Here is a 144,179-nt window from a genome sequence, read left to right on the forward strand (position 1 = left end):
ATCCGCTTGAATCTGTGAAGTGCCATCTTCCTGTACTTGGCAGTTTTTCTTCATGTATTGCTTCTTACCTATTCTTTCTTCTTGTGAACTCCAGTTAGGTATAAGGTAGTCTTTTCAGTTTACCCTCCATGTGTCTTAAACCCTCCTCTACAATTCCTGTCTTTTAGTCTTTGCATTGCATTCTGGATAATATATTCTGATCTATCTCCCATTTATAATGCCCTTTCCAGGAGGAAAGACATATATATAAAACATGGTAAACACAGCTGATTCATATTATTCATCTGATAACACCATTTACTGAAGAAGTAGTGAATCTTTGTAAATTTACTTTTAAAATTCTTCCCTCAGTTTAAGTTTTGGTTGATTATCTTTGTGTGTCAGTCTGTCCTTGAAAGATATTTTATGGGGCTTCCCAATATCCTTGGATGAGGGTTTCTTTCTTTTCTACAGATTAAATGACTTTTTATTTTCAGAAAAGAATTTGGATTACTACCACTCTAGAACCCCTTTAAACTAAAGTTAATTTATAAAGTCCCTCCTCAGTCAGTCCAGAAAATCTTAACATATGTGTTCTTCATTATTCTGCTTTTCCTCCTGAGCTTCCTGGAAGAATTATGAAGCTTACCCATTATGAACCATCAGATATTTGGGGCATGAATTAAATTAAAGCACTAGGTGTGACTGGGAGCAGAGGTGAGAACTTTAAATGGAGGGCTGGTCTTTTGCTTTAATAGCTATGTCTGGCCAGTCCTTAAAGAACATTGTTTTGAAGCTGAATCCCTAACGTGTGTGCTTCATGGTTGCATTATTAACAGAAAGGATAGAAGCACTCTGATGAGTAGAAATTAAGGAGAAGTAATCCAAGGACAGGTTAAATGGGGACTCATAGGCATAAGTAAGCCAAGTTTAAACACATAAGCCAGTCACTTGAGAAAAAATATAGGGCCAAGAGAGATCAATGAGGAGAAAGAAAAACACTACATTGCCACATTGAACCCGCTCCTTTCTACTAGTCCTGAGCTGTCTTCTTTCCCTTTTCTATTAGGCAATATTTACAATAAGTGATCTTGCTATTGGAATTTATCTGGTCAAGGATATATTTTAGATATGAACTTGGAAAAAAGAAAAGTCAGTTTTTGTTCCGGGCTCATCCTCCATTTATCACTTTGAAATGAGCCTACATAGCCCACTACAGAACAAAGTTCTAAATTCAAGAACCTAGTCCCAATTCTCCTGTCAGAAGTTTGAAGTCCTGTCCATTCCCAATCTGGCTCAAACCTGACCCCAGAATACCCTTGTAGAACCTGTGCAGATACTCCAACAAGAACTTCGTGTTCTCTCCTTTCCTTGAGGACCTCTGACATCTGGAATCTCTAATTATTTATGTGACCAATATGAAGTAATACCAGACTAAAGGGTGAACTCTGTAGAAACTGTCAGGTACGCAGATGTTTGGCCAATAGTGGACAGCCATTTCTAGGTAGGTTGCTTGGTCCCTGAAGGAAATTAAGGGTATCAAGGGCCCTATTTGGGTCTATGATGGAGTGGAGGGTGCCCATCTTGTTCTTTTGCTCCCGCTTTGATCATGGAGGAATTGGAATAAGCCTTGCTTTGCTTCCATAGGAAGGGACTTTATTTAAACCTTACACCTGAGCATGCTGTCATGGGTTAGTAGGTAGAGAGCTCAAGTTTTCCCTACTTGTTGATTTTGCATTTCTCTAAAAAATGGCTTAGGGGAGATGAACTCCAATACATACATTAAAATAGGAAAATAAGTGGCTGGAGGGGAAATATAACTTTTTAAAAGTTTATAAACACTTGCAAAATGTAGGAAAGGACAACTCATTCTATTTACCTATAGAAAGTGACTTAACATGCTAATATATTGAGAGAAATGTATTATTTATTAATAAATACAGATTTACTATGTGTATTGTCATTTTTTCACTTAATCCATTGAGAATGTCTTGTAATATTAGCAACATAGAGTCTACATCAGAATGACCACAGTTTTCCATACTAGGAATCATACCAATGACATATTTAGGCAGTCTCTTCTTGACAAACATTTGCTTTGTGAAGAATATCCTTGTACAAACATTGTTGCATATATATTTGGTTTTTGTAATGATAAAACCCTAGATTTTGTACTATTGGTCAAAGAATTTGCCCAACTTTGAGCTTCGTTCAGACATAGCAACAGTGTGCCACAAGGCTATTCTGTTCCATCTTTGGTCCTTAGGAAAAAGCCTGGAGATTTCTAGAAGGTAGTCCTAAGGTTTCAGGTAAGTGGCAAAGGGGGCTATCTGTTTCTAGGAACCATTCTCAGTTGCTAACCTAAAAATAAAGGACCTTTCAAAGGCAAAAAATGTTTATTTGAGATTAATAATAGCTATTAGGAATCATTAACTCAGGTAGAAGCCCAAATAATGTTCCAGTTAGGAGACAAAGGCAATGGATATTTATGCAAAAGGGAGGGGAGACAATTATATCCATAGAAGACATTCCTATTGGTGCAGAAAACATAACATAGTGATATTTATTCTAAATAATGTTTTCAAAATTTTCAGTCCAGTAGTGATAATATCTGCTCTCTTCTCGTCCTTGTGAGCAGTTCTCTGGGACATGGTTGCTTTAGGCCCAGTCCAGAGGTTATTTTGCCCTGTTTTCTTTTTTTCTTAAAAAAATATATATTTTTAAATTTTATTGTTGTTCAGGTACAGTTGTCTGTATTTTCCCTCTGCCACTCCCTCCCCTGATTCCACCCCACATTGGTCTTGTTGGTTTTGTCCATGTGTCCTTTATAGTTGTTCCTGAAATCCTTTCCCTCCTTTCCCCTTTTATCCCTTCCCACCTCCCCTCTGGTTACTGTCAGATTGTTCTTAATTTCAATGTCTCCAGTTATATTTTGCTTTCTTGTTTGTTTTGTTAATTAGGTTCCACTTAAAAGTGAGATCATATGGTATTTGTCTTTCACCAACTGCTTATTTCACTTAGCATAATGCTCTCCAGTTCTATCCATGCTGTCGCAAAGGGTAGGAGCTCCTTCTTTCCTTCTGCTGTGTAGTATTCCATCATGTAAGAAAACAACAATAAGATACCACTTCAGACCAGTGACAAGGGCCATCATAAACAAATCAACGAACAAGAAGCGTTGGCGAGGATGTGGAGAAAGGGGTACCCTAGTGCACTGTTGGTGGGAATGCAAACTGGTGCAGCCACTGTGGAAAACAGTGTGGAATTTCCTCAGAAAACTAAAAATGGAACTGCCTTTTGACCCAGAAATTCCATTGCTGGGATTATATTCTAAGAACCCTGAAACACCAATCCATAAGAACCTATGCAACCCAATGTTCATAGCAGCACAATTTACAATATTTTGCCCTGTTTTAATATTCCAAATGTTTGAGGCATGAGACATGCAAGGCGTGACAGCTCTGGCTCCATTTTAAAGTGGCTCATTTATTAAGAGGAGCTCCCCAAAACAGAAATTATCTTCTGCAGGGTAGGCTTCTTATAGTAAAGGCTTTTGCCTACTAGGCAACTATTCTAGGAACCCATCTGTATCAGTGTACCAGCTGACATTGTTGTGAGAGGCTGCATTTGGCTTCAGTGAAATTTTTTGAAGACTCTTTCATCGCATTTGCCCATTTCACGATGGATGATTTATGAGAGCACCTGCCCACACTGTGCTGAGTGTTCAGCAGTTTTTGACCAAAAATGGCATGACCCCCATGCCCCACCCTCCCTGTTCACCCAATCTTGCCCCAAGTGACTTCTTTCTGATTCCCTGGTGAAAAAATTCCTCAAAGGCAAATGGTTTGCTGATACGGAATAGGTGAAACGAACAAAAAGGCAGAAGCATGAAAAATCGTCAAAATTATGAGTTTGAAAACTGTTTTGAGCAGCAGAAAAACCCATTTCACCAAATGGAGAGTACTTTGAAGGTGACTGAAGTTTAAACAGAATAAATACACAATTTTTATAAATAAGTTCTGTTTTTGGGGGGTCCCCTAGTGTGTGTGTGTATATATATATGTATGTATATATTTTGATCATATGTATGGCTTTATTTTTCAACTGTTTTCTTTTCTTTTTGTTTGTTTTTAAAATATTTTAAAATTTTTGCTCGAATACAGTTGTCCCCATTTTCCCGCCACCACTTTCAACAGCCCCACCCACCCCTACCTCCCACTCTCCATCCTACCCCGCTTTGGCTTGGTCCATGGATCCTTTATACATGTTCCTTGACAATTCTTTCCCCATTACCTCCATCCCCCTTCCTCTCTGGTTATGGTCAGTTTATTTCTTATTTCAATGTCTCTGATTATATTTTGCTTGCTTGTTTGTTTTGTTGATTAGGATCCACTTATAGGTGAGATTATATAGTATTTGTCTTTTACTGTCTGGATTTTTACTTCACTTAGCATAAAGCTCTCCAGTTCCATCCATGCTGTCACGAGCATAGGAGCTCCTTCTTTCTGCTATGTAGTATTCCATTGTGTAATGTACATTATTTGATCCATTCGTTTACTGGCGGGCACCTAGGTTGCTTCCAGCACTTGGCTGTTGTAAATTGTGCTGCTATGAACATTGGGGTGCATAGGTGCTTTGAATTAGTGCTTCAGGATTCTTAGGGTATACTCCCAGTAGTAGAATTGCTGGGTCAAAAGGCAGTTCCATTTTTAGTTTTTTGAGGAAATTCCATACTTTTTCCCCACAGTACTGCACCAATCTTCATTCCCACCAACAGTGTACTAGGGTTCCCTTTTCCCACAACCTTGCCAGCAGTTACAGTTTGTTGATTTGTTTATCATGGCCATTCTGACTGGTGTGAAGTGGCATTTCATTGTGGTTTTAATTTGCATCTCTCTGATGGCTAGTAATGCTGAGCATCTTTTCATATATCTCTGGGCCCTCTGTATATCCTCCTTGCAGAAGTGTCTGTTCAGGTCCTATGCTCATTTTTTAATTGAGTTGTTTGTCTTCCTGGAGTGGACTTGTATGAGTTCTTTATATACTTTGGAGGTCAAACCCTAGTCTGAGGTATCACTGGCAAGTATATTTTCCCATTTGGTTGGTTCCCTTTTCATTTTGCTGATGTTTTCATCAGCTGTGAAGAAGCTTTTTATTTTGATGAAGTCCCATTTGTTTATACTCTCCTTTATGTCCCTTGCTCTAGGGGACATATAGGTAAAAATATTGCTGTATGGAATATCTGAGATTTTCCTGCCTATGTTCTTTTCTAGGCTTCTATGGTGTAACTTATATTTAAGTCTTTTATCCATCTTGAGTTTATTTTGTGTAAGGTGTAAGTTGGTGGTCAAGTTTCATTTTTTTGCATGTAGCTGTCCAGATCTCCCAACACCATTTGTTGAAGAGGCTATTTTTATTCCATTTTATGCTTCTGCCCCTTTGTCATATATTAATTGATCATAGAAACTTGAGTTTATTTTGGGGGGCTCTATTCTGTTCCATTGATCTATGTGTCTGTTCTTATGCCAATACCAGGCTGTTTTGATTACCATGGCCTTGTAATATAGTTAGATGTCAGGTATGGTGATCCCTCCTACTTTGTTCTTCTTTCTCAAACTGCTGCAGCTATTCAGGGTCATACATGGTTCCATATAAATTTTTGAAATGTTTGTTCCATATCTGTGAAATATGCCATTGGTATTTTAATAGGGATTGTGTTAAATCTATAAATTGCTTTGGGTAGTGTGGACATTTTGATGATGTTAATTCTTCCAATCCATGAAGACGGTATATGCTTCCATTTATTTGTATCTTCCTTAATTTCTTTCTTCAGGGTTGTATAGTTTTCTGAGTACAGGTATTTTACCTCCATGGTTTCATTTATTCCTAGGTACATTCTTTGTCTTGTTGCTATAACAAATGGGATTTTCTTTTTCCTGATTTGTGTTTCTGATTTCATTTTTGGTATACACAAATACCTTTGATTTCTGAATATTGACATTGTATCCCACTGTTTTGCCAAATTCACTTATTAGGTCGAGTAGTTTTTTGGTGGAGTCTGTAGGGTTTTCTATGTACACTATCATGTCATCTGCAAACAATGACAGTTTTGCTTCCTTCTTTCCAATTTGGATGCCTTTTATTTCTTTTTCTTGTCTAATCACTGTGGCTAGAACTTCCAATACTATGTTAAATAGAAATGAAGACAACTGTACTTGAACAACAATAAAATAGTTTTTTTAAAAAAAAGAAAGAAATGATGAAAGCAGACATCCTGGTCTTCTTCCTGATCTTAGTGGGAAAGTTTTTAGTTTTTGCCCATTGAGTATGATGTTGGCTATAAGTCTTTATATATTGATATAGTCTAGATGTTGCTGTGAAGGTATTTTTAGATGAGATTAACAATTAACATTTATTAATCAGTAGACTTTGAATAAAGCAGATTACTTTCCATAATGTGAAGGTAATCCAAACATTTTTTAAGTATATTTATTGATTATGCTATTACAGTTCTCCCATTTCCCCCCCTTCACTCCACTCCATCCTGCACACCCCCTCACTCCCACATTCCCCCCCTATAGTTCATGTCCATGGCTCATACATATAAGTTCTTTGGCTTCTACATTTCCTATACTATTCTTACCCTCCCCCTGTCTATTTTCCACCTATCATTTATGCTACTTATTCCCTGTTCCTTTCCCCCCTCTCTCCCCCTCCCACTCCCCTGTTGATAACCCTCCATGTGATCTCCATTTCTGTGGTTCTGTTCCTGTTCTAGTTGTTTGCCTAGTTTAATTTTGTTTTTGTTTTAGGTGTGGTTGTTAATAACTGTGAGTTTGCTGTCATTTTACTGTTCATACTTTTTATCTTCTTTTTTGTAGATAGATCCCTTTAACCTTTCATATAATAAGGGTTTGATGATGATGAACTCCTTGAACTTGACTTTACCTGAGAAGCACTTTATCTGCCCTTCCATTCTAAATGATAGCTTTGCTGGATGCAGTAGTCTTGGATGTAGGTCCTTGCCTTTCATGACTTTGAAAACTTCTTGCCAGCCCCTTCTTGCCTGTAAGGTTTCTTTTGAGAAATCAGCTGACAGTCTTATGGGAACTCCTTTGCAGGTAACCGTGTCCTTCTCTCTTGCAGCTTCTAAGATTCTCTCCTTCTGTTTGATCTTGGGTAATGTAATTATGATGTGCCTTGGTGTGTTCCTCCTTGGGTCCAGCTTCTTTGGGACTCTCTGAGCTTCCTGGACTTCCTGGAAGTCTATTTCCTTTGCCAGACTGGGGAAGTTCTCTTTCATTATTTGTTCAAATAAGTTTTCAATTTTTTGTTCTTCCTCTTCTCCTTCTGGCACCCCTATGATTCAGATGTTGGAACATTTAAAGATGTCCTGGAGGTTCCTAAGCCTCTCCTCATTTTTCTGAATTCTTGTTCCTTCATTCTTTTCTGGTTGGATGTTTCTTTCTTCCTTCTGGTCCAAACTGTTGATTTGAGTCCCAGTTCCCTTCCCATCACTATTGGTTCCCTGTACATTTTCCTTTTTTCTCTTAGCATAGCCTTCATTTTTTCATCTAATTTGCAACCAGATTCAATCAATTCTGTGCACATCCTAATTACCAGCATTTTGAACTGTGCATCTGATAGGTTGGCCACCTGTTCACTGCTTAGTTGAATTATTTCTGGAGCTTTGAACTGTTCTTTCATTTGGGCCTTTTTTTTTTTTTTTGTCTTGGCGCATCTGTTATGTAAAGGGGCGGAGCCTTAGGTATTCACGGGGTGGGGTAACCCACTTTGTTGGGCTGTGATGCTGTATGTGGGGGAGGGGCGGAGAGGGAGCAATGGTGCTTGCTCCATTCTCCACCGGATTTCAGCCACTCCCTTCGCTACCCACAATCAAATTGGGCCCCTCTGGTGCTGATTCCCAAGTGGGTGGGCTTGTGCACACTCTAGGACCCTGTGGGTCCTTCCAATGAACTCTCCTGTGAGGGTGAGAGTTTCTCCCGCTGCCGCCTCAACCCCCATGGGTGTTTTCACTCAGAGGTTTGAGGCTTTATTTCCCCGAGCTGGAGCCCTGGGTTGTGTGGTCTGCTTAGCTCCCCCTCCGTTCCTCCCAGTTTATGCACAAAGGTGGGGTTGCGGGGTCTGCTAGCGGTCGCACTGCCTGCCCTGTTCATCCCACAATCTTCCAGTCTCTGGGTCCAGCCCCAGCCACCTGTCTCCACCCCTCCTACCCGGTCTGGATGAATGTTTCTTCTTTATCTCCTTGGTTGTCGGGCTTCCTTGCAGTTCAATTTTCTGTCAGTTCTGGTTATTTTTGTTTTTAAATTGTTGTTGTCCTTCCTTTGGCTGTGCAAGGAGGCACAGTGTGTCCACCTATGCCTTCATCTTGGTTCTCGGATCTACCCAATCAAACATTATAAGAGAAAAAGATTGAGATCCCCTGAGAAAGAAGGAATTCTGCCTCCAGACTGCCTTCAGACTCAAACTGCAATGCCAACTCTTCCCTGGGTCTTCAGCCTGCTGGCAAGAATGCAGATTGCCAGCCCCCATTATTGTGTGAGCCAAATTTTTTTTTAAATAAATAACACAGACCACACACCTTATTGATTTTGTATTCTCTGGAAAACCCTGCCAAATACCCCTGCCATCTCAATTAGTATATTCTGTGGATTGTCATGCTCTGCTGATAATTCAAATTTACTGGTCTATGGGTTCTGGGTCATCACTAATAGAAAATGCTAGCCTTTCCTTTCTCAACAATAGTGCTTTATTGATCCTTAAAGAATAATATTCCCCTAGGAATACATGTACTTCCTTCAAGTTCCCTTTCTCTCTCTTTAATCAACCTTTCCCCCATTTTTACTAGATCTTTTTCATCATCTTTCAGACAGGCTTAGGTTTCTGGAATACTTCACCTTTTAAAAAACCCTCTCTTCTCCCGAAACTCCTTCAAGCAAATGCTTCACTTCTAGTCTCAGTAGAAAAACTTCTTGGAAATTTTTTCTAAATTAAGTTTCTCTAGTTTTTACTTCACAATCTCTCTATAACTATGTCATATTAGGAAACTTTCCTATTACTATCCTGAGGCTGCTTTTCTCTAGGTCAGCACAATCTCCACATTGCTAAATCGGAGAGTCACTTTTCTGTTATTATGTTTCTTGACCTCTTAGCATTTGATATAACTGACCATTTTTCATTGGTCTCTTTTTTTGACTCTATGATACTATATTTTTCTAAAATTTAATTTAATGGCTATGGCTTCTCAGTTTCCTTTACTTGTTCTTCATCTCTTCTTTGATCTCTAAATGATAAAGGGACCCAGAACTTGATATTTACATCCATTTTTCACATTTCCTACATGTTTTCCCTTCTGCATTTTCATGTATTTGTGAATTATTTTTAAAGATGATTCCCAAGACTTTGTTTATAGGCCAGCCTTGCCTCTCCCTGGAACTCTGAATTTACATGTCTAGCTCTTTATCTCTCAGCTCATTGTGATTGTTCACTAGCAACTCAAACAGCACATGTTTCGTGTGGCCCCCACAGAGGTCTTGATTTTCTCCTTATTCCCCTCCTCTTCCAAGCCCCCACAATTTAGTAAATGGAATCATTATCCCCTATTAGATAAATCAGGCATTTTCCTTTATTTCTCTTTTGTCCTCACCCTCCCCACACATAACATTCTAATAGACATTATTGTTTTCAATGCTGCCTCAAAGTAATGGGCCATCAGGCTGCATTCATTAATACCCAGTTCTCACATTAAAAACTGTAATTGCTGCTTAGCTGGTAGCCATGCTTTCACTCCTGCATCCATACACTCCACTCTCTATACAGGAATTAAATGATTCTTAAACTACATGAACAGGGTTCCATTTCACAACATCTTTAATGTCTACTGATCTCTCAAAGAATACAACCCAAACTTTTCATATTGGCATACATGTGCCTACCTGACTTGGCTTTGCCTCCTTTCATTCTTCTCCTTGCTCACAAAGACACATGTTAATTCAATGGCCTGTCTTCTCTACCTGTCATAACCTTCAAGCCTTTAAGCAAGTCTTTTGTGAAGAGACTCATCCTCACAACCTCACTGTTGTTCTTTCTTGTCATCTAGATCTTTGCTCTACTGTCACCTTCTAAAATAGGTCTTTTCTTGTCACTCACTCTAAAAGTGCATCTAGTCCCATCCTATTTTAATTACTTGCCCAATACTCTTCTTTCTTGGTTACTCACTCATGTAGTTATTCACTACAGTTTGTTCATCATCTGTCAGCAAGCACTTGATTGGAACTTAACTGAAAGAAGGAACACGGTCTTTTCATCACTGCATTTCCAACATGAAGATCGGTCCTGGGGTATTAAAAGTACTTTATAGGTCAGAAAGAGAAAGAGACCCTGGTGTGATTGTTGGAAACAGTAATTTTTTCTGTGTAGATAGCACCTGTACTCCTTAAAATGTTGCTCCCTTTCAAAGAAAGGAAATCAGCCTTAAAGAGAAAAGTAATTTCAATAGTGCAGATTTCAGAATAGCAGGAACATCCAGGTCTACAGCAGGTAAAATATTGTTATATTTGGTGTCATGGGTTTGCCTCATTCTCATGAATATTTTAGTCTCATTCTCCACTCTCCTTATTTACCTCCTCTTTCAGTTTTCTTGCCCATAGCTTCCCATGCCCTTCCCTAACCCTTCTTTGTTGAAGAGTTGAATTATTGTGTATGAAAGGGTAGAACTGTATGGCCCATGCATGTCAAAGTAAATGAAAAGAGTGGGAGGGAATTTGAAGGCCCGGAAGCCCTACCCTGTTATTTTGCAAGAAGAAAAACAAGAACAAGGAGAAGGTGAAGGAAAGGGGAGAGGGGACTGGAAGTAACTTACTTATTGCTCCAAAATGTAGTGACAAAATGGGTCTCCAACACACTTCACTGAAATCATGACTACAAAATTCCATATATGTGTGCCTACCATTTATCAAATTGTCACTTGTTGCAGTGTGAACAGTGGCAAACAAAGACCGGTTGCTGATCTGGATGATAAGATGAGAAGCAGAGGACTCAGCAGCATCAGGCTGAAGAGCCCCGAGCTGGGTTTTCTCATATTTATTGAGCAGGAAAAGAATGAGGGCGGATAGCAATGCATTCAAAGCAAAAAGCAACTGTTATCAATCGCATACACTCCCAACCAGTTTAGGCTCAAATGTATACATAACCAAGGTCGTTCCACGCCTCTAGCGAATTTCAAGAGACAAGCAAGATTGTTCAGTTCTTGGCGGCATGCCTCCAAGATAAGCCTGCATGCCAGCTTGCGGGTCGTGTCAGGGTGAACAACTCCTTCCTTGTTTCCCTTCCTTTCGCCAGACCCATGCGTGAGAACAACTCATTTCTCAAGGCCTTCTTCCACAGTCACTAAGTAATCGTAAACCCCTTTGTTTGGAATGAGTATGAGTTCACTGTGATGTGGAAATGTTGATGCTGCTCCCCTCAATTAATTTGTGGCATTTGTGTTTCTTTTAACATTTCCATTGTCATTTAATTTGTCTAGACCTCCACTCGTGGTTAAAATCACCACCTGTCATGATGCTTCTGGGGGGGTCTTGCCCAAATTAGAACATGCTCACATCACTCTGTTTGGTTAATAGGGTCACTGTACTTCACAGTTATTTAGGGTTAAAACACATACTCCTATTTGAGAACTCTGTTCAGTTTCATCAGTGTATGTGTTTTTTTACCCTACCCTTTACACATTGTGGAATATTTTGATAAAAGTATGGCAAAATTCCTCTTATTCAAATTTATTTATCTAATTATTCTTTATCCACTCTGACAATCTCTGACTTTCAATTGGTGTATTTAGATCATTCACGTGTGAATGGATTAATATCTACCATATCTGTAACTGCCTTCTAGTCAATGCTTTTGTTCTTTGTTTCTTTTTTTTAAGATTTTATTTATTTATTTTTAGAGGGGAAGGGAGAAAGAATGAGAGGGAGAGAAACATCAATGTGTGGTTGCCTCTCGCATACCACCCACTGGGGACCTGGCCTGCAACCCAGGCATGTGCCCTGACTGGGAATCAAACCAGCAACCCTTTGCTTTACAGGCCAGCACCCAATCCACTGAGCCACACCAGCCAGGGCAACTTTGTTTCTTTTTGCCTTCCATCTTTTTCTGCCTTCTCTGGTTTTAATTGCACATTTTATATGATTCCATTTTCTTTTCTCTTATACTTCTTAATTTTTAGCACATCAATTATATTTCTTAATTTTTCTTTTTAATGGTCGCTCTATGTTTGCAGTACACATTCACAACTAGTCTCAGTCAACTTTAAACAATAGTATACTGCTTCACGGGTAATGTAAGCACCATATATCAGACTATTCCTAATTCTTCCACCCCACCCCCTGTAACATTAGTGTTATTTATGACACTTATCCATTAGCTAAACTCACCAAATACAACCCTGCTCTTATTATTTTATCTGTTAGGTCAATTAAGAATGAGAAAATAAGAGATATCATTCCTTCTCTAATGCTCTTTTTTTCTTTATGGAGATCCTTGTTTCTAATCTATAGTATTTTCCTTCTCTCTTATGTTAAATTTCTTTTGTAGGTCTACTGGCAACAAAGTACCTCAATTTTTGTTTGTTGGAGAAAGTTTTGTCTTTCACTTTTGGAGAATAACTTTTCTGGATACAGAATTCTAGTTCGGCGTTTTTTCTTTCAACACTTTAAATATTTTACTCTATTCTTTCCTTGTTTGCATATTTTCTGATGTAAAGTCTGATGTAATTTTTATCCTGGTTCCTCTAGAGGTAAGGTTTCCTCTGGTTTCCTTCAAGATTTTCTTTTTATCTTTGGTCTTCCGAAGCTTGAATATGTTATGCCTAGATGTATATGTTTTAGAGTTTATCTTCATTGGTGTTCTCTGAGCTTCCTAGACCTCTGGGTTGGTGTTTTTCATTAATTTTTGAAAATTTTCAGCCATTATTACTTCATATATTTCTTTTGTTCCTTTTCTCTCATTCTTCTCATTCTAGTATTCCTATTATGACGATGTTACACTATTTGTAATTGTCCCGTAGATTTTGGATATTTTATTACTGTCTTTTTTTCACTTTTTTCTCTTTGATTTCCAGTCTGTAATGTTTCTATTGAAGAATCTTCAAACTTGTTGATTCTTTCCTTGGTCTTATCTAGCCTATTGATGAACCCTCCAAAGGCAGTCTTCATTTTGCTTACAGAGATTTTTATTTTTAGCATTTCTCTTTAAATTTTTCTTAGCATTTCCATCTCTCTTCCTATACTATCTATATGTTCTTGTATGTTGTCCACTTTCCCCATTAGAACCCTTATAATATTAATCAGTTGTTTTATTACCAGTCTGATCATTCCAAATTCTCTGCAATGTCCAAGTCTGACTTTGACACTTGCTTTGTATATTGAGATTGTGTTTTTGCCATTTAGCATAAGCAGTGCTCCCCACCCCCCACAATATCTCTCCTCCCCCTTCCATCACAGCAGATCCTACTAGAGATTGCTGGGAAGCTTAAAAAACACACAGCACTGTTAGAAGCCATTAATGGCAGAGATGCATATGATGAACTTGCCTCTCTAGCCCTACCCATCCCAGAAGAGCCTAGTAAAGAAAGCTAAGAAACCCTGGGCAGTACAGAAGTGCCATGAGCAATTGCTTGAAGGGAGGCAGAGCTGCAAGGTCATGAACTTGCCACCTTGGACCCACCCAAACCATCAGAGCCAGGTAAAGAAATTGGAGACACCTTAAACAGTACAGCAGTGCCGCCAAGTTATGCACTTGCCTCCATTTCCCCACCCATCCTGGCAGATCCTGGTAGAGGCAGTGCGAACACCTCCAAAAATACCAGTGACCATCAGTTCTCTACCACCCACCACATACCCCATCACCGTGGTAGCACCCTGTAATAGAGGCAAACTGGTCACAAAGTATACATCCACCATCCAGAGTGGGTACACAGAATTTTTCTTTTTCAAAAAAAATTTATTGTATTTTTCCATTATCATTTATCCCCTTTACACTCACTTCCACCTCCACCACTCCACAATCACCACATTGTTGTCCATGTCTATGAGTCCTTTTTCTTTTTGCTCAATCCCTCCACTCCCTAACCTCCCCAGAGCTGTCAGTCTTCTTTCTATGAATCTGTTTCTATTTTGCTATGGGAAAAACATCACTTCACCACAAAACTAGAGCCACAAATAGAGCAGGTAAGAGGAAATAAAACATGTGCAATAAACCATCTTCTGGAAAACAATCCAAATTAATTAGAGCAAAACAGTGTCCTTCAAAACTCAGAAACTGGGATTAATGTCTGCTTCAGTCATTAACTATTCTATTTCTTTCATTTCCATAGAGAGACCTCTTATTAAATACCTGATTACTTGTACCATAGGCCTAGCTTTGGTAGCCCGCATGCATCTCTGCCTTCTGAAATGAGACACAACACTGAACTGGCTTCTAGTTAAGACTGAGAATCGTTTAATGAGATAAGCAACATTCTATCAACCCAAATTCTGAAATTGAAACTTCTCCGGAAGTTTCAGAGGAGGGAACTCGAGAGGTGGGGTTCAGGATGATTCATCCCAAGATGTGCTTCTGTGGTATGCACATTATTTTGAGCTAACAGTCACCAAGCCTTTTTTGTTGACAGCCTGTAGGCCGTCAACAAAAAAAAGAGTCCAGGAGAACCAAGATGGCGGCGTAGGTAGACACACTGCGCCTCCTCGCACAACCAGAACTGACAGAAAATCGAACAGCAAGGGGGACCAACACCAAGAAAATAGAAAATAAACATTCATCCAGACTGGTAGGAGGGGCGGAGACGGGCACCGGGGTGGAGAGGACTCATGTGGCTGTGGCGGGACTGAGACTGGCTGAGTGTGGGACAAATGGCGCAGGCAGTCTGAGCACTAGCAGACCCTGCGGCCCCACATTTGCACAGATAAACCCAGAGGGCCGGACTCAGAGTGGCGGAGAGCGGGGCAGGCAGAGCAGCGGGTAGCACCCCGCGACCCCACATTCGAACAGAGATAAACCGGACGAACGGCGGGGAGAGAAGCAGACCGCGTAACCCAGGGCTCCAGCTCAGGGAAATAAAGCCTCAAACCTCTGATTGAAAACGCCCGTGGGAGTTGGGGCGGCAGCAGGAGAGACTCCCAGCCTCACAGGAGAGGTTGTTGGAGAGACCCACAGGGGCCTAGAGTGTGCACAGGCCCACTCACTCGGGAACCAGCACCAGAGTGGCCCAGTTTGATTGTGGGTAGCGGAGTGAAAGATTGAAAGCCGGAGGAGAGTGAGGCGGCCGCCATTGCTCCCACTCGGCCCCTCCCCCACGTACAGCGTCACAGCGCTGCGACCAGCATTACCCCGCCCCGGTGAACACCTAAGGCTCCGCCCCTTAAAGTAACAGACGCGCCAAGACAAACAACAACAAAAAAATGGCCCAAATGACAGAACACTTCAAAGCTCCAGAAAAAATACAACTAAGCGACGAAGAGATAGCCAACCTATCGGATGCACAGTTCAAAGCACTGGTTATCAATATGCTCACAGACTTGGTTGAATCTATTCAAAAAACAGATGAAAAAATGAAGCCTATGCTAAGAGAAACAAAGGAAAATGTACAGGGAACCAATAATGATGAGAAGGAAACTGGGACTCAATTCAATGGTGTGGACCAGAAGGAAGAAACGAACATCCAACCAGAAAAGAATGAAGAAACAAGAACTTGGAAAAATGAGGAGAGGCTTAAGAACCTCCCGGACACCTTGAAACGTTCCAACATCCGAATTATAGGGGTGCCAAAAGGAGAAGAGGAAGAACAAAAAATTGAAAACTTATTTGAACAAATAATGAAGGAGAACTTCCCTAATCTGGCAAAGGAAATAGACTTCTGGGAAGTCCAGGAAGCTCAGAGAGTCCCAAAGAAGCTGGACCCAAGGAGGAACACGCCAAGGCACATCATAATTACATTACCCAAGATTAAACGCAAGGACCTACATCCAAGATTACTGTATCCAGCAAAGCTATCACTTAGAATGGAAGGGAAGATAAAGTGCTTCTCAGATAAGGTCAAGTTAAAGAAGTTCATCATCACCAAGCCCTTATTATATGAAATGTTAAAGGGAGTTACCTAAGAAAAAGAAGATCAAAAATAGGAACAGTAAAAATGACAGCAAACTCACAGTTATTAATGGCCATACATAAAACAAAAATGAGAGCAAACTAGGCAAACAACTAGAACATGAGGGTTGTCATTAAGGGAGTGGGAGGGGGAGGGGGGGAAAGGTACAGAGAATAAGTAGCATAGATGATAGGTGGAAAATAGACAGGGGGAGGGTAAAAATAGTGTAGGAAATGTAGAAGCCAAAGAACTTATAAGTATGACCTATGGACATGAACTATAGGGGGGGAATGTGGGAGGGAGGGGGGTGGGCAGGATGGAGTGGAGTGGGGGGGAAATGGGACAACTGTAATAGCATAATCAATAAATATATTTAAAAAAAAAAAAAAAAAAAAAGAGTCCAAACCTATAAAAAAATGTTACAGTTGAGGGCTGGCCCAAAAACAAGATCTCAACAGATTGAGAAAATGCTCTAGAGAATGCAGTTTTGCAGTTCATTTTATACATTGAGAATCAAAGGAAAGAAAGGTTACGTGAAATCTATTTAGATTAAGGATGTGGAAGGAAGCAAAGCAAGGAAATCAGCATCCATTCCAGTTTATAGGATTGAATAAAAAGTAAAATGGAGAGATACACCGTTCTTTTTTATTTTTTTTTAGATTTTGTTTATTTATTTTTAGAGAGAGGGGAAGGGAGAGAGAAAGAGAGGAGAGAAACATCTATGTGTGGTTACCTCTCATGTGCCCTCTACTGGGGACCTGGCCTGCCACCCAGGCATGTGCCCTGACTGGGAAGTGAACCAGTGACCCTTTGGTTTGCAGGCTGGCACTCAACCCACTGAGCCACACCAGCCAAGGTAGATACACAGTTCTTTTATGTTAGTTAAGTACAGGACAGTTAACATTTAACATTTACAGTAAATAGGGATAGTATGCAGACAACAAGATCATGTATTTCCTTGAGGGTAGTTACCCCCTCCAAAAGGTCTGGAAAAAAGAATTACTCTGGCATTTCAAGTGTGTTAACCTAGATGCAACAGACAGGGTTTGCTTAAGGTAAAGATAAACATTTTACTCAAGAAGCTATAGGTCTGGGGTGTAACTACCAATCTTGACTTGCCCAGTTCAGATTTACAACATAACCCCTTTTTGGTTCATGTATGTATTACATTTGGTTATTTTCTCTTGTTAATCTTTTATATATTTAATTATTAGATCAGCCAAAAGAACCTTGAGGCTAGAGAAAAGTTCCTTCCTCCCCCATAGGGACTTATGAAATCATGAGTCTTTAAAGTCTTAGGTGGTAGGTGGCAGATAACTTTGGGTGTTTCCCCTCTAAGTAGAGGTGAAGCCTCCTCCCCTCCTGGGAAGTGCAGGACTGACGCTGTGTTTAGAGCGCGCGCAGTCCCGCCTGGTCGCTCAGTTGTGGTTGTGGTAAACAGTATGATGTAGCAGAGCTAAGCGGTCAAAACATGTGCACTAGAAATAATAACAACAATGTGTGCTTATCAAAGCTGAACAAAATAGCATGCTTATCGGAACTGAGGAAAACGCGTTTACGAAGAACAACAACATGACCTTGCAAGCTGGAAGGGCATAAAAGCAGAAGCTTCCGACAGAAGGCTGAGACAAACAAGAGGGAGGGAAAGAGAGCGACACACTGCTGCTCTGACTGACCCTGTTCCAGCCGGCTCAGAAACCACCGCAGACTCTGCCTTGCAAGACGCTGACCCGCGGCCTCCCTGGGAGCCCAGGACCTGATCTGGACTTAGGACTCGGTTTCCTTATTCCCCAACTCTCTTGTGTGTTATCACTGTTTTTACTGGATTTACTCGGAATCAGTCGTAACCTGAGTGAATAGCATGGTCACCTGCGTTGGCTCACTGTCATTCCTTGATGTCAGGGTAAAGGGTTCTTAGGTTCCCCAGGTCTGAGAGACTGGTGGTAGCTCAGGCAACCCTGGGGTGTGGGCTCCTAAGGCTCAAGTGGAGCTCGAGCAGGACCATGGCTTATAGGAAAGACTCCAGCGGATACTTGTAGTTAACAGTGTGGCTGGCAACACCTACCTAACAAAATGTTACAGAAACAATCCTCCTCACCCCCAATTCCGGGGTCTTTGGTTCTATGGTTCGTCTTTGCCCACTTCGTCATTTAGGAATCATGACTCTCAGTGCCAGTTTGGTAAAAAGAAAAGGAACTATATTCAAAAGTTATATAGGTTTAGAGTAATGACAGAATGTCGCCGTTAAATCCCAAAGTCCTGTTAAAACACCCACAAACACACACACACAGTCCTTCCTCCCCTTGCCATACCAGGCCAGTCACAGGTACCGCATTTCAGGAAAAGAAATACAAGTCCGTAGCTGGCTTAGACTCCCGTTCTTAATGCAAAACTTCATCCTTATGGTGGGCCGGTGGGAGCCCTGCATTGTTTGAAAACGCTGAGAGAGCGCTCTGCATGACTGCTATGTCTTGCTTTCCTGCTTCCTAAACCGAATGATAAAGAGAGTCCCCTCTCTGCTCCAAAACCGGGTGGTTAAGCCCCAGCATAGCTGCGGAGCCTGAGTCTAAATCCCGGTGCGGATCTTCCTCCCTACCCTCATTTCTGACTCCTCCCCAAACGGCTACACCTGCCAGTACTCTGGTTTCTTCTTCCTTTCTCCGCTGCCATTGTTAGTCTGGGCAGGTTAGTCCCCGAGGTATGAAGTGAACCATCTCCAAGCTGTCTGGCAGGCGCAGTAACCCGGAGAGCTGCTTCCCAGTTACATTGTGGGTCAAAGTCATACACCCTCTCCCTAACCTGCTGTTACTGATATGCAAAACAACTCGCAGTCTCCAAGCTGTTGCAGTTCCTAGCCCCCAAACTAGGCTTGTGGGGGGCCCTGAGGCCTCTCAGCCTACCCCATTAAACCTACACAACGTTATAAAGCCACCCTTTTTCCAGCGCCCCACCCAGCCAGCAGGTGGTTTAGAAGATTGGAAAGAGCTCCCCCGACCCTTCCTGGCTGCACGCAGCAGACAAACTACATTACCCAGAAGTCTGGGCGGGGTGAGAATTGGGACAATAAGGGACTGTGAAGGGGGCGTTTCTGGCTGCCCGTTTTGTTGGGCGGGACTTCCGGCATCACCAGCTTTCTGGTTCTTCAAATGTGGGGATTCTTTGCTCACTGGCTCTCCTGGCCAGGTGGCCCTTCAGCACCTTGCAGAAAAGCACCCTACGCGAGAGGGCGGCCACCTCTGTGCCTTGTAGGACCTGGAAGAGGGTTCAGCGACCCCACAGACCGTCTCTGTCGCCGCCTCTTTCAGCCCTGCTCCGCAAAAGGACCTCGTTATTGGTGCTAGTTCTAAATGGCCCTGGCGCAGGTGAGTGCAGAGTGCCCAGACCCCTACCCACTCGCACCCCTACCTTCATTGTCTTGGCGCCCTGACGTGAGAGCTGGTGTTCATTAGGGAAGTCCTCATCTTCACCTCTCTGCTCTTGTGTCTGCGTGTCCTGGCATGGGGTCACTTACAGCCCATGTATGGAATCCAGCATGGGGTTTACATAGAGAGATTCTCATTTCTGGCAACCACCCGAATTTTTGTTTCCGGTGTGGAAGGAGGAGGTGTAGCTTCACAGAATCTCTCCAATACCCGCGACCCGCGTGGGCCTTCCCGCTGAGTGGACGTTAGGCTCCTGAGTGCAGAGACCTCCGTGTGGATTCCAGGGCTGTGACCTTGTCTGAGTCCACTCATTATCCTTGGCCTACATTATCTCAGGCATAAAATGGGAATGTTAACAATTGTTCCCTCTTGGTTTAGGGAACTAGAGAGTGCACTTCTGTTACTGTGTCCCCCAGCACTGCCCAGGGAGCATCGTTCTGTACTCTTCTGCTAGAGAGGTGCATTTTGGACCTGTGTTAAGGACCTGTGTCTCACCCCAAGGAGAATCTGGCCTTTGAGCCTTCCTGGGCTCTGGCCTATACGTAACTGATGAGTGGAGTGGGATGGATAGCCTGGGGAACAGGTGGATGGGAAAAACACACTTGGAATTGCTGCTCCTCTGCTGGGGCACAGAAGATCACAGATCTTCACAGGCAGGAAAGCCCCCAAATTCATCACTATAGTTGCCGTCTTGCCAGTGGGATTGACTTGCCACTGACAGTAGTGAATCAATTTACCTGTTTAAGGCACTCACAGTTGAAAAGCAGATGCATTACATATTCCGTGTGGATGAAAAAGGGGTGCTGTAATAAATCTAACTAAAAGTAACATCACAGGGTGATCTCATCATAAATTCCTAATTGGGCAGTCATGCCCCAGCTCTAAACTTCTTTAGTGAAAGGTTTATCTTTGCCTTAAGCAAACCTTGTCCATTTTCTTCTGCATGTCTGCATGTACGTTAACACACCTTTGAAATGCCAGAAATAACTCTTTTTCAGATCTCTTGGAGGAGTAACCACCCTCAAAGGATAGTTAATCTTGTTAACTATCCTGTACCTTGCTTTCGCCCACCCTCAGGTAACCTTTAAGTTCTCTCCTTAATTCCGCTTGTATAAAAGAACTACAAAACTGTCATCTAGAAAGTATTTGAGATCTTGCCTCCCAGCAATTGTCATCAGTTTGGGCTCAAATAAATTCTTATAAAAGTTGTCTACAGGTTTGGATGTTTCTTGTGTCAGCATCAGTAATGATGTTGTGCAGGCGTGTTGTGTCTTTAGATGTAAACGCACAATAGACCCTCTTTTGCTCCCTAAGATGGCACCCTATTTACCTTTGTCTCAACCGGATCCTCAGCATTAGGACTTGTCCTATTTATTTGTCCTCCACATGGTTCCATTTCTCACTTCACTTCATGCCTCCAGTGTCCCCTCCTTGGAGAGGCTTTCCCTACTCACTCCATTTAAAGTCATCTCCAGTCTCTTTTACCCTCATTCTGTTTTGTTGTCTGTAGAATCCTTACAGCCATTCAAGACAGTGTTTTGCATTCCTAAACCCTGGAACACCAGCTCCTGTTCTGTGCTTTGTTCTCAGGTGAGAACAGTACAGGGCTTGTAACTGGTGCTCCTATAAGTGGTTAAAGAGTGAATGACTCCTCTCCAGGCACTTCTACTGTGGCTTGCAAGGCCCTACTGCATCCACCTCTGCCCCTCCCCCCCTTCTCTCCTTCTGTTCCTCCTTGCTCACTGCACCTTGGCTAAGCTGCCTCAAACATCCCAAGCTCTTTCCCATTTCCTGGCCTTTGCCCATGCAATGCCCTTAGCCTGGAAAACTGCCTCCAGACCTCTGCAGGGATGCCTCTTTACTTCCTTCCCAGCTCTGCCCAGTGTCACCTCTTACAAGGGTCTTTCCCTGGCTTTGTTAGTTCTAAATAAATATTCGCCATCCCTACCTGCCTATCTTCTGAAATCTTTGTGCATAGAATCTGGTACAGTTACAAAAGCAGAGATGGGGATTTCGTTGATTTATTTTTTGCAGAGTATTCTGGAAGCAGAGAGGAAAATAACTACAACAACCATAGCAGCCGACCTTCATTTAGCTCTTAATCTGTGCTGAGGCGGAGTTAGCCCTCCTCCTCAGAGTCAGGGTCTTTTATCATCCCTGCTTTATAGAGGAGGAACTGCAGGCCTGCCAAAGGTCACAGCTCCGAAGTAGCCAAAAGTCAATACCCAGTACACTGACCACCAAAGCCTGCATTCTTTTTTTTTTAAGATTTTATTTATTTATTTTTAGAGAGAGGGGAAGGGAAGGAGAGAGAGGGAGAGAAACAGCAATGTGTGGTTGCCTCTCACATGTCCCCTATTGGGGGCCTGGCCCGCAACCCAGGCATGTGCCCTGACTGGGAATCAAAACTGCGACCCTTTGGTTCGCAGCCTGTGCTCAATCTACTGAGCTACACCACCCAGGGCTGCATTCTTAATCACCCTTCCACCCCTAGTGGACAGGAGAAGCCTGGAGGTTACACCTAATGACAACTTTTTGCAAGGAAGGAGGTGTCCTTTTAGCACATGGATTTGGGAACAAGGGAGGATGGCGGAATTTCCAGCCACATGGAAGTGTATGCAGACAGGCAGGGAATATCTCTGAGATGTGCCTCAGGAAGGTGAGGTTGTGTGGTCTTTTACAGATGTTCAAATTCCGCCCCTGTTCCTGGGACCTGTAACTCCGGGTGGCTTGCTAAAGCTGCCTAGCCCCACTACTGTGCCATGGTGTAGACATCATAGCGGTGGGTGGTAATGAAAGTAGGAAAAACACGTTGAGCACTGACATGTGCTAGGCATTCCAGGGTTTGCTTCATGAACATTTTTTCTTAATTCTCACAACTACCTAGTGCAGTGGGAACTATTACTATATTGATGTGGAAATCAAGGCTCAGAGAAATAAGTTTACTTTCCCCAGAATACAGAGCAGACAAGTATCGTCCCCAGTAGGCTGTATTCAAAGTCGAGATCTATCTCCAGAGCTGGAATGTGTAATTGCTAGAATGTGACGAGGGAAACCTTAGCATGGTGCCGGCGTGTGGTAAGGACCAGCAAGGCTCAACTGCTGCTGCTTTTGTCATGCCTGGTGCTTTGATCATCGTCACATCCTCCCTAATCCTCTTCATTCCCAAAGTGCCTGCCCTCTGTCTCTCAGGCTGTTTGGCCTTGCCATCATCTGTGTCTTTCATGAATAGCTTCAGCATAGACAGTTTTCGTCTCTAACATGGTCACATTCTGTCCACCAGCAGTGTCTGACAGCAGCATTGGAACTGGAACAGAGCTAGGCTCCCAGGAAGTGCTCAGTGATACTGGCCTTGGGGCTCTGTGGTCCTTTACCAATGACTGGGCATCGGGCTTTAATCTCATTTGACTGGCCATAGGCCAATGAAGCTACCTCTGTTTGACTTTTCAGGCTTCGGTTACCTTCAAGGATGTGGCGGTGACCTTTACCCAGGACGAGTGGGGGCATTTGAACCTTGCCCAGAGGACCCTATACAGGGAAGTGATGCTGGAGACCTATAGGCTCCTGGTCTCTCTGGGTAAGGCCTCACGGCTCCTTTGTGTGGGGACCCACAGCTTCCTTCGTTCCACCTTTTGTTCAGGAGATTTCTACAGGATGCCCTCTCTCCTGCCCACAGTCCCAATATGTATTGGTTTCACCTTCTTCTGCCTGTTTCCCTGTATCTCCTACAGGGAATAGTGGGCAAGAAATGTAGTTCCTCCTGCCCTGGCTGGTGTGGCTCAGTGGATTGAGTGCTGGCCAGCAAACCAAAAGGTCACCAGTTCAATTCCCAACCAGGGTACATGTCTGGGTATGGGCAAGGTCCCCAGTAAGGGGTGCACAAGAGGCAACCACACATGTTTCTCTCCCTTTCTTTCTCCTTCCCTTCCCCTCTCTCTAAAAATAAATAAATAAAATCTTAAGAAAAAAGAAATGTAGTTCCTCTCAAAATGGCTCAGGTACCAAAGGAAAAGGATTTGTAGCAGGAAATAATGGGTTTCTTTTAATATCCAAGGGCAAGATGTCCCAGCGGGAATCATGAGAGGCTAAAGACAGAAAATGGAAGAAATCATGATTAGATCTTGGCCTCAGAGACTTCTGATCTTTTTGTCTCTCTGTGGGTCTCCTTGTGCCATTCTCAGCAGATTGGCTTTATCTGCCACAGGGAGTTGATAACTGGAAGAGGCCACTCCTGTCCTTGCTCTAAGAAATCCCCAATTTCTTGTCTCTACTTTTCTTTGTGTGTGTGTGTGTGTGTATACATATTTTTTTTTTCATTTCTGTCTCTTCCTCTCTACCTGGCTATTTCTGCATGGATATCCCAAGCCTATACTTCCCTTTATCTTTCACCCTGGTGCTCAGCACAGGCTGGCTTTAGTCTATCCCTTCTCCAGATTCCCAGGAGATGGAAGCTGAGTGGCTAAGCTTGGCTGGCTCACAGCCCAGTCAGCAGGACCCATGGGTAATGTGGTACTGTTCAGAAAATGAGTGAACCAGACAGGACAGCAGGAGATATAAGTCCTACTGGTTATTGTTCTAAACAATGCAATTTATTTAAAAGGCTTCTTTGACCCCAATGCCTACCTGCTCATCCCTTGTGTCCAAAAGTCTGGGCCATGGTTCTCTCTTGGTATGGCAGATCATTTTAGGGAGTACAAACATAACAAATGCTATTGGTGGACAATTAGAAAAAGCCATTCTCATTTCTCTTTTATTTTTTTCTAAAGATTTTTATGTATTTATTTTCAGAGAGAGGAGGAGGGAGGGAGAAAGAGGGGGAGAGAAACATCAATTGATTGCCTCTCACTCACTCCCAAATGGGGAACCTGGCCCACCACCCAGGCACGTGCTCCAACAGGGAATCGAACCAGTGACTCTTCAGTTTTGCAAACCAGCATTCAATCCACTGAGCCACACCAGCCAGGGCCGTTTTTTCTCTCCTACTTGCTGATTGTTTAGGGAGAAAATATCTGTGCTGAGTCTTTCTTAAAGCCCCTTTGACTTCTGGTAATTTCCCTAAACAGAGGAGACAGCCCTAAACTCACAGCCCTGAGCAGGCAGTGTGAATTCACTGAGATTTAATGGTGCTCTCTTGATTTTCTTGTAGTAACTTTCCATTTGTGGCAAATGAAACTGGTTTCTCAACTTCTCAAATTGACACAAGATTCCCTTTTTGAAGATCTGTATTAAAGTAAAAAGTGGGTCAGTATAAAGAAAAGTAGTTAATAACAATGGTCATAATGTCCTATGAGCATTGGTGCATGTAGATCCTGTGACAACATCTGCACAGTTTTGGGGGGTTCTCTAGGATGGAGGTCAAGGGAGATGGAATCGGCACAGATAGCCAACACTACCTTACTGTTTAGGACCCAGTGACAATATTCTTAGCCTTGGTTTTCAGGTCACAAATCAACTTGGACAAGAGCAGCCTCATTCCGAGGTTTCCTCTCCATCCTGAAGTCCCAGACAGCATTGAGACATTTCTTTTTGTCTTTGCTAAAATATGCAGATATTATTTCTTCTCTACAAACAGGATATCGAGTTTCCAAATCAGAGCTGATCCACCTCTCAGAGCACCTTTTCCGAGAAAGTGCCTGTCCAGGTGGGTGGTCAAGATTTATGCAGTGGGTGTCATGGAAACCTAACGGTGAGGGGCCCACTCTTTGGAATTCTGTGGGAAGCTTCTTGTTGTGGCTTCCTTGGATGCCTGAGGTCTTGATGTCCCTCTGTCCTCCCATGGTCTCAACACGTTCCTTACTGCCACCAGGTGAAGAACCTGTATTGTTAGATAAGAGTGAGGCTCTGGGCTCCAACTCTTGGTCTTAAAGCCTGTCTTTGCCCCACCGACCTTGCGACAATAGGGAAGTGGCATGGTTTTATTTGTGTCTCACGTAGCTAAGTTAGGCTAAGTTAATGCTCACTGCAGAAACACAGAGTCTCCAAAACATCGGTGGCTCAATATATGAAAAATATTTTTCTCACTTATGACAGGGTCCATGTGGGTCAGCATGGGAGTTTATATCACACAGTTATTAGGAGACCCATGTGCCTTTCATCATCCATATGCAGCTTTATGGTTACCCTGGAATCTTTCTGCTGCTAAGGGCAAGTGAGAGGAAGCTAGAGTCACACCCAGTTGCACACACATCACTTCCCCTCACATTCTGTTCAAAACTCAGCAGTTGGCCATCCCTCTTTGGATGCAGCAGGGAGATGAGATTTAGTTGTGTGCCCAAGGAGAAGAGCAGATGGGTTTCGTTTACCTACTCTTGTAAAATGAAAGTGGTAATAATTTGTAACTCATTGGGCTGTTTGACAGTGTAATCATTTAGTGCGTGAAACTACTTAGCACCATGCCTAGGCTATAGTTAGGAGCTCAACAAAATTCAGCTGTTCGGATCTTTCATATGATATCAATCACAATGCATAATATCTCACATGCCCTTCTGGACTCATTAGCAAAAGAGCCTATCTTACTACATCTGCCTATAATTTGTTCCCACCCTTGTCCATCCATTCATCCATCCTCCCGTTTGTTAGGCAGAATCGGTGCCTGGCCCCACTTGCTATGTGTCCCTCCTTTACTATAAAACTTGAAGATGACATTTGGATTTGGATCTAGGCTGGTGAGGGCAGTTGGAGTCATTGCATGTTTTGTTTGGCACCACTGCAGAGCCATATCTTGCCTGTCTCCTGCTTCCCTGCACTGCTCAGCCAGCTGGTGAGTGTCTCTAGCCAGCCCCTCCTCCGCCTGGCTGAGTCTCTTCCAAACACTTAGTTTTCAGTTACATTCTGTGTTCTATCAAATTCTTCATGCCTAAAAGGATATCACAATCTCGTCTACTCCTCCGTCCTCCACAGTTTCACTAAATGGCCCTGAAGGGGAAACAACCTTGTACTAACCCGTAACACTCTGCCTTCATCTAACCCAACCTCCAGCCATCCTCATCCTGCTTATTTTATGTTTTTCACATCGAGTGAATCCCTCACCTCCACCACCTCCATGAGCTCCACCACTAACATCCCAGTCTAAGTCCTCATCACTTTTGATGGTATGATGCCAGCACACTGCTAACTGGTCAGCCCACATCTTGCTCCTTGTTTCTGGTCAGCTGTGTCTCCTGCACCAGCTCCCCACCCACTCACTCAACCATTGATCCAAGCATCGACCACTCCCTGAACCACTGATGTCTCAGCATGTAACACATATCATGTCTTTCTGCTCTTGCTTCTCAACCTTATGGATTCATCGTTGTCTGATTCATGCCTGCAGCTCCCTTTATGACCTCTGGAAGAGATCTTGTCCGCTGCCATGGCCACTTCCTGTACCAGAGACTAACTCATATCTCCTGCCTCTCAGAGACCTTGCTTCTTCACTTATTTTCTTTCTTTTGTATCTTTATCTCCCTGTTGTCAATTAAGAAAAAAAACATGCTCAGGTTGCTGACTAGGGGAAAATAAAACACACAAAACAGTCCTGGCTCCATGGCAGTTTCTAAATGTTGACTAATATATTTGTACAACCAAACTCTTGGAGGAGATGTCTTATTCTTGGAAAAGTTGCCTACATTTGACTTCCTCATCTCCACTCTACTCTTTTTTTTTTTCCAAATTATAAGAGAAAGTTCATTGGAAAGTTACAGAGGTAGCAGAAGTCATCTGGGCTGCATAGGCTCAGGAAACAAGTTATAGAAGCAAAAAGAAAAAAAAGGACCCTTGGAGCTTAGGACAGAGAAAGGCAAAGGTAATGCACCTGGCAGAAGAAGGGGAAGGGAAAGGTGTGGGCATGCTCCAGAGAGGGAAAGCACCCACTCTACTCTTTGTTGTTTTAATTTTTAAACTTGCATACAGCAATATGCATATATCTTGAAAAGTTCAGTCTGATGAATTTTTACATAGATAAAAGCCCAAGTAACCACCACCAGGTCAAACATGCACAATAGCTCCAGCAATTCAGGAGGCTTTGATGCTTCCTCCTAGAAAGGTAACCAGCGTCTAGATGGTCACCACAGATTCATCATGACTGTTCTAGAATTAATATAAATGGAAACCAACTGTATATTCCGTCACATCTGTCTGCTTTTTGATCATCAGTATGTCTGTGAGATTCATTCTTGTGGTCGCTTATAGTTGAACTCTGTTCTTACTCAATAATTGACAGTGTCTCATTGTAAGTATGCCCTTTCTCCTGTGATTGTCATCTTAATCTTTTTCCTGTATCTGATATCATGCATATTTTTCTCATTACCTTTGTAGATACAAGGACTTATTTCTGTTGGGGAATGATTGGGTCTTAGGGTCAGTCTATGTTCAGCTTGCCAGCAGTTGCACAGTGGCCGCACCCTTCATACTCCCGCCAGCCATGTGTGAGAGTGAGTGCCAGCGCTCCGCATCTTCTTCAGCACTTGGTATCTCCCCCACACTCTTATTTTTGAGGCCTGGTGGTGAGGTGGCTCAGAACCACAGCACTGAAACCATGCTTGAGGAGGTTGCTGCTCTTACCGTAACTGCCAAGTGTAACAGCAATAATAATGACGATAGATAATGGCCCACAATTTACTGAACGTCACACTGTGCCTGACACTGTGTTGCATACCTTACAGATATTGTTAACTCTCATGGCAGCCAGTAAATTAGTCTCCCAGTCTTTCAGATCAGGAAAATGATATTTGGAGTCAGTTAACAACTGTCAAGATGACTACGCTTGGCAGAGGCAGGAGTTGACTGCAGTGATGGTCATCACTACCACATTCCGCCAGTTTTCGATGTATCAGAAACTTGGTGCACTTTTTTTGCACCTGAGCTTTAGTAGCATTTAGTCCCAATGATTCCTCTTTTCCAGTTCTGATTGCTAGATTCTCTGCCTTGCACGCTGATCATCCTCTCAGTATTAGCTTCACCTAGCATCTCGTGGTCCTTCTTCTTTTTACTGCTTTTAGTCTCCCAGAATGATCCACCTGTACTTAGTTCTTCAACTTCAACCCATGCATGTTGTGTCCCATATTCAAGCCATAATATAGACAGGCTGGCTAGCAAATATTGATGGCTTTTTCAGTGCTTGCCCTGCATTAAGCAGTGTATGTGTCCTGTTTGACTTCATTCTCACAAGGATCTGTGAGGCAGGCTCTATTTGTAGCTCTGATTTTTAGATGGGGGAGCAGAACTTGTGGAAATTGAATGGCTTACTGAAGGGCACAAAACTAGCAAGGTTGTTGCTGGGATTTGAGCTTCGGCTGGGTCTCCCCAGGTACCATAACATTAACCACAATACTCTGTTGGCTTCTAACATTTATAATTGGCTAAAGGTGTACAGTTATACTAATTATATATGTTAGTTTATAACACACTCTCATCGTTTGTCAATGAGCTGTCATGTTTGTTTTGAAACTTTTCCCAGTCATTTATTGCCTCCAAATAACCCTATCATGACCACCATCAGCCTCGCAAGAACAGGAGCATTGCCTATATCCTTTATCTGTCTATACCTTTCTTCCCTTTCCCATCTTCTTCCTTCCCCACAAAGATAATCATTTTCTTAAACTTTGCTTTTATAATTTCGTTACTTTATATGTGGAGTGTTTTATATTATAAATTGAATTTCTTTTATAGATAATGGTGATTTCACATTTTCTGTTTCGTGTGTTGGTTTTGTTTTGTATCTTACAAGCAATTTGTTTATTTCATGTAGTTGTCAATTCATTTCTTGGTTTAATTCTAGTATTAAACCATTTTGTAAGCACGCTTAAACAGTGTATTGTGTAGACTTTTTTTTAACTTCTGATAAATGGTGTCATAATTCATTGCTGTGGTTTGAACATGTGGTTTGAAATCCTAACCTCCGAAGATGATGGTATTGAAGCTTTGGGGAGGTGCTTAGTCATGAGGGTAGAATCCTCATGAAGGGGATCAGTGTTTTATAAAACAGGCTCCAAGGAGACCCTTGGCCCTTTCACCACGTGGGAACAGTGAAAAGGTGCCAACTATGAACCACAGAGAAGGCCCTCACCAGAACTTGACCACGCTGGTACCTTGATCTTAGACTTCCCAGCTTCCAGAACTGTGAGAAATCATTTCTTTTGTTTATAAGCCACCCAGCCCATGGTTGTGTTGTTATAGAAGCCCAAACAGACTAAGATGTTAATGTAGGCTTCTGATACATACTTTTTTAAAATTCAGCATCTTGTTACTAAGAATCAGGTGTGAGCCATAGTTTCTTTTCTTCTCAAAATAGTCTATTATATTGCACAAATATATCACAATATATATATCCATTTTCGTGGACATTTACCTACTTCCATAATTATACCCAGAAAATGTGACTTCACTAAACTGATCAATAATGATACTTTTTTCTATTTGTGTGGTCACCATCCTGCCGCTTTGGAGAATCTTAGATGTATGTGTGTGTGTGTAGTCATCCACATGGAATTCTTTTTATGACTGGAATCACTGGATGATGGAAAACAACTTTACAAGGTGTTGCCCAGTGTTTTCTAAAGTGGTTTTGCCAATTTGTTAAATTCACCAGCAATGAATGAGATTCCATAAACCAAATCCTGTTCCACACTTGATATTGTTGGGCTCTACAATTTAATCCAAATTGAATGGGTACAAAGTGGTTTCTCACTCTGGTGTTTATTTGCATTTGCTTCATTACCATAAGGTCAAACACCTCATATGTTTTTTGGGGGCCAACGTATACCTTCTGTAAAATATAAGTTCATGATCAATCTTTTGCCTGTTTTTTTGTTAAGGATTTTGCACTTCTGTTTTAGATTTTTAAAAATATTTATGCATTCCTTACATTAATGTTCTATTAACTATATATACTTGCAAATATATTCTCAGTTTTACTGTATCTTATGTCTTTCTTTAATGTCTTTTAATGACTAGAACTTCTTAATAATGCTTTGTGACAATACATGAATTAATTTTTTAAAATATTTTTATCTTTTTTTTTATCTTCACCCAAGGACATTTTTCGTTGCTTCTAGTTAAAGAGGAAGGGAGAGAGAAAAGTAACAGTGTGACAGAGAAACATTGATTGATTGCCTGCCTTATGCACCTAGATCCAGGATTATATGCTCCCAGACCAGGGATTGAACCGACAACCTAGGTATGGTGCCCTTACTGGGCATCAAACCTGCAGCCTTCGGGTTATGGGATGATGCTTCAACCAACTGGGCCACATCAGCCAGGGCTTTTTGTTTAATCTTTTAAAGTAACTTTTTGTTTTTCAATTACAGTTGACATACAGTGTTCTATTGGTTTCAGCTGTACAAGCCTGTGATTATAACTTATAAAGTGATTACCCCTGTAAATCTAGTACCCATTGACACCAAATATAATTATTACACTATATTATTATAACATCATAATAATATAATAAGTACTATAATAAGTACTATACTATACTTTACATCCCAATGACTCTTCTGTAAGTACCAGTTTGTAATTCTTTTTTTGTTTTTATTTATTTATTTTTTTTTTAGAGAGAGGGGAAGGGCGGGAGAAAGAGGGAGAGGAACATCAATGTGTGGTTGCCTTTCATGCGCCCTCCATTGGGGACCTGGCCCACAATCTAGGTGTGTGCCCTGACTGGAAACCGAACTGGTGACCCTTTGCTTTGCAGTCCGGCACTCAATCCACTGAGCCACACCAGCCAGGCCAATTTGTAATTTTTATTCCCTTCACCTTTTTCACCCATGCCCCAACATCTATCCCATCTGGGAAGAGTCAAAATGTTCTCTGTATTTCTGAGTCTATTTCTGTTCTACTATTCATTTATTTTGTTTTTTATAATCCACATATAAGCTAAACCACATGGCATTTGTCTTTCTCTGTCTGACTTATTTCACTCAGCACAGTACCCTCTAGGTACATCCATTTAGTTGCAGATGGCAAGGTTTCATTCTTTTTTATGGCTGAGTCATATTCTATTACATATATGTACTACATATTCTTTATCCATTCATATAGTGATGGACACTTAGGTTGCTTTTATATCTTGGCTATTGTAAATAAAGCTGCAATGAACATATGGATTGGGGGGGGGGTCTGTCCAGAAAGTAGCTAACCATGTAATATGAAAAATAGAGACATTTATTGAAAAAGATACAAGATACAAAAAACATTGTACATGAGATAATGACACCTCAGTCCCCTTCAAAGTAGGTACCTTGGGACCTCACACAGTTCTTCCAGCATCTCTTCCACTGTTTAAAACACTCTGCAAAATCTTTTGTTGGAATCATCATCAGCTGCCCTGTGGCGGAATTTTTTGGAATCTCTTCTATAGACTGAAATCTCTTCCCTTTCAGAGGTGATTTTAGTTTTAGGAAAAGCCAGAAATCACAGGGCACCATATCTGGGCTGTAGGGGTGCTGAGTCACATAGGTGATTTGATGTTTTGCAAAAAAACTGCATGAGCTGTGAGGCATGAGAGGATGTGTTGTGATGAAGCTGCCAATCGCCAATTGCCCATAGCTGTGGACATGGTAGTTTTTGAAATCCCCAGATTCTCACAGTCAGTCACCCATCTTTGTTGATTGCAGCCCATAGACATTCAACATTCCCAGGTGTTCTGCTTGTTGCAGGCCCTCCAGAATGTGAATCACTTTCAACAGATTCTCGACCATCTTTGAAGTCTTTGTGCCACACTTTTATTTGCACTGCACTCATTGCATCGTCCCTAAAAGCCTTCTGAATAGTTTCCGTGGAGGAATGTTCAAGTTTAATGCAAAATTTGATGCAGATTCATTGCTGTACTAGCTCAGTCATTTTGAATGCTACAGCCACACAGTACACATGCTCACTCAACAGCATCTACCACCCCCACTGACTAGAACAGCAAAGTCATAATCGTTCATGCATATGCATTCCAGTCCACACTACTCGGCTGCCAGGTTACACTGATGTCTCACAAACCATTCTCGTTATAGTAACAATGGCTGGACTTTTTCCTGACAGACCTCATATGTCTTTCTGACTTAGTGTTCATTTTTTTCGGGCAAATACCCAGAAGTGGGATTTCTGGGTCCTTCTTTGTCTCTTGTTATAGCCTTTATTTTAAAGTCTATTTTGTCTGCCATAAGTATTGCTACTCTATCTTCTTTTTGTTTGTTTATATTTTCATGAAATATCTTTCAATCTGAAGTGAGTCTCTTGTGAGACAGCATATGTAAGGGTCTTGTTTTATTATCCATTCAGCCACTGTTATGTCTTCTGACTGGAGTATTTAATCTATTTGCATTTAAAATAATTGATGATACCAATCCAAAAGAACCGATGCACCCTAATGTTCATAGCAGCACAATTTACAATAACCAAGTGCTGGAAATAGCCTAAGTGCCCATCAGTAAATGAGTGGATCAAAAAACTGGTACATTCACACAATGGAATGCTACACAGCAGAAAGAAAGAAGGAGCTCCTACCCTTTGTGACAGCATGGATGGAAATGGAGAATATTATGCTAAGTGAAATAAGCCAGGCTGTGAAAGACAAATTCCATATGATCTCACCTATAAGTGGAACCTAATCAACAAAACATACAAGAGCGCAAAATGAACCAGAGTCATTGAAATAAAGAACAAGCTGACAGTGGCCAGAGGGGAGTGGGGAAGGGTATGGCAGTGGAAGGACAGGGAGGAGTCATCAGGGAGCATGTGTGGGGGACCCATGGACAGGGACAATGTGGGGGGAGAAGATTGGGTATGGGGGATGGGGCAGGGGCGTAGTTGGGGGAAGAATGGGGACAGCTGTAATTGAACAACTAAAAACAATTGGGACAAAAAGTATGCCTTATACATGGCAAAGTTCAGTACATTCCTCAGCCTCTCCTATAGATGGGGGGACTGGTGGGAAGGCAGGCAATGGAATATAAATAGCATTTAGGCTTCTGGAAGATTTGGTTTTTTTGTTTTTGTTTTTGTTTTTACCTTTCCCTTCTTCCTGCTTCTTGCCTGGAATATAGATATGATGACTAGAACTCCAGCGGCTACCTTATGACCTTGAAATGAAAAGTCACACTAAATTTGGCACGGCAGGAAGATAGAGCATGCTCAGTTCCTAATGAGTTCATGGAACACTGGCCGAGTCCTGACTCCTGGGGTGAGAGACTAAATCCTTACATGTTTAAATCACTATCATCGAGTCTCTATTATCTGGCAGTGAAAAGATTTCTAATCATAATTCCCAGAACATAAAGTAAATGTTACAAACCTTGACAATGTGCTATATTATTATGGAAAAAATTAGAAGAGGAGGAAAAATCGTAAGTAATTTCATCCTTCCTGGCAGAGTCAGTCAATATTAAAACTGATGACAAGGGAAAAGGCATAACACCACCTCTTGATGTTTTTTTCTTTTTTTAAATTGTTGTTTTATTGCAGTTGTCCCAATTTTTCCCCCTTTGCCCTCCTCTGCCCAGCCCACCCTCAGCTCCCACAGTCAATTCCCACACTGTTGTCCATGTCCATGGGCCATTCGTACATGTTCTTTGACTAGTCCCTTCCCCTCCTTCCACCATTGTCCCCCTACCCCCTTCCCTCTGGCCACTATTTTTTCATCAAAATTTTTTCCTCAACCTTAGAAGGATCTATTAGGAACTGATATTTTCTGTGGTAAATACATATTTTTCCAAAGTGTATAATTTCTTCAGTTTGACTTCATTTTCTCTTTATAATGTTAAATGCTAGTAAATGTAAAATGAATAATTTTGATTAACAATATCTATATGGTTCAAATTATATTAAAAAATTGTCTATATGTGTGCCGTGAGCCATCTAGAATGCTATTAACTTCATGTTATTAGTCGTTGTATCAGGATGGTGGGAATTGAGGTGGGTTTAGCTCTCAATTTTTTACTTTGAACTTGTGGGGTGGCTCAGGACATGGCCCCTCCACAACCTCAGAGAACAGGTAGCTGCCTTGCCAGCAACCATGAGGAGCAAGGAAAACAGTCGTATATGCAGTCCCAGCCTTCTCAAGGCCACTGTGTTTATCACAACCCTATAGCATTTTCACCGGCTACTGTGGCTCCCTCCCCGCTTCTGCTTGTCCCTCCTTAACCTGATAAGTAGCGCCAAAAATGGAGTTGGGGAGTGGTCTCTTGCCTGATCTGCTGCCATCAGTGCACTTCCCTGTAAAATGAGTAATAAACAGCATCTCCACAGCAAATATAAATAAATAAAGTAATTGCGATAGATATGAATTTATCAACATTCATATTTTTGATCTTTTCTTCTTCTTAAAGAAGACTTTTTAGTTTGGTGGTGATGAACTCCTTTTACTTGTCTGGGAAGTTTTTTGGGGTTTTTTAAAATATATTTTATTGATTATGCTATTACATTTGTCCCATTTCCCCCCCTTTATTCCCCTCCACCCTGCACCCCCCCTCCCACCCACATTCCCTCCCTTTAGCTTATGTCCATGGGTCATACGTATAAGTTCTTTGGCTTCTACATTTCCTATACTATTCTTACCCTCCCCCTGTCTATTTTCTACCTACCATTTATGCTACTTATTCTCTGTACCTTTCCCCCCTCTCTCCCCCTCCCACTCCCCTATTGATAACCCTCCATGTGATTTCCATTTCTGTGGTTCTGTTCCTGTTCTAGTTGTTTGCTTAGTTTTCTTTTGTTTTGGTTTTAGGTGTGGTTATTAATAACTGTGAGTTTGCTGTCATTTTACTGTTCCTATTTTTGATCTTCTTTTTCTTAGGTAACTCCCTTTAACATTTCATATAATAAGGGCTTGGTGATGATGAACTCCTTGAACTTGACCTTATCTGAGAAGCACTTTATCTGCCCTTCCATTCTAAATGAAAGCTTTGCTGGATACAGTAATCTTGGATATAGGCCCTTGCCTTTCATGACTTGGAATACTTCTTGCCAGTCCCCTCTTGCCTGTAAGGTCTCTTTTGAGAAATCAGCTGACAGTCTTATGGGAACTCCTTTGTAGGCAACTGTGTCTTTTTCTCTTGCAGATTCTAAAATTCTTTCCTTCTGCTTAATCTTGCGTAATGTAATTATGATGTGCCTTGGTGTCTTCCTCCTTGGGACCAGCTTCTTTGGGACTCTCTGAGCTTCCTGGACTTCCTGGAAGTCTATTTCCTGTGCCAGGTTGGGGAAGTTCTCCTTCATTATTCGTTCAAATAAGTTTTAAAGTTTTTGTTCTTCCTCTTCTCCTTCTGGCACCCCTATGATTTGGATGTTGGAACGTTGAAAGATGTCCTGGAGGTTCCTAAGCCTCTCCTCACTTTTCTGAATTCTTCATTCTTTTCTGGTTGGATGTTTTCTTTCTTCCTTCTGGTCCACACCGTTGATTTGACTCCCAGTTTCCTTCACATCACTATTGGTTCCCTGTACATTTTCCTTTTTTCTCTTAGCATAGCCTTCATTTTTTCATCTAATTTGAGACCAAATTCAACCAATTCTGTGAGCTTCCTGATTACCAGTGTTTTGAACTGTGCATCTGATAGGTTGGCTGTCTGTTCGCTGCTTAGTTGAATTATTTCTGGAGCTTTGATCTGTTCTTTCATTTGGGCCTTTTTTTTTTTTTGTCTTAGTGCATCTGTTACTTTAAGGGGCGGAGCCTTAGGTGTTCACCGGGGTGGGGTAACACTGGTCGCTCTGCTGTGATGCTGTATGTGGGGGAGGGGGAGAGGAGGGAACAATGGCACTTACTCTGCTCTCTGCTGGATTTCAGTCACTTCCTCCACTACCCACAATCAAATTGGGCCCTTCTGGTGCTGAGTCCAGGGTGGGTGGGCCTGTGTGTGTTCTAGGACCCTGTGGGTCTCCTCAATGAACTCTCCTGTGAAGCTGGGAGTTTGTCCTGCTGCTGCCTCAACCCCCACAGGTGTTTTCAATCAGAGGTTTGAGGTTTTATTTCTCCATGCTGGAGCCCTGGGTTGCTCAGTCTGTCTCAATCCCCAGTTGTTCCTCCCCATTTATCTGCACTCAAATGAGGGACCACCTGCTCCACCAGCCGCGGCCTCACTGGGTCTGCCAGCCGCAGCCTTGCCGTGACTCCTCTCTGCCTGGCTGCCAGTCTCCAACCCTCCTACCATTCTGGATGAATGTTTCTTCTTTGATGAATGTTTCTTCTTTAACTCCTTGGTTGTCAGACTTCCATACAGTTCGATTTTCTGTCAGTTCTGGTTGGTTTTTGTTTTTAAATTTTTGTTGTCTTTTTGGTTGTGCGAGGAGGCACAGTGTGTCTACCTACACTTCCATCTTGGCCAGAAGTCCTTGTCTGGGAAGTTTTATCTGTTCTTTGATTCTAAATGATAGTTTTGCTGGGTAGAGTACCCTTGATTGTAGGTCCTTACTTTTTATCACTTTAGATATTTCATACCAATTCCTTATGGCCTGCAATGTTTCTGTTGAGAAATCAGCTGACAGTCTTATGGGAGCTCCTTGTAGGTAAATAACTGCTTGTCTTTTGCTGCTTTTAATATTCTCTTGTTGTCTTTAACATTTGGCATTTTAATTATGATGTGTCTTGGTGTGGGCTTTTTTGGGTCCATCTTATTTGGGACTTTCTGTGCATCCCAAATGTCTATTTCCTTCACCAGGGTATGGATGTTTTCCATCATTATATTTTTCAAATGGGTTTCAATACCTCCCTCTCTCACTTCTACTTGCAGCACCCCCATGATTCAAATGTTGTATGCTTGAAGTTCTCCGAGAGGCTCCTTAAACCAACCTTTTTTTTTTTTTTTTGAGTCTTTTATCGTTTTGGTGTTCTGATTGGGTGTTTTATGCTTCCTTTTCTTCCATGTTGCTGATTTGATCCTCTGCTTCATCTAGTCTACTGTTGAATTATTGGAATTTATTATTCATTTTAGTCATCGTATTCTTTATTTCTACATTTTTAAAATCTTGTATTCTATCACTTTGTTGAAGTTCTTAATAAGGTCCTCTAACCTTTCTCTAAGTTCATTGAGCATCTTTATAATGAGTGTTTTGAACTCTTCGTCTGGTAGATTGCTTGTCTCCATTTTCTTTAGTTATTTTTATGGAGTCTTGTTGTTTCATTTGGGACATGTTCTTACTCTCCTCATTTTGGCAACCTCTCTGTGTTTGTTTCTATGTATTAGATAGAGTTGCTACATCTCCCAGCCTTATATAGTAAGTGTCCTATAGCGCCCAGTGGCCCAGCCTCCCCCGTCCCCTGAGCTGGGTGCCTCCATGTGGGTGTGTGCATCCACCTGTGGTAGTTGAGCCTTGATTGCTGTTGGCACCCCAGTGGAGGGATTTACCTCCAGGCCAGTCAGCTTTGAGGACTGACCTGGACCTCAGTGGAAGATCTGCTGTGCAGGCCTTGACCTTATGGAGCAGGATCACTTCCATAGGTCTCTGGTGCCCACTGAGTATGCCCCTTGAGTGTATTGCTCATGGGGCTGGTGGCGTGGTGTTTTGGTGTGGCTGAAGCTATCCACTGGGTGGAACGGCTTTGGGCCTCCTGGGAGGTGCAAGCCAAGGTGAGCCACTCCATGTGTTCTGCCCAAGGCCACCTGGCATGAGCTACAGAGCCATCTGCAGATGACTGCTACTCATGCTGGGCTCGTAGGTGCTTGGGACAGGCCCCACTTCAGACCAAGGTCGGCTACTTCTCATGTCTGTCCTGGGACCACTCAGAAAGTTGTAGGGGGCACACTGAGGCCAGATGCTTCTTGTTCAACAGATTTTAGGAAAGTCCAAAGCGTGAGCCAAGACAAGCCATTTTTATGGAAAAGCCATTGGAAACAGCTTGGGTGGACTTATAAATTGGGTGATGTGGGGGTCTTAGGGCATCATCAGGGTGGGGCAGTGTAAGCCAGGTTGATAGAGACTCAGATATGGGGGCCGCCTGTGGGCTCTTTGGGGTGGGGAGGCAGGGGGTTCAGCAAAGGAACAATGACCTCTGACAGCATTTCTGTCTGGGAGAAAGCTGCCCTTCGAGCTCTTACCTTGATGCCGGACAATTCAATTCCTCCCAATATGTCCTTGTCACCTCTGAGCTGCTTCCCCAGCACTGGAACTCAGAAGGAGTGTGTCAGCATAGGTCTATGTCCAGGCTCTTTAAGAGGAACACCTGGGACTCCAGAAGCCTTCCATCTCACTCAGCCACACTCCTCGCAGGTTTTCACAGCTAGAGGTTATGGGGACTTAATCTTCCCAGCACTGGAACTCTGGGCTGGGTAGCCTGGTATGGGGTGGACACCTTGCTCCTCAGGGCGACCTCCAAAGCTGTGATGTGTCTCCCAATTTTTAAGTACTACACATGGGTATGGAACTAGCCCATTCCCCATCTCTGCCCCTCCTCCCAGTCTCTGTGTGGTTTCATTTTATATCCTTAGTTATAGGACATCTGTTCAGCTACATTTCAGGTACTTCTGGATGATGGTGGTTCTATAGTTTAGTTGTAATTCTGATGTTGTGGGAGGAGGTGAGTTCTGTGTTTACCTATCTGCCTTCTTGATGGGAAGCTCCATGAATTAATCTTATTCAGCTATTCAACTTTGTCATTGTCGTCACGTAATATAGTACCCACTTCATATTTTCTGTCTATATTGTTTCCGATGGATCATGATTGATATAGGAGATTTTATCCCAAATCACAAGTTTCCTTAATACTGGCATTAGGAGAATTGTTTTCTTGATTAAACTATTTTTACAGGTGTACATGTGATACCACACATAACTTAATGTGTAGCTTTCAAAGGAAATTTTCAAAGTTTGTTTTTAAGTAAATGTTTTATTTTAGAATCATCGAGGTTTACAGAAGAGTTTTATAAGTAGTACAGAGAGTTCCCATATACTCTTTCTTCACTGATTACTCCTCATGTTAACATCACTTATAACCATTCTAAACATGTCAGGTTTAGTTTATTAACTAAGCTCCAGACTGTATTTGGCTTTCACAAGTTTTTCTACCAATGTTCTTTATTTTTTCCTATATTTAATCTGGGGTAACATACTACATTTGGTTATGTTCCCTTAGTTTCTTCTGGCCTGCTATCGTTTCTCAGTCTCGCCTTAGTTTTCCTGCCATTGGCAATTTTGAACAAGAAAGCTAGTTAGGCATCTTGTAGAATGTCCTTCAGTGTGGTTTCTGTCTGCGTCAGTCATGTTCAGACTGGGGTAGTAAGTTTGAGAAGACTACCCCAGAGGCGAGGCACCCTTCTCGTCGTCTCACGTGAGGGATACATACATCACATGACATCACTGGGGATGGTGACTTTAATCACTTCGTTAAGGTAGTGTCCGCCAGGGTGTTTTTTCTCCTTTAAAGTTATTATTTTTCCCCTTCAGTACTCTCTTCTTTGGAAGTGAATTCCTAAGTCCAATTCATATTCAAGGGGAGGAAAAGCACCTACATATATTATTTGGGATCCTTTATTAAGATAAGTTGTCCCTTCTCCTACATTCATTTATTTATATTAGTGTGGACTCATGTATATTTGTTTTATACTTTGGGTTTTAATCCAGTATTACATTTATTTGTTTTTTGCACAAACTGTTACAGGTTTGGACCTTGGAAGTGCTTTGAGGGTGTCTCCTCTGTCCCTTTGACATGTCCCTATTTTTTTCTTATTTTCTGGCCCTATGAGAGGCTCCTGATTTCTGTTTTCCCTGTCTCTGCCATGGAATCAGCTGTCTCCAAGGATCCCTGCTTCCCTTTCCTGAACACTATCAAATAATAGCACTTAGAAATCAAGATCTAGGCACGAGGTGGGTTTGTGGCTGCAGTGTTGCTTCTGTACCCTCTCAGAATAGAACTAAGAAATACTGGTGTGTATAGTATAATTATTTCTCAACTGTAATCTCATTGTTGGATATGGTTCATTCTAGCCTTCCCTCTTCACTTATTTATAACTTTTTTCTATGACCATGAAAACCTGGCTTCCATTGTCTACCGTCTATTGACTTCTTTATTCAGTTCCATTTCACATGTAAAGTAGATTTTCTGGGAAACAAATTTACCAACTGGAGTACAGTATTTATGTACACGTATTTTGGATCTGTACTTGGAAATCTGAGCAAGCAGAGAGGCGACGTAAGTTAACATGCGTTTTTCCACTGTGTGGGTGGTGGGCACCCCTAGTTCCCCCATGTTCAAAGGTCAACTGTAGTTATTTTTGTCTTCAGCCTTATAGTGAACAGTCAAAACACCATTTTTCAAAATTACTTCGGTCAGCTTGTTTCCCCCCCATCTCCTTCAGTGAGGTCATGCTACACATACGTTTGTAATTCACTTAGGCTCATTCGTCACAGTATGCATTCCGTTCTGGAATCAGCTGACCACCTGTGTTTGTTGTTGGTTTTAATTTGCACACATTAATATTCACCCACTGTGATGTACAGTTCTATGGGTTTTGACAAATGCTTAGAGGCATGTACCCTCTACTGTAGTACAATATTGTACAGTTCCTTTACCTACAAATGCCACTTGGCATCTCCTGTATAGTCAGCCACTCTCCCCTTCCCTATTCACAGGCATCTCCTCTGTTTTCTGTCTCCATAGTTTTACTCTTTTCAAAATGTTACATGAATAGATTTTATGCCCCTTTTTGAGTCTGGCTTTCTTCACTTGCAAAATGCATTTAATATTCATCCACATTTATTACCTAATAGTGTCACAATGTAAGGATGTAACCAAAAATGCTGGTTCAGCAGCCTGCTGCAAGGAAAGCCAAACTTGTGAGACAGGTGCTGGTACAAAAAAAAAAGAGGTTTATTCAGGTGCTGTACCTGGGAGAATGGTGGACCCCCATCTCAAAGATCAACTCCCCTTCCTGCTCCAGCCTGTGAGTCTTGTAGGGATAGGAAAGGGTGGGCTTTTTTCCATCCAAATATCTTGCTAGCTTTTGGTACACTAGGTTCCTGTCCTTTCAGCTTTCTAGCTTTCGGAGTGCTCAGATCCTATCCATTCATCTTGGGAGCTTTTGGTGCTCTTGGTGTAAGAACCTCCCCCTGTGCCATCTTGGCCAGTGGGGGAGACTCCTCAGTGCTGTTGGACTCTATGGTAGTGCAGGTGGGCTGTAGGACCCACCATTAAGAATCCTGGAGATGCTGCAGCCCTCAGCCCCTCTGCCAGTGCTAGACAGGGCACCAGCACATCGGGGGAAGCCAACTGGAGTCCACCAGGGCACCCCTGGATCCTGGCATTCTGGGTCCTCTGTGCAGCCTCTGCTCACCTGCCCCGCAGAAGTGGCCAGCTAGGCCCACACTCCAACCGACGCTGCGTGTGGCAACATGGGTGTACCAGTTTGTTGATCCATTCACAGTCCTGGCTGCTTCCAGTGCTTGGCTATTTCAATAAACCTGCTGTAATAATTCACATACAGGTTTTTGTGTAAACAGGTTTCAGTTCATTTGGGAACACATTTAGGAGTTGGATTGCTTGGCTATATGGTATTTCTTGAGCCCTTTAGGAAATTGACAAGTTGCCTTCTATAGTGGCTACAGCATTTGGCATTCCCACCAGTAATGAGTGAGAATTCCTCGTGATCCCTGTCTTCACCAGCATTTGTTGTTACCAGGTTTTGTTTTGTTTTGAATTTTAGCCATTTCTAACCTATGTAGAGGTAACTCATTGTGGTTCTAATTTTTTTCTCTAATGACAGGTGACTGTCATTAGACCATCTAATGTCTAGTGACATATGCTCATTTTCCATCTGTATATTTGCTTTTGTGAATTGTCTGTTCACATCTTCTCATTCTGTTGTTGTTTATTGTTTTCTTATATTTGAGTTTTAAGGATTCTTTAGTCTAGATATGAGTCCTTTATTAATATGTGATTTGCAAATATTTTCTCTCCACTTGCAGCTTGTATTTTTCATTCTTTTAATAGTATCTTTCATAGAGCAAACATTTCTAATTTTGGTAAGTTCAATTTAACAATATTTTGTTCAACAATTATGCATTTCTTTTCTTATCAAAATATTCATTGTCAAACACTAGGTCTCACAGATTTTTCTACTTTGTGTTTTTCTAGAAGTTTTATATTTTTATGTTTACATTTAAGTCTATGATCAATTTTCCATTATTTTTTCTATGTGAGGTGTGCATCAAGGTATATTTTTTAACCCTTTATAAACATACAGAGCTATTTACTGAAAAGACTATTCTTTGTCTGTTGAATTAACTATGCATCTTTCAAAAAAGAGTTTACTGTATTTGAGGGGAGCTATTTCTAGGCTCTCTTCTGTTCCAGTGATCTCCATGTCTATATACTTTTGCCATCACCATAGTATAGTACGTTTGAAATTGGGTAGGGTGTATCCTCTGACTGTTCTTTTTCTGAATTATTTTCTTAATTTGATTTCCTTTGCCTTTTCACATAAATTTTATAATTGCCTTTTCAATATCTTCCAAAAGAACTTGATGGATTTTTTAATTGGGATTGTGTTTAATCTAAAAATTAAATTAGAGAGAGTTGACATCTTAACAGTATTGAGTATTCCAATTCATGATCATAGAATATCTTTTCATTTATTTAGCTCTGCTGATTTTTTCACCAATGTCTTGTAATTTTTAGCATAAAAATTCCACACATATTAGATTTATGTTTAATCCATTCTATCCTGTAGGTTTTTTAGAGTGTTTTTCTTTTTATTTAAGGTTTTTATTTTTAGAGAGAGGAAGGGAGGGAGGAAGAGAGGGAGGAAAATATTGATATCCAGAGAAACATCAATCGGTTGCCTCTTGCAAGCCCCTAACCAAGGACCTTCCCCGCAGCCCAGGCCTGTGCCCTGCCCAGGAATGGCACCTTTCAGTTTACAGCATGACTCCCAACCTACTTAGCTACACCAGTTAGGGAAAGAGTTCCTTTTTAAATCATGAATGGATGTTAAATTTTATTTATTGATTTTTCTGTCTGGTGATGTAATCATACAGTTTTCTTTTTTAATCTTTTAACAGGGTCAGTTACCTGACTTACTTTTAAATGTTGAACCAGGCTTTTATTCCTGCACTGACTGTTTTTTGTGATGTATTATATTTAATATTTTGGATTCAGTTTGCTAATATGTCATTCTATATTTTGTGTGTCTGTGATCTTGAGATATTAGCCTGTAGTTTTAATAATAATCTGTTTTTAGTTTTAGTATTAAGTCATGATGACCTCATCAGATGAGATGGAGAGTATTCCATCCTCTTCTGTTTTCTGGAAGAGACTGTATAGAACCGATATTTGATATTTTGGTATTATTTCTTCCATAAGTGTTTTTGTAGAATTTAGCAGTAAATCATCTGGTCCTACATTTTTGTCCATTTTCTCTTCCACATAAGATCTAGAGTAATCTTTTTGAGTTTTATGAGAAACCCTTTTGTGAATTTATCTAGAGTTTATTTAATTAATATATCCATTGGGGAAGAATGAACACCTTTGTATTGTTAACATTTCTGTTTCATAATGCCTCCAAGTAAGTATTTATAATTTTCACTATCCAGATTGTATCTGTTTTGTATCTTTTTACTTGGCTGTTCCTCTGGTGCAGCAGACTTAATATGTCCACTCGCATCTGGCTTATAAACCTTCCCCAGGAATAGCAGTGACTGTGCCCACTGGCACCCAGGTCAGAATCCTGCTGCCCTCTACCTCAGTCTGTCTCCACCTCCATATCTCCAACATCCTCTTATATCCTGAGGTTCTCTGGGCATCCAGGTTTCACTCAGATCTGACTGTGCATTCTGTCTCCTTTGCCTACAGCACCCCCTTCCATTTCCTCTGTCAGGTTGTTTCTACGTCTCCATTAGGAAGCAATTCATAGCAACACATGGGAAACCTCTTGTGATCTCTTTCACTCTCCCATCTAGACTGGAATTGGTGCATCCTACTCATGCTTCCCGAACACCGTGATGAGACGTTTTCTCTTAGAGCCAACATACTGCATGTAATGTCAGCATTACACTGTCCGCTCTCCTTGATTCTGGAATGGAAGGAGGATTCTCACACCAGATCCTCTGTTTTCTGCCCAAGCACCCATTCTTGAGTTTCCCTTTTTAAATGTCCAGAGCCCAAGGAAGAGAAAAGAACAAATTATAAGCCTGGGTTTCAGAGATGTGAAAACATAACAGACTCAGAGGCATTGTTTTCATCATTTTTTCCTTTAATAAAAGTGGTAATTTTGTTTCTTCTACATTGGCATCACTAATAGGTTGCTCTTGTGTAATCGATTCTTTTCAGGAGCCAGAGCAAAATCAGAGACTACAGAGCCAACCATTTCTCAGCTGCTCTTGTCTGAGGGACACTCACTTCGGGTATGGCTGAGGCAGGGAGCTTCAAGGGACTCCAGGACTGGAAAACCCAATACTCAGGAAGGGCTATCAGAAATGCAGGAAGGAATCTTAAGGCCAGTGACAGAGCCCAACAAGGAGACTATCCCTGGGAAGATGAACCCTAAATGCAATGAGTTGGGGACAGATAACAGTCCACACTCAAGAGTTTTACAGGAGCAAGTCTCTCCAGTAGGTGTTCTCCAAGAAAGTGACACACACAGACTAGTTAAAGACCCCAGCAAGCCAGTGGGAAAGCGCCATGATGAATATAGTGAATGCAGGAATATCAGGAATTGGGATCTTGTACATGACTGTGTTTATGCTAAAGCGAAGCCCTATGAGTGCATAAACTGTAGGAAGACCTTCAGCTTTACATCAGACCTCATGCAGCACCAGCAGGTTCACACTGGAGAACAACCTTTTGAGTGCAAAGAATGTGGGACAACCTTTTGCAACAGTTCTGCTCTCGGGCGACACATGAAGAATCACACTGAAGAGAAGCCCTATGAGTGCAATAAATGTGGTAAGGCCTTCACCACACAGTCGAACTTAATTAAGCATCGGAAGACCCACACTGGAGAAAAACCCTTTGTATGCAAAGACTGTGGGAAAGCCTTTTGCTACAGGTTTAATTTGAGCCAACACATGCAGATTCACACTGGAGTGAGGCCCTATGAGTGCAGTGAATGTGGGAAAGCTTTTTGTCGCAAGTCACACCTCACAGAGCACCGGCGGATTCACACAGGAGAGAAGCCCTATGAATGCAGTAAATGTGGAAAGTCTTTCTCCTACCACTCTGGTTTTTTCCAGCACAGTTGGATCCATACTGGTGAGAAACCTTTTAAGTGCAAAGAATGTGGGAAAACCTTTTGCTCCAAGTTTAATTTGCGTCAACACATGAAGGTTCACCTTGGAGGGAAGCCCCATTAATGAAACAAACGTGGAAAGGCCTTCAATCAACACTCATCTTGTACACATCATATGACCCACACTGGATTAAAACCTTTTAAATGCAAAGCCTGTGGCAAAAGCCTTTAGCTGCTACTCTAATTTCAGTTGACACGTGAAGATTCACACTGGAGAGAAGACCTATGAGTGCATCGAGTGTGGGAAAACTTTCATGGGCAAGTCGTACCTCTTCCACCAGCAGATTCACAAGACAAGCCAGTAAATGTGGACTGGTTTTCACTTAATACTCATCTTTATCCATCATAATAGGATCCTTACCTGTTGGAAACAATATTTTTACTACTTCATGAAACGAATGAAACGCTCCTCCCTTGTTCTCCTGTTCCCCATGGTTAAATCCTCTCACTCACCTCTCCCTTGCACCCCCAAGGCCTATTTTCTCCAAGGCTGCTGGCGCCTGACAGGGCTGAGAGGTGCCTCCTGCTTAGTGTGGAGCTCTGGAGCCCAGTGTCTGGAAGCATAACACTTGCTGTCAAATCCCAATACTGGAGGCTAGAAGTGGTGTGGCCCTGTGCATGTTACTACACCTCTCTCTACTTCAACTTGTTCATGGGTAAAATGGGTAATTTAGTAATATATTACTACTTCACAGGGCTGTTATGAGAACAAATGGTTTCATGTACTCCCTGTGTATGTATGGGTTGACAGTTATCCCTGCTGATGTTGCTACCTATTGGTACTGTTACTGTCATCATCACTCTCATGCCTGGATTCAAGACCTTTGGGAGCAATTTTGTGAAGCTTTGTGGTTAAATAGCACAGATACCAGAGGCAGTCACACTCGAATCCCAACTCGGATTAGGTGTTACCATTTTTGTCCATTTCAACAAATTAGGTTATTTCCTTGACCTTCTTTATTTTCATCTACAAATGATGCCTATCAAGGAATGTGAATCATTTGGATGCCATTAGGAACACCTAGAATGAGTTATTTCCTTCCATTTTACTTACAACATAAAAAGACTCTAAGGCTTGCACACAGTGACATCAGGAAGGTAGTGGAATAGGAGGTTCCAGCCGTCATTCTCACAGAAACTTCACAGTTTGACAGTGATCCATGTGCAATAAATGCCTTCTTGCAAAGCTCTGGTATCTGGCTGAGAGATTTCACCACTCAGGTGGTGCATAGAAATGAGAAAAGATGCATTCAGAAGGAGAGGATCGACAGTTTCCATTTACCTGCATCACCTCTACCTCAAGCCCATTTAGCCAGCACTGAGAGAGATTCTCTCTACTCAGGAACCCTCTGAGTGTTTGACTTTTTTGTGGATCCAGTGTCCAGGCCTGCTTCAGCTGGCCTGGGTTCTGGTAGTTTCCAGCATTACTCCAGCCCTCATTCACCAACCACCCTGGTGGCCTGCACCCACAGATGCAGGCTTATTCCTTTCCCAGTGGATTCCAGTGGACCCTGGGGCAGACTGGACTGCAGACAGCCTTTGAGCCCTTTCCCACAGACCAGTTTCCAGGCCAGCTCTTGTAGACTGATGCTTCAGGCTACCACATAAGCTGTAGGTCTGCCCTGGTGGTTCCTGGTGCCAGACCACCCCCAGAATCCCACGTTTCAGGCTCACCTCCATGGGCCCAGGCTCCAGGCCCACCTCATACGACGCAGGTGCCAGGTCAACCCCTGTGGACCCAGGCTCCAGGCCTATCCCAATAAAAAGGCTATATGGCTGGGTTCTTGACTGGTGCCAGGACCTGTGGGCCGGTAGGCAGGTGTCAGGCCATCTCCTACAAACCCTGGCATCAGGCCTGTTCACCCATTGACCATGGTTCCAGGCTTCCCTGAGGACCCTGCCAGTCACCTATCCTAGAATTTCTGCCCAGGCTGATTGGTGATGAGAGGCTTGAATGGGAAGACACCAATGCAAGGCCACTGGAATTACAAAGTCAAGAGAACAGTGCCACCAAAGAACGAAAGCATCAGTAACTAGTCTTAGTGTTATGGAGATCTACAAATAGACTGAAAATAGTTCAAAATAATTATCTTAAGGAAGCTCAGTGAGTTACAAGAGAGCACAGAAAGTTAACTAAGCAAAATCAGCATAACAATATGTGAACAAATCAAGACGTTCAACAACATAATAGAAATTATTTAAAAGGAACCAAATAATTAGGGCTAAAGAATACAATGACTGCCCTGGAAAATTCAACACAGGGCTTCAAAACCAAACTTGATCATGTGGAGGGAAGAATTTGCAAGTGCAAAAACAGTTCTGAAAATACACACAAAAAAAAAGGAGAAAAGAGATTCTAGTCCAGTGCCCACTGGACTAATGGGGCACTGTAACGTACGCCCTGACATTTTGGGAGGAAGGTGGTTTGTTTTACTGTAATGCAAATGCCAGACATAGCTTTGATTGCTGAGGCATCTGTTCTGAAGGGGGATCAGAACAGCTATCTCAAAGACAGCTATCTCAAATACACACATTGCCAGGCACATGACTAGGTAAAGAGCCACGCCACCTTTCTCCACTGTTTTAAAAATATTTTCTGTTTTAGAGGTCTTGGTTGATTTTAATAACTGACCATTGGGGCTATCTGTTTGTTGTCTCTTCTGGCACTTTAAATTTCTGCTGTTTTGTTTTAAATTCACCAATAAAGAATGAGCCTGTAAGGAGATGAGGGTTGGTGGACTGGGTGAAAAAGGTAAAGGGGTTAAGAAGTACAAATGGTTAGTTACAGAATAGTTACAGGTGTAAATTATAGCATAAGGAATATAGTCAATAATATCACAATAACTGCATATGGGGCCAAATAGGTACTTGAAATATTGGGGAGGCCACTTGTAAAGTATAGGAGTGTCTAACCACTATCCTGTACATCTGAAACTAATAGAGAAAAAAATTGAATGTAAACTGTAATTGAAAAATATTTTTAAAATAGTTCAACCAATCCATGGGCTGAGAGCCAAACATAAAACTTCAAAAAGAATAGTTTATGGAAAAGTAAAAATGCACTTAAGGATCTTGATAGTTATGATGAGATAGACATTTTATTTATATGTAAGTTACATTTCCACTAATAACAAAAATAATGAGTGCAGGGCTTTGTAAGTATGTCTTTGTAGGGATGACTGTTTTCCAGCATTTGCTAGAATTTGTATCTTAAAGGTTTTAAAAAAAGAATGAGCCTGTGAAACCCTAGCCCTCACTCTCAATTCCAATAAAAGCAGAACCCCAGGGCTGTGAGCTCTGTCTCCACCTGTGAACTTGCCGTGTGGCCCCAGGTGTACTCTGTAATTTCTAGGTCTTGCAAGTGATAAACCTGAATCTTTTCAGAGTTTCCTGATGGTTATCGCTACACAGTTTCTTGCTATCATAATAAGAAACAAGAACTGGGCCAGCCGCAACACTGCTTACTGATAAGCTGACACCAGTACAAAACAGACACCATCAAGCAAGCCAGTCCTCTATATTCATGGGGTTTGCCACATTGGATTCAACCAGCCATGGATTGAAATATTAAGGAAAGTTATATTGTTGCTGACATGTACTATGTAGTTCAGTACAGTGGTTGCATCTGTACTGAACATGTACAATTTTATCTTGTCATTCCTTAATACAGTATAACAACTATTTACAAAGCATTTACACTGTTCTAGGTATAAGTAATTGAGAGATGGTTTAAAGTATCAGGGGGACTTCCGGCCAACATGGAGGCAAAGGTAGACACACTGCACCTCCTCGCACAACCAAAAGAAGGACAACAACAATTTAAAAACAACCATAACTGAGAGAAAATCGAAATGTATGGAAGTCCGACAACCCAGGAGATAAAGAAGAATTCAACCAGACTGGTAGGAGGGGTGGAGACAGGCAGTCAGGTGGAGAGGACTCGCAGCAAGAAGGGGGCTGGCAGACCCAGCAAGGTAGCAGATTGTGGAGCAGGGTAGGCAAAGCTGCAGCTGGCCAGCCAGGCAGCAGCTAGTGGACCGGGTGACAGACTGCAAAACCCAGAGTTCCAGCATGGGAAAATAAAGCCTCAAACCTCTGATTGAAAACACCCGTGAGGGTCAAGGGGGCAGCAGGAGAAACTCCCAGCCTCACAGGAGAGTTCGTTGGGGAGACCAACAAGGGCCTAGAGCGTGCACAAGCCCACCCACTCGGGAATCAGCACCAGAGGGGCCCAATTTGATTGTGGGTAGCAGAGGCAGTGACTGAAATCCAGCAGAGAGTGGAGCAAGCGCCATTGTTCCCTCTCAGCCCCTCCCCCACATACAGCATCACTGCACAGCGACCAGCATTACCCCACCCCGGTGAACACCGGAGGCTCTGCCCCTTTACGTAACAGGCACACTAAGACAAAAAAAATTGGCCCAAATGAAAGAACAGATCAAAGCTCCAGAAATAATTCAACTAAGCAGCGAACAGACAGCCAACCTATCAGATGCACAGTTCAAAACACTGGTAATCAGGAAGCTCACAGAATTGGTTGAATTTGGTCTCAAATTAGATGAAAAAGTGAAGGCTATGCTAAGAGAAAAAAGGAAAATGTACAGGGAACCAATAGTGATGTGAAGGAAACTGGGAGTCAAATCAACGGTGTGGACCAGAAGGAAAGAAAACATCCAACCAGAAAAGAATGAAGAATTCAGAAAAGTGAGGAGAGGCTTAGGAACCTCCAGGACATCTGGAAACGTTCCAACATCCGAATTATAGCGGTGCCAGAAGGAGAAGAGGAAGAACAAAAACTTTAAAACTTATTTGAACAAATAATGAAGGAGAACTTCCCTAACCTGGCACAGGAAATAGACTTCCAGGGAGTCCAGGAAGCTCAGAGAGTCCCAAAGAAGCTGGACCCAAGAAGGAAGACACCAAGGCACATCATAATTACATTACGCAAGATTAAGCAGAAGGAGAGAATCTTAGAAGCTGCAAGAGAAAAGGACACAGTTGCCTACAAAGGAGTTCCCATAAGACTGTCAGCTGATTTCTCAAAAGAAACCTTACAGGCAAGAAGGGGCTGGCAAGAAGTATTCCAAGTCATGAAAGGCAAGGGCCTATATCCAAGATTACTGTATCCAGCAAAGCTTTCATTTAGAATGGAAGGGCAGATAACGTGTTTCTTGGATAAGTTCAAGTTAAAGGAGTTCATCATCACCATTTCATTTATTATATGAAATGTTAAAGGGATTTTTCTAAGAAAAAGAAGATAAAAAATATGAACAGTAAAATGACAGCAAACTCACAGTTATTAACAACCACACCTAAAACAAAAACAAAAGCAAAGCAAGCAAACAACCAGAACAGGAACAGAACCACAGAAATGGAGATCACATGGAGGGTTATCAACAGGGGAGTGGGAGGGGGAGAGAGGAGGAAAAGGTACAGAGAACAAGTAGCATAAATGGTAGGTAGAAAATAGACAGGGGGAGGGTAAGAATAGTATAGGAAATGTAGAAGCCAAAGAACTTATAAGTATGACCCATGGACATGAAGTATAGGGGGTGGGTGAATGTGGGAGGGAGGGGGTGTGCAGGATGGAGTGGAGTGAAGGGGGGGAAATGGGATAACTGTAAAAGCATAACCAATGAATATATTTTTTAAAAATTAACAAAGGAAACTTAGCAGCTAATCATCAGATTACTCAGCAGAAACACTACAAGCCAAGAGAGAGGGGCATGATATATTCAAGTACCACCAGCCAAGAATAACATATCTAGCCAAGATATCCTTTAAATATGAAGGAGAAATAAAGGCTTTCCCATACAAACAAAAACAGGAAATTTACTACCACAAGACCTGCATTTAAAGAAATTTTGAAAGGAGCTCTTTTACCTGAAACAAAGACAAAAGTACCCAAAGCTCTCAGTAAGATGACAGACAGACAGAAAAATAAAATTGCAACTTTATTTCAATATAGGGTGTTAAAAACTTAATTGTAACATAAAGGTTATAAAGAGGAAAGCACTCAAAATAACTAGAGCCACTGCAATTTGATAATGAATGTACAACATAAGAAGAGATAATTTGCAACAAACCAAAACATTAAATTTAGGGGAGGGGGAAGGATAGAATTTGTACAGTTGAATGAATTAAGATGCTATGAGAATCAAAAAAACAAAGTACCAAAACCATTTTATCTATGAGACATTTTATACAAACCTCATGGTAACCAAAAAAGAAAATTCCAGAGCTTTCACACAAAATATAAAAAAGGAAAAAATGGAGAGCCTTGCTGGATAGAGTGGTCTTGGTTGCAGGCCTTTGCTTTTCATTAGTTGGAATATTTCTTGCTAATCTCTCCTGGCTTGTAATGTTTCTGTTGAGAAGTCAGCAGCTATCCTTATCAGGGCTCCCTTGTATGTTACTTCCTGATTCCAAACCTTGACAGTACAGAAGGATTAACTCAAAATGGATTAAAAACCTAAAACTTTGAAACCCCCATTTAGAAACATAGGAGAGAATTTTCTTTCTCTGGATTAGACAAAGATTTCTAACATACATCACCAAAAACATGTTCAGTAAAAGGAAAAACATAATACATTGGGTTTTACCAACATTAAAATTTTCTGCCACAGGAAAAAAATCTTTTAAGATAAAAAAAAACATAGACTAGAAGACAATATTGGCAAATCTCATATCTAATTAAGGACCTGAATCTAGAATTAAGAATTCTCAAAACTCAATAATATAACAAAAAAAAGAGTAATGGGCAAAAAATCTGAACAAATACTTAACCAAATAAAGGGATGTCGGTAAGCACGTGTAAAAATTCTAAACAACATTAGTCATTCGGAATATACAAAATAAAGCCACAGAGAAATACCACTACACACCTGACACAAATGGTTAAAATTAGAAAGACTGCTCATACCAAGTACTGGAGAGAATACAGAGCAATCAAAATTCTCATACTCTGCTAGTGGAGAGTAAAATGGTATAACCAGTTTTTTTTTTAAGTTAATCCTTATTGTACTTTTTCCCATTACCATTTAGTCCCCTTATGCCCCTCTCTCCCCAGCAATCACCACACTGTTGTCCATGTCCATGACTCCTTTTTCCTTCTTGCCCAATCCCTCCACCCCCTAACCTCCCCACTCACCATTACCTGTCATCTGCTCTCTATCGATGAGTCTGTCTCTGTTTCGCTTGTTAGTTCAGTTTGTTCATTAGATTCCACATATGAGTGAAATCATATGGTACATGTCTTTCTCTGACTGGCTTATTTCACTTTGCATAATGTTCTCCAGGTCCATCCATACTGTTACAAAGGTAACATTTTCTTCTTTTTTACAGCCAAGTATAGTAGTCCATTGTGTGAGTGTCCCATTGTTGTTTTATCCACTCAACTATTGATGGATGCAGTATAACCATTTTGGAACACAGTTTGTCAATTCATAAAGAAGATACGCATCCACTTACCTTTCAATTCAGTGTATTTCATGGTTTTTTTTTTCTATAGTTTTTGTATGTTTTGACATCTTAAAAAGTTTGCTGGCCAGGGGGAGACTACTCCCAAACTATCCTGTTCTTGAGAATGCAAAGGGTTAACCAGAGGTATGCGTCTCATATACAAACCAACCAATCTAAAACCCCAATAAAAGCTGTGGCTTATGCTTCCTCCAGCCTCCTGACCAATGCCAGTGCTCTCCATGTAGCCCTGTGTGGCAGGGTGTAGCCCCTTTCCCTTGGGAAGTATAAGAAATTCTTTAAATGGTACTGACCTCTCCATGCTGGCACTCAGTCACTTCTATAAATTAAAATGTCAAGGGTAAAAATGAGACACTCAAGCCTTTTATTCCTGAATATTAATCCAAGAGAAAGTGGTACGTGAATGTCTAGAGTAGCTTTGATGTAATAATAGCTCCAAACTAGAATCAATCCCAATGTCCATTAAAGATGAACAGAAAAACAAACTGTACCATATCCATACAGGCAAATACTATTCTGTAATAAAAAATTAAGTACTCATACATGTAACATGTAGAAACCTGAAAATAATTATGCTGTATGGAGGGAGTAAACTTTTTGTTATTCCACTTATATAAAATTCTAGAAAAGAAAGCTTATAGTGAAAGAGTAAATCCATGACCACGGGAATGAGGAGCCAGGAAGGGAGAGGGGAACGTGAAGGGGAATGGGGTAACTGAGGGTGGATATATTCAATCTCCTGATTACAGTCATTGCTTCACAGGCATACACGTACAGTGAAACACCAGATTGGTAGGGTTGTGGAGAGACAAGTGCAATGGGAGGTATAAGCCAGAGTGGTTCCCGCGTGATTCCTCTGAGTTCCAGGGAAAGGCTCCAGGGCTGAAAAACACAACCAGCTTAACCCTATCTAACTGGCACTCCTCTCCCCTCTCCTCTGACCTCCCAGCTGTCCCCTCTTTCCTTCCCTCTCTCCACATCTCCACTCTCTTCTTTCTCTCCCTCTGTAAGAGGGGATTTATTTTAATTTTTGCTGTATGGATATTATTTGAACAACTGGCAAAGTGGAAATTTTGGGTCTATAGATTAGATTGTAATATTTTTTAATGCTGATTTCCTGTTTTTGATGGATTTTTAGAAGTCTTGGGAGAATGTCCCAGTTATTACAAAATGCACACCACAGAATATGAAATATAAGGGCCATACTGGAACAGGGAGCATCTGAAGAACTTGGCCAGTGTTTCAATAATATTAAAAACTCTGCCTGCATGGAGCCAGGGAGATGGGTGTGACTTGGACCCTTGATGTAACTGGGAGGCAGCTCCCCCTGGTTACAGGGTCTGTGCGAGAGCTTGGAGGTGGTTCGCTCTGCCAAAGAGCCATGTCTGCCCAGACTGACTATGGCAACCAAGAAAGGCAGAAAGTACTGAAGCGCCTGCAGATGTAGCCAATTGTGGAGAGAGTCGGAAATGGGGTTATGGAGGAGGTTCCAGGTTGGAATTTAAAGAAGGCGGGCTGCCATGTGGGACAGAGACAATGTGAGACAATGTGGGACCTGGTGGGACAAGACAGGAAAAAGAGGGTGAAAGGACTCTTGCTGGTGGGCCATGAGGAGGTGCCACGTGGTTTTGGAAACTGGGGGTGGGTGAACACCCTGGGAGGAGAGAGTTACTAGAGCTGGTGGAGTGGGGTGGGGAAGAAGAGGGAGCCATTCTCCTAGATGTAGGTGTGGTCTTGAGAGGCAGGATGGCTTTTTGGATGAAAGAATACAATTCCTGAAGGCCTAGATGAGTGCCCTAGGTATCAGAGCAGTTGGTTCTGTGCCATCACAAGAGATAAGAACCCAGCCGTTGTCTGTCAGCCAGATATTAGAAATCTGTGACAAAAAAGAACAACAATGCCACTCCTACTAACCTTTGTTAGGTCCTGGTGCCTCTACCCCTTAGGTCCCTGTAGGGACAGAGCTCACCTCGTCTGGGGATACGTTGGCCTGCTTGGCTGGAGGAGGGCTTTGCCTGTCCTTGTCTGAGGGCTCGTATCATTTCCTGCTCCTTCATCAACAACCTGAAGTCATGGAGGGAGCACACTGAGGACACAGGGCCTGAGATACCGACCACCAGGCGGAACACACAGCAAAAGGAACAGAGTGGTGGCATCCTCACACCCAGACCTGCTCTCTCCTCCCACAGGTCCCTCTTCACCCAGTTGGCCCCGAGTGAAGCAGGGCCCACGGTTGGGGGACCTTTATTCTCTGTAGTGAAGTTGCCAGCAGAGATGCTGTGCTCCCTGTGGGGGCCATGCAACAGGAGAGGCCTCCAGCAGACTCAGCCCCTTGCCCTTCCCGTCCCATGGGGCCTTGGAGACATCATCTCACAGAGGCCAAGTTTGCTGTGTTCTGTCCCAGTGCTGCCCTGTGGGAACCGGCCAGCTTGGCACAAGGAGGAGGACCAAGGGTGCAGACACTCAGGGTCAGGGAGAGCACTCACCCCCGGATGCCCTGATGTCTCAGGATGTGCTACAGGAACCTGTCCACCCCGTGCCCAGGTGCTCCTCCATTTCCCACAGGGCTGTCCATCAGGGTAGGAGGGTGAGCAGGGATGATATCCAGCCACCGGGTTCAAAAGGCCATTTGCTGGCTTCCACTCAGTCTCAGTCCTAGGATGACCCCGAGCTGCATGGTTCCCTGTAGCTCCCACCAGAGGAGCCTATGGCCTCACCTTGTTCAGCAGTGACAACTTAATCTCTTTGTGTGCCACAAATGCACCCTGCTGGGGCTGCCCGGGGGGCGCCTGCTGGGGGGCTGTGGGCTGCTGGGAGGATTTACTGCCTGTGGAAGATTTCAAGGATTTGGGTGGCTATGTGGATGAATCCCTTTTCTGCTTATCCTCTTTAACATATTCTTCTTTTTCAGATTTTCTTACTGACAAGAAGTGCTCGATCATGGTCACTGACATCACATAGTGGTTTCAGAGTGCCACTTGGTGAAGGGGTACATTATGAAGCAGGCAATGTGTGCGCAGGGACAAAACTGGCAGGTCACCATGTTGTCTGACCAGCTGCTCACAGCGCTGACCAAGGCTACATGCACCCTCTCTCCACAAAGGGCCAGCCTTTCCTCTGCAGCCACAACACCAACATGTAAGGAGCCCCTGTACCTTTCTCCTTCTTGGTCTGGACGGGGGTGCAGGACTGTGAGCTGGCTGAAGACCCAGGGCTGGCCAGGTTGGCGTACGTGTCGCCTGAGTCCACACTCTGCACTGAGCACATGCTCGATGAGGTGCTGGACATTGAGGAGACGCTGCTCACATTCAGGGACAATGACCTGGATCTGGAACAAGAGCCACTGCAGCTGCTGCCGCTGCCACTGATGGTCTGTAACACAAACAAAAGTCCCGCCACTCACATCTGCAGAATTGAAAAGGGCAGACTGTCTCTCCTCAAAACCAGGGCTAATCACTCAGTGGCCTGAGGTAGATGCTTAACCAGTAACTTGCCACATACTTGGAAGTGGGTAGGGCTGTGTTTTCTTTCAAGTGCAACTTTTTTCTTAAAATAAAAAATATTTAAACTTCTCTTCAGCGTCCCCACAACACCACCACCTCTTTCCAGGGAAGATTCCGGGTATCGAGGGAGCCCTCCCTCCTCAGGTGGAGCAGTGAGATAGGCGCATGCCTCCCACTGCACTCACGGGGACACCGAGGCTCAGTGAGGCGACATGACTAAACAAAACCTCACAGGTCAGGGACAGAATGGGTCCCTGGCCTGGGCTGCTTTGCCCAGTAGTATCCCCTCCCCCAGCCCAGGCACTAAAGACACAGAAATCCCCATGAGGTCCCCAAGAGTGGTGTGCTCACCTCCTGGGGGGGCAGGTGCTGACTTGTCACTTCATCCTTCTGGCTTCCCCAGGGACTCCTGGCTTGGCAGGCTCGGGGGTGGGGGCAGTGTTCTTGGAGGCATGTGATGGGGCTGGAGGGGGGCTGGCTTCCACACCACCTTCTCTCTGTGTCATGAGAGGGAAGGTCAGAGCTGGGGTGGGGAGGTGGAGACAGGATACAGCCTACAACCTCAGAACATGTCACATGGAGGCGAGGTGGGCTGTTGAACCCATGTCATACCAGGCTCTTGGAATGTTTCTGAAGCCACAGACTATCAGCCCTACTTCTCCCTCACAGGCAGCAAGAAGAGGGCCCATCTGAGAACTCTGGAGAATAGTCAGGAGGTGGCACTGGGCACCACAGACCTCCTGCTGGCATGTGAAGTTGGCCCCTCAAAGGTGCTGGGGCAAAGTCACATGTGGAAACCACACTGCACTAAAGAAAGCAGCCCTGAAAGGTTTTTCTTTATCACCAGCGTCGGAAAACCCTCTGCCAGTTTCTTAGTGGTGGTGAGCACTCTTGATTCAGAGGGAGCATGGAGTATGGGCCTATCAGAGACCTTGTCAACAAAGTGACCTCAGAGGGAAGCAAGGTCTGGGTCGAAAGCAAGCTGCTCAGCCCAGTGTCAGGGGTGAATCAAATTTGTGCCGATGAAAATGCAGAAACAAAGCGCGCACCCCTCGCAAGCCCCAGTGTGAAGTCAGGAGGGTGCAGCTGTGGAGAGGCTGGAGTGTCTGGACTGTGTGCTCTCACAGGTTTGTTAGACCCACTGACCGGTACCATTTAGATGGATGCGGTGCACTGGATACAAATTATACATTCAATACAATTCATTTTTAAAAGTGAGCTGCTCAGGATTCCCTAAATGTTTCTGGGGTGGTTTGCTCACTCCATGTAGGATGAAAAACTGCAGGGTGCAAATTTTCAAAGCCTGCCATCCAGTAGGTGCAGGGCTACTTCCTGCTAAACAAGTAACTACTGTAAGACCAAGTCAGGAAGCAGGGCCTGCGATGGCAAGGCCAGGCCCGGAGCAGGCTCGCAGGTCCAGTCTGCTCAGACAGAGGCTGCTTGCCCCTTAGGTGGCAGGATCGATTGATTGAAATATTACCAATTACATCAACATAAATGAACCTAGAGGGTTTTATACTAAGTTCAAAAGTCAGAGAAAGACAAATACCATCTGATTTCACTCATATGTGGAGTCTAAAGAACAAATAAACAAACAAAATTGAAACAGACTCACAGATACAGAGAACAGACTGATGGTTGCCAAAGGGGAGGGGCACTGGGGGGACTGGGGTGGTGGGGGAAGGTGAAGGGATTAAGAACACTAGTCACAGGAATGTGAAGTACGGCACAGAGAATATAGTCAATAACTATGTGTGGGCCCAGGTGGGGACTGGCAATAGTGTAGGGAACACTTTGTAAAGTATATGATTTTCTAACCACTCTGCTGTGCACCTGGAACTAATACAAAATGAAATAGAATAAAACTCTAATTGACACAGGAACAGCAGGAGCTGGAGCCTAGCAGCTGCATCACCTGGAGGGAGGGCAACCAAAGCGCTGACTGAACAGCTCACCTGGAATACGTACCCATGACAATCACACGTGCCCGGTGTTCCAGGATTGTCCCAATTTCCACTATCCAGATATGATGCTGACTATCATCAATGGGTATAACTATTTCTGCATAATATTTGGTTTCCCTTTACCAAATTCTCTTTCTACAACAAGCAATTTATTAAATACATGTTTAAGTATGACTCAATCTGGATAGTTAGGTTTTTTCTTATAAGTTCACACATTTGGGGGAAAAATATATAGGAAAAAACAGCTTGCCAGTCTGTATGTCTCAATCTTCCTTTTTTTTTTTTTTTTTTTTTTTTTTTTGAGAACGTGACCACTGTCTATAGAAACTTGGTGGCTTCAAGCTCTGAGATTCTGTCCCTTCCACACATGACCCATTCGTTATTCACCCTCTTGCAAGGAGACATTCCTGGGTTGGGCCCATACTCACCTGTTGCATAGCTGTGTGACTTTAGGCAAGTCACAGCAGCTCCCTGAGCCTCAGTTCCCTCACATTTGAAAGGCAGAATAAATTAACATCATGCATGTAAAGTGTGTGGAGCAGATGACACACACTTGTAGGAAATGGTGAACAGTAACTATCATTATTGTTGGCACTCAAAAAAATACCAAACCCACTTTCCTTCTGTATTTCTATCATAGAACATTCCAATGTCATCATTTATAACTGTAGCAAAGGAGGCTCTCTAGCTCATTTCTTGTAACTATCTTCTTACATTCCAGAACACGTAAGCGATCATTTTCCCATCCACTGGGTTGGAGATAAGTCAGTGAACATCTCTGGCTCTCCCTCAATTCCAGATACTTTCCTGCAGGAAAATCAATTAAGTTGACAGCCAGGGCTGTGGTCACCTGAGGGTTCTACTGTGGTCGGAGGACTTTCTTCTGAGTCACTCACATGGGTGTTGACGTTTCAGCTCCTTACCATGTGACCTCTGCATAGGGCTGCTCATGACATCGCAGCTGGCTTCCTCAGAGCAAAGATCCCAAACAGAAAGGCAAGGGGGACAGAGAGGCAAAGACAGAGAAACAGACAGACAAAGAGATGGAGACAGAGACAGACACAGAGACTGTAAGAGGCAGAGACAGAGAGAGGCAGAGAGACAGAGTGAGAGAGAGAAACACACCAACTTGGAAGCTGCAGAAAGTTTTATGGCCTAATCTGGGAAGTGACATAGCTTTACTTCCACAGATTCTATTGGTCACACAGACCAACCCTGGTGCAGTGAAGGAGGAGACTACACAAGGGTGTGGACTCCAGCGGTGGGACGACTGGGTATCATGGAGGCTGGCTACCACGATGTGTCTGAGTCTGTTCCCCAGGACACCACCTGGGAGACAGATGAGGGCACCCATGTCTTCCTCTGGCCCATCATCAAGTGGCTGTCATCAGTTGGGACAGATAACAGAGCCAGCAACTCCTGAGAAGAATGGGAAAACTGCAAGTTGAGAGCAAATGAATGGAGAGGTTGATCCTAACTGAAAGACACCTGGCAGGCGAACACCTAAGGCATTAACACCTCCCTCTCGCCAAGGGTGATTATTTCAGCACATTAGTAGGCTTGGACCTTGTATATGCATTTCAGAAACTCAACCACAGCTGGAGGTCAGTTCTGCAGGTCATTATAGACGGTCTTAAATTTTACATAAGAAGGAAGAATTTGGGACTGTATACACAGGGTCCATCTGTGCCAGACCAAGGTCAAAATTAGCTTCTCTGTCACCTGGAAGGACAGAAACTAGAGAGAAGATTGGAACCCCAAGCAAACTTTGTTCAAAATGATTTAAAGGGAATAGGAAGGAAAGGAGCTATTTACAGAAAATAAATGACAAAATGAAAATCAATGATGAAATGAAAATCTTTTTTGTTTTTAATCTGTTCACTGTTTCCAGAGGTAGAAAATTAGAGCCTCTGGCTTGCTCTCTAGCAAGCCCTTGGCACCTCGACCCTAAGGGGCCCCCCGGGAGATGTAGAAGTCACAGTGACTCAGGTAACAAGGGGCAGTTCCAGGGGTCCGGCCCAGCCAGGCTCCTGTGTGTTTCCCACCTGTGTTCTAAGAGGCACAGAGTTGGAGTGCCCTACCTCAGTTTCCTCCTCTCTACAGTGAGGGGATAACAGTACCTACTTCAGAGTATATTATTATTATTATTATTATTATTATTATTATTCCTGATAGCTATGGCTTATATGTAGTAGACCCTTCCTTACTTGGGGCCAGGCTTTGGGCTTAGTGTGTTACCAGCATGGTCTCATTGAAGAGGAGAAGAAATTAAGTTCAGAAAGGTGAAGTCACTGGCCATTCCCACATGGCTGGAAACACACATTGACCCCAGGGCTGGCAAAAAAGAATGGGCCTCAGCCTGTGGTGGATGGGTAGATGAATGGACGGCTGGGTGGGTGGGTAGATGGATGAATATATGAGGGGAAGGATAATTGTATGAATGAGTGAGTAGATGGATGGGTGGAAGAATTGATGGATGGAAGGGTGGATAGGTAGATGGAACAATGAATGGATGAGTTGGTGGGTGGGTGGCTAAATGGGTGGACTGTTGAACAGATTAGCAAATGGAGAAACAGGATAATTGTTCTGGTTTTGAGAAGCTCGACTCCTTCCTTTAAAAGAAGTAGACATTTCCACATGTTTGTTTCTCATAGTCATTGACAAACATTCCACAGTAGAACAAGTAGAATACCTCTTCTTTTCCTAAGGAAAAACAGCATCTCTTTTTGCTTTCTTGCAAGTGATGCAAAAAAACATTTCACATGGCCGCAAAATGATGTAGCACCTAAGGTCAGGCACTGGGGACTGCACCAAACACATACATCATTAACGCTCCCCTGAAATTCATGTCACCGCTGATTTGTGCCCATGAGTAAAGCATCACACACATATTGAGAATGAGACAGCTCATCAGCCCAGATCGTTAAGCAGCCCTGGAAGACTCCAGCTACATTTGAAGCCAATTAAGAGGCCTCACACTGTGTGTTGGAAGCACATGAGGGGCAGGGATGTCCCTTAGCACATAGTAGGCACCTCATAAAACATGTAGAACAAGCTAACAGAATCCCTCGTCCCAAAGACTGGCCGACTTCACCAACGTGCTGTCCTAGACACCACCCCTCAAGTCCCCTAGGCTGAGGCAGAGAGCACAACACTCACAGCTGAGGACAGCTGTGAGCACAGAGCACAAATGACCCCACCCATCATAACTGCCAACAACTCGGTGATTCGTTTTCATGTTTTTAATTGGGGTAAAACACACAAATTTTACCAAATTAACCACGTGAAGTGGACAGTTCGGAGGCATTAAATAAATGCATGATTACCACCCTCATCTGCCTCCAGGACTCTCCTCTTCCCCAACTGAGGCTCTGCCCCCCTTCAACACTAATTGACAGTCCTTGCCCTGCCCCAGCCCTGGCGACCACTATTCTACTCTGTCTCTATATATACATTTCACTGTCCTAGGAGCATCACGTAAGTGGAATCATACAATACCTGTCTTCCTGTGTCTGGCTTATTTCGTTTGTATCATATCCTCAAGGGTCATCCATGTTGTAGCAGAATTTTCTTCCTTATTGAGACTGAATTAGAGTCCATTGGATGTCTAGACCACATTTTCTCTATCCGTTCATCAGTCGGTGGAAACTTGGGTTTCTCTAACACTTTAGCTGTTGTTAATAATGCTGCCACAAACATGGCTGTAAAAATATCTCTTTGTAGCTGTGCTTGCAATTATTTTCAACACATACCCAGTAGTGGAATTGCTGGGTCATATGGGAATTCTATTTTTTTAAATATTCTGAGGAACTACTAAACAGGTTTTCCACCATGGCTGCACAATTTTACACTCCCACCAACAAGGCACATTGTTCCAGTTTTATCACATCCTTGCCAAGACTGTTATTTTCTGAATATATATTTTTTTCTGAGTATGTTTTCAGAAAAAATATACGTATAGAGTGGTTTTTATTTGCATCTCCCTAATCCTTACTGATGTTGAGCATCTTTTTGTGTGCTTATTGGTAATTTATCTTCTTTTGAGAAATGTCTAATTAATTCCTTTGCCCTACTTTGAATCAGTTGTTCATTTTTTTGTGGTTGTTGAGTTTTAGTTCTCTATATATCTGGATATTGATCTCTTATCAGAGACATGATTTGCAAATAATTTCATTATGTGAGTTTCCTTTTTACTCTGTTGATTGTGTTTTGACGAATTAAAATTTTTCATGAAATCCAATTAACCTATTATTTTCTTTGTTGCCTGTCTTTAGTGTCATTATCAAGAAATTGTTACCAAACCCAATGTCATGCAGCTATCCCCCCATGTTTTCTTATAAGAGATTGATAGTTTCTGCTCTAACACTTTAGATCTTTGACTCATTTTGAGTTAATTTTTGTTTATGGTGTTAGGTGAGGCCCAACTTCAATCTTTTGCATGTGAATACCCAGTTTCCCCAGCATCACTTACTGAAAAGACTGCCATTTCCCCCCTGAATGGCTTTAAAAAATTGTTTGACCAGATATACAAGGGGTTTTCCTGGGCTCCCTACTCCATTGGTCTATATGTCAGTCTTAATGAGTGGACCACACTATTTTGGTTCCTGTAGCTTTACAGGAAGTCTTGAAATCGGTAAATATGTCAGCCTCAGCTTTGTTCTTTTTCAAGGCTGTTTTAGTTATACAGCATCCCTTGCAATTCCTTATGAATTTTAGGATGGGTTTTCCTATTTTTTACAAAAGATATCAGTGTAATTTTCATAGGGGTTATGTTGACTATGTAGATTACTTTGGTGGGTAACATTGTTAACATGTTAATAATATTAAGTCTTCGAATCCATAAACATGGGCTATCTTTCCATTTACTTTTGTCTTCTTTAATTTCTTTCAGCAATGATCTGTAGTTCCAGCATGCATGTCTTTCACTTCCCTGGTTAGGCTTATTGCTAAGCATTTTATTTTTTGGTGTTTTTGTAAATGGAATTGCTTTCTTAAGTTCCTTTTGGGTTGTTCACTGTTAGTGTACAAAAATGCAACTGACTTTTCTGTGTTGACTTTCCATCCACCTACTTTGCTGAATTCATTTATTAGTTCTAACATATTTTTGTGAAATCTTTAGAATTTTTTAATATATAACATTGTATCATCTATAAATAGAGATCACTTTACTTCTTCCTTTACGATTTGGATTCCTTTTATTTCTCTTTCTTGATTAGTTGCTCTGGCCAGTACTTCCAGTACTTTGAGGAACAGAACTGGTGAAAGGAGGCATCTTTGTCTTGTTCCTGTTCTTAGAGGAAAAGAGTTCAGTTTTTCACCATTGAGTATGATGCTCACTGTAGGTTTTCTACATATGACCTTTACTATGTTGAAACAGTTTTATTCTATTCCTAGCTTGTTAGTGTTTTTATCAGGACAGTTATTTGTTCTCATTTAACAAATATTTCCTTAGAACTGGTCCCTCCACCTACAGCTGAGATGAGCTCTGTGGGGGTCTTACCACGTGTACTGGCCTCTGGGTGTCAGAGGCCCTAACGCCCCATAGGCATGAGAACCTGCTTCCCTCAAGGTGCTATTTGACTGCTCACAACTCTTAAAGAGAAAACAATCTTCATGCTGCTTTAAGATAATGTCATCAAAGAGCTTAACAAAAGTAAACAGCACTTATCAAAGATAAGAACTTGTCATATGCTCTCTTCCGGTCTTCAGTCACTCCCTCCGCTACCCATAATCAAATTGGGCCCTTCTGGTGCTGCTTCCTGGTTTTTATCCTTAAAGAAACTTACACAGGCAGAGGAGGATGATGGCGAGATAGGTGGGGGCAGAGTCCACTTCCCCTTGGCACCAGTGAAACACCTAGCTGATCTGAGGGACAGAGTGAACAGCCAACGGTATTCCAGCATATATGAAGATCACAGACCAAAAATTGTAGAGGACATTGAAAGATCAGACAGTAGGAAGAGTGCTTAAGGACAGTAAGGTCCCTGGGACCAAAGCAGGGGCCAGGGCGGCTAAAGCCCCCAGCCAGGGCCGCAGGTTCTGCTGCAAGATTCTTGGGAGAGAGCCAGGCTGGGATGTGTGAGAGGCCAGGTGCTTATTTGGACTAGGGGGGCTTGAATAGGAGGGATTTCTCGAAAAGAAAACAGAAAATAGAGGCACTCAGCGGCTATTTAGAGAACTCTCCGCAGCAGCCATGGCCTCTTGTGCCCCCACTCCCTCAGCCCCTGGACTGTGAACACCGGATAAGCAGCCCCACCACACACCTGAAGCCCAGGTCAGTGCATACCCTGATCAGTGGCCTGGGCACCCACACCTGAAGTCCCGGGTGGGTGAGCACCCTGATCAGCGGCCTGGCTGCCCAGCAGGCGACCACACCTGAAGCACCTGGGACTGAACACCTCCCACCTAGCCCCTGCGCATAGAGCCCTGCAGGGCCTACTCGCTCTCTAGGAGGAAGGCAGAACACCCAGTAGAGGGGAGCTGCAAAGCTAGGGGAGACTGCATTCCCTGGGAAGACTTGGCCCAGTAGGGGGCTGAAATACCCTGAAGGAGCACTGAGAGTCCCTAGCATCTAGGACAGCAAAGAGCAAGAAGGTGGAGTGTGAGTTGCCCCTAATTGGTGCACCTCAAGGACAGCACAACTGGTAGACTGAAGGCCTACGGGGGAGCAGAAAGACCCTGAGGAACTGGACTGGAAGCTGGACAACAGCCAAGAGTGTGGCTCAGGAAGGGAGAAAAATGAAACCGATCCCTCCAACCATCCCCTCCCGTTTCACAGACAGGAAGACCAGCAGAACTGATCTGACCAGTTTAAAGCCAGCAGAAGACTTTTTTTTTTAAATTCCTTCTTCCTTTCTGTCCTTCTTCCTTTTTTTATTCTTTCTTCCTTCCTTCCTTTACTTTTTAATTCCTTCACTTTTTATTTTAATTTTTGTTAAAATTCCTTCTTCTTTTCTTTCCTCCAATCTTTTTTTATTCCTTCTTCCTTCCTTCCTTCCTTTCCTTTTCTATTCCTTTTTCCTTCCTTCCCTTTTTCTTTTTTTTTCTCCTTTTCCCACAGGTGAGACAATAAAACTTGGAGCTCTGAAAAGACCAGAGTTAGACCCAAACAGGGGTCATCCTAATAACTGAGACAGTGAGACAAATTTCACTTTGCTACTCCAGAGAACTTATAAGGTGGGAACAGTGAACACCAGTACACCTGCTGGAAAAGGAAACCCACCAACAAAGGAACCACCAACAGATAACAACAAAAGGAGGTGAATAAGGGCGTGGAAGCCACACTAACCTCAATCCAGGACTGATCTGGAAATACAACTAAATAGTGGAGAAATTACTAAAAACAAACAACTTAACAAGAATGAGAGAGAAGCCTCAAAACCTTGTACACACAGAAGATTTAGCTTCAACACAAACTGTCCATATCTGCACAACAGAATACAAGATGTGGTAGACAGAGTGACCCTCAGTTAACCAGCTCGAGGGAAGAACCCATCAAAGAAAGACCCAACAAAAATCAAAACACAAAGACATACAGAGAGCCAACATAAACGACAGCCCAAGACAAGCGAGCTCAGGAGATTAAGGAGACGGCACCACTGAATCCCACTGGCATTCTACCATAGAAGTTCATACCATAAATCCAGGGAGTCAGAACAGATCAATTTAAGGAGCAAAGGCTTACAAGAAGAGTCTCAAAAACAATGGGAAGACAAAGAAACAATCCCCAAATGAAAGGAAAGGAGGAAGCTTCAGAAAGAATGCTAAATGAAATAGGGCAAGTCAACCATCAAATACTTAGTTCAAATCAATGGTTATCAGGAAGCTCGCTGAGCTCACAGAGAATTACCAGCAACTATGGGAAATTACAATGAACTCACTAAAAACTCTATCAACATGAAAAAGGAAATAGAAGCTATCAACAAGGGCCAAGAGGAAATGAAGAATACTATTCCTGAACTGAAGAACAGAGTAGAAGGAAACCCAAAGGAAACTTGATGAAGCAGAGGATCAAATCAGCGAGCTGGAGGACAAAACAGAAAAAAATACCCGGAAAGGGCAAGTAAAGGAAAAGAGGCTCAGAAAGAATGAAGAGGGATTAACAGAAATGCAGGAACACATGAAACATAATAATATCCATATAATAGGGATACCAGAAGGAGAAGAAGATCAAGGGATAGAAAACCTGTTTGAAAAAGTAATGATGGAAAATTTCCCTAATCTGATGAGAGAAAAAGTCACACAAATCCAGGAAACACAGAGAGTCCCAAGCTAGAGGAATCCAAAGAGGCCCACTGCAAGACACATCGTAATTAAAATGGCAAAATTCCAAGACAAACAGAGGAGCTTAAAGGCAGCAAGGGAGGAGTAGGAAGTAACATACAAGGGAGCCCCGATAAGACCAGCAGCTGACTTCTCAATGGAAACACTCCAAGCCAGAAGAGAATGGCAAAAAATATTCCAAGTAATGAAAAACAGAGGCCTGCAACCAAGACTACTTTACCCAGCAAGGCTCTCAATCAAGATAGAAGGCCAAATAAAGAGTTTCCCAGACAAAAGAAGTCTAAAAGAATACACCTCCACCAAACCAGCTCTGCAAGACATGCTAAAGGGGCTGCTATAAGGAAAGGAAGGAAAAGAGAAACAGAGAGGAACACAGGTAGGAAAAAATGGCAATGAATAACAACCTATCAATAATAACTTTAAATGAAAATGGATCAAATGCTCCAATCAAAAGACATAGAATAGCTGAATGGATAAGAAAACACGACCCACACATATGCTACCTACAAAAGACCAACCTCAGGACAAAAGACCTACACAGACTGAAAGTGAGGGGCTGGAAACAAATTTTCCAAGCAAATGGACAGGAAAAAAAAGCAGGGGTAGCAATACTCATATCAGACAAAATAGACTTCCAAAGAAGGGCCACAAAGAGAGACCCAGAAGGTCACTTCATAATACTCAAAGGAAGAATCCACCAAGGAGACATAAACATTGTAAATATATATGCAAGCAACATAGGAGCACCCAAATACATAAAGAAAATCTAGGAAGACTTCAAGAAAGATATTGACAGCAACACAATTATACTAGGGGATTTTAATACCCCACTGTCAAAAATGGAAAAATCTTCCAAAGAAAATATCAACAAAGATATTGCGTCACTGAATAATACCTTAGATGAAATGGACTTAACTGATATATATAGAGCTTTTCATCCCAAAGAAGCAAAATACACATTCTTTTCAAATGCACATGGAACATTTTCAAAGGTAGACCACATGATAGGACACAAAGCAAGCCTCAACAAATTCAAGGCAATTGAAATCATATCAAGCATTTTCTCTGACCACAAGGGACTGAAACTAGAAATCAACCCCAAAAGAAAAAACCCAAAACACTCAAAATCATGGAGACTGAATAGCATGCTATTAAACAATGAATGGGTCAAGAATGAGATTAGGGAAGAAATCAAAAACTTTCTGGAAACAAATAAAAACGAACTCACAACAACCCAAAACCTATGGGACACAGCAAAGGCAGTCCTGAGAGGGAGTTCATAGCAATACAGGCCTACCTTAAGAAGACAGAAACAGTTCAAACAAACAACCTAACCCTATGCCTACAAGAACTCAAGGGACAACAACAAAGACAGCCCAGAGCAAGCAGAAGGAAGGAAATAACCAAGATCAGAGCAGAGTTAAATGACATAGAGACTAAAAGCACAATTCTAAGGATCAATGAACCCAGGAGATGTTTCTTTGAAAAGATAAACAAAATCGACAAGCCTTTAAGTAGGCTCATCAAGGAAAAAAGAGAGAGGATTCAAATAAACACAATTAGAAATGAAAGAGGAGAGATTACAACTGATACCACAGAAATACAAAGGATTGTAAGAAATTACTATGAAGAACTGTATGCCAAGAAATTTGAAAACCTAGGTGAAATGGACACATTTCTAGAAAATACAATCTTCCAAAACTCAATGAAGAAAAAGCAGAAAGTCTGAAAGACCAATAACAGCAGGCAAAATTTTTTTTAATGTATTTATTGATTACGCTATTACAGTTGTCCCATTTCCCCCCCCTACTCCACTCCATCCTGCCCACCCCCTCCCTCCCACATTCCCCCCTATAGTTCATGTCCATGGGTCATACTTATAAGTTCTTTGGCTTCTATATTTCCTACACTATTCTTACCCTCCCCCTGTCTATTTTCCACCTATCATCTATGCTACTTATTCTCAGTACCTTTCCCCCCCTCTCCCTCTCCCACTCCCCTATTGACACCCCTCCATGTGATCTCCATCTCTATGGTACTGTTCCTGTTCTAGTTGTTTGCCTAGTTTGCTCTTGTTTTTGTTTTAGGTGTGGTGGTTTGCTGTCATTTTTACTGTTCCTATTTTTGATCTTCTTTTTCTTAGGTAACTCCCTTTAACGTTTCATATAATAAGGGCTTGGTGATGATGAACTTCTTTAACTTGACCTTATCTGAGAAGCACTTTATCTTTCCTTCCATTCTAAATGATAGCTTTGCTGGATACAGTAATCTTGGATGTAGGTCCTTGCGTTTAATCTTGGGTAATGTAATTATGATGTGCCTTGGTGTGTTCCTCCTTGGGTCCAGCTTCTTTGGGACTCTCTGAGCTTCCTGGACTTCCTGGAAGTCTATTTCCTTTGCCAGATTCGGGAAGTTCTCCTTCATTATTTGTTCAAATAAGTTTTCACTTTTTTGTTCTTCCTCTTCTCCTTCTGGCACCCCTATAATTCGGATGTTGGAACGTTTCGAGATGTCCTGGAGGTTCCTATGCCTCTCCTCATTTTTCCGAGTTCTTGTTTCTTCATTCTTTTCTGGTTGGATGTTTGTTTCTTCCTTCTGGTCCGCACCGTTGATCTGAGTCCCAGTTTCCTTTGCATCACTATTGGTTCCCTGTACATTTTCCTTGTTTCTATTTGCATAGGCTTCATTTTTTCATCGTCTTTTCGAACAGATTCAACCAATTCTGTGAGCATATTGATAACCAGTGCTTTGAACTGTGCATCCGATAGGTTGGCTATCTCTTTGTCGCTTAGTCGTATTTTTTCTGGAGCTTTGAAGTGTTCTGTCATTTGGGCCTTTTTTTTTTTGGTCTTGGCGCTTCTCTTACTCTAAGGGGCGGAGCCTTAGGTGTTCCCCGGGGCAGGGTAACGCTGGTCGCTGTGCTGTGACGCTGTACGTGGGGGAGGGGCCGAGAGGGAGCAATGGCGCCCGCCTCACTCTCCTCCGGATTTCAGTCTTTCACTCCGATACCCACAATCAAACTGGGCCCCTCTGGTGCTGGTTCACCAGTGGGTGGGCTTGTGCACACTCTAGGCCCCTGTGGGTCTCTCCAACAACCTCTCCCGTGAGGCTGGAAGTCTCTCTTGCTGCTGCCCCAACCCCCACAGGCGCTTTCAATCAGAGGTTTGAGGCTTTATTTCCCGGAGCTGGAGCCCTGGGTTGCGTGATCTGCTTCGCTCCCCGCCGTTCGCCTGGTTTATCTGTGTGCAAATGAGGGGCCCCGGGGTGCTACCCACTGCTCTGCTTGCCCCGCTCTCCGCCACTCTGAGTCTGGCCCTCTCGGTTTATCTGTGGGCGAATGTGGGGCCACAGGGCCCGCTAGTGGTCAGATTGCCTGCCCCGTTTGTCCTACACTCTGCCAGTCTCAGTCCCGCCACGGCCACATGAGTCCTCTCCACCCCAGGGCCTGTCTCCGCCCCTCCTACCGGTCTGGATGAATGTTTATTTTGTATTTCCTTGGTGTTGGACCCCCTTGCCGTTCGATTTTCTGTCAGTTCTGGTTGTGCGAGGAGGCGCAGTGCGTCTACCTATGCCGCCATCTTGGTTCTCCAACAGCAGGCAAAATTGAAGCAATAATCAAAAAACTCTGAACACACAAAAGGCCTGGACCAGATGGTTGCACAGGAGAATTCTACAAAGCATTTAAGGAAGCACTAACCCCTATCATTCACAGACTATTCGAAAAAATCCAAACTGATGGAAGACTCCCAAACTCTTTTTATGAAGCCGGCATCATCCTAATCCCAAAACCAGATAAAGACACAACAAAGAAACAAAACTTTAGGGCAGTATCCCTGATGAACATGGATGCTAAAATCCTCAACAAAATATTGACGAACCGCATCCAGCAATACATTAAAAAAATCATACACCATGACCAAGTGGGATTCGTCCCAGGGATGCAAGGATCTACAATATTTGCAAATCAATAAACATAATACATCACATCAACAACAGCAAAGACAAAAATCACATGATCATATCAATAGATGCAGAAAAAGCATTTGATAAGGTACAGCACCATTTCTGATAAAAACACTCAGCAAAGTGGGAATAGAGGGAGCATTCCTCAACATAATAAAGGCCATATATGAGAGACCTACAGCCAACATCACACTCAATGGACAAAAACTTAGCGCTTTCCCACTAAGCTCAGGAACAAGACAAGGATGCCCTCTCTCACCACTCCTATTCAACATAGTATTGGAAGTCCTAGCCACAGCAATCAGACAAGAAAAAGCAATAAAATGCATCCAAATTGGAAAGGAGGAAATGAAACTGTCACTGTTTGCAGATGACATGACAGCGTACATGGAAAATCCTATAGACTCCACCAAAAAAACTACTCAACCTAGTAAATGAATTTGGCAAAACAGCTGGATACAAAGTCAATACTCAGAAATCAAAGGCATTCCTGTATACCAACAATGAAACACCAGAAACAGAAATCAGGAAAAAAAATCGCATTTGATACAGCAACAAGAAAAATAAAGTAGGTAGGAATAAACCTAACCAAGGAGGTAAAAGACCTGTTCTCAGAAAACTACATAACACTGAAGAAAGAAATTAAGGAAGAAACAAACAAATGGAAGCATGTACCATGCTCATGGATTGGAAGAATTAACATCATCAAAATGGCCATACTACCCAAAGCAATTTATAGAGTCAATGCAATCCCTATTAAAGTACCCATGACATATTTCACAAATATAGAACAAACATTTCAGAAATTCATATGGAACCATAAATGACCCCAAATAGCTGCAGCAACTTTGAGAAAGAAGAACAAAGCAAGAAGGATCACAATACCGGATATCAAACTGTATTACAAGGCCACTGTAATCAAAACAGCCTGGTACTGGCATAAAAACAGGCACACAGAGCAATGGAACAGAACATAGAGCCCAGAAATAAACCCAAGTGTTTATGGTCAGTTAATATTTGACAAAGGAGGCAGGATCATAAAATGGAGCAAAAATAGCCTCTTCAACAAATTGTGTTGGGAGATCTGGACCGCTATGTGCAAAAAAATGAAACTCGATCACCAACTTATGCCATAAACAAAAATAAATTCAAGGTGGACAAAAGACTTAAAATGTAAGTTGTAACACCATAAAAGTCCTCGAGGAAAACATTGGCAGGAAAATCTCAGACATTCCATGCAGCAACATCCTCACAGGCACATCCCCTAAAGCAAGGGGCATAAAGGAAAGAATAAACAAATGGGACCTCATCAAAATAAAAAGCTTCTGCATGGCTAAAGAAAACAGCACCAAATTACAAAGAGAACCAACAGTATGGGAAAACATATTTGCCAATGATACCTCAGACAAGGGCCTGATCTCCAAAATATATAAAGAACTCACAAGACTCCACTCCAGGAAGACAAACAACCCAATTAAAAAATGGGCAAAGGACTTGAACAGACACTTCTCCAAGGAAGACATACAGAGGGCCCAGAGACATATGAAAAGATGCTCAGCATCACTAGCCATCAGAGAGATGCAAAATTAAAACCACAATGAGGTACCACCTCACACCAGTCAGAGTGGCCAACATAAACAAATCCACAAACAAATGTTGGAGAGGATGAGGAGAAAAGGGAACCCTAGTGTACTGTTGGCGGGAATGCAGACTGGTGAGGCCACTGTGGAAAACAGTATGGAATTTCCTCAGAAAACTAAAAATGGAACTGCCCTTTGACCCAGCAATTCCACTGCTGGGATTATACCCTAAGAACCCTGAAACACCAATCCAAAAGAACCTGTGCACCCCAATGTTCATAGCAGCACAATTTATAATAGCCACGTACTGGAAGCAACCTAAGTGCCCATCAGCAAATGAGTGGATCAAAAAACTATGGTATATTTACACAGTGGAATTCTACGCAGCAGAGAGAAAGAAGGAGCTTATACCCTTTGCAACAGCATGGATGGAACTGGAGAGCATTATGTTAAGTGAAATAAGCCAGACGGTGAGGGACAAATACCATATGATCTCACCTTTAACTGGAACATACTCAACAAAAGAAAAAAGCAAACAAAATTTAACCAGAGACATTGAAGAACAATCTGACAATAGCCAGAGGGGAGTTGGGAGGGGACAGTGGGGAGAGGGGTTTACAGGAACTACTATAAAGGACACATGGACAAAATCAAGGGGGAGGGTGGAGGGGGGGGAAGGGATGTGGGATTGGCTGGGGTGGGGTGGAGGGATGGGGAGATAATGCAGACAACTGTAATTGAATTAACAATTTTTAAAAAAAGAACTTTTCATATTAGATACTCTGAAATCCAACTGGCCACACTGGCTGGTGCATCTCAGTGGACTGAGTGCTGGCCTGAGCACCAGAAGGTTGCCAGTTCGATTCCTAGTCAGAGCATATGACTGGGTTGCAGGCCAGGTCCCCAGCTGGGGATGTGTGAGAGGCAACTGATGGTCATATCTCTCTCTCCATCTCTTTCTCCCTCCCTTCCCCTCTCTCTAAAAAATAAAACTAAAAAAAATCCAGCTGGCCATCCTCAAGAGCCACGAAATGTATGCAGAGATTATCATAGTGAGAGTGTGGTTCTGACACTAACACCAATTCCAACAGTAAGGGCGAATTCTCCCAACTCTATGCTGTGGCGAGATTTAAGACACTGAGCTCTGGACAAATAACAGAGGAACCCGGGGTGGACCCAGGACCATGGGGCTCCCACAGGATAAAGTGGGGAGGCGAGTGTGGTAGCATCCAGCTTCCTGCCTGTGAAACTCTGGGCTTTGCAGGAATCATAGAGGCATTGTTCTCGCTAATGAGATGTAAGGACAGGAAGGGTTACATTTCCAGGAGACATGACCACCTGGACCTCCTCGACTCACTTCCTCTGGAGAAACACACATCTTCCTGGGTTAGTGGGATGTAAAGCTGAGGGAAGAGAAGAAACCAAAGTGTCATTGTGCAGGGGAAGGAGCAGCCACAGGTCCTGAGCAGAAAAGCCTTGCAGTAGGGCCCAGGGCCAGGGACAGCTGCACAGGAGGCAGCAGACAGTTGGGGGGCTAGGGTGAAGTTGGGAGTGCTAGGAGTTGGCAGAACAGGGGTTGAAATGTGGCCAGTTACAGGGATCCCAACAACAGCCTCTCTAAGGCTACCTAAGGCAGATGGGTGGGTGCAAGAGCTTGGAAGACACAGCTGAGCCATCAAGAATTGTACACAGGAGGCCCCTGAAGAATTTAGAGCCTTTGTACAGGAAATTTCCCCAAAAGTGAGCAAATTCTTACTCAGAAACACTAACCAAACAATCCCAAATGGCCAAATCCATGGAAAAGATGGAATACAGAAAGTGGCATCAAGTAGCCCCCAGACCTGGAAAAAGCTCGTATCATTTCAGCACACAGACCGCAGCCTGGCCCACAGTGAAGCCCCACTCCACTGCCTGCCTGCTTCTCGGTCCAGAACCACAGGTGCTTTCCACGGAGTAGCGTAACCCTCAGTTCCTGGGTGAGGTACTTGGTAAGAAGACATCCCCTGGTCTCCTTTCAATGGGGAACTGGGTAGAAAGTGATAAAGAATGTAGAAACCAAAATCTTCTAAGATGGGTTTAAGATGAACATGTAAGGGGTCCTTTTCAGAGAGGTCACGAGGTCAACTTTAGGCCAAAGAGAACAGGGTCACCACGTCTTTCTTACTCTGTTTTTGATCCCCAGTCCTGGGTGCTAATAATACCTGCCACACCCCACCAGGGTGGTAAATGAACAGGCTGCTCCCTGTAACTCCCCTGCTCCTGGGGGACATCAGCACTAACAGGAGCCTTCACAGCCTCCTGCACAGGGGCACTGAGAAAGACCAGCTGAGAAGGTAGTTGGGGCTGGGAAAACTTGGAGTGCTCAGGAAGTGTTGCTGATGATTCTGCATAGTAACAGAACAATGAATAGAAATGGGGTGGGGGGGGTGGGGTCAACACAGAAGGTAACACCAAACCGAAGGCCTGGAGCACAGTGCCCGCCTGGAGGGAAGAGCAGGCCCACAGTCAGCCCTCTTAGCTGAGAGCATCAGCAGGAGGCTCACGGTTTCATTTCCCACTTACTATCTGCTATCTACTCATCTAATCAGGCTGTGGGCCCAGAATCCAGGGGAAGGGAACCCTTGGGAAGCACCCCAGAGTTTGTTCCCAGGGCAGACATGTTTCTCATATCTAAAGGTCCTGACATCTAATATCCTCTGATGGGCTGAAAAATATGGGCACTGACACCCAGAATGGGAGAGAAGAGAGAACCCCCACATAATTTTAGTGCTATTACTACCAGTACTATCTTAAAAATATCAATTATGACATTAAGATGGTATCTGAGAATAGAATTTTAAGTCAAATTGACTTATGAACCACTGATTTTTTTAAAGTATATTTTATTAAGCTATTACAGTTGTCCCAATTTTTTCTCCCCTTTCTCCCCCTCCTCCCAGCACCCCCCCCACCCTCCAGCATTCCCCACCCCCGCCTTAGTTCATGTCCATGGGTACATATACATTCCTTGGCTTCTCCATTTCCTACACTATTCTTAAACTCCCCCTCTCTCTTTAGTGCCTACCAATTATGCTTCTTATTCCCTGCACCTCCCCCCCCATTCTCCCCCTCTCTAACCTCACTGATAACCCTCCATGTGATCTCCATTTCTGTGATTCTGTCCCTGTTCGGGTTGTTAGCTTCGTTTTTGTTTTTCAGGTTGAGTTGTTGATAGTTTTGAGTTTGTCATTTTACTGTTCATAGTTTTTGATCTTCTTCTATTTTTCACATAAATCCCTTTAACATTTCACATAAATAAATAAGGGCTTGGTGATGAAGAACTTCTTTAACTTTATCTTATCTGGGAAACACTGTTTCTACCCTTACATTCTAAATGATTCCTTTGCTGCATAGAGTAATCTTGGATATAGGTCCTTGCCTTTCCTGACTTCGAATACTTCCTTTTTAAAAAAAGACTTTATTTATTTACCTTGAGAGAGGGGAAGGGAGGAATAAGAGAGGGAGAGAAACATCAATGTGTGCTTGCCTCTCACATGTCCCCTACTGGGGACCTGGCTCACAACCCAGGCATGTGCCCTGACTGGGAATCTAACTGGTAACCCTTTGTTCACAGGCCGTCCCTCAATCCACTGAGCCACACCAGCCAGGGCTGACTCCGAATGCTTCTTTCCAACCCCTTCTTGCCTGTAAGGTTTCTTTTGAGAAATCAGCTGACAGCTTATGGGAACTCCTTTGTAAGTAACTTTCTCCTTTCCTCTTGCTGCTTTTAAGATTCTCTCCTTATCTTTAATCTTGGGTAACTTAATTATGATGTGTCTTGGTGTGTTCCTAAGCCTCTCCTCATTTTTTTTTTTTTGAATTCTTTTTTCTTCATTCTGTTCTGGCTGGATGTTTATTTCTTCCTTTTGCTCCAAATCATTGATTTGACTCCCGGTTTCCCTCCTTTCACTCATGGTTCCCTGTATATTTTCCCTTATTTCACTTTGTGTAGCCTACCTTTCTTCCTTCATTTCATCACTGAGCTCAGCCAATTCTGTGAGCATCCTGATTACCAGTGTTTTGAACTCTGCATCAGATATGGTATCTATCTCCTCGACACTTAGTTATTTTTCTGGAGTTTTGACCTGTTCTTTCATTTGGGCCATATTTTTTCTCTTGGTGCACCTGTTATGTCGTGAGGGGCAAAGCCTTAAGTATTCACCTGGGTGGGGAAACCTCTTCACTGCATAGTGGCAGTCTGTGGGAGAGGGGTCAGAAAGGGAACTATGCCACTTGCTCAGCTCTTGCCCCAGTTTCCGTCACTTCCCACAAGTGGATTGTGTCCTTTCAGGTGCTGATTCGCAGGTGGGTGGGTTTATATACATTCTAGGTCCTTGCAGACCTCACCAACGAACTCTCCTGTGAAACTGGGAATTTCCCTCACCACTGCAACCCCCACAGATTTTTTACAGCCACAAGTTTTGAGCCTTTATATATTTTTCTGTTTCTTTTACAACTTTTTAAAAAATATATTTATTATGCTATTACAATTATCCCATTTCCCCCCCTTCACTCCATTCCATCCTGCACCCCCACCCACCAGCATTCCAGCCCCTTAGTTCACGTCCATGGGTCATACATACAAGTTCTTTGGCTTCTACATTTCCCATACTATTATTACCCTCCCCCTGTCTATTTTCTACCTACCATTTATGCTACTTATTCTCTGTACCTTTTCCCCCTCTCTCCCCCTCCCACTCCCCTGTTGATAACCCTGCATGTGATCTCCATTTCTGTGGCTCTGTTCCTGTTCTAGTTGTTTGCTTAGTTTGCTTTTGTTTTTGTTTTAGGTGTAGTTGTTAATAACTGTGAGTTTGCTGTCATTTTACTGTTCATATTTTTTATCTTCTTTTTCTTAGATAGATCCCTTTAACATTTCATGTAATAAGGGCTTGGTGATGATGAACTCCTTGAACTTGAACTTATCTGAGAAGCACTTTATCTTCCCTTCCATTCTAAATGATAGCTTTGCTGGATACAGTAATCTTGGATGTAGGTCCTTGCCTTTCATGACTTGGAATACTTCTTGCCAGCCCCTTCTTGCCTGTAATGTCTCTTTTGAGAAATCAGCTGACAGTCTTATGGGAACTCCTTTGCAGGTAACTGTGTCCTTTTCTCTTGCAGCTTCTAAGATTCTCTCCTTCTGCTTAATCTTGGGTAATGGAATTATGATGTGCCTTGGTGTGTTCCTCCTTGGGTCCAGCTTCTTGGGACTCTCTGAGCTTCCTGGACTTCTGGAAGTCTATTTCCTGTGCCAGATTGGGGAAGTTCTCCTTCATTATTTGTTCAAATAAGTTTTCAAGTTTTTGTTCTTCCTCTTCTCCTTCTGGCACCCCTATAATTCGGATGTTGGAACGTTTCAAGATGTCCTGGAGGTTCCTAAGCCTCTCCTCATTTTTCTTCATTCTTGTTTCTTCATTCTTTTCTGGTTGGATGTTTCTTTCTTCCTTCTGGTCCACACTGTTGATTAGAGTCCCAGTTTCCTTCGCATCACTATTGGTTCCCTGTACATTTTCCTTTGTTTCTTTTAGCATAGCCTTCATTTTCTCATCTAATTTGAGACCAAATTCAACCAATTCTGTGAGCATCCTAATTACCAGCATTTTGAACTGTGCATCTGATAGGCTGGCTATCTGTTCGCTGCTTAGTTGAATTATTTCTGGAGCTTTAATCTGTTCTTTCATTTGGGCCATTTTTTTTTTTTTTTGTCTTGGCACCGCTTCTGAGTCTTTAGTTTCCTGTACTGAAATCGTGGGTTTTGTGACCTGTCTCGCTCCCACATTGTTCCTCCTGGCTTATCCACACACAAATGTGGGATCACATAGTCTGCACCTTCTTTGCCATGCATCTTCTCTGTCCCCATATCTGCCCTCTTACCAGTCTTGATAAATGTTCCTTTAACTCCTGGGTTCTTGGACTTCCATGCAGGTTGATTTTCTGGCAGTTCTGGTTGTTTTCTGTTTTTAAATTGGTTATTATCCTTCTTTTGGTTGTGCAAGGAAGTAAAGCATTTCTGCCTATGCCTCCATCTTGTCCAGAACTCTATAACCCATCATTGATGCTCATGGTGTCTGCTACTGTAATGAATGAAGTTAATGTTGAGTGATATTAAATAGTTGACCAAAAAGTTCATGTGGATTTTTCCATAAAATAAATGACAATATTTCATTTCCACCAAAAACTTTTTTTTGATTTGGATACTTTAAGTATGTCAGCTAACTCCTGCATGATATATTATCGACTATTGCCAATTAAAGTATTTGAATGCTATCAACTTCAACTGGTCCACCTAACTGTGGATCATCATCCAGCGAGAAAACTCCAGCATGAAACTTCACCAACCACTTTTGACACATTTCATCAGTCACACCACCTTCTCCATAAACTGCACATATCTTTTAATACATTTCAGTTGCATTTTTACCTTTACTGAAATAGTAAAGGATATTATTCTGAAAATGTTATATATTTTCTTCCATCTTCAATAATAAAATTGTTACACAAAAATTCACCAATTGTGATATTTCATTTAAATGTGAGCTGATATGACAGCTATCACAACAATATATCAAAATCACTTAGAATGAAGATAAAGACAACTAAGTTATCCTAGAGCCATCATATGGAAAAAAAACAAACAAAATTTTTGGCCAATCCAATTGATTAATTTACAATTTCCACAAATATCTCAACACGACACACCCATGACCTCCAGCTTCCACAAGCTGTTACAAACACCATACTCTGTGACAAGAAACATTTGCCAGATATTACAGTCAGGGAATCACAAAGCAAAAGAAAGAGACAGAATGAGACCAGAAAGAGGAAAAAAGTGAGGGACAGAAGAAAGAAAGAAACTGTGAACCTATGAACACTGGACATTATATAAGAAAGAATGATATTGTGGGTTGTCCCCACCAATTTTTCAAAGACTCCGTATCATACAAAGATACATACAGAAATACAGAGAGGGAAAAATTTTAAACTTAAGCAAATAAAGAAAGTATCAGGTTAGAAGTAAAAGACAGCGAAGACAGATGGCCGATCAAATCGAGGAAGAAAGTACTGAATGCCCACTGGATTTGAGTATAATCAGGTCAAGGCCAACCTTTACCAACAGATTTTGGAAAGCAGAGGACAAAGCCAAGACACAGAGAACTGAAGTGGCAATGGGAAGTGAAGACATCTTTACTAGAGTATGTTTTTTTTATCTTGGACTAAACAGTATACATGGAAATGTGTCTATTTGGATGACAAGGCTTTAGTGCCTGGAACAATCATAAGCATCAAGTTTTCCCTGGGCAGGAGGAGCTCTGCTTACAAAAGCAAGCGTAAGCCACACACTTCAATGACTTACTGGTTGTTACGACGAAAGCTATCCATATTCTACCAATTTCATTCAAAAAGATTTTCCAAGTCCTTGGAAATCTTTACAACCCACAAGTAACAAAAACGGTTCCTCTTCTTATAGCCTCTACAAAGCACGTAACAGACAGAATCTTCCTTTTTCTGTGACTGTCAAGGACATTGGTCATATTTGCAGCTCAACTGCAAGAGCCCTAAAGGATCATACTAACTACACAGGGGAACTTGACAAAGATTCTGGGTGCTAACCTGACACCTCATTAAACCGCATTTTACATAAGGCCATTTATCTATTTCTAGGTTACCATTTTTAAGTACGGGCTCCTCCGAACCTCCTGAAATGCATCACAACACAAAGTGGGAAAACTCACCCAGGATCCATGCATTTTCTGCTGCTCTTGGAAAAAGTGTAGAGATTGTTAACAGCGCACCTAGGGGAGAAGGAACAAGTAATGAAGCCATGAACCTCTTGCATAGGAACCAGCAAAGAAAGCTCAATAAAATGACACCCTGTGAACACTCAGAAGTGCCTACAAGGGTGACAGAAGAGAGTTACACACCTGAACCATTGTAATGCCAAAAGGATTTGAGGCAATTGGACGGGCTGATCTCTTTGGTGAGTGTAAATACTGAGTCCTTTTTCAAACAGTTGGCCACCACTAAATAAAGGGGGAAACAGATTCCCGTTACTCCACTGACTTACTCTCTTACTGTTTCTCCCTACTGCTAAACCACAAAGAATCACCAGAATGCAGAATGTGAGCTCTCCAACCTGGGATAAAAGTGCGTGGAGGCATGGCTTTGTTTACCCAACTAAACTCGGTTACTGCTGCCCTTAATCTCATATTAAGAAAACAGTAATATAGTGGACACAACCTTGGCCTGGGAGTCTGAGTCCTGTTAGCAATCCCACCTACAGGCCCAGACACCTTGGACAAGTCACCGCCCTTCTCAGGCCCAATCCTTTCCTCTTGTCACCAACGCAGCAGGGGGTGACCCTTGAGACCTATCCTCCCCTGCACTATGGGATGCCCAGGGCAGAACCAAGGGGAATCAGCATACACTTAGATCAGAGAACAAGGGCACCGATGGACATTCAGAGTCATGTTTGGAACTTGGGGAGAGCCAGAGGCAGAGAGAAAGTGTAAGTGTGTACAGGTAGGAGCACCTCCACAGCCTAGGCTGTGATCCCCCCACCCCAGTCCCCCAGGAGATGGAGAAGTCACAAAGTCCCAGGAGAATGAGCGCCCATTCTACAGAAGCCTGGCCCGCACCCCCGGCCCAGACACGCCGACTCCCGAAACAGGTCAAATGCTAAGGAAGGCAGGACACACTCTCCTGTCCTCGGTCCGGGGCTAATCACCCCAGCCCCGCACACCGCTGGGCGGGAAGATCAAGAACAAACCCAAGGCTGCAAACGCTGGACCTACCCTTTCGGGTGTCGCTCATGTGCCCCAAGGCCCCTGCCTCACCCTGATGGAGCTTCTTTTCTGCGACTTCACTCCTGGGATCCTCCCCTCTGCTCCTCCGAGACCAGCCGGATCTTCACCGACAACTCACTCTGGGGAACAGCAGAACCCCGCCTACTGAGGGGGCCTAACTGTTCTCCATGCCTCCGCGGAAGGGGACACAAGGATGCAGAGGCGTTGGTCCGGGTCGCTGCCGCCGCCACCGTCGTGACCGCCACCTGCGTGCCACAAGGAGGCGTCGGAGTAGTGCCCCGGAGCCCCTGCTCCACACTCCACCCGCCCGCGCAAACCCTGGCCCGCACAGCCGCGCGCTCGCACAGAGGAGACCCCACCGGACAGCGGCCAGACATGAACCCACACGCCACCGAGGCCAAAGCCTGCCGAACCTGCGCAGGCCTGGAAGCCACAGCGGTATGGAGGCAGTGCGCGTGCGCCAAATCGCACAGGAACCGAGGTGCACATGCGCAAAAGGACCCAGCTGGCTGCCTTCCAGGCCTCACGAAGGGAAACCGGAAGAATACCAGGACTGTCTTTCCCGTAGGGAACGTCTTAACTGAATCCACTTCGACTTCGGCCAGCCTTTAGGTGGTGCTGAGCAGAGAGGCGGGAACCCTACCTACCTCTCCGCATTTGTCTCACTCCTGTTAGGGATCAAGGAAAGGTGTCGTCTGTATGACTTCGTCCTGCAATCCTGCAATCCTGGTCCTTTCCTTGCTCCGAGACCTTTCCTGTTACAAGCGAGATTCCCCGACAACAGGGTGAGGCGAAGGGAGGGCTGTGTCATATCCACTTAACGCTAGAGCTTTCACTAAAGTACTAGGAAACAGTAAATGCCCAGCCATGATATAAGGTAGTATTATCCATGTGCATATGGTTTCTCCAAGGAAGGAAAAGATCGTAGAAACATAAACGTTTTCTAGGTTACACACCTAATGCTTAAATACTGTAAAAAAAAAAAAATCCGAAAACACGAACTGAAAAAATGAAACAAATACCTGGGGTCTCACTCCCAAGGAGAACTGTGCCTGTGTTAGGTAATAGTGTCAGTTTTCAAAAATGACATCATAAGGACACCACTACTTTGTGGTGAAATAATACAACCATGTTTTTGGCCAATTGTCTTTTAATTGGCCAATTGTCACTCACAGCTGGGATGTGAATGACAGTGGCCACATCTCTGGGCTTGAGTCAGGAAACCTGCAGGGCGCATTTCTCTATGCTCATTTCCATTTTCACCAGATCAAGGATGAAAGCTGTGCAGAGCTTTAGAAGGTTTACTGTGAGGATGAGCAGAGTGCCCATCAGCCTGGGTCCCCAGACCCCTGTTCTCACCTCCCCACGTGCACTGACCAGCACTCAGTGGAAGCCTGGGGTGCCCTCTACGCTTTGCTCCTCTCTGGTTCTCTGTCCTACAAATGCCCACTGCCATGCCCCCTTGGCGACAAACTCTGTCCCTTCAGCTCAGAGACAGTCCTCATCCCTGTATGGTGGCCTGGACTCTCTCCGGGCCTTGAAATGGACACCCTCAGGAATTGCTTCTCTCTCACTCCAAATAACTAAAAAGTGTCATTTTACATATTTCCCCCTTTTGAGAAACGTGTTTAAGCAGGGTGGGTGACCTGGACCCCATGATTCCGACTTGACCAGAAGCAGCAGCAATCCGCCTCTCACTGTGGCTTCATGAAGGTATCTAGAATGGAGAGCTTTCTCTTTATGTTGTAGTGGAAATTGCAGTCATGCAATCTGTCATCTGTCTTTTTAACTTAATTTTTTACTTTTTATGTTCTGTCACATAGACACTTTTTACTTCTACTGTTCAAATCTTTCACGTTCTCGTCGCACTTTTCACCTGTTTCGACATTGTCCTCATGGAAACCTTTCCACCTTTAATGGTCTCATTCCAACAAGACCATTCCAATGGTCTCGTTGCCTGTGTTTTCTCCTGTTTCTTTTTTCTCTCCAGTGCATCAATTCTATTAAGATGCCTATCACCTGATTTCCAGGCTTGTAAAATCAGTCCTCATACTCCAAGTTGCTTTCCAAGCGTTGACCTTGTGCAGCGATGGGACACACATCGTCCTGCAGCCTTGCCCTCCCCATCACCGGGGACTCCTGGGACAGCCTGGCCCTGGAAGCTGTGGAGGAGCCTGGGGCTGTGTGCCTGGTCCCTGAGACCTGGTCCAACTCAGAAAGTCCACAACTGCACTTAAGGGACACATGTAGCCCCTGCACATCTGACACACAGACCGTTTAAATTTCAGCTTTACTGGGTAACAAGTAGCACGTGAAATGATAAGATATTTAAAGTGTACACCGTGGTGATTTAACATATGTATATTTGGTGAAAGGATTCTCCCCATCCAGGCAACATATCCATCGCCTGACATGTACCTTTGGTTGGTGCTGTTGTTAATCTTGGTGAGAATACTTAAGCTCTATTCTGTCAGCCAATTGCAGCGATATACAACACAAGTGGTATCAACCGTAGTCATGGTGTTATATATGAGATCTGAAGGTTTGAACCTTTTACCAACCATTCTCTATTCCCCCACCCCCAGGCAGCCTCTTTTGTATTGTCTGTTTCTGAGAGTTTGATTATTTTTTCTTTTTGAGATAACACATAAAATTAATGATAGCACGTAGACTTTGTCTGTCTGGCTTACTTCATTTAGCATAATAACCTCAAGGCCCATCCTTATGGTCACAAATGGCTGGATTCTTCTTTCTCATAGTTGAGTAACATACCATTCTATATGTACACATCACATCTTCTGTACCCATTTATCCATTGATGGACCAGGTTGTTTCCATATCTTGGCTACTGTGAAGAATGCTGCCACAAACACGGAGGTGCAGATCTCTCTTCAGGGTCCAGTTTTCATTTCCTTTGGATAAATACCCAGACCTGCAGTGGCTGCATCATACAATGGTTCTATTTTTCACTTGTCGAGGATCTGCCTTACTGTCTTCTGGATGAACCGATTTGACCTCACCCATGGTTGGCATGGGCTGATTAGAAACATGTACGTGTTCCAAATAAAAAAATTAAAGTTTGGGTACATCCCGACTGTCTCATCCAAGTTCAAATGATGGATCAAAAGCAAGACTCACAGCTGAAAGGTGGAAACAACCCAAGTGTCCAACAGCAGACGGGTGGATAATCAAAGTATGGTTTATATAATGGTTATTATTCACCCTATCAAAAGAAGGAAGTTCTCACACAGGCTACAACATGGATGAACCTTGAACACATTATGCTGACTGACTAAGCCCGAAAGAAATGTACAAACACCTACAGTAGTCAAACTCACAGGGACAGAAAGTTGAATAGTGGCCCCCAGGACCTGGGGGGGATGGATGAGGAGTTCATATTTATTGGGTGCTGTCTTTGAGAAGAGGAAACAGTTCTGCAGATGGCTGGTGCTGACTGTGGCCCAACAACTGAATGTGTTCATTGCCACTGAATTTAACCTTTAATGAGGTTAAAATGATAAATTTGTTATATTATTTCACCACAATAAGAAAGAGAGGAAGGCCTGGGCTGGTGTGGCTCAGTGGTTGAGTGCCGACCTGTGAAACAAAGAGGGTTGGCGGTTCAATTCCCAATTAGGGCACATGCCTGGGTTGTAGGCCAGGGGCATGCAAGGAGCCACTGATGGATGTATCTCTTGCACACTGTTGTTTAAAAGAAAGGGGGGAAGGAAGGAAAGAAGGGAGAAAGGGAGGAAGGAAGGAAAAGTTTCATTGCCCCCTGATCCTGCAGGACACTGAGTTGGTTAGTCCCGTTTCCGCATCTGCACTCCCCACCTTCACAGAGAACATCCTGTTCTGTCCTGAATCAGAGATCTTTCCACTTAATCTTTCTGTGCGTCTGACATTTTATTCATAGGATCCTTGAGTGGTAGTGAAATTTCTGGCCCGAGAGTGATACGCAGGCTGAACATTGTGATATGTGCACTAGAGTTTCTTAATTGGACTTGGGGGGCCGGCTTTGGGCGATTCATAGACTCCCAGAAATTGTAGACACCATCTGAAGGATGTGAGCACTTGTACAGCTTTCTAGGAGATTAGGTTCTCACAGTGTCTCTTGCAATAAACGCTGCCTGAGGGTAGAGGATGAGTGTCCCTGCTACAGAATCCCGAACACCGTGTATGTGAACATCGAGCTTGGCCAAATTCTGTGTTTGTTGTTGTCATCATTGTCTTCCAAAGTGGTTGTACCACTCCAAATTGATTTTTTCCCCTGATTTCTATTTATCTATTTTTGGAGAGAGGGGAAGAGGGGGAAGGGAAAGAGAGAAGGGGAGAAACATTGATATGTGAGAGAAACAATGATCAGTAGCACAGGTCCCCAACCAAGGACCAGCCTGCAACCCAGGCATTGCAGTGACCAGGAATTGAACCAGCGAACTTTCGCTTTGAGGCTCGTGGGTCAACCAACTGAGCCACACTGGGGTCAGGGCACCATTCAGTGTTTTAAAGTAACTTGTTAATCTGATGAGTCCCTGTACCCAGGAACTTTTTTACACCTTTGTCCCACTCTTGCAAAGTCTTAGCATTTCTGCTTTCCATAAATGCCTTTGTCACCTCTGTCTCTCACCAGGCGACACTCTGAAATAGGAATGGCAAAGAAGACATCCCAGCATACTTCACATTCAGAATGGAGAGAACAGAGTGTCTGCTGGGGAGGAGGTAAAGAGCGATGCTGACCCTTGAGGACAGTTCTGGAGGCTGGTCTGAGGTTGTTGGGTCAGTAGCAGGAGATACTGTTTACCCCTGATGTCCAGGAGAAGTGCACACATGGCAGTTACATGTATGTATGGCAGTTACGTATATGGCAGTTACACATATGTGTTTGAGTCCTTCACACTGGTTGCCAGGTTGGAATGACTGATGACATCAGAGGCTTCCAACCTTCCTGATTGGAAGGTTCAAACTCCATGGCGCTCGGCAGCGAGGGTGGACAACAGCCTCTTCTCTCCAGCCCTGTGATCACCCAGATTTCCTGAAAGAGAAGAGTTTGAAAGAAATCATGGCCGGCTGTGAACAGAGTCTCCAGTCTGACAACCTGAGCCCCCAGCCGAGCACCTCAGGGTATCCCCTGGAGGTGACAGTAATTCAGGTCAACCCAGGACCATCAGGTGAGGAAACAGGGGGCAGAGGGATTTGACAGGGGTGCCCATTAAGGAGGAAGGTGTGAGGAGGGTGAGGAGGGTGCGTGTGAAAGAAAGGGGAGATTCAGAAAGCCAGGGATTGGAGGAAACTACAGGAGCTGGGGACAAGTAGTTTCCTTTCCATGAAAGGAAAGTCTGGGAGTCAAGGAAAGAGGGTTAGGAGATGAGAGTCAAAGATGAGAGAAGGGAAGGGAGGACACAATGATGGTTCCTTTTGTTCCCCTTCCATGGGACAAATGACCTCTATCTAACAAAGAACAGTTTTCAGGACAGAGATGTAGAACAATGGCAAGGTGGATGTGGAGGGGGACCACAGGAGAAAGGTGAAAAGACGGCTAGGGAGAAGGCCAGTAGCCTACGAGACTGGAGAGAATGGAGGGGTTTGTTTGAGGAGGGAATGGGTGGGGTGGACTGGGCATCTGGTTTAGGTAACCAGTAGTTGAATTCCACAGGCAAAAAAAGCCTTTTATTGTATCCTGGGTTCTTTACTCAGCCCCCTGTGTGGATTCCGGCCCCCTGCGTCCAAACACCATCAGCCGTAAGAGGAAGAGAGGGCAGTCAACAGAAGAGGAGGGAGAGGAGGAGACCGCTCCCAGGCCTAAAAACATCGGAGTCATAGAGACGGTGTGTGGCCAGAAAGTGACGCTGAAGAAGAAGCGCACATCCACGGTGCTGCCAGAACACCACGAGGCCTTTGCCAGGCTGCTCAGTAAGAAGATACCCTGGAGAGCACCCTCCAATCCCTTAAAAAAAAATTTAAAGACCTGTATTTTTCCAACAGCAAGGAACCCCCTGCTAGTTGGTACATTCTCTATCCTACATGGACTCCCTATTGGTCGCTCACTGGGGACACTTAGAAGTAATGCAGGATTAGGCTAGACTTGAAAAGGGCTTGCATTTGTGATTACAAGGCCTGGTTTCAACTGTACCCTCTGAGACTTCTTAGCTCTGACCGGCCCTTTGAATCTAAATACCTGCACCTGTGTATAATGAAGCCACCGCCCCACCCTGATGTGCTGTCCATTGAGAAAATGACTGACCGGCTACTGCAGCGCCAGGGGCACACTCATGCGTGATGAGGGAGCAGCACTGATTTCCTAAGATCCGAGTGATGCGGATATGCTACTGCCACCCTACCTGTCACCCAGTCCCCCCACACTGGGTGGGTGGGGGCGGTGTCACCCTGCTTCCTTGCCCAGGGAACAATCTCCTCTTTCCCTCTTCCTGTCCGCCTCAGCCTTGGCCACAATCCCGAACCTTCCCCAAGAAGGGCACAGTTCTCCTCTTTGCCCCACAACCTGCCCCCAGCAACCCTGTTCCTGTGGCCAAGCTAATACCTGCCCCCTCTGCACAGAGGATCCTGTCGTGAAAGGGTTCCTGGAGTGGGACAGAAGCCTGAGGCTCACAGACAAGGTAACTGGTACTCCTGCTCCACCTTTGATCCTGGGACAGAGGGACTTCCTGAGCCCACAGTTCCCGGTCCAACCAGATGCCTTGTCACCACTTCCCTTCAGGGACCCAGGCGTTTCTTGCAGTGTGGACGGCAGCCCTGCCTCTGGCCTGGCTCCTGTGGCATCTGAGCCCAAGGCCTGTCCCTGTGGTTGCTGGCATATCATGTCCCCTGTTCTCTCAGCTCTTGGGGACTCCCTCTCGCTCCAGCTTATCAGAGACCCCGTGATGCTGGCTGTCCTACACACACGCCCTGAAACCCTCAGCGCTTGCCATCCCGGGGACACCAGCCGTTCCCTTGTCCCACTGTTCTTCCCCTTTCACCACGTGAGCCCTCTGGTATGTTCTTCCCCTCTTTCCACCAGTACCTGCTGGCGATGGTTATCGCTTACTTCAGCCGCGCGGGCCTCTTCTGCTGGCAGTACCAGAGACTTCACTTCTTCCTGGCCCTGTGAGTGCTGTGCTGAAGCCCATCAGTCAGCGTTCGTCCTCTGGGGAGTGCGGGGAGAGGAGTGGGCCCCCGACCTTTATTCTGTTCTTCCAACCATTTCTACTGTGTACTGTGTCTATACCTGTGATAGGACTAGTATAGTGTTTATTATACTGTTCTTTGTCAAAGCCAACAACCCTAATGCCAGTTAAAAGATGGAACAAAGAAAAAGAAAACATAAAAGCCTCATAAAGAAATGACTTCACTCTTCCCCTGAGTGAATAGGCTCGAGACTGACCATTTTTAATTTTTCTCTCCCCCCACCCCCCACCTCATCACACTACCAAATGTGATGGTGTTTCTCCTGGATCGAGGCCCTCTTTAAATAACAGATCTGTTGTGAAAGGCTCCCCAGGGCCCTGGTCAGGTTGCTCAGCTGTTTGGAGTGTCTCTGGTGCACGGAAATGCTGCGGGTTCCATCCCGGTCAGGGCTCCTGCATGAGGCAACCGATCCATGTTTCTCTCTCACATCGATGTTTCTCTCTGTCTCTCCCTCTCTCTAAAATCAATAAACATACCCTCGGGTGAGCAGAAAAAAACATGACCTCTAGGGATGTTTCTTACAAGTCTCTCTGAATATAGTTCTAAAACACCAGTCTAACCCCTCTCCCAACAATGTCATTGGCTAATTTTGTTCTAAACCAAAGCCAGAGTTCTCAGTTTCAAGTCAGCTCTCTCTACGATCCCCATCACATTTGCTCCCCACCCTGACGTGACAATCTTTGTTTCACTGCCCTTCCCTGATTTTATATTGTGTTTTAAGTCTTGGTATTTTTTACGCATATGTAACTAAAAGAAATGATTTCTTCTGAAAACTAACTCAAACACCAAAATCTTCAGACACCCTGACTTCTGCAACCCAGTAGCACTTTAATTAAAATTCTATCACAATGTGGTATTTTGGATTACAGTTATTTCTCATCTCCACCTTTCTCCTTTAATCCCATCAGACTAGACCAGTGTCGAAGGCAATCTTGTCAAAACATCAATGGCTCCCTAAAACACTCAGCACAGTTCTTTACATGTTGCAAAGTTTAAGTTATATTGAGTCTCTGGGGTACTTGGTTTTGCACTTGACTATGAGACAGAGCATTCCGTCATTCATTCTGTGAAACCTTATCAAGTGCATCTCAAGTGCCCAGAAACATGAGGTTGGAAACAGAATTCAAGAAGGGCTGCTGAGTGCGTGCGCTGAGGAACCAAGTCCTCTGCTGGTCACTTGGTAGGAAAGCAATGAATACTGCAATGGGCCAGTCGGGCCCTGCCCGCAGGAGCTGTCTAGGGAATTACACTACAGGGAGACAGGTGTGTGCACACACAGCAGGTTAAAGGATGGGGGCGGGCTTCCCCTGAATCTTATCTGCATCATCAAGGTATGAGAGGTGCCCTTCAGGTCCCAGCTCCGCGGGGGCTTCTTGATGACAGGGTGGCACTCTGTGACACTGGAGAGGGCTCCTGTGGGTCCTGTGTGAAGCTGATCTAATCTGTGTCCTTTCTGGAAAGCAGACCTCAGGCAGGGGTCCTTCCTGTCCAGCTCCTGACTGACACTTTGATGGCTTTCCACAGCTACCTGGCTCTTGATATGGAAGAGGATTACCACGCTCCTAAAGAGGCCATCTTTTCCTTCCTCTATGGGGACAGCAACTGTGCCCGGCGTCCCTTGTTCCACAAATTGCGATTTCAGTTCTTTCGTTCCATGGGCTACAGGGCATGGGTCACCAAGGAAGAGTGCAAAGAGGTAGGTGGGCTGTGGGGATCTGGCGGAGGGGGGGCCAGACTGGAGAGAGAAGGGATCATGGGGGATCGCAGTCGGGATTGGGCAATGAAGAGAGATTTGGGGGCTGGGCAAGGGGAACCATGGTGCCCACCCAGACAGTCGTCGTCTCCTCAGGGGCTGTTTGTCTTTCCAGATCCAGGCCTTTGATCCAGAGCTGTGGGTGTGGAGGCGAGATCGCGGCCTCCTTTCTGACATCACAGAGCCTGAGGTAGGTGGGCAGGAAGGCAGGGCTGTGTCTGCACAGGTTGTCCCTTTAGGAAATCTGAAACATTTAACTGCTGCACCCATGCTCATCCACCCCACCCATCCTCATCACCCTCCACACAACTGTGAAGTACACCTGCCAGGCACACAGCCTGGCACGGACTCGGCTCCCAGCCACCAGCTGACAAACCACACCCAGGCTCTTCAGTGGGATGTGTGGGTACCAGGTCTCAAGATTTGGTTGAAACCATTTCATCGAAGCAACTGGGTCCAAATGACAGCTTGTTGGAATACAGAGTTTTGTGAAGAGTGAATACGTTCCAAATTTTTCCATATATTGTGCTTTGACTTCTGCTGGTTCTGGAGACTGGAGGTCTGAGATCAGGTCGCGTTCTGGTGAGGACCCTCTTCTGTTCTGCACATGACCAACTCCCCACCGGGCACTCACTCGGTGTGAGGGCTGAGGCATGGCTCTGGGGTCTTCTATAAGGGCAATAATCTCATCCATAAAGGCCCCACCCATGACCTAATCACCTCCCAAAGGCCCCCACTTCTTCTTGTAAATCCTCTTCCAAGGATATGTTTAATGATTTTAGAGAGAAAGGAAGAGAGAGGGAGAAACATCAATGTGGAAAGGGATCCAACCCAAAAACATGGCCTGAACAGGGATCAAACTCACAACCTTTCGGTGTATGGGTTGTTGCTCTAACCAACTGAGCCACCATCGCCCTAGGGGTTATGAATTTGGGGGAACACAAGTACTGTGGCTGTAGCATTAGCCAAGTTTAGAGTAGGTGTTATGGGTAAACATTAGAATCCAGGGTTAGCATTGGGGAGCAGGCCCCTGGCCCCATGGTTTTTGATGTTAACATGTCAGGGATGTTTCTAGCATGGTTACAAGTTCAGATTTTCAATCGTATGAATGGACCAAGGTGTGAGTAAGGCGAAGCCAGACTCTCCCTCTGTGGGCTGCTCCCTGAACAGAATCGCCTCAAGTCCTTCCTAGGAAGCAGGTCACTGGGTGTATGGAGTAATCTTTGGGCTCAGGGTCATCAAACTTCAGTGATCATATTTGGAAAACAATAGTGTGAGATGGGGGTTGAGAATGGAGGATTAGAGAGACAATTGAATTTATAGATTAATCTAAACTCTGCTTGGAATTGACTGAGAATTTAGATAATCTTTCCACCTAGAGAGTTTCCTTTTGGAAATGTGACATCCTGTCTCTCTCTCTTACCTCTAGGTCGCTAAGCCCTCAGGAGAGTCCAGTTCTCAGCAGGAAGTCAATCCAGGCGCTAATGACAGGCCTGAGGAAGCGAAAGAGGAGCCTCCTGTGCAGATAATCTAGCAGAGCCCAGAATATTCCCAAAAGAGCTGGAGAGTTATTATGCCCTGCTCTTCAGAACATTTCTAGGAGTCCATTTAAGGACAATTGGAAACCAGGGTTTTTTCAGGTTTTGCCCCTTTCTAAGTCAACACCCAAAATTTCAGATGTTTGATTCACATCTCCCCTGAGGGAGAAGCTGGAGGTCCCGTTTTCGATACACTTGGTTGCGACAGTACAGCCATCAGAAGGTGGAGTTTAGGGGCTGCGAGCAGAAGGAAATATTTGGGGTGCCATATTAGAGCCGTAAGATTGTGACAGCTGAATGTATGCCAAATTTTACTGATTTATTTTGAAAATGTTCCCATAGGATTATTATATTTATTCTCATATTTAATATTTATATCTTTATTATTTAAAATTTATAGCTTTATGTTAAATAGTTTTTAAATAGTCTAAGTTTTAAAAACATGTTTTTCCTACTGAGGCTTTGGGTGACTATTATAGCTGTTTTACATAAGTAAAATGTAATTCTTTTTACCTTACCAGGAGGAGTTTTTGTTGTTTTATCTGTTATGTGGTATCAATTACCTTAGATCTAGGTGGGTAGCTCACCCATACTCTTGTCAAAATAAATTTTTATGTTTTGTTTGGCCTCTATTATTGAACTGTGAGAATTCAGTTGTAATTTTTTAACTTGCCTGGCTGACAGGTTTGTGTGTTATTTCAGATCATTAAAGAGCACGGTGCTATGCATCTCTTGAGGAAATACAATGAAGATGAAATTGTCACCTCCGTGAGGTGTGTGGTTGTCCCAGTTTGATTAGCTGCTCACTGTCAGGGGATAATGTAGCTTAATGGGGTTGATGTCACTCAAGCAAATTTCTTAACTCTGAGGAATAAATAATCCTGAATGGTTTTCCAGGTCAGTAGGAAAAACAAGAAGTTGAGGCCAACCTCTTGCCTCAGCTAGAGTCTGAGAGCAGGGAAGAAGGGCATGATATTGAGGTAGAAGAATGGGAAGAGCAGAGAGGAGGACAAAGCACCACGGGCACCTAGACAACAATGAGGAATTCAAAACAGAGCACAGGTGACTCACTGAGATGCACTTCCCTGGAAATGGCTGTGAAACGCGGACCCACTGGCACCAGAGAACACACACAGTGTTCATGGTCTTCAACCCTAATGGGACCCCTTCTCACAGCCTCCCCTACCAGCTTCATGTGGTCGGAGGACAAGAGCCTGTGTTAAGGTGGGAACCATTGGAAAGAGATGAGGAAATTGGAGAAATTCTGAGAAAAATAAAAAAGAGAGAGAAGAGAGGATGAGCTCAAGCTGTGAAATGGGATGGGCGTGGAGAAGGAGGAACTAAAATTGTGAATAGAGGATCACGGAGGAGAGCAAAGCATCCTGGGAGATGGGATGGTCCCAGATACCGAGTTCCCATGGCCTCAGGTTGGGCCTCCCTCACAGCACATAGATATGTTTCACCCACCAGAGAAGCTCACCTGAGATTTGGTGACTCGGGCTTTCCTTGGGGGTGCAATATGTAGACACGAACGTTTCAATCACTGGCCACGTAGTTGAACTCCATCTCCAGGCCCCTGTCCTCCCCAGAGATTCAGCTGTAACCCCCGACCTGTAATCACAGGGTTGGTCTTTCTGGCCTGACTGGCCCCCACCATGAGATTTGATTTTGGAGATTGTAGCCCCGCAAGAGCAAGATCTGAAAGGGGCTAGTAAGTCTCCCTGGAAAACCAGGTAAACACGCAGATGGCAGGCATTACTCGACTCTAACACTAAGGATTCCCATGGGAATCAGGCCTGAGATGTACATTTTGTCCTTTAAAGCCTGCTCTGTCTAGCAATAAGCCCTGTCAGTATAACCCAGATGTTTGAGTTCAATGCATAAGGAGTGAAAACTCCCAACTTCATGATACATGCCTTTACAACCATATGGCATCTGCACGTCTCACAGACCCCGACCTGAAAAGATTTCTGTGTTTTTTTTCAATTGTTTTCTATAGATAGTGTCAGTTTTTTATGAGTGTAACCTTTTGGACATTGATTGATAAGCTATACACATGTGCTGTATCCCCCTGTACTTCCCAACCCTAATAAAAGCTGTGTGGAGAAGGGCCTGGGGCATTCTCCACTAGAGGGAATCGCCACCCCCTTTCCTGCCAGAGCAACAAGATTGTGTCTAGGACAACTCTTTATTCTCATCTGCAGTGGCCAAGAGAGCTCTGCTGGCCAGAGTTCCCCACAAGCACCAGCCCAGGTGCGTTCCCAGGGGCCCAGCACAGTTCGCAGACACTCCTATAGCTCAGGAAATTCCCAGGACTTAGGAGCTTCCTCCAAGGAAACAGGCTTAAGGGCCAGCCACAGCGTTCATTAGACAGCACACTGAGCAATTCGAGGAGCCCCATCAGAACTCAGGTGGTTGGGGAAAGTAAACAGATGTGGGTGCAAAAACATTTTAGGCCACAGCTGTGGCAGGGGAGACAGAAGAAGCTGAAAAAATGGGTAGTGAAATAAGGGGGGGCTCACGGGCCATCGGAATAGCACAGGAGGTGCACACATTTAGGACACGGGGGCAGCTAATGACACGTGAGTAACTGAGTGAGGGGAAGCCAAGGAGAAAACATGGCTGTGCGCTGGGTGTGGGGTTCTTTTTTGCCAACGAGCGGGAAGGAAGGTATCCCGGGCTAGTTTTCTATGTTATAACGCAATTCCATTCACTAACATTTCAATTAAATGTGTCACTTATAATAGAGCATGATACACCCCTTTCCCTTATTTATCAGAGTCATCTGCAGTCACTGATTTGAAGACTTACGCTCTCAAGCTAAGGACAGGACTAGCGCTACGGGACACCTTGTGCAGCAATGACATTACAGACAGTCCTTAAATTAAGGGGAAACTGGAGTTCAGTGTCTGGGTGGACAGTCTTCTCCATACAGTGTCTGTGCAAAAGGACTATGGGAGTTTTTTGTACCATCCTTGTAACTGTTCTGTCAATTTGAAATTTTTCAAAATTAAATGTTGAATAAAAGAGAATGCTATTAAATGTCAATGTATAGGGAAAGTTTCAAAAGTACTCAGAGTAATGTGAGGTGATTCAAAGATGGACCCACTTAATCATCAAAAAGATCAACAACACCAATATACCAAAATACTGAAAATTCACTTACACCGTGAGCTAATAACAATAACAAAATGCAACAGACATCAAATCCTGTCACTCAGGATTTTGCAAATTGTCTTTCTTGTATGAACCGCAGAACCCAGTAGAGAGGAGATAGTAGTTTTCTTTAGAAAAGTATTCCAGCTAGTAAGTGAAGAAGAGATGGTAAAGGAGAGTATTACCATTTTGTCTCCCCTGAGGGACTAGTGGGTCATGGCAATGAACGTCAACCATCATGTGCTAACATCAAAGACAGGAAGATGTACGGGCTTCCAGAAGAGAGAAGACAAGTGGCTCGGACAAAGAACTGAGGGGGCTGGAGATAGGGTTCAACCGCATGGCCGGTGATTGAAAATCTGAGTAAATTTCCAAACTAACTACCAACTTTACAAGACACACAGGCAATTAAAACAAAGGAGAGAAGGAAGCAAGGGAGGAAGGGAGGGAGGAAAAATTAAAACGTATGGCAATGCAAGCAATACATTCCAGATTGTGGGAAAGTGAGGGTAAACAATGCAATTCCTTCAAAAACAAAGTGCAGAAGACAGTGACATAGGCAGACATGGCTCACCTCTTCGCATAACCGCATCAAAATTACAACTAAAATATAGAACCACCATCACTCAGGAACATCAGAAATCGTGTTGAATGGAAGTCTGACAACTATGGAATAGAAGAAACCACATGTATCCTGACTGGTAGGAGGGGCGCAGACACAGAATGCCCTGGCCCCACAACCACGTGGATAAAAATTTGGGAGGGCTATTTCAGGAGTGAAGAGTCCCAGACCCACGCCAGGACCCCAGTCCAGGGTTCCAGTTCCAGGAAGATAAGTCCCCACAACTTCTGGCTGTGAAACCAGTGGGGATTGAGTCAGTGCAGGAGGCTGCTGGAATCCTAAGCAGTTCCTCTTGGACAACCCACACATGGACTCAACCACTCAGACTCACTCCCTCTGAGCTCCAGCACTGCAGTAGAAGCTTGAAGCGCACCAGTGGTATATAGGGAGAGACTGAAGTGTCAGGCTCGGGGTGAGCACAGGCCATTGTCTCCTTGCTGAGTCCTCCCTGCACAGAGCCAGTAGGCTGGTGCCACAGCTGAGACTCCATCAACCTGGCTAACCCACCTTGGAGATCCACAAAGGCTCTACCCCACCCAACTTACAGGCCCACCCAAGCTGCTTTTCCAGAAGAACGGCTGGTCTTGGCCCCTAAATCCTATCAAACAAGCAACAGCTGGTTTCAGTGAGCCCTAAAGGCAGACAGATTAGACTCACAGCTTGGCTTCACTCGAGAGTCTCCCTGCCCAGCACAAGTAGCAGCCATGTCAGATTGCTTTCCAGCTCAAGCAGGGTACCCCGGGCAAAACACAGGTGGGGACTGACCTTGACCTGCACCACCCAGGACACCCCAGGGCCAACACACTCCCTGGACAGCTACAGACCATGTTGGAGCACCACCACCCTGCCCCTGTGCAACTGATCCTCCATGGAGGGCAGAGGTTGGTGCTCAGTGGTCACAGCCAGTCCTTGCAGCTGACTGGTCTGGGTAAATCCCTCCCATTGATCTGCCAACAGCAACCAAGACTCAACAACAAGAGGAGGGTGTACTCAGCCCAAATAGGCATTTGCACCTCAAGGACCCAGCTTGGGTGATAGGGGAGGCTGTGCAGGACACCTACTACATTAGGGCACGCTGCCAAGACACAGAGTGAAGGGAGCTCTACCTAATACAGAGACACAAACATAGGTAAGCTGCTAAAATGAGCAGACAAAGAAACATTTCCCAAATGAAGGAACAGATCAAAACTCCAGAAAAATAGCTAAATGAAATGGAGATAAGCAATCTATCAGATTCAGAGCCCAAAACACTGTTTATAAGGCTGTTCACATAACTTAGTGAGGACCTCAGCAGCATGAAAAAGACCCAGGCAGAAATGAAGGATACACTGGTTGAAATAAACAACAATTTACAGGGAAACAACAGTAGAGTGGACAAAGTCAAGAATCACACCAATAATTTAGAACATAAGGAAGCAAAGAACAATCACATAGATCAACAAGTTGACAAAAATAATCCATAAAAATGAGGTTAGTGTAAGTAGCCTCTGGGATAACTTCAAGAAGTCCAACATTTGCTTCATAGGGGTGCCAGAAGGAAAAAAGAATGAGCAATAAATTGGGAACCTATCTGAAAAAATAGTGAAAGAAAACTTCCCTGATTTGGTGAAGGAAATAGACATGCAAGCCCAGGAAGCACAGAGAGTCCCGATTATGATGGATGCAAAGAGGCCCACTCCAAGACACATCATAATTAAAATGTCAGAGGTTAAAGATAAAGAAAGAATCTGAAAAGAAGCAGGAGAAAAGAAGTTATTTACCAGATGGTTGCCAGATGTGAGGGGGTAAGGGGAGAATGGGTGAAGAGGTGAGGGGATTAAGAAGTACAAATAGGCAGTTACAGAGTAGCCATGGGGATGTAAAGTGCAGTATAGGAAATGGAGAAACCAGAGAACTTATATGCATGACCCATGGACATGAACAATGGTGGGGGGATGATCTAAGGGAGTAAGGGATGCCCAGTGGAGGGGGGCAAAGGGGTAAAATAAGGACAAGTTTAATAGCATAATCAATAAAATATAATTTGATAAAAGAAAACATGCTAAATGAAAAAAACAGACACAAAAGATCCACACATTATACTATTGTGTTACACTTAAGTGAAGTGTGCAGAATAGGAAAAGTCAGAAAGTAGGTGAGTGGCTTCAGGGGTTGAGGAAGGTGGGGAAGAGGAATGACTGCTTGATAGGTAGAGGGTTTCTTTTGGGGAACCCAAAACATTGTAGAATTAGATGGAAAAGTTGTACAATTAGATCGTATTAAATATATTCAAAACCACAGTATCATATACTTTTGAAAGATACATTTTATGATATGTAAATGGTATCTCAGTTTTTAAAATTCAATTCACATACAGTTTTATGCTCTTTACAGTGAGAGCCACCTGAAACAGATGCTAAAACCATGTCAGGTCCCTCCTGCTGAGGGTCTGCTGTCTGCAGCAGAGAGCAGGGGAACTTGGAAATGGCCCCCACCCCACAGGGACACAGAGGTAGAGGACAAGTCACTCCTTCATGAGGGAAAATCATTATCAATAAAAATGGCCACTCCAGAGTTTCACAAATAGCATGTATTGACCACATTTATAACAGAATCTCACCCACATTCACAGAAACTCTATACAACCAAGAATCCCCCGATGATAAGCAATTTGGATGGAATCTTGGGTGAGAACAAAGTGATCTGAGAAAACGGTGGCTGTCAACCTTTGCTATAGACGGTGGGTATGATTGACATTTTTGTTGATGTTCTGATAGTAGCTGAAGATCCCAATTTCAAGCCTCCCAAAAATGGCTGGAAAGCAAAGAGAAAGGCAGTTACCAGGACGTTTTCCCCAGCTGAGCATACACAGCCCTTGCAGCACCTGTCAGGAAGCCTCCATGGGGAGGACTGTGGTGGGTCCCCCACAGTGGAGGGGGGTGCCCCCAGGTCCCCAGTGTGCTCAGTCCTAAGGAGCCCAGGCAAGAGAGGGATGCGGGGAGGCGACACCAGAGTGTAGTCTTAGCTGCTCACTTCCCCGCTACTGGATTTCAGGAGAGCCACTCAACCCCTCAGAGCCCACTCTGTCCTTCTTCAGCAAGGAGGGGAGTCCCAGCTTTGCAGAACTGGAGAAGAATGGAATGGAAAGCTACAGCAGGTGTGATCGAGAAGGTGAGTGCTGGACCACTGCTCCTCGGGACTCCCCGTTGGGAAGGTTCTGAGCTCGCCCGCCCACCTGAGGCCTCCTCGGTTCTAGCAAGTCTCTGCCAGGCCATCTGATGGGTGACTGGTGGCTTCTCCTCAGATAAGCTGGTTGTGTTAGTGTGGGGTACCTCACAGGGCATCCCACCTACACTCCAGCCAGACAGGATATCTCTCCAAACAGTGGACCACTGCCGGCATCCGCAACTCTCCTTGTGGCCTACCCTGACCAGCTACTTAACGCTCAAGTTTCTTTGTTTGCTCTTCCCAGAGTGGGCAGAGGGGAGTCCAACTAAATTTGACATCGAGTTAGCAAGCGTAAAAACAAAGATGATCTTCACGAAAAGCAAAGGGGGAAAGTTGCACAGTGCTGCCCTACGCATGGTCACAGGTCAGACCAAGCTGGCAGACCCCCTGCCCGGCCCCTTCCTGCGAGCACAGGCCCTGCAGTTGCGGCCCAGGTCACTCCTAAGCGAACGTGCATCACAGGGTTGTCTGTTACCCCAGGGAGTCCAACACCAGGGAACAGACAAGCAGGACACAGGGCAGAGGGACTTCCACTTCTGGCCACGGCAGAGTGACAAAGACAAAGCTAACCTGCCGAAAACTAGACAACTGGGGAAACGATACCTACAACTGTTTTCGGGTACCAGACATTTTCTAGAATATTCCCCTTACAATTACATGGACGAGGCAATTAAAAAGCAAATAAGTTAAAACATGTAAATTAGAATTGCATAAATTTACATATTAATATGTATCTGCATGTCATCTATTTACACCGTGGTGTGTTGGAAAGCAGTTGGGCTGGATAGGGATAATGTTTGGGAAACATGAGTGAACTAGGGCAGGGGAAGTTCAGAGGAGGAGGAAGGGGAGGGAGACTTTTTCAGGGGAGACTGAAGGAAGAAGCTGGGTGTGGGGAGGCCCCAGCTTGAACCCCAGAGTCACCCTGGAGGCTGCTGCAGGAGGGACTCAGCAGCTTCCGGGTGAGAATATGGAACCTGGTCACGGTTTGTGGGGTCCAGACTGGGTCAGGGCTTTCCGACATGGAGCCTCTGTGGTTGGGGCAGGGCTGGGGGACAGGCAGCCAATCCCCACCCCGAAGGTGTGCTCCAGCCCCAGAGGGCCCACGGGACGAGCTGGCTCTAAGATACACTTTTAACACTGGCGCGATGAAAACGTATGGGGACTGGAGCTGGTGGTCTTTGGGGGCCAGAGAATTGTAGAACTGGGTGACAGAGAAGAGGTGAAGAAAGAAATGTGGGCAGCCCCAAGGTGTCCCAGTCCCCACCATCAGCTCTATCATATCTGCGTGGCTCTTCTCATTCCAGCCAGGTTATCATATTATCATATTAACCTGGCTGGAATGAAAAGGCACCTGCATTGGGTATGAACAAAACTCTGGACAGTGATAACAACACCCATTTGTCACCCTTTTGTTGAACTACAGCCAAGTTCTCCCACATCCTAGACTCAACTAAACCCCAGCAGACCCTGGGGGAAGCAGCCCAGGGAGTGAGATGGGCCCAGGACACCTCTGCCCCCACCCAAGCCTGCTTACCGAATGACAGCAATGACCCTCCAGACATCCTGGAGGAAGGCCAGGAGGCCGAGGCAGAGAAGCAGTAGGGAGGTCTGGGGACCCTCTCCCCTCCCCTGGGCCAGCGGTCCATCCTGGGGAGGGGCCTGAAGCTGCAGACACTTGAGGCAGAGGCATCTGTTGCAGCAGATCCACCATCCGTTATGCTGGAAGCGTGAGTCCAGGGGGGTTTCTAGGAAGAGAAAGCAGGTGAGGCCCCACCTGGGTGTGAGGACAGACCCATCCTACGTTTGTACATTGCACACCAGACAACCCTCCAGAACCCAGGGCAGGAGGCCAAGTGCCCCAGCAAGGGTGGTCACAGCCCCAGGGTGTGGATGCTGAGCCAGCACTCCTGGAGATGAAGAGGGCTGTTTACTTATTTCCAGGGTGACCGTGGGGCCACCTGGCTGTTTTTTCAGTCTTTATCTTTTAGAGCTGCATACTGAAATATTTATGGATGAAAGGAGGCAATTCAGCTGGGATCTGCTTCACATTAATCTTTTTCTTTTTCTTTTTCTTTTTTTTTTTTTTTTGAGGGGTAATTGGAGTGGTGAAGCTCCGATGAATCCAGGTTGGTGAGGAGCTGATGACTGGACGAGGGCGATGGGAACATGGGGTTTATCTGCGTATTTGAAATCTCCCATAACTAACAGTGAACAGCAACCACAACCACCAGTGAGATTCCAACGACTCCACCCCCCTGACACTCTCCAGCTTGCTCAAGACCTGCTGTGTTCAACACGTGGCCTTCTGGTATTACAACTCATTTATTTTTATTTTACTATTAATATGCTGCACAATGAAATGTAACTCTAATTATACTGATACAAAGGTGCACTGTTAATATAAAATGTAACAAATATATTTTCCGTATAAGAAATTCTACCACAGTCCTGACCAGTGTGGCTCAGTTGATTGGGCGTCGTTCTGCGAAGTGAAAAGTCACAGGTTCCATTCCCAGTCAAGGCATGTGCCTGGGTTGCAGGTTCAGTCCTCAGTCTGGGCATGTACAAGAGGCAAGTATCGACGCTTCTCTCACATGTTGATGTTTATCCCCTTCTCTTTCTCTCTCCCTTCCCCTCTCTCTAAAAATAAAATTCTGTTTTTAAAGAAATTCTACCACAAAAGCATAGAGAAGAAAAGTATATAAGCCCTCTCTTTACAAGGAAAATACAGGAAAAGAAATATGGATTTTTCTCTTTAAAATAGAAATCAGCTGGATATGAGGCCCAGAGAAACACATTTTTCGGTCCTCTGTGTGAAGCTCGGGAAGAGACACATGCTAATTCTCCTTGTGCAGTGAGACTGCCCTCTCAACCGTGGCCTGTGAGCCCCTCGGAGGGCTTGAAACATCGTGAATATAAACTGCCTGAAGTATAAGATCGTAGCTGGAGTAAAAGTTGATACTGTTTTTTAACAACGTATCAGTTGATACATATGATTCAAAAATAAACTGAGCTTAAAGACACCGAGTATTACTCAAAGCCAAAAACAACCAATAAAACAAACCCATAAATGTGTGTGATTATATGGTTAGAACAGCAGATTCTCCTACTGTTCTACTGGTGTAGCTTTTTTTAAAAATTTCATTTATTTATTTTTAGAAAGAGAGGAAGGGAAGGAGAAAGAGAGGGAGGGAAACACCAATGTGTGGTTACTTCTCACGTGTCCCCTACTGGGGACTACAACCCAGGCATGTGCCCTGACTGGGAATCGAACCAGCGACCCCTTGGTTCACAGGCCAGCACTCAATCCACTGTGCCACAGCAGCCAGGGCCTGGTGTAGAGTTTTTTAAATAAAGTGATTTTTGGCTCTTTTACCTGAAACTAGAGCCAATGCCTTGCTTCCTGTTTGGTTCATTATGCATCCCATCTCTCTTTGTGGGGCCTTTACCTACCCTCTTTCCAGCCTCATAGGTTATCGGCAACTGTCAGCTCAGACACACACCACCCAGCCCTTATCTACGCCCCTAACAGGGCTACTCCATTAATGGAGCCCTACTGTACGGGTCACAGAGATTTGCTTCTGTTCTTCTCTGGTGCAATGTGCCGGGGGGCCCATTGCATTGTCCCTAACAGCTGCACACTCTAGGTGCCATGTTTCCAATACACCCCCACTGATGTCCATCCTCCCACTGAGAGGTACTTATGTTGTTTCCAATATTTTGCCGTGGAAATCACTGCTGCAGGCAGGCGTGCACGTGGGAGTGTCTCCAGACACGACCCAGACGTGGTCTCGCTGGATTAGGTTAGTCACATCATGAAATTTGATAGACACCTCCAAATCGTCCCCCTGACAAAGGCTGTGACAGTCCCCACTCCTCCTCATTCTGTTGCTTTTATAATCAGGAAAAACGTGAATCTTTTGCAACACGAAGAAGCGGGTGTGTTGGGTAGTGGCCGTTCATTTCCCAAGCACTCTCCCACCTAGCGCCTCTTGGGCCCTGACAGGGCCACTCAAATCATTCACCCATCACTGGAACCCTGGTGACCTCTCGGATCCATCCTTCCCCTCCTGTGTGTACAGAATCCGCCAAGCGGTGCCCACTACGCAGTCTGGCTGCAGCATGCCAAGGGAGGACGTGGCACAAGCCCACAGCACACACCCACTCCTTCACTCACATGCAGTGCCGAGAAAGCAGACAGGTCGCCGTCGGCACTGGAAAGGCACTTTGAGAGCAAGTCCAACCCACTTGTTTTACAGACAACAAATGGGACGGTCAGGGCGCAGATGCCACCTACTCGTGCAGTGTGACATGAGTGTGTAACTGAATCTACGTGCTGGGCCACAAATATGCACGTACATGAATACACTTTGTCATGAATATATACTGCATCGTGAACATGACTATGTATTATGTCTGTCATGAATATGAATGTGTACATACTAGGCCACAAACATGAATGTATGAAGATACTGTGTAATGAATATACACATAAATATAATGTCACAGACACACAATGTGTTATGAATATACAATGTGGGAATGTGTACTATGTCATGAATATATAAACAGATATACTGTCATAAATATATGTATATACAACACACACTCACACACTATGTCATAAATTATAGATGATTAGAACTACAAAAAATCATGTTAAACACCATCTAACTCCAAAAAGAAAAAAAAAGATTAAAAAAATACCATCTCCACATCCTTGCCAGCTCTTATTGTTTGTTGCTTTATTAATGATATCCCAGCTTCTGGCCAAGATGGAGGCGTAGGTAAACATACTGCACCTCCTCGCACAACCAAAAGAAAGATAACAACAATTGAAAAACAAAAAACAACCAGAACTGACAGAAAATCGAACCGCACAGAAGTCCAACAACCAAGGAGTTAAAGAAGAAACATTCATCCAGACCAGTAGGAGGGGTGGAGATGGGCAGCCGGGGCAGACAGAACTCGCAGCAATGCAGCAGCTAGTGGACCCAGAGAGGCAGCGGACTGTGGAATGAATGGGGCGGGCAGTGCAACAGCTAGAAGACCCTGCGGCCCCACATTCGTGCATACAGAAACCGGAAGGAACCGCAGGGGAGTGAAGCAGACCACACAACCCAGGGCTCCAGCACGGTAAATAAAAACTCAAACCTCTGATTGAAAACACCCTTGGGGGGTTGAGGCAGCAGCAGGAGAAACTCTCAGCCTCACAGGAGAGGTCGCTGGAGAGACCCACAGGGGCCTAGAGTGTGCACAAGCCCACCCACTTGGGAATCAGCACCAGAGGGCCCCAATTTGATTGTGGGTAGCGGAGGCAGTGACTGAAATCCGCCGGAGAGTGCAGCAAGCGCAATTGCTCCCTCTTGGCCCCTCCCCCAAGTATAGTGTCACAGCGCAGCAACCAGCGTTACTGCATCCTGGTGAACACCCAAGGCTCCTCCCCTTTATGTGACAGGTGCGTCAAGACAAAAAAAAAAAAAAAAGGCCCAAATGAAAGAACAGATCAAAGCTCCAGAAATAATTCAACTAAGCACTGAACAGATAGCCAACCCATCAGATGCACAGTTCAAAACACTGGTAATCAAGAAGCTCACAGAATTGGTTGAATTTGGTTGCAAATTAGATGAAAACATGAAGGCTATGCTAAGAGAAACAAAGGAAAATGTACAGGGAACCAATAGTGAGGCAAAGGAAACTGGGACTCAAATCAACAGTGTGGACCAGAAGGAAGAAAGAAACATCCAACCAGAAAAGAATGAAGAAACAAGAATGAAGAAAAATGAGGAGAGGCTTAGGAACCTCCAGGACATCTTGAAACGTTCCAACATCCGAATTATAGGGGTGCCAGAAGGAGAAGAGGAAGAACAAAAACTTTAAAACTTATTTGAACAAATAATGAAGGAGAACTTCCCCAATCTGGCACAGGAAATAGACTTCCAGAAGTCCAGGAAGCTCAGAGAGTCCCAAAGAAGCTGGACCCAAGGAGGAACACACCAAGGCACATCATAATTACATTACCCAAGATTACACAGAAGGAGAGAATCTTAGAAGCTGCAAGAGAAAAGGACACAGTTACCTGCAAAGGAGTTCCCATAAGACTGTCAGCTGATTTCTCAAAAGAGACATTACAGGCAAGAAGGGGCTGGCAAGAAGTATTCCAAGTCATGAAAGGCAAGGACCTACATCCAAGATTACTGTGTCCAGCAAAGCTATCATTTAGAATGGAAGGGAAGATAAAGTGCTTCTCAGATAAGTTCAAGTTCAAGGAGTTCATCATCACCAAGCCCTTATTACATGAAATGTTAAAGGGATCTATCTAAGAAAAAGAAGATAAAAAATATGAACAGTAAAATGACAGCAAACTCACAGTTATTAACAACTACACCTAAAACAAAAACAAAAGCAAACTAAGCAAACAACTAGAACAGGAACAGAGCCACAGAAATGGAGATCACATGCAGGGTTATCAACAGGGGAGTGGGAGGGGGAGAGAGGGGGAAAAGGTACAGAGAATAAGTAGCATAAATGGTAGGTAGAAAATAGACAGGGGGAGGGTAAGAATAGTATAGGAAATGTAGAAGCCAAAGAACTTATAAGTATGACCCATGGACATGAACTATGGGGGGGAATGTGGGAGGGAGGGGGTGTGCAGGATGGAGTGGAGTGAAGGGGGGAAATGGGATAACTCTAATAGCATAATCAATAAATATATATATATATATTTAAAATGACATCCCCTGCACTGTTGGTGGGAATGCAGACTGCCAAAGCCACTGTGGAAAACAGTCTGGCATTTCCTCAATAAAATTAAAGATGGAGCTCCTTTTTGGCCCAGCAATTCCACTGCTGGGATTATACCCTAAGAGCCCTGAAACACCAGTTCAAAATAACCTATGCACCCCAATGTTCATAGCAGCCTTATTTACAATAGCCAAGTATTAGAAACAGCCTAAGTGCCCATCAGCAGATGAGTGGATTTAAAAACTGCATACATTTACACAATGGAATTCTACACAGCACAAAGGAAGAAGGAACTCCTACCCTTCACAACAGTGTGGCTGGATCTAGAGATGATTATGCTAAGGGAAATAAGCCAGTTAGTGAAAGGCAAATACCATATGATCTCACTTACAAGAGAAATCTAATGAAGAAAATAAACTAATGAGTAAAACAGAACCAGAAACATGGAATAGACTGACAGTGGCTAGAGGGATGGGAGGAGGGGCATAATGGTGGAAAGAAGGGGAAGGGATTAGTCAAAGAACATGTATGAATGACCCATAGACATGGACAACAGTGTGGTGATTGACTGTGGGGGTGGGGGGTGGGCTGGGCAGATGAGGGCAAAGGGAGAAAAATTGGGACAGCTGTAATAGAATAAACAATAATAATAATAAATACCATCTAACTCCAGATTGCAATTTGCTTTCAACCTAAAGCCAATGCTGATAGATCGGTAGAGTCTGAGGGTTCCCTTGGGTCACTGAGAAAAGATGGTGGGTGATTAGTGATGCCTGATGGTAGTAAGCGTAGGAGAAATGCTGTGTGTGCCAATCTGTGGACGCCTCTGTGTTACAGGCATCTGGGATGACTGAAGTCTCCCCATCCCCATCCTGATGGGCACAAGACCCTGCCTTCCCAGGGCAGACTTACCTTTGATGTCTTTAAAACTCTTCTGCCTTTTCACCACCTAAAAGAAAAGCATGTGGGAAAATGTGTCCACCCCAATTACCCCAATTTGTTCTGGAAACCTCCAAAGGGAGCATTCCCAGTGCAAAATGCCAGCCCTGGTCTCCTTTTAAAAGGACTCTGGGTCTTAATTCTGGGAACGGTTTACTGCCTGATGATGGAAAACCAGCACCTGGAATGTGGGGGAAGGCAGTAAGGAAGCTGCTAACTACCACCCAGGGCACACATGGGAGGAAAGGTACCGGGATGCGAGGAGGGCTGGACCTGGCCAACCTGCACTCACTGCCTTGGAACCCACAGCTCTGGAGGAGCTAAGCAGAGCAAGGAGTGAGAACAGAAACTCAGAGCAATGGTCCTTCCCTGACACCTCCCACCACCACTCTCCATGCCTGCTGGGGCTGGGGCTAGGAGCACAGGATGCTCAGACAGGCTAGGAGAACTGGAAGGGGGTAAGGGAGGAGGGGGGTGAAAAGGAGGAGACAAGGAGGTGAGCAAGTAAGCCAAGTGGTGGAACAGAGAGAAGAGGAGGAGGTGGAGGTGGGAGAGAAGAAGGTTACAGGAGAAATGGTAGGAAAGAGGGCGGCAGAGACAGGCACTCTATTCAGAGGGCAGTGTACCCCCTTCCCAAGCCCCACCAGGACACATGGCCTGGCCATCCCATACGCTACCTCTGTGCTGCTGTGCCATGGCTTTCAAAGGACCCCTCCCCACAGGACACCAGTGGAGGCCTCTGTGGGGTATGAGCCCAGCACCCTCTCCCCTCACCTCAGGATCCCTCCCAAGGCCCACCCTCACTCACATGCCTCACTGCTGTAAAAGCCCCCCCTCTTACCTTCTTGTAAGACCTCACAACCTGGGGCACCCAGTAGGGCATCACAGCCTGATCCCTAGGCACCGGGAGGCGGCCTCCAAAGTGGTGACTTGGGTGGGAGCACGCCTTGGTGGCTTTGGAGACGTCCTCTGGGACCATCTTTTGGATCTAACAGAGAGAAAGGGAAGAGAAGGTCCAAAGAGGGATGGAGCTGTGCCCCAGACAAACAGCCTCAGGGGCAGAGCCTGGTGAGCCCCTTTCTACATGCTTCCCACAAGCACAACCAACCCCCCAGCTGAGGAAGCAGGTCCCCGCTTCCTGGCATTCTGGGGCAGGAGGCACCAGCACCTCCATGGTCTCCCTGTCCCTACCCAGATGCCTGATCCCTAGTCCTAACCCTAGATCCTAATGTTTAACCATAGTACCTAGTCTAAACTTGGTTAGTACTAAGATGGCAGAAGAAATGGTGGGAAAGAGGGCAGCAGAGATGGGCTCTCTCTTCAAAGAACAGTGTACCCCCCTTCCCAAGCTCCACCAGGACACATGGCCTGGCCCCATCCCACACGCCACCTCCGTGCTGCTTTGCAATGGCTTTCAGAGGGCTCCTCCCCACGGGACTCTAGTGGAGGCCTCTGTGGGCTTAGCCCAGCACCCTTTGCCCTCACCTCTGGGTCCCTCCCAAGGCCCACCCTCATTCTCAGGCCTCACTGCTGTGTGAGCCTCCTTCTTACCTTTTTGTAAGTCCTTAAGACCCGGGGCACCCAGTAGGGCATCACAGCCTGATCCCTAGGCACCGGGAGGTGGCCTCCAAAGTGGTGACTTGGGCGGGGGCATGCCTTGGTGGCTTTGGGCATGTCCTCCGGGACCATCTTTTGGATCTAACAGAGAGGAAGGGAAGAGAAAGTCCAAGGGGGCATGGAGCTGTGCCCCAGACAAACAGCCTCAGGGACAGAGCCTGGTGAGCTCCTTTCTACATGCTTCCCACAAGCACAACCAACCCCCCAGCTGAGGGAGCAGGTCCCCCCTTCATGGTATTCTGGGGCAGGAGGCACCAGCACCTCTGTGGTCCCCCTACCCCACCAACCCACCACCTGCAGGGGCAGGACACAGAGGACACACAGGTTGGAGGCAGAGACCTGGCTCTGTCCTGAGCCTGGCAGCCCCCAGGAGCAGCCCTTGGGCACAACATTCAGCCCCCCAAGCCTCAGCATTCTCAGCCTCACAGAGGGCTCTGCTAGTATTTTGACAACATCGATCAGAGTCTCAAATGGACTGTCTTTGATCCAGCAATCCCCCCCTGGACTGTATCCCAGGGGGCTCGTGTGCATTTGCAAAATGTGTGCACAGAACTTTCATTGCAGTATTGGCTGTTGTGACCAAACTGCCTGAATGCCCACCAATAAGGAAAAATAAATGACAGGACAGGGCACAGGAGGAAGTGGTGTGGCCTTTGGCAACAATAAGACAGTCTAGTCTATCAGGATGTGACGTTAAGTGGGAAGTGCAGCCTTGTAAGTGCAGCATGCTACCATTTGCATTTTTAAAAGAATATATGTGTCATATTGCTTTTATATGAGTTGTGGTGGGCCATATCCAGTTCCTCACCCCTCCCTGGAGACTCCCCTTTGCCATGTGACTCTGCAGATCCTTCCAGTGGGGACAGGGTAGACCCCACCCTCAGCTTTGGTTCAACCAGGCACTGGATTGGCAGGTGCAGGAGGAGGGAGGACAGCAGCCAGATATGGACTTGGGCCAACAGATGCTTGCACGTTTCCAGCTGCCCTCGCCCCTGTCGTTGCCACGAGAAGACCATGCCTGAGCAAGCCCACCAGCTCCAAGATCAGAGACATGTGGGGCTCAGCTGCCCAGCAGAGGCCCCTCAGATACACAAATAGTAACAGTGACTGGGGGTCCAAGCCAGGAGTTTGGGTGACTTGTTATAGATCACTGGTGATCATGCTGGATTTCCAAGTACATGCTCATGTCACACATTATAGAAAATAACAAAAACTACTCTGAGTGACCCTGTTGGCTTCCCAAGGCTGTGGGGAGCACCAGGCAGCCTGTGTGAGATGTGCTGCAAAGCGCAGATGACTCTGCAGGGGAAGGGCTGAGAGATCTGAGGGCTCAAGCAAAGAAGTTGTAACAAGGCCTGGAGCACTCGGGACCCTCCCCCACCTCTGCACCTCTTGCCACCACAGCACAGTCACCCCTTCACCTGGGACCCTTTTGCCCAGCAGGAGGAGGACACTCTGGCCAGCTGTACCCAATCCACTAAGCACTTGTTAAGTGCATGCTCCATGGCAGGCACTGTGTTTGAAGCACAGAAAACCCCATCTGGCTCACAGGAGTCACTACACCACACTGTCCATGAGAAATAATAAATTTCAGGATGCTGGGGAGCAGAAGGAGATGGGAAAGCATTCCAAGCCAGAGGAGGCTTTCCCAGAAAGTGTCACTGAGCTAAATCACAGGGGGCTGGCTAGGGGGAGAAGGCGGCAGAAGAGCAGGTGCCTATTTGAGAGCCCTTGAGGATGTGTATAACAGAACCACCTTTATGGGGCAGACCTCACAGGTTGTCTGTACAGAAATCACTTCCTGCCTCTTGGTAAAAGAACCCAATTTTGCTAATGAAGCTAAGTGCCCCATCCCAAGTGATCAGCATCAGCCAGTTGGGGCTTTGCCAGGGATGGGTCTGGGGTGAAGTCAAAGAGATGAAAGAGAAGTTGACTAGGGTTTCTGAGAACATTTTATTCTGCATTTTTAGTACTGTCCTCACTGCATGCTCCTTGGACAGTAGCTCAACCCAAGAAAAATATCTGAGAATTTTTTTATCCCTGATAAGAAAGGAGATTGGAGAGTAAGCTTTCTATGCTCTCTTATGAATCTTCTGCCATGTGCATCACAGTGTAAGAAAGAGATTTGCAGGCACCATCTAGAAACATTAGCAGTGACAGTGCCAACACCCTGAGCTGACAGATGAAAAAAATCTGGATTACCCTGGCTGGGTCACTCAGTTGATTAGAGCATCGTCTCACACACCAAAAAGGTTGTGGGTTTAATTCCCAGTCAGGGCACATACCTAGGTTGCAGGTTTGATTCTCAGTTGGGGTGCGCACAGTAGGAAAGTGACTGATGTTTCTCCCTCTCTCTCTCTCTCTCTCACCCCCCCTCCCTCTTTCTCCCCCTCTTCTTTGCTCTCTAAAATCAATAAACATATCCTTGAGTGATGATTTTAAAAAAAAGAATCTGGGTCCTTGAAGACACTGTTAAAACCAATAAAACCAATCCTGGAAGGATCTTTTCCTACAAAGACCCTGGTTGAAATCACTGTTGGTCAATTTTCTCTTACTTGCAACATAACACTTTCTCTCTGATGTAAATCAGAGCACCTGGGGAATAGGAACCCCTGGGACAAGCAGAAGTGGGGCTGGGGAGCCAAGCAGAGGCAAGATCAGCAAGGACCCCAGTGGCTGTGTCAGGCAGTGGGATCGATACTCAGGAAATGGGAAACTCTGGGGGAGTGACAGGACCAGATCCATGGCTCTAAAACGCACAGGGCTTCAGGGCAGAAAATGGGCAGTCAGAGCTAGAGGGGAAGGAGGTAGGGAGAGCAGCTAGGAGGCTGGGCAGTCACTGTGGTGAGACATGTTGGCACCCTGACTTCTCTATTCCTTCCATCCCGCTTAGAGGCACCTCCTTCCGGTCCCAGCTGCACACCTCAGTGGGGACTGGACTCCACTGAGCCAGATACCTGGATTCTAATCCATGATCTGCTGTGGACTGACTATGTGACCTAGGACAAGGGCCTGTCCCTCTTTGGACCTCAGTTTACCCATCTGCTAAAGGGGTATGATAATATCTACCCTGCCCAACTTTAAATGATATAATGACCTGTGGCTTTCATCACTGCCTAGAACAGTATGACCTAGTTTATCTTGATGTCACTGACCCCTTCTTTGAGAGTTTATTAAAAAACCAGAAATGAGAGAGGTGGCATCACTGCAGATTCTACTGATATTAAAAGGGCAATAAGAGAGCATTATGAACAACATCATGCCAATAAATTCAACAGCTGTGACCTAATGGAGAAATTCCTTGAGAGACACAAACTACTAAAGCTTACTCAAGAAGAAACAGATAACCTAAATAGCTCTGTATTTATGAGATAAATTAAATTTGTAGTTAAAACCTTCCCACAAAGGAAGTTCCAGGCCATTATGGCTTTATTGGCAAATTCTACCAAACACTCAAGAAGAAATATTGCCATTTCTACACAAAGTTGGAGTATTTCCCAACACATTCTACAAAACCAACATTACCCTAATATTTCTCAAAGGTATTACAAAAAAAGGGCAGACCAATATTTCTCATGAATACAGATACAATCATAACAGAAGGATAATACATAATGATTAAATCAGGTCTATCCTAGGAATGGTTGGCTTAACTTTTGAAAACTAATCAATGTGAAGAGGACAGTGAGGGAGGTGGGAGCAGAGCCCACTTCCACCTGTGCACAGGTGGAACACCTAGCCAATCTTCTGAGGTTTACTAAGTGAACAGCCAATGGAATCCCAGCTTATATAAAGTTTGAAGGCCAAAATTGTAGAAGACACTGAAAAACAGACGGTAAGGAGATTGCATTAGGATAGCAAGGTCCCTGGGATCTTTGCAGAGACCAAGGCTGCTGTGGCCCCCCGCCTGGCAACTGCCGTGAGATCCTTGCAGGAGAGCCAGGTCGGCAGCTCCCTCCCCTACCAAAGCAGGGAGGACACCTCAGCACCATGAGAAACTTGGATGCTTGAAGTTGCTGGGGGGAATAAAGATGAAATGAGAGACGCACAGAGGCAGTGTTCACCCACTGGAACTGTGGATGCCAGCTAGGTTATTACCAGAGAAATTTGGAAGCTAGGTGACACCTGGAGAAGGGAGAAGAGTTGGGCCGTGTCAGACCCTGACCCAGATAGTCTCCAGACTGGTTGTAAAGTTGGGCTGTGTGAAAAGCTGTGCGCTTATTAAGAACAGCAGGCTTGACCTTATCTGAGAAGCACCAAAAAAAAAACCACCAACAACAACAACAACAAAGAACGGCAGGCTTAAACAAGAGGATTTTACTCAAAAACAGGTTCTCAGCTGCTATTTAAGGAACTCTTGCGCTGTGGCTGGTTTGCTGGCTTGTGAAGACGAAGGACGAGGCACACTGCACTGACGGTTCAGAGGAGGGCAGCAGGGCTCAAGGAGTTAGCTGTCCCCAGAGAGACTTAATTTAGTGCAGGAGCTGAACCGCCCTGAAAAAATTTTGAGAGTGCGCAGCACCCAGGCCAGCAAAGAGGGAGAAGGTGGTGTGTGAGTTGGCCCTAATTAGCGCACCTAACGGGCAGCACAACTGGTGAATTAAAGGCACTGGCCTGGCAGAGAGAGACAGTGGGGGCCCAACAGTGCATGGAGGACCTGGGCTGGAGGTTGGGCAACTGTGAATATTGAAGCCCAGACCTGGCCCCATCCTCCCAAAACCACAGGATGAGGGAAAGCGAAGCCCAGCCCCACTCTGCCTGCAGCATCCAAGAAAACCAGCAGAACTCACTTGGCGGGTTTAAAGTCAGCAGGAGGCTTTTTTTCCTCTTTTTTCTTCTTTCCCCCTTATTTTATTTTTTATTTTTCTTTCTTTTTTTTTGTTTTCCTCTCCCTAAGTGAGACAGTAAGACCTGGAGCTGTGAAAAGTCCAGAGACAGGTCCACAGAGGGAGCACAAGGCTAACCCCAACAACTGAGAAACTGAGACAAATTTTACTTTGCTATTCTATAGAACTTGCATTTTATTGTTTATTTGTACAGGGAGTACATTATTATTCATTCATTATTTTTTCATCATTTTTACTTCTTTTATTTTATTAGTATTTTTTATTTCTCTTCTTTCTGTTTAGTTTTATTCATTTTGTTTGTTTAATTACATTGTTTGACTGGTTTTCCTCATTCTCTCTTTCATATTGAATTTAATTTTCCTTCTTTCACTTCATTCGTGTTCCAATAACACACTACTCTTGGTTGTGTGCTTTCTACTCCTGTTATTCAAATCCTGTATTTCTTGTCATATTGTTTTTGTTCCAGTATTATTGTAAATAATTGTTGTTCCATGTCATTGTAAATACTACACAGCATCCCTCGCTGATCTTAGCCCATTTCACTATCTTCCTGAGCTTTATTACTGTTGTGGTTAACTCTATTCTCTCACACACTATACCTACTTTCTATCCTTTATTCTCACTATATCTCATCATCTAACCTCACACAAGCACTGGGTTTTCTGGATTCAGCTCACAGTTCTCCCCTCTAACAAGAGTCTTATCTCTTTTTCACCTTTTATAAAAAGTGGCTAGTTGTGTAAAATATCATGGTTAACACTATACTTATTCAAAGGATCTCCTATCTCTTCTCTACTTGTTGTACTTTAAATCCCATAGAATATTCTCCCACTCTCTTAATACATTTTGCCTTCCCCCTGCCACTGATCACATACAAGATTAGGTGAGAGCTGGGAACACCAATATAACTGCTGGAGGAGAGAACCCACCAACAAAGGAACCACCAACAGGGGGTCAAAAGGCAATTCCTTTTTTAGTTTTCCGAGGAAATTCCATACTGTTTTCCAAAGTACCTGCACCAGTCTGCATTCCCACCAAGAGTGCACTAGGGTTCCCTTTTCTCCACATGCTCTCCAACACTTGTTGTTTGTTGATTTGTTTATGATGGCCATTCTGACTGGTGTGAAGTGGTATCTCATTGTGGTTTTAATTTGCAGAAGGCTAGTGATGCTGAGCATCTTTTCATATGTCTCTGGGCCCTCTGTATGTCCTCCTTGGAGAAGTGTCTGTTCAGGTCTTTTGCCCATTTTTTAATTGGGTTGTTTGTCTTCCTGGTGTGGAGTCATGTGAGTTCTTTTTATATTTTGTAGATCAAACCTTTGTCTGAGGTATCATTGGCAAATATGTTTTCCCATACAGTTGGTTCCCTTTTCATTTTAATGCTGTTTTCTTTAGCCATGCAGAAGCTTTTTATTCTGATGAAGTCCCATTTGTTTATTCTTTCCTTTATATCCCTTGCTCCAGGGGACATATCAGTGAAAACATTGCTGTATGGAATATCTGAGATTTTTCTGCCTATGTTCTCCTCTAGGACTTTTATGGTATCGCAACTTATATTTAAGTCTTTTATCCATCTTGAGTTTATTTTTGTGTATGGTGTAAGTTGGTGGTCAAGTTTCATTGTTTTGCATGTAGCTGTCCAGATCTCCTAACACCATTTGTTGAAGAGGCTATTTTTACTCCATTTTATGCTTCTGCCCCCTTTGTCAAATATTAACTGATCATAGATACATGGGTTTATTTCTAGTATTCCTGTTCTATTTCATTGATCTATGTGTCTGTTCTTATGCTAGTACCAGACTGTTTTGATTATAGTGGCATTTTTTTTCCAATTTTTTTCTTTCTGTACTTATTTTTAGAGAGAGAGGAAAGGAGAAAGAGAGAAAGAGAAACATCACTGTGTGGTTGCCTCTCATGCACCCCCTACTGGGGACCTGGCCCACAACCCAGGCATATGCCCTGACGGGGAATGGAACCAGCTACCCTTTGGTTTGCAGGCCGGCACTCAATGCACTGAGCCACACCAGCTGGGCCACAGTGGCCTTGTAATATTGTTTGGTATCAGGTAATTCGATCCCTCCTACTTTGTTCCTCTTTCTCAAAAGTGCTGCAGCTGTTCGGGGTCATCTATGACTCCATATAAATTTTTGAAATGTTTGTTATATATCTGTGAAAAATGTCATTAGTATTTTAATAAGGATTGAATCTATAAATCGCTTTGGAGAGTATGGCCATTTTGATGATGTTAATTCTTCCAATCCATGAGCATGGTACATGCTTCCATTTGTTTGTGTCTTCCTTAATTTCTTCCTTCAGTGTTATGTAGTTTTCTGAGTACAGATCTTTTACATCCTTGGTTAGGTTTATTCCTAGGTACTTTATTTTTCTTGTGGCTATAGCAAATGGGATCTTTTTCATGATTTCTGTTTCTGATATTTCATTGTGGTGTACAAAAATACCTTCAATTTCTGTATATTGACTTTGTATCCCTCTGTTTTGCAAATTTACTTATTAGGTTGAGTAGTTTTTTGGTGGAGTCTGTAGTTTTTCTATGTACACTATCATGTCATTTGCAAACAATGACAGTTTTACTTTTTCCTTTCCAATTTGGATGCCCTTTATTTCTGTTTCTTGTCTGATTACTGTGGCTAAGACTTCAAAAACTATGTTGGAGAACCAAGATGACAGCGTAAGTAGACACAGTGCGCCTCCTCGCACAACCAGAACTGACAGAAAATCGAACGGCAAGGAAGTCCCACACCAAGGAAATAAAAAAATAAACATTCATCTAGACCGGTAGGAGGGGCGGAGACGGGCAGCCGGGGTGGAGAGGACTCACGTTTCCGTGGCGGGACCGAGACTGGCGGAGTGTGGGAACAACAGGGCAGGCAGTCTGACCACTGGCAGACCCCGCAGCCCCACATTCGCGCACAGATAAACCGGACAAACGGCAGGGTGCAAAGCAGACCGCGCAACCCAGGGCTCCAGTTCGGGGAAATAAAGCCTCAACTCTGATTGAAAACGCCCGTGGGGGTTGGGGCGGCAGCAGGAGAGACTCCCAGCCTTACAGGAGAGGTCGTTGGAGAGACCCACAGGGGCCTAGGGCATGCACAAGCCCACCCACTCGGGAACCAGCACCAGAGGGGCCCAGTTTGATTGTGGATAGCGGAGTGAAAGACTGAAATCTGGTGGACAGGGGAGCGGGCACCATTGCTCCCTCTGGGCCCCTCCCCCACGTACAGCATCACAGTGCAGCAACCAGCGTTACCCCACCCCAGGAACACCTAAGGCTCCACCCCTTTAAGTAACAGATGCGCCAAGACAAAGAAAAAAAAAAATGGCCCAAATGACAGAACACTTCAAAGCTCCAGAAAAAATACAACTAAGCGAGGAAAAGATAGCCAACCTATCGGATGCACAGTTCAAAACACTGGTTATCAAGATGCTCACAGAATTGGTTGAATCTGTTTGAAAACCAGATGAAAAAATGAAGCCTATGCTAAGAGAAACAAAGGAAAATGTACAGGGAACCAATAGTGAGGCAAAGGAAACTGGGACTCAAATCAACGGTGTGGACCAGAAGGAAGAAACATCCAACCAGAGAAGAATGAAGAAACAAGAATTCTGAAAAATGAGGGGAGGCTTAGGAACCTCCAGGACATCTTTCAACGTTCCAACATCCGAATTATAGCGGTGTCAGAAGGAGAAGAGGAAGAACAAAAACTTGAAAACTTATTTGAACAAATAATGAAGGAGAACTTCCCTCATCTGGCAAAGGAAATAGACTTCCAGGAAGTCCAGGAAGCTCAGAGAGTCCCAAAGAAGCTGGACCCAAGGAGGAACACACCAAGGCACATCATAATTACATTACGCAAGATTACACAGAAGGAAAGAATCTTAGAAGCTGCAAGAGAAAAGGAGACAGTTACCTACAAAGGACTTCCCATAAGACTGTCAGCTGATTTCTCAAAAGAGACCTTACAGGCAAGAAGGGGCTGGCAAGAAGTATTCCAAGTCATGAAAGGCAAGGACCTACATCCAAGATTACTGTATCCAGCAAAGCTATCATTTAGAATGGAAGGGAAGATCAAGTGCTTCTCAGATAAGGTCAAGTTAAAGAAGTTCATCATCACCAAGCCCTTATTATATGAAATGTTAGAGGGACTTATCTAAGAAAAAGAAGATAAAAAATATGAACAGTAAAAATGACAGCAAACTCACAGTTATTAACGACCACACCTAAAACAAAAACAAGAGCAAACTAGGCAAACAGCTAGAACAGGAACAGAATCATAGAGATGGAGATCACATGGATGGGTTGTCAATAGGGGAGTGGGAGGGGGAGAGGGGGGGAAAGGTACAGAGAATAAGTAGCATAGATGATAGGTGGAAAATAGACAGGGGGAGGGTAAGAATAGTGTAGGAAATGTAGAAGCCAAAGAACTTATAAGTATGACCCATGGACATGAACTATAGGGGGGGAATGTGGGAGGGAGGGGGTGGGCAGGATGGAGTGGAGTGAGGGGGGGGATGGGACAACTGTAATAGCATAATCAATAAATATATTTTTAAAAAACTATGTTGAATAGAAGTGTTAAAAGCAGACACCCTTGTCTTGTTCCTGATCTTAGTGGGAAAGCTTTTAGTTTTTGCCCATTGAGTAAGATGTTGGCTGTAGGTCTCTCACATATGGCCTTTATTATATTGAGGAATGCTCCCCCTACTCCCACTTAGCTGAGAGTTTTTATCATAACTGGGTGCCATACCTTATCAAATGCTTTTTCCCCAACTATTGATATAACCATGTGATTTTTGTCTTTCCTTCTGTTTATGTGATGTGTTACATTTATTGATTTGTGAATATTGCACCATCCTTGTACCCCTGGGATGAATCCCACTTGATCATAGTATATGATCTTTTTAATGAATTGCTGGATGCAGTTTGCCAGTATTTTGTTGAGGATTTTAGCATCTATGCTCATGAGTGATATTTGCCTGTAGTTTTCTTTCTTTGTTGTGATGTAAAGCAAATCTTTATGGATGTAATGGGAGAGATCATTAGAAGTACAGTCATAGACAGGGATTTTAACACCCCATTGACTTCAATAGATAGTACTTCCAGACAGAAAATGAACAAGGAGACAGCAGCCTTAAATGACACACTAGACAAAATGGTTTTAATTAATATCTTCAGAGCATTTCTTTCACCACAAAGCAGCAGAATATACATACTTTTCAAGTGCCCTTGGAACATTTTCTAGGATAGACCACATGTCACAACAGAAAAAAGTCTCAATAAAAATAAGAAAATAAAATCATATCAAGCATCTTCTCTGTCCACAAAGCTATGAAACTAGAAATCAATCACAGGAACACTGAAAAACACACAAAGACATGGAATTAAATAACATGAGGTTTATTTTATTTTATTTTTTTAATTCAGTTACATTGTCTGCATTTTCTCCCCATCCCTCCACCCCATCCCAGCCAGTGTATCTTTTGATTTCTTCCTTGATCTCACTGTTGACCCATTCATTGTTTGGGCATGTTTAAAACAATGAATGGGTCAACAGTGAGATCAAGGAAGAAATCAAAAGATACCTTGAAACAGATGAAAATGAGAACACAACAATCCAAAGTATTACAGGCTTATCTCAAAAAGAAGAAAGAAAGAAAGGAAGAAAGAAAGGAAGGAAGGAAGGAAGGAAGGAAGGAAGGAAGGAAGGAAGGAAGGAAGGAAGGAAGAAAAGCTCATATTAACAATCTAACTTTATTTTTTTATTTTTAAGTATATTTTATTGATTATGCTGTTATAGTTGTCCCGATTTTTCCCCTTTGTTCCCCTCTGCCCAGGACGCACTTTCCATCCAGCAATCCTCCCCTTAGTTCATGTCTAAGAGTCATGCATATGACCCTTTAGCTTCTCCATTTCCTATACTATTCTTAACAGCTCCCTGTCTAATTTGTACTTACCAATTATGCTTCTTAATCTTTGTACCTTTTCCCCTATTCTCCCTCTTCCCCCTCCCCACTGAAAACCCTCCATATGATCTACAAATTTCTGATTCTGTTCCATTCTAGTTGTTTGCTTAGTTTGTTTTTGTTTTTGTTTTAGGGTCAGTTGTTGATAGTTGTGTTTGTTGTCATTTTATTGTTCATAGTTTTGATCATCTTATTTTTCTTAAATAAGTCCCTCTTGGTGATGATGAACTCCTTTAGTTTTACCTTGTCTGGGAAGCACTGTTTATGCCTTGCAATTCTAAATGACAGCTTTGCTGCATAAAGTAATCTTGGTTGTAAGTCCTTGCTTTTCACCACTTTGAATACTTCTTGCCAGTCCCTTCTTGTCTGCAAAGTTTCTTTTGAGAAATCAGCCGACAGTCTTATGGGAACTTTTGTAGGTAACTCTCTCCTTTTCTCTTGCTGCTTTTATGATTCTCTCTTTATCTTTAATCTTTGGCATTTTAATTATGATGTGTCTGGTATGGTCCTCTTTGGGTCCAACTTTTTTAGGGTTCTCTGGGATACCTGGACTTGTATGTCTATTTCCTTCACCAAATTAGGAGAATTTTCTTTCATTATTTTTTCAAATAAGTTTTCTATTTCTTGCTCTTCCTGTTCTCCTTCTGGCACCCCTATGATTCAGATGTTGGTATGTTTGCAGATGTCCCAGAGGCTCCTTACTCTACCCTCATTTTTTAAAATTCTTTTTTCTTCTTGCTGTTCTGTTTGAATGCTTTTTTCTTCCTTATGTTCCTAATTGTTGATTTGAACCCCAGCTTCCTTCCTTCACTGTTCATTCCCTGTAGATTTTTGTTTATTTCACTTAGTGTAGCCTTCATTTCTTTCCTTATGTATTTGCCATACTCAATAAGTTCTCTGAGGGTCCTTATCACCAGTGTTTTGAACTCTGCATCTGATCGGTTGGCTATCCCCATTTTACTTAGTTCTTTTTCTGGAGTTTTGATCTGTTCCTTCATTTGGGCCATATTACTCTGTCTCATCAATTTGGCAGCCTCCCTATGTTTGTTTCTGTGTATTAGGTAGAGCTGCTTTGACTCCCTGTCTTGGCACACCTGTTACGTGGTAAGGGGCAGAGCCTTAGGTATTCACCAGAGCAAGGCAATATGCTTCATCACTTTGTGATGCTGTATGTTGGGGAGGGATTGGAGAGGAAATGATGCTGCTTGCTCAGGACTCACCCCTTTTCCAATCTCTTCACCCACTTCCCATTTGCGACTGGCACCCCTGTAGCTGTTGCCCTCATGGTGGTTCCCAGAGTGCGTGGGTTTGTTGGGACCCGCCCTGCCTGGTTTCAGAGACTGTAACCCCCCATGGCTAAGGCTGAGTGAGAGACCTTGAGACCCTAAACCACTAAGGAGACAAAGCTTATCTCCCTGGCAGGAGCACCACCTCTGCCCACTTTACTTCACCCTGCCTGACCCCCAGTGCATGACCAGTTAGCCAATGACGGGTAAGATTCCTCAAGGGAGGGGTGACCTAAAACAGGCACGGTCATGAGGGGGCCCTCAGGGAAGGACTTGGGAGGCTATGGAGAAAGGGGGGATGGACCCTCGCCCCTCAGCTTTGACATGGCCTGAGTCCTCATTCTGTCTGTAAGAAGTCTCCTAATCTCTTGGCTGCCTTACTTCCCCTGTTCAACCTAAGCCTGAAACAATGCTGGAGGTGGGTGCAGCCCTGTGCTGGAAAGGATGGGTTCCCCAAGGTGATCAGGCTTAAGAAAGAATGCATAAAATCCTGTGAAACCTGCTTTACTAATACCCTCAATTTAAATGATGAGTCCAAGAATGAAGTGAGTTTATTTCCCCAAAGTTTTATGGTCCTTTAGCTATCTGACTCTGACTCAAAATAAGCCCTCAGAGTTCTTTGAATGTTATTGACTTGATTATTACTGCCTGACAATGATTGATGAGCTTTCCATATGCGCCCTGTATTCCTATGCAAATTAAGCCAATAAAAGCCTGTCAAGGCAAGGGCCCAGGTGCTCTCCTCTTGGGAGAGTAGTCGTGCTGTCCCTTTTCCTCCACAGGACTTGGTAGTCCATGTGAATTTGTCTCATCTCAGCCACAACACCGTGGACACTGCTTGCCGGTGACCGCATCATGGGTTTGCTTATGTTCTAGGACCATGGGAGCCATTTAAATGGACTCTCCTGTGAGACCACAGTTTCTTCCACTGCCCCAATCCCCACTGGCTTTTACAGCCAGAAGTTATGAGGCTTTATTTTCTGGGGGCTGGAACCCTAGGTTGTGTAATCTGGCCTAAGGCTGGGATCATTGGCTCCCCAGGTGTCCCTTCCAGTTTTTATCTGCCACATGTGAATATGGAACTGCCTGTTTGCTGGCCACTGCCACCACACTGCATCGTCTCTGACCCTCCTACCCATCTGGATGAATATTTTTTCTTTAAATTCTTAGTTGTCAGACTCATATACTGTTTGATTTTCTGGCAATTCTGGTTATTTTTTGTTTTGACTTTAGTTGTGATCCTTCTCATGGTTGTGCAAGGATGAGAAGCATGTCTACTTATGCCTCCATCTTGGCTGGAAGTCCAACAATCAACTTTAAACTTAAAGAAACTTGAAAAAGGAACACTGGTGGGAAGATGGCGGCAAGATAGGTGGGAGCAGAGTCCACTTCCCCTCAACGCCAGTGAAATACCTAGCTGATCTGAGGAGCAGAGTGAATAGCCAACATATATTCCAGCGTATATGAAGATCAGAGACCAAAGATAGAGGACATTGAAAGATCAGACGACAGGACGACCAGCAGAACTAACCTGACCGGTTTAAAGCCAGCAGAAGACTTTTTTTTTTCTTTTTTTCTTTCCTCCTTTCCCCCTGAATTCCTTCTTCCTTTCTGTCCTTCTTTCTTTTTTTTATTCCTTCTTCTTCCATCCTTTACCTTTTTTATTCCTTCTTCCTGCCTTCTTTTATTTATTCTGCTGTTTTAATTTTTGTTAAAATTCCTTCTTATCTTGCTTCCGATCTCTCTCTATTCCTTCTTCCTTCCTTTCCTTTTCTATTCCCTTTTTCCCTCCTTCCGTTCTTTTTTTTTTTTTTTTTTTGCCCCCATTCCTCTTTTTCCCACAGGTGAGACAAGAAAACCTGGAGTGCTGAAAAGACCAGAGTTAGACTGTTACACCCATAAACGTCAGCTCAAGACCAGTGAGCACAGGAGATTAAGGAGACAGCACCACTGAATCCCATTGGCATTCTACCATAGAACTTCATACCATAAACCCAGGGAGTCAGAATAGAGCAATTTAAGAAGCAGAAGCTAACAAGAAGAGTCTCACAAACAATGGGAAGACAAAGAAACAATTCCCAAATGAAAGGAAAGGAGGAAGCCTCAGAAACAATGCTAACTGAAAAAGAGGAAAGTCAACTATCAGATACTGAGTTCAAAGCAATGATCATCAGGAAGCTCACTGAGCTCTCTGAGCTCAAACAGAACTACCAGAAACTACAGGAAACTACAATGAACTCACTAAGAACTCTATCAACATGAAAAAGGAAACAGAAACTACCAACAAGGACCAAGAGGAAATGAAGAATACAATTTCTGAACTGAAGAACATAGTAGAAGGAATCAAAAGCAGACTTGATGAAGCAGAGGATCAAATCAGCAAACTGGAGGACAAAGTAGAAAAAAACACCCAGAAATAGCAAGAAAAGGAAAAGAGGCTCAGAAAGAATGAAGAGGTAATAAGGGAAATGCAGGACAACATGAAACGTAACAATATCCGTATAATAGGAATACCAGAAGGAGAAGAAGAAGAGCAAGGGATAGAAAACCTGTTTGAAAAAGTAATGATGGAAAATTTCCCTAATCTGAGGAGAGAAAAAGTCACACAAATCCAGGAAACACAGAGAGTTCCAAGCAAGAGGAACCCAAATAGACCCACTGCAAGACACATCATAATTAAAATGGCAAATCTCCAAGACAAAGAGAGGATCTTAAAGGCAGCAAGGGAGAAAAAGGAAGTAACATAAAAGGCAGCCCCAATAAGACCAGCAGCTGACTTCTCAATGCAAACGCTCCAAGCCAGAAGAGAATGGCAAAAAACATTCCAAGTAATGAGAACCAGAGGCCTGCAACCAAGACTACTTTACTCAGCAAGGCTCTCAATCAAGATAGAAGGCCAAATAAAGACTTTCCCAGACAAAAGAAGTCTAAAAGAATACACTTCCACCAAGCCAGCTCTGCAAGAGATGCTAAAGGGACTGCTTTAAGGAAAGGAAGGAAAAGAGAAAGAGAGAGGAACACAGGTAGGAAAAAATGGCAATGAATAACTACCTATCGATAATAACCTTAAATGTAAATGGATTAAATGCTCCAATCAAAAGACATACAATAGCTGAATGGATAAGAACATGACCCACACATATGCTGCCTACAAGAGACCCATCTCAGGACAAAAGACTTACACAGACTGAAAGTGAAGGGCTGGAAACAAATTTTCCAAGCAAACGGACAGGAAAAAAAAGCAGGGGTAGCAATACTCATATCAGACAAAATAGACTTCCAAAGAAGGGCCATAAAGAGAGACCCAGAAAGTCACTTCATAATACTCAAAGGAAGAATCCACCAAGGAGACATAAACATTGTAAATATATATGCACCCAACATAGGAGCACCCAAATACATAAAGAAAATCTTGGAGGATTTCAAGAAAGATATTGACAGCAACACAATTATAGTAGGGGACTTTAACACCCCACTATCAAAAATGGACAGGTCTTCCAAACAAAATATCTACAAGGATATTGTGTCACTTAACAATGCCCTGCATGAAGTGGACTTAACTGATATATATAGAGCTTTTCATCCCAAAGAAGCAAAATACACATTCTTTTCAAGTGTACATGGAACATTTTCAAAGGTAGACCACATGATAGGACACAAAGCAAGCCTCAACAAATTCAAGAAAATTGAAATCATATCAAGCATCTTCTCTGACCACAAGGGACTGAAACTAGAAACCAACCCCAAAGGAAAAAACCCAAACATTCAAAATCCTGGAGTCTGAATAGCATGCTATTAAACAATGAATGGGTCAAGAACGAGATTAGGGAAGAAATCAAAAACTTTCTGGAAACAAATGAAAATGAACTCACAACAACCCAAAACCTATGGGACACAGCAAAGGCAGTCCTGAGAGGGAAGTTCATAGCAATACAGGCCTACCTTAAGAAGATAGAAACATTTCAAACAAACAACCTAGCCCTACAAGGGCTAGCCCAACCTAGCCCTAGCCCTTGTTGTTCCTCCAGCCCAACAAGAACTGGAGGAACAACAACAAAGACAGCCCAGAGCAAGCAGAAGGAAGGAAATAACCAAGATCAGAGCAGAGTTAAATCGCATAGAGACTAAAAGCACAATTCTAAGGATCAATGAATCCAGGAGCTGGTTCTTGAAAAGATAAACAAAATCGACAAACCTTTAAGTAGGCTCATCAAGAAAAACAGAGAGAGGATTCAAATAAACACAATTAGAAATGAAAGAGGAGAGATTACAACTGATACCATAGAAATACAAAGGATTGTAAGAAATTACTACGAAGAACTGTATGCCAAGAAATTTGAAAACCTAGGTGAAATGGACACATTTCTAGAAAAATATAATCTTCCAAAACTGAGTGAAGAAGAAGGAGAAAACCTCAACAGACCAATAACAGCAGACGAAATTGAAGCAGTCATCAAAAAACTCCCAGCACACAAAAGCCCTGGACCAGATGGTTCCACAGGAGAATTCTACAAAGCTTTTAAGGAAGAGCTAACCCCTATCCTTCACAGACTATTCGAAAAAATCCAAACTGATGTAAGACTCCCAAACTCTTTTTATGAAGCCAGCATCATCCTAATCCCAAAACCAGATAAAGACACAACAAAGAAAGAAAACTTCAGGCCAATATCGCTGATGAACATAGACGCTAAAATTCTCAACAAAATATTGGCAAACTGCATCCAGCAATACATTAAAAAGATCATACACCATGACCAAGTGGGATTCATCCCAGGGATGCAAGGATGGTACAATATTCGCAAATAAATAAACATAATACATCACATCAACAACTGCAAAGACAAAAATCACATGATCATATCAATAGATGCAGAAAAAGCATTTGATAAGGTACAGCACCATTTCTGATAAAAACACTCAGCAAAGTGGGAATAGAGGGAGCATTCCTCAACATAATAAAGGCCATATATGAGAGACCTACAGCCAACATCATACTCAATGGACAAAAACTTAGAGCCTTCCCACTAAGATCAGGAAGAAGACAAGGATGCCCTCTCTCACCACTCCTATTCAACATAGTATTGGAAGTCCTAGCCACAGCAATCAGACAAGAAAAAGCAATAAAATGCATCCAAATTGGAAAGGAGGAAATGAAACTGTCACTGTTTGCAGATGACATGATAGTATACATGGAAAATCCTATAGACTCCACCAAAAAACTACTCGACCTAATAAATGAATTTGGCAAAACAGCTGGATACAAAGTCAATACTCAGAAATCAAAGGCATTTCTGTACACCGACAACGAAACTGCAGAAACAGAAATCTGGAAAAAAATCCCATTTGATATAGCAACAAGAAAAATAAAGTACCTAGGAATCAACCTAACCAAGGAGGTAAAAGACCTGTACTCAGAAAACTACACAACACTGAAGAAAGAATTTAAGGAAGATACAAACAAATGGAAGCATGTACCATGCTCATGGATTGGAAGAATTAACATCATCAAAATGGCCATTCTACCCAAAGCAATTTATAGAGTCAATGCAATCCCTATTAGAGTACCTATGACATATTTCACAAATATAGAACAAACATTTCAGAAATTCATATGGAACCATAAATGACCTCGAATAGCAGCAGCAATTTTGAGAAAGAAGAACAAAGCAGGAGGGATCACAATACCTGATATCAAACTGTATTACAAGGTCACTGTAATCAAAACAGCCTGGTACTGGCATAAAAACAGGCACATAGACCAATGGAACGGAACAGAGAGCCCAGAAATAAACTCAAGTCTTTACGGTCAATTAATATTTGACAAAGGAGGCAGGAGCATAAAATGGAGCAAAAATAGCTTCTTCAACAGATGGTGTTGGGAGATCTGGACAGCTACGTGCAAAAAAATGAAACTCAATCACCAACTTACGCCATACACAAAAATAAACTCAAGATGGATAAAAGACTTAAATATAAGTTGTAACACCATAAAACAATGTTTTCCTTGTCCTCGAGGAAAACATTGGCAGGAAAATCTCAGACATTCCACACAGCAACATCCTCACAGACACATCCCCTAAAGAAAAGGGCATAAAGGAAAGAATAAACAAATGGGATCTCATCAAAATAAAAAGCTTCTGCATGGCTCAAGAAAACAGCATTAAAATGAAAAGAGAACCAACAGTATGGGAAAACATATATGCCAATGATACCTCAGACAAGGGTTTGATCTACAAAATATATAAAGACCTCACACGACTCCACTCCAGGAAGACAAACAACCCAATTAAAAAATGGGCAAAGGACTTGAACAGACACTTCTCCAAGGAAGACATACAGAGGGCCCAGAGACATATGAAAAGATGCTCAGCATCACTAGCCATCAGAGAGATGCAAATTAAAACCACAATGAGGTACCATCTCACAACAGTCAGAGTGGCCAACATAAACAAATCCACAAACAAATGTTGGAGAGGATGCAGAGAAAAGGGAACCCTAGTGCACTGTTGGTGGGAATGCAGACTGGTGAGGCCACTGTGGAAAAGAGTATGGAATTTCCTCAGAAAACTAAAAATGGAACTGCCCTTTGACCCAGCAATTCCGCTGCTGGGATTATACCCTAAGAACCCTGAAACACCAATCCAAAAGAACCTGTGCACCCCAATGTTCATAGCAGCACAATTTATAATAGCCAAGTACTGGAAGCAACCTAAGTGCCCATCAGCAAACGAGTGGATCCAAAAACTATGGTATATTTACACAATGGAATTCTATGCAGCAGAGAGAAAGAAGGAGCTTATACCCTTTCCAACATCATGGATGGAACTGGAGAGCATTATGCTAAGTGAAATAAGCCAGGCAGTGAGGGACAAATACCATATGATCTCACCTTTAACTGGAACATAATCAACAGAAGAAAAAAGCAAACAAAATATAACCAGAGACATTGAAGTTAAGAACAATCTAACAATAGCCGGGGGCGGGGGGGGGGGGACAGTGGGAAGAGGGGATTACAGGAACTACTATAAAGGACACATGGACAAAATCAAGGCGAGGGTGGTGGTGGGGGAGGGAGGTGGGTTCAGCCGGGGTGGGGTGGAGGGATGGGGAGAAAAGGCATACAACTGTAATTGAATAACAATAAAAATTTAAAAAAAAAGAAACTTGAAAAAGAACAACAAACAAAGCCCAAAGTGAGTAGAAGGAAGGAAATAATAAAGATCAGAGCAGAAATAAGTGAAATAGGGTCTTAAAAAACCAACATAAAATATCAATGAATCCAAGAACTGGTTCTTTGAAAAGATTAACAAGATTGACAAGCCTTTAACCAAACTTATCAAGAAAAAAAGACAGAGGATCCAAATAAATAAAATCAGAAATGAAAGCGATACTAAGGATTGTAAGAAACTATTATGAACAACTACATACCAACAAACTGGACAACCTGGACAAAATGTATAAATTCCTAGAAACATACAATCTTTTTCAAAATTAAATCAGGAAGAATTAGATAATCTGAATAGATAGATTGCACTTGGTGAAACTGATGCAGTAATCAAAAATTCCCAAGAAACAAAAGCCCTGGACCACATGGCTTCATAGGTGAAATTTACCAGTCATTCTGAGAACTAACACCTTTCCTTCTCAAAGTATTTCAAAAATTTCAAGAGTGGGGAAGACTCCCACAGTCATTTTACAACGTCAGCATTATCCTAATTCCAACACCAGATAAAGACACTACAAAAAAAGAAAATTATAGGCCAATATCCTTGATGAGCACAGATGATAAAATCCTCAACAAAATATTAGCAAACTGAATACAGCAATGCATCAAAAAGATCATACATCATAATCAAGTGGGATTTATTCCAGGAATACAAGGTTGGTACAACATTAGTACAATCAATAAATGTGATTCACCACATAAACAAGATGAAGGGTAAAACCATATGGTCATATCAATAAGATGCAGAAAAAGCATTTGATAAAATCCAGCACCCATTTATGATAAAAACTCTCAGCAAAGTGGTAATAGAGGGAACATACCTAAACACAATAAGGGCCAAATATGACAAACACACTGCAGCATCATACTCAATGCATATAAACTACAAGCATTCTCCTTAATATCAGGAACAAGACAAGGATGTCCCCTTTCACCTCTCTTATTCAACATAATACTGGAAGTCCTAGCCACAGCAATCAGACAGGAAAAAGAAATAAAAGGCATCCAAATTGGAAAGGAAGAAGTAAAGCTCTCGTTATGTGCAGATGACATGATACTATACATAGAGAACCCTAAAGATTCCACCAAGAAACTACCAGAACTGATAAATGAATTCAGCAAAGTAGCAGGATGCAAAATTAATATCCAGAAATAAGTTGCATTTTGATATGCCAATAACAAACTAACAGAAAGGGAAATTAAGAAAACAACCCCATTTATAATTGCTTCAAAAAGATTAAAATATTTTGCTTGCTTGTTTGTTTTGTTTATTTCAAGCAAAATATAACCAGAGACATTGAAATTAAGAACAAACTGAAAGTAACCAGAGGGAAGGTGGGAGGGGATAATGGGAGGACAGTGGGGAAGGGTTTTCAGGAACATGTACAAAGGACACATGGACAAAACCAAAGAGGGGTAGGATCATGGGTAGAGAGTAGGGATGGCTGGGAAGGGGGGAGTGGTGGGGGTAAAATGGAGACAACTGTACTTGAACAACAATTAAATTTTTAAAAAAGATTAAAATATCTAGGAATAAACCTAACCGAAGATGTAAAAGACCTGTACTCAGAAAATTATAAGACACTGAAGAAAGAAATTGAAGAAGATACAAATAAGTGGAAGCACATTCCATGTTTATGGGTAGGAAGAATTAACATCATTAAAATGTCCATAATTCCCAAAGCAATCTATAGATTCAACACAATTCCTATCAAGATTCCCATGATGTGTTTCACAGAACTAGGACAAATATTTCAAAAATTTATATGAGAAAGAAAAACAAAGTTGGAGGAATCATGCTACCTAATACTATAAGGCCATAGTAATCAAAACAGCATAGTACTGGCATAAAAACAGACACATAGATCAATGGAAAAGAACAGAGAGCCCGGAAATAAATCCACACCTCTATACTCAATTAATATTTGACAGAGGAAGCAAGAACATACAATAGGCTAAAGACAGTTTATTCAATAAATGGTGTTGGGAAAATTGGAGAGATACATACAGAAAAATGAAACTCAATCACCTTCTTACACCACACACAAGAATAAATTCAAAATGGATCAAAGACTTAAATGTTAGACCTGAAGCCATAACAATCCTAGAAGAAGACATAGGCAGCAAAATCTTGGACATTGCTCATAGCAATATTTTATCAGATACATCTCCCCAGGCAAGGGAAACAAAAAGAATAATAAACAAATGAGACTACATCAAACTAAAAAGTGTTTTCAGAGTAAAGAAAAACATCAACAAATAAAAAGACAACCCACAGAATGGGAGAACATATTCACCAATACATCTGATATGGGGTTAATATCCAAAATTTATAAAGAACTTACAAAACTCAACACCAAAAAAACAAACAACCCAATTTAAAAATGAGCAAAAGACCTGAATAAACACTTCTCCAAAGAGGACATACAGATGGCCAACAGACGTGAAACAATGCCCAATGTCACTACTCATCAGAGATATTCAAATTAAAACCACAATGAGATATGATCTCACACCTGTCAGAATTAATAAATCCACAAACAGCAAGTGTTGGCAAGGATGTGGAGAAAGGGGAACCCTTTTGTACTGTTGGTAGAAATGCAGATTGGTGTAGCCACTGTCGAAAGCAGTATGGATACCTCAAAAAATTAAAAATGGATCTGCCTTTTGCCCCAGCAGTCCCGCTTCTGGAATTATATCTGAAGGAACCCAAAACACTAATTTGAAAGAACATAAGCACCCCTATGTTCATTGCAGCATTATTTACAATCGCCAAGGTATGGAAGCAGCCCAAGTGTCCATCAGTGGATAAAACAACTATGGGACATTTACACAGTGGAATACTACTCAGCCGTAAAAAAGAAGATTTTATCCTTTGCAACAGTATGGATGGACCTGAAGAACACTATGCTAAACGAAATAAACCAGTCAGAAAAACACAAATACCATATGATTTCATTCATATGTAGAATCTAATGAACGAATTGAACAATCAAAATAGAGACAGACTCATAGATAGAGAGCAAGATGACATCTGAGAGGGGGGACCCTGTGGGTGGAGGGATTCAGCAAAAAGGAAAAAGGACTCATGGACATGGACAACAGTGTGGTGACTGCTGTGGGGATAGGGTAAGGGTAGTAAGTGGTAATGGAAAAAATACAGTAAGAAAAATTTTAAAGACATGCAAAATCATAACGTGCCATCAACACCATTTGTCATAATAGAATTACTAATTAAAACTGCAGTAAGATATGCACCTATTAAGATGGCTAAAATTTAAAAGACTGACCAAACCACCCTGGCTGGTGTGGCTCAGTGGACTGAGTGCTAGTCTGCAAACCAAAACGTTGCTGGTTCAATTCCCAGTCAGGGAACATGCCTGGGTTGTGGGCCAGGTCCCCAGTGTGGGGTATGAGAGAGGCAATCACACATTGATGTTTCTCTCCCTCTCTTTCTCTCTCCCTTCCGCTTTCTCTAAAAATAAATAAAAATATATTTTTTAAATAGACTGACCAAACCAAGTGTTAGTGTGCATGTGGTGAAACTTGAAATTTATGCTACTGGTGGGGAAATAAAATGGCACAACTACTTTGGAAAAGCAGTTGATAGTACAGACCTACCACATGATCCAGCAATTCCACTCATAGACATTTGCTCAAGAAAAATGAAGGCATGTTCATACAATAAAAAGACTTGTACACAAATGTTCATAGCAGCTCCATAATGGACAAAACTTATGAAAGTGACCCAAATGCCCTTCACTGAACAAGTGGATAAACTGTAGTCCATTCATACAATGGGAACACTAATCAGCAGTTAAAAGGAATGAACACGCAACCATGTGGATGAACGTCGAAAATAACTGTGCTGAGTGAAAGAAGCCAGACCAGAAAAAAGTATATACCATACGATTCTATTTATATAAAATTTGAGAAAATGTGAACTCATCTATAGCAACAGCCAGGGGACGATGATAGGACAGGGAGAGTTAGATGGGAGTTACAAAGGGGCATAAGGAAACCCTTTAGGGCTGTGCATAAGTGCATTTTCTCAATGGTGGTGGTGTATACATATGTCAATACTTAGCAACTGTACACTTTACATATGTGCAGTTTATCATATGTCAACCATAATTCCATAAATCTTGTTTTTAAAAGAATCTGGTTTTAAAAAACCACAAACTATCTCCTATAAATTTATCATTCATATAATTCTGATAATTCTTATGATTCTGAAAGGGTGACTGGCCCCCTGAAGTTCACCCTAGATGCAAGTGAAGAACCTCTGGTTCAAGTCACCTACCTGCTTTTGGGGTCTCAGAGACAGAGGGACCCAGTAAGGTAGTGCTGCCTCAGCCCTGAGAGCCTGTAGGCAGCCTCTGAATATAGACTGGTACCCACAGCAGATGGGCTGTCGGTGAACAGTCCTGGGGACAGGACACAACTGAGCAATAGCCAGAAAAGATAGAATTGAACGTGATGCTGTACTGTGATGTGAGCCAAGGAACCCTCTGGAAGAGTAAATCATTGCTCAGAGAGAGAGCCAGGGTCGAGGCTGGGTGTCCAAGAGCAGAGACAGGGCCTCATCTTCTGCTGCTGCTCAGAAAGAGGCAGGCTACCCTGGCTAGTCCTCCAAAGTCATTCAGAGGGGGATCACCAGAACCTGCAGAGCAGGTGAGCTGGGATTGGTGAGCACTTACCACTGCATTGTCATGAGCAAGTCTCAAGTTCCAGCCCTGAAAATGGAGAAGTACAACCAACGCTAGTGGGGAGATGATAGCTCTGTTTGTGGTTATGTGTCAATCTGAATACAGTGCTTTCCATTTGCAAAGACTTCCACATCCATCCCATGTGATCCTCCCCACACCTACAGGCAGGAAGGGGAGGGGAAGTCATCCTCTCCATGGGCAGATGAAGGTGCTGATGCCCACAGCAGATACTTTAAGTGGCAGTGTTGGTTCTCTCCAGCCTCCTGAATACCTGTCTCAAAGTGTCATGAGGAACTGGGGACTAGGGATAGGCAATGGGTAACCCTACAGAGATTTTAGGGGTTTAGCGACAGCCCCTACAACCATGAACTCCTGTGTATGACACATTCTCTCATGAGACGCTGCTTCTAGACCCACATTCTCCACTCTCCCCATCCCAGGAGCATGTCAGGGTTGGGGTAAAGTAACTAAGGGGTTGCTTTCCTTACCAAAAGATCTGTGAGGCACACTTCTTCCTCAAAGGTTTGAAAGTTGCTCTTCCTAGAAAAGAAGAAAAGGAAGGCTTAGAAAGCCCTGGGGTCTGTGTAAATTGGGGACAGGAGTGCGAGGGTGAGGGCCTGGGCCAGCCTTCCTGGAAGTGGTTCATATCATTAAACCCCAGGGGTGGAAGGGATCATATTTTCAAGCCTAAGAGGGGGTAGAGGGTGATGATAACAGAAGGTATGTGCAGGATCATGTGCTAACGTCTGGGGGTTCCCTGATGTTGGGTTATTGTGGAATCCTGCATTCCTGAATCTACTTGCTCAGGCACACTCCAGCTAAACTTGTGCTAGGCACTTTGGGAAAGACAGCAACACTCCAACCCGGTGAGAACTTCCCAAAACATGGAGCTGCCAATCACAACACCTATGATGCTTCATCAGTCACCTCCAAGCTTACTTAGAATACTGGAGAAAAGCATTGTCAACGCTGCACATTTACTTCCTTCCAGCATAAAAACCTGGGTGCTTTGTCTCTGGGATGACAGACTCGGAGTTCCTCATTCTCTCCCCACAAATTGTAGAATGTTGGCCATATGGAATCTCCAGTGGGCATAAATGGAATGTGTCAAAAGTGTTTTGTAATATGGAAACCATAAGAGTGATACAAGTGTTTCTGTGTTTCATTATTATCAAAATTTTTATTGCTATTTTATTACAGCAATAGCTTCAGGTCATTGAGAGCAACTCATCCAGCTAATATTTGAAAACACAGAGGACATGGGAGGTTGCCCGGCCCAGCATCCAAGCAGCCCGCTGGTATGACAGCCTTGCTGTTTCCTTGGGGGACCACGCCCACCTCAGTTCCTGTGGTCCAAATGGGCTGGAAGCCCTGACTCCCCAGGCAGGAAAGTTTGGCTCGGAATGGTTTCCTCAACCAAGTCAGTCCAATGAAACTCATTCTGGGACTTTGTGCTATAAATACTAGTAAAGACAATCTCCTTTTCTGTTGAGATAGTAAGCCTCTAGAGGTCTTGGTGGTCATTTGCCTGCAGGAGAAAAGCCAGCACACAGCACAGCAAAGATGATAGGGAGACAGTCAGTCCTTCACCACAGTTCTTGAGCATCTAGATACATCCATGCCTGAAGACCTTCCCCTGACATTCTCGGTGAAACAAGAAATTGTCATTTTGTGCTTAGGTTTTGTGCTTAGGTGTGGTCTCTGTCCTATCTATGTGATAAAAGATACTGCTGGCACAACAATGCTGGGATTCATGTGCTCGGGGTGTGAGTGTGCTCTAACAGACTCAACGATCACCGGAGGGCTCCCAGAAGTGCCCGCCACAGCTGAGACACAGTCGTGGTGATACTCATCGTGCTATCATGACAAAGCAAAGGCTCACTAATACACGAGTCACTCCTTCCACATACCAACCCACGCACGCACACACCTCCTAATAGATACAGATTGCCCACGTCCTTCTTCCGTTGACCGGAGCTCTGCGGCCTACACTTTCGGCACGACCATCCCTCTGTGTGCCCCACTTAGTCCTGCTGATTGATGGGTCTTCAGCCAATAAAGCCCTTCCTTCTAGGCATGTGTACTTAGATAGCTGCTGATTGGTTCCTGGTGGACCTGACCTCGGGGTTGGCGGTTAGTAGGACCCCGTGGACCTGGGGTGGAGAGGAAGTCAGATCTGCACAGGTCAGACCAGGGTGCTTGTCCTTGTTTGTGGTGTCCTGTGGTGTAGCCCAGTTGGGCGTTGGCCAGGAAAACCCACCTACCACCACCGGGAATGTCTGCTTCCCATTTCCAACAGGTTGGTCCTGGGGCTCCCCAGCCTGGAATGGGGGGCGGGGGCATGCCTGTCCGCTGGAGGGAGAGAAGGAAGTGGGATCCATGGCCATGCAGAGGTGCGTGGATGCAGTTCAAAGGTTGGTTTTGGTGAGCCATGAAGCATATCAGCATGAGTGTATCACACGCAGGACTTGGCATATACTTGTATTTGATGTTATAAGTTGTTTTCTGAAATTTGGATTTAACTGTGCATCCCACATTTCACTGACAACCCTACCAATGGGCTCATATTTTGACTTTTAGAGAAATATGTATTGAGCAACCAGAGGATTAAAAGACCATGGAATTCAAAAGAGCTGTCAACCCAAAGCACAAAAATTACAGTGACTGAACAAAGCAATTATTATAACTACAAAGTCAATATATAAAATCAACTGAATTTTTATATACTAGCAGCACAAAATTACAAAACAAAAATTTCAAAGGCTATTTACAATAACCTAAAACAAAAAAACCTACAAGATTTGGGAATAAATATTATAAAATATGTGCAGGACCTCCACTCTAAAAACCCCAGTACTGCTGAGAGGAAGTAAATAGGCCTAATAATACAGGCCTCTACAGACTGGAAGACTCAGAATTAGGTCAGCAATTCTCTACAAACTGACCTACAGATTCAATGTCAATCATCCTACCAGGCAAGCCATTCTGTAGAAACTGACAAGCTGATTCAGAAATTCATGTGGAAATGAAAAGAACCTAAACATCCAAAGCAATCTTGCAAAAGAACAAAGCTGAAGGACCCACAGTAGCTCAGGTTATGATTTACTACAGAGCTACAGTATTCAAGACGGTGGTATGAGCATAAGAACTGACAAATATATTAATAGAACTAAACATAGAGCTTGGAATCAGACCCACATTTACTTGGTCAGCTGATTTTTGACAACGCAATCTAGCCACCTGGTGGGGAAAGGAAAGTCTTTTCCACAAATGGTATTCTAACAACTGGACTTCCATATGGAGAAAAAGAACCACAATCCCTATCTCACACTGTACACAAAAAAATAATTCAAAATGAGTCATAGACTTAAACATAATGTGAAGGTACCAAGCTTCAGAGAGAGAGAGATTCTCTGTCACTTGAAGATAAGCAGTCTTTTCTTTCGGGGACGGGGGGAGGGGGTGGAGGGATGCGGAGAAAAGCAAAGTCTTTTAGAACACAGAAAATAACCACTAAAAGAAATTGAAAAATTATACTTCACCAAAGTAAAAACGTTCCACTTAAATGGCTCAACTCATGGAGGAAGGGCCCTTAAAAAATCAAATAGATAAATAACAGATAAAAAATGGAAGCAACTGAATGTAAAGAACAAGGATTTCAATGTTGCCATGGTGAATAATTAGACGAGCTAAATGCCAAAGAGAGGATGGCTTGTGAATAGTCATAAACTTATATACTGTGCATGAAAAGATCAAAGTATTAGGATACCAACCAGACCCAACTACTCAGAACAAAGAACTTTGAAATACATATATTTATTACAAAATAATATTATAACATGTATATGTATAAGGAAAAACACGGGGGCCTAGAACATATGAGTATAACACAAGAACACACAAGTTTAATATTTATCCAGGGCTGGCTCACCATGTGCTCCCACTGCACAATCACTGTGTTGATCTTCACAATGTCCTAGGAGAAGGGTGCTCACATTTTCCTTGTCCTACAGAGGCTTGGGACTTACAAAAGTAGAGAAACCTTTTCGAAGTCACCCAGGTAGTAAGTGACAGAGCTAACCCAAAGTCCATGTGCTAACTGGTATTGTCTCCACCAAGGCCAGTACCAGAGCCAAGAGGAGTGTGGAGGCTGGGCCTGCCCTTGTGGGCTGTACAGAAGGATCATCAAACTGACAACATGTAACAAGAATTTGGAACATCTTCAGGGTCTGTTACCCGGCAATTCCATTTCTGCATGAACCAAAATCCAAATAACATTTTTGCATGGAGTTCAGACTGTGGAGTGAAGGTAATAACACCTGACATCCTCTTGGATGGATGGCTCCATCCAGGCCTGGTGCCAAGTCATTCACATGTTGTATCTTATTTAACCCTCCAAAATCACTTGAGGTACGCAGGTGACTGTATGGCCCTACTTTACAGATAAGGGTAAGTCACTCAAGCACATGGTCAAAGAGGGTAATAGGAGAAATGTGCACATTTGAGTACAAACCCCATGTCTACCTGCAGGAGAATGGTTACATCCAATTACATCACAACAAAATGATGGAGTGCTATACTGAATAAAAAATAAATCTTGTAAAGGGTTCTAATGGGACTGGAAAATATTTCCAGAGTAACAAGCTTTAAAAAATCCAACTAGAGAGTTAAATTGTAAGTCCATCAGAAATGCCAAAACCATAAAGGGAGGCTGGAGGATGGGCTTGAAGATGACTCCTAGGTAGGGCTGTGCCAGCACTTTTCCCTCCAGTGTCTGCTGGTTTCATACTTGATGATAATAAGGCATCATTTTAATAACTGGGTGATCACTTCCCCATCTCTTCTCCTCCCTGCAGCTCCCAAGTTTCCAGAAGCTTCAGGTAGGGGACCTCAACAGGCAGGGGCAGGAAAGTAAGGTGGTGGCTGGGCCTTGGCCTTCATCCATGAAGACAAGCCAGGTAGCATCTGCACTGGGGAGGCAGAGTCTGGGGCAGCCTGAGGGCTACACCACTACTCACAGAACAGCCTGAACTTGGCCTTCAAAGGTGCACAGAGCTGGCAACAATCCTGGGCCTAGAGTTTGCATGCAAGCAAGTGGGAGAGTTGGCAAGCCCTGTGGGTGCAGTTTATGACAGGGCCGGCTTCTGGTACAGATGAAGGGTGGAGCCCATGTGAAGGGCTGGGCCAGACAACTCATTGGTTTCTTCATGAACTAGATGCTAAAAAGACCAGCCATTCGCTAGCACAAGCTATCAGAGACTCAAACACTGGCTGAGAAATGCACACCCAACAAATACACAGAAGTTGTAATGAGTCTTCTATATTTTAAAAGTTCAGATTCTTCTTAAGAAATGAAAATATTTTTCAATGGCAATATGACATAGATCCTCAGAAAACTGCAACTCAAAGACAAGGTAAAACATCGTGCAAATAAAAGGAAGCACAGAGAAACTCCTGGATGTAGCTGACACACATGTTTATCCACTATGCTGCCTGGTCTGAAAATCTCCATCACCACCTGTGGGGAGAACAGCCCTCTGGTCTCCCTACAACTCACTTTCAAGAAGAAACCTGCACAGCCCATGGACACCCTCGACAAAGTGGTAAAGGAGAACCACCTATTAAAAACTATTTCCTTTTGGTCACATTCTGAGGGTTGGCAGGAAAACAAAAACCTATGCTTGTGTACACACATCCATATGAGGCCATTGCTGACAAAAGGGTCAGATACACTTTCTGTGCCAACAACATGAGCATGAACCATGGGAGAGGGCCCTCACGTTGATGGCATGCTGATGATGTCAAACCATTTAACCTCTTGTCTGCTCCTTGTGCACAGAAGGGGTACGGGCTCACCTCTTGCCTCCCACCAGACATCCTGTGGTGGTCCGTCTGGTTACACTTGGTGGAGAACTTGTCCTTCTTCACAATCTTGAGCATCCATGACAAAGCAGTGAGGGAACAAATCAGTCATGGCATCTCCATCAGACAATGAGCCCCTCCTCCCTGATGCACCCGGCTCATCTACAGAAGCCCAGGATGCATACAAATTGTGACCAGTCCAGAGAAGGGAGCTCAGAACCACCCTGAGCATGCACTTCCTTCTCAGAAGAGCAGAGCATCCAAGAGACAGGTGTTTGTGCTTTTCCAAGGGGATTCTTAGAGCAGGAAAGAGGGGCCATTGTTTTGTAGTCTTAGAGGTTTTGACAAAAGAACAGTGAGGAACGGGGTGGTTGGAAAAACCAAATGATTTTAACTGGATGCAGAACCAGTTGGAGAGTTCCAACTAGTGATTCTTTGGGGAGTTACATCACAGCACCATAGCATAAATAACACACAGAAGGGGTGGCAGTAGAGCCCTGTTCCCCCTGCTCTGTATGGACACAGGCTTATAGCTACGGACACAACTGCAAACTCAGTTGGCACCAGGACGGGGAAGACCAGAGGAGACCTCGCCCCTTGCCTGCATGTGGCTGCCATGTCTAAGGGAGCCCGAGCACACACTCACCTGGATATGTCCATTGTGGAGCCATCTGTGGCCGTACATGCACTCCACCGTGGGTGATTTCCTCTCCGTCAGGTAAATTCTTAACAAGGGCTTGAGTCGCATTGGGTCATCCACATGAGGGTCGCGGGGAGTCAGGTACGCCCAACCAACAATGAACAAGCCATGTGAGGGTATGTGAGGCACGGAGGCAGAGGTTCCTCACCCTCAGCTGTCCACAGTGACCACCCACATCTCCACACTCCAGGCCCACGGAGGACCTCAGGGCCAACAGACATCGAGATGTCCCTGATCTGTCACAACGGCACAAGCATGGCCCCACCACCAAGTGCTTGTTAATTAGAAAGTAGTTATCTAGTGAAAAACAATGTGACTAAAGTTAATATCAGTCTATTGGTCACTGAAGTTTACTGAGAATAGAACTTGAATGTGCGACGACAGGTACATTAATTAAGTAGATGGTGGGACCATGAAGTGTGCTTTATAAATCTTATATTTCTGTCGATGATACCTCAATAAACCTGAAAATTTTAATTTTTTAAATAGGAAAAAAGCAGTTAAACCTGCGTCCAAGAAAGACTTTTAGAGAGAATTTCCAAATCTAAAGTGGGGGCCAGGGGTGAGGGGAGCTGACCCCTGACCCCTTAAGGAAGCTTGGATTCCTTAAGAGGTGGGGCAGAGTCCACAATGTCACAAGACTGGGTATTAAGAATTAAGTTGAGTCATCTCTCTTTTTAAAAAACGCCACACTCCCCCACCTTATTTCCAAAGCAATGCACACATATTCATTGAAGACAACTGGAGAGAAGGAAACCTAGTGCCAACCTGAAGTTCCACCACAGCGATGATGAGCTGCAGTAAACATTCGGGAAAATGTCCTTCTCTTCAGTTTCCTCTGCCTTTGCACGTGCACTTATTGGGTGAATAAGTCAATGAATTAATGGCAACCAACTTACACAAGACCCTGACTGCCAGGTGTAGGGCCCAGGGTCTCTGTGCAGGTAGATTGTGCTGGTTAACTTCACGCACCAACTGGACTGGACCACAGGCAGCCCAGACATTGGTCAAACATTATTCGGATGTGTCTGTGAGGGTGTTTCTGGCTGAGGCTGACCTTTACATAGGCAAAGCTGACTGCTCTCCCCAGTGTGGGGGCCTCATCCAATCAGGTGGAGGCCCAAGCAGAAGGGGGCTGATCTCCCACCAGTAAGAGGGAGCCCCTGCTGCCTGGCTGCAAGAGCTGAGACATGTTTTCTCCAACTCCAAACTCTAAATGTGGGCTCCCCCTGACTAGAGTAGGAGGCTAACTCCTGCAAACAAGGGGGAATTTCCTCCTGCCTGACAGCCTTGAGCTGGACACTGGGTAAAAGTGGCCTGTCCACCTCCTCACGGTGGGGTGAGTGACACTCTACCAAATTTCTTGCATCCACTAGAGCAATGTGGAGTACTGCCATGGTTCTAGGTCAGAACCTCAAAACTCAGAGCCCTACGGTTAGTTAATTTTTAAGCTCAAAATGCACTTCAGCTGTCACCATCAATCTGCACACAGGGACATGTGTTAGGTATGTCCAAGGACAATACATCCCCCATGATGCTTCCAACTTCTTATAGACACGAATTTTCAAGAATATGAAGCGGAGTTCCAGCCAAGATGGAGGCGTAGGTAGAAATCCTTCGCTTCCTCGCACAACCAAAAGGAGCATAGCAACCAATCTAAAATCAATAAACAACCAAAAGTGCCAGAAAATCAAACTGCATGGAACTCCGACAACCCAGGAATTAAAGAAAAAATCAACCAGACTGGTAAGGTGGATCACGAGGGCTGACTCAGAATAACCATGGCAAGGCGGCTGAGGGGTGGGGCAGACTCCCCGGCTCCGCAGAGCTGTGCGGGAGGGACTGACTTAAGGGGAAAACTGAGACTCAGAGCTGGCTCTGGGCTAAGACTGGGGTTGCCACGGTGGGAGATACTTCCAGTCTGACACCAGAGTCTGTTGGAATGTGCACTAGAGACAAGCAGGCAAGCTGCATTGTTCCCTCTCTGGCCCTTCCCCTACAGGCAGCACAGCAAAGAGGGTTGCCCTGCCTGGATGAATACCTAAGACCCCGTCCCTTACAACTTATCAAGTGCACCAAGATAAAGAAATATGGCCCAAATGAAAGAACACAGCAAAACCTCAGAACTAAGTGATGAGGAGATTGCCAACCTGTCTGATGGAGAATTTAAAGCCCTGGTCATCAAAATGCTCACAGAACTGATTGAGCTTGGTCTAAAAATGAAAGAACAAATGAAAGATACCCAAAATGAAATAAAGCAAAATATTCAGGGAATTAACAGTGACAAGAAGGAAACCAGGATTCAAAGCAATGATTTGGAACAAAAAGAAGAAATCAACATCCAACTGGATCAGAACAAAAAAACAAGAATCAAAAAAAGTAAAGAGAGGCTGAGGATTCTCTGGGACAACCTGAGACTTTCCAATATCCGAATTATAGGGGTGCCAGAAGGAGAAGAGCAACCTCAAGAAATTGAAAACTTATTTGAACAAATAATGAAGGAAAAATTCCCCAATCTGGTGAAGGAAATAGCTTCCAGGAAGTCCAGGAAGCTCAGAGAGTCCCAAAGAAGTTGGACCCAAAGAGGAACACACCAAGGCACATCATAATTACATTACCCAAGATTACACAGAAGGAGAGAATCTTAGAAGCAGAAAGAGAAAAAGACACAGTTACCTACAAAGGAGTTCCCATAAGACTGTCAGCTGATTTCTCCAAAGAGACCTTACAGGCAAGAAGGGGCTGGCAAGAAGTATTCAGTCATGAAAGGCAAGGACCTACATCCAAGATTACTGTATCCAGCAAAGCTTTCATTTAGAATGAAAGGGCAGATAAAGTGCTTCCCAGATAAGGTCAAGTTAAAGGAGTTCATCATCACCAAGCCCTTATTATATGAAATGTTAAAGGGATTTATCTAAGAAAAAGAAGATCAAAAATATGAACAATAAAATGACAACAAACTCACAACTATTAACAAATGAACCTAAAAGAAAAGAAAAACAATGTAAACAAAAACTAAGCAAACAACCAGAACAGGAACAGAATCAGAGAAATGGACATCACACAGAGGGAGTTCAGTGGGGAGGGGGAGGGAGGAATAGGGGAGGAAGGTACAGGGAAGAGGAAGCATAATTAGTAGGCATAAAATAGATGGGGAAAGATTAAAAATAGTATAGGAAACAGAGGACTCAAAGAACTTATATGTACAACCCATGGACATGAACTAGGGGGGGGGAGAATGCTGGAGAGTTGGGGGAGCAAGGTGGTGGGGGGATAAAGAGGGAAAAATTGGGAAAACTAATAGCATGATCAATAAAAAATACTGAAAAAAAAAGAATATGAAGCAACAACATATGGCCTGATATTGAGAAAAATAAACAAAAGCGACACTACAAAAACCACTAATCTGAGGCCACAAAGCTCCTAAGAGCCAGAATCTGCATCCTCAGACGATGCTGACTTGCTTCTCCCCAGGAAAGCATTGCGCACTCACATCTGTTGATCCTCTCTGGTCCCACAGAACATGGCCCAGAAGCTTTTAAGAGACCAGGGGACACAAGTTCTCAAGAGCTCCAGGAATAGCATGAGTGGATGAGGAAGAAACAGGGCAAGGTCCCAGGCTCCTAACAAGCCAATCGTCACAGCACAGTTTTCTGGAAAATCTGGCTAACAGCAGAGAAGAAATTCTAAGCTGCACTCCACGAGAACATTCTAGGGGCACTGTAACACCCAACACTGGGGCACAGAGAGGTTTGGAATTAGGGTTGAAATGACTTTTCTTTTTTCACACATGTAATTTTTCCTCCTCACACTCATGGAGGTACCTAAGCTTAAATATGTCCACAGAGAAATGCAACCAATGCTTACAGCTGGTTGTTTTCATTATATTTTCTGGATTTTCCAAGTTTTCTACAAGGACTGCTACATTTCCATACCTACACTCAAGCCTTAGAGAGGACGGCAGTCTCCAGTTAGAGCAGTCTCTTCTAAGCTGTCAGCTACCCGCAGCTGGGGAACATCCAATATGTGGCTAAAGTGCAGATGCTCTGAAGTTGTGGCGAAAAGTCTGGACTCAAGACACACCCTTACAAGCTGGAGAAAGCGTCTGACCAGCCAGCCCTTGGGAACAAAAAGAACACACCTCCAACACAGCCGTAGGCATTCCTAGGTCCCAGCCACCGAGTCACCTTCCCAGAGGTGGGTCAGAATTCCATTCTCCGTCTTGGGTATAAGTTCCAGATAGACTGTTGTTCTAGAAGAATCCTGCAGCAAATGTATGACTTAATGAGCCCCTAAGTGTTTGTCCACTTGTATTTAAAAGCCCACGCCAGGCTGTTCCCATCAGTACAGCCGTGGGGATTGACTGATGGTTCTCATCAATAAGTGCTATGTCACGTTCTCTCCCACAAGCCTGGAGAAGGCACCTTGGCTCGCTGACTGCCAAGGAGGGAGGGCAGGTTGGTCTATAACAAGATGTGGTAGAGAGGCTACTTCCACGGGAGTTTGGAAAAGAACAGAATTCATGCCTTCAGACTTGGCCCACTCACCCCTTGCTGCCCAACCGCAGCTGCCCAGCTCCTCCTGACTGCTCATACGCACTCCGGATGAGCCCCCTCACCCCCTGTCTTCACTCAGGCAGCTCAGCTCTGGGCCTGATGACACAAACACTGTGGGTGGTGTTCACAGTCTGCACAGGGCTCAGACACCACCAAAAGCACGCTGACCAGTCCTGGCATCTCCACACTGCCTCCACAGTGGTTCCCTGGAGTAAGTAAAATGGGAGCAGTGAGCACTTTAGCTACATGTCCGGAGCCTGGCAGGCGTAAGGAGAAATTCCATAAATGACTCTATTCCTTGTGTTCCAAGGAGGTTTTTTTTAGAAACTGTGCCCTTATAAGACATAGAAGTGGGTCTGGTCCACGCAAGGGGTGCTAACACAGGGCACACTCAGCGGGGCTGAGGCAATAAGCAGCAGGGAGTCTTTGCAAGCAGGTATTTCTAAAGTCTTCCTTGAAAACTGAAATTCACACTCTCCATCTCAGTTCAACCTAGTAAGAAGTGGAGATACCCTTAACCGTGATGGAATATGGCTTAGGAAAATTTCCGAGCCCAAGTAATGCCAATCAAGAGGAATCAGGTTCTAAATAATCAACTGTTCCTGCATAGTTTTTCTCGTGTGCATATGGGTACCGCTGTATGTAATTTTTTCACATTCACATATGCTGTCCAAACATGACTATCCTAGAAGTAAACCACTCACATGCCATTTTGGAATACAAAGGTCTTAAGGCCTCAACTCTGCTCTCTCCTCTCAGCCTCAGTAAAGGACAAGTGCTAAAATGTGCATCAATAGTGACCACACTGACACCACCCCAAACACAAAAGAGGCTGTGGAAACCTGGCCCAGGCCACTGCCCAGGTGTGATCCTGGTCGTGGCCGATCCACAGA

At 43.7% G+C, this 144,179-nt stretch overlaps 4 protein-coding genes and 1 long non-coding RNA gene across 18 annotated transcripts; 2 read left to right on the forward strand and 3 right to left on the reverse strand.

Moving 5' to 3' along the window:
• Positions 1–19,364: 19,364 nt before the first annotated feature.
• On the forward strand, positions 19,365–45,804 carry ZNF599 (zinc finger protein 599). Of its 3 annotated transcripts, XM_045185356.3 has the most exons (4): positions 19,365–19,503; positions 23,014–23,140; positions 25,136–25,204; positions 44,783–45,804. In XM_045185356.3, exons 1-4 carry the CDS (start codon positions 19,489–19,491, stop codon positions 45,802–45,804), a joined length of 1,233 nt encoding a protein of 410 aa, XP_045041291.1. In that variant the 5' UTR covers positions 19,365–19,488. The 3 variants fall into 3 exon arrangements, with proteins under 3 accessions (XP_045041291.1, XP_045041292.1, XP_045041293.1); XM_045185357.3 differs by lacking the exon at positions 25,136–25,204; XM_045185358.3 differs by lacking the exons at positions 19,365–19,503; positions 23,014–23,140; positions 25,136–25,204 and adding an exon at positions 33,589–33,712.
• LOC112320149 (zinc finger CCCH domain-containing protein 18) lies at positions 45,754–81,839 on the reverse strand. 12 transcript variants are annotated; one of them, XR_011650685.1, is made up of 8 exons: positions 81,347–81,759; positions 80,477–80,575; positions 80,288–80,347; positions 57,074–57,219; positions 56,375–56,591; positions 55,189–55,283; positions 46,795–47,541; positions 45,754–46,101 (listed from the first exon to the last, which is right to left on the reverse strand). XR_011650685.1 is itself a non-coding variant. In XM_053915259.1 (6 exons), the coding sequence occupies exons 1-6, from the start codon at positions 81,363–81,365 to the stop codon at positions 52,119–52,121; spliced, it is 594 nt and encodes a 197-aa protein (XP_053771234.1). In that variant the 5' UTR covers positions 81,366–81,759; the 3' UTR covers positions 51,825–52,118. The 12 variants fall into 12 exon arrangements, 8 of the variants coding, with proteins under 8 accessions (XP_053771234.1, XP_045041297.2, XP_024433358.2 ...); XR_006653593.3 differs by having other exon boundaries at positions 45,754–47,541; XR_006653598.2 differs by lacking the exons at positions 45,754–46,101; positions 46,795–47,541 and adding an exon at positions 51,825–52,171.
• Positions 81,840–83,447: 1,608 nt separating this feature from the next.
• On the forward strand, positions 83,448–91,827 carry LOC112320049 (speedy protein E4-like). Its single transcript, XM_024577430.2, has 8 exons — positions 83,448–83,604; positions 86,386–86,526; positions 87,053–87,268; positions 87,914–87,972; positions 88,374–88,459; positions 90,065–90,236; positions 90,409–90,483; positions 91,723–91,827. The coding sequence occupies exons 1-8, from the start codon at positions 83,448–83,450 to the stop codon at positions 91,825–91,827; spliced, it is 1,011 nt and encodes a 336-aa protein (XP_024433198.2).
• A 6,386-nt stretch (positions 91,828–98,213) lies between these two features.
• Positions 98,214–108,191, reverse strand: C12H16orf95 (chromosome 12 C16orf95 homolog). Its single transcript, XM_045185383.2, has 5 exons — positions 108,054–108,191; positions 107,344–107,490; positions 106,476–106,512; positions 100,354–100,564; positions 98,214–98,402 (listed from the first exon to the last, which is right to left on the reverse strand). Exons 1-5 carry the CDS (start codon positions 108,189–108,191, stop codon positions 98,384–98,386), a joined length of 552 nt encoding a protein of 183 aa, XP_045041318.2. The 3' UTR covers positions 98,214–98,383.
• A 29,840-nt stretch (positions 108,192–138,031) lies between these two features.
• On the reverse strand, positions 138,032–142,969 carry LOC123478416 (uncharacterized). Its single transcript, XR_006653618.3, has 3 exons — positions 142,872–142,969; positions 138,677–138,766; positions 138,032–138,099 (listed from the first exon to the last, which is right to left on the reverse strand). It is a non-coding gene; the product is annotated as an uncharacterized lncRNA (long non-coding RNA).
• Positions 142,970–144,179: the final 1,210 nt, after the last annotated feature.

Source organism: Desmodus rotundus, chromosome 12 (genome assembly GCF_022682495.2).
Source record: "Desmodus rotundus isolate HL8 chromosome 12, HLdesRot8A.1, whole genome shotgun sequence".
In the NCBI taxonomy this organism is placed as follows: Eukaryota; Metazoa; Chordata; class Mammalia; order Chiroptera; family Phyllostomidae; genus Desmodus; species Desmodus rotundus.

Excerpts from the sequence above, each read along its gene's own strand:
- ZNF599 (XM_045185356.3), top strand. Across the intron at positions 23,141-25,135 it reads TAGGCTCCTGGTCTCTCTGG|GATATCGAGTTTCCAAATCA; the intron begins GTAAGGCCTCAC and ends CTCTACAAACAG. Across the intron at positions 25,205-44,782 it reads CCGAGAAAGTGCCTGTCCAG|GAGCCAGAGCAAAATCAGAG; the intron begins GTGGGTGGTCAA and ends GATTCTTTTCAG.
- LOC112320149 (XM_024577590.3), bottom strand. Across the intron at positions 80,348-80,476 it reads TTGGCATTACAATGGTTCAG|GTGCGCTGTTAACAATCTCT; the intron begins GTGTGTAACTCT and ends CTTCTCCCCTAG. Across the intron at positions 56,592-57,073 it reads AGCACCTGCCCCCCCAGGAG|ACCATCAGTGGCAGCGGCAG; the intron begins GTGAGCACACCA and ends TTTGTGTTACAG.
- LOC112320049 (XM_024577430.2), top strand. The coding sequence starts at position 83,448 with ATGGGACACACATCGTCCTGCAGCCTTGCCCTCCCCATCACCGGGGAC. Across the intron at positions 87,973-88,373 it reads GCCTGAGGCTCACAGACAAG|TACCTGCTGGCGATGGTTAT; the intron begins GTAACTGGTACT and ends TCTTTCCACCAG. Across the intron at positions 90,484-91,722 it reads CTGACATCACAGAGCCTGAG|GTCGCTAAGCCCTCAGGAGA; the intron begins GTAGGTGGGCAG and ends TCTTACCTCTAG.
- C12H16orf95 (XM_045185383.2), bottom strand. The coding sequence starts at position 108,191 with ATGGTCCCGGAGGACATGCCCAAAGCCACCAAGGCATGCCCCCGCCCA. Across the intron at positions 107,491-108,053 it reads TCTTAAGGACTTACAAAAAG|ATCCAAAAGATGGTCCCAGA; the intron begins GTAAGAAGGAGG and ends TCTCTCTGTTAG. Across the intron at positions 100,565-106,475 it reads GAGTTTTAAAGACATCAAAG|AAACCCCCCTGGACTCACGC; the intron begins GTAAGTCTGCCC and ends TTCTCTTCCTAG.